This window comes from Eumetopias jubatus, unplaced genomic scaffold, assembly GCF_037043125.1.
Source record: "Eumetopias jubatus isolate StellerSeaLion01/CBP00866 unplaced genomic scaffold, mEumJub1_p1.0 scaffold_2, whole genome shotgun sequence".
Taxonomy (NCBI): domain Eukaryota; kingdom Metazoa; phylum Chordata; class Mammalia; order Carnivora; family Otariidae; genus Eumetopias; species Eumetopias jubatus.
This window is the reverse complement of record NW_028274808.1, coordinates 184,395,853-184,540,031: the sequence shown is the minus strand read 5'-3', so window position 1 is coordinate 184,540,031 and position 144,179 is coordinate 184,395,853. Positions and strand designations below refer to the sequence as shown.

Here is a 144,179-nt window from a genome sequence, read left to right as displayed (position 1 = left end):
CACTGCAAAATGGAAAATGTAAGTTCTCTTACATTTGAAAGAAAGTGTTAAAGGTGCTAAAAAATGAATTTTTTTTCTTCCATGGTCTTTCTCTTGAACCTTCATAGTGTTTTTTTTTATTTTCTAATTCTTATTATTCTAAAGAAAAACTAAGCACTTAAATTATTACCATAGATTTTGCCGTTCATCTTTATATTGTACAATATCAATTTTATTTTTTATTTTTATTTTTTGAAATAATCTCTACACCCACTATGGAGCTTGACCTCATGACCCTGAGATCAAGAGTCACATCTTTACTGCCTGAGCCAGCCAGGTGCCCTATCTATTATACAGTATCAGTTTTAAATGCAATTGTAAGAGCATTTATCTCATGTGTAGAAGCACCAAAATTACACAATTTGTTTTATAGCTTGTACATGTAGGTTAACAAAGGGAACTGGAAAATGAGAGGAAGGACATGGTTGATCCCATGAGATAATCTAAGATGAGAGTTCAGTTTAAGAGTCCAATGAGACACCTGCACAGATTTCTTGAGTAAACTATGAAAGATTTTGCAGAAAGCAGGAAATCCTATAGGAACAGGTAGTTCTAAAATTAGGAAATTTGGGCCATCTGTTCCTATGATATCTTTTTATCCCCATAGGATGGTGGAATACTAAGAGAATTCAGAATAAACATAAAATGAAAAAGTAGAATAATCATCACTTCCTTATATTTCTTTCCAGATTCATTGCCATAGTGTTTGTGCTAGGCAACACAGTTCATTCTTGCTCACTTTTTAAATGTGTCTTTGAGTTATTCTCTTTATTTTTTAACAACTTTATTGAGGTACAATTTATATATCATAAACTTTACTCATTATAAATGTACAGTTCAATGATTTTTAATGAATTCACAGAGTTGTGCAACCATTACCACAATCCAGCTTTTGAACATTTCTATCAACACCAGTAATTCCCTCATGTTTTCTTGCAGGCAGTCACTGCCACAACCCCCAACCCAGGCAACCAGTGATGTGTTTTCTCTCTCTAGGAATTTGCTTTTCTGGAAATTCCAGTTACCTCCTACAGTATATATAGTCATCTGTGTCTACTTCTTTCGTGAAGCGTAATGTTTTTGAGGCTCATCCACAATGTAGTATGCAAAAATAATCCATTCCTCTTTATTACTATCATTCCATTGTATGGATATGCCACATTTTGCTCATCTGTTTATCAGTTGATGGATATTTGGATTGTTTCCAGCCTTGGGCAAATATTAATAATGTTGCCACGGTCATTCTCATCTTTGGGTGGACATAAGTTTTTATTTCTCTCAAGTAAATACCTAGGGATGCTAGGTAGTATGTTAAGATTATATTTAGCTTTTTAAGAAACTGCCACATTGATTCCCAAAGTTTCCAAACTGTTCTCCCACCAGCAAAATATAGGAGATCCGGTTTTTTCATATCCTGGCTAATATTTGGTACAGTGTTTTTGATTATAGCCATTTCTAGTTGCTGCTATATCTCATTGTGGTTTCAATTTGCCTTTTCCCTGATGATTACTGATTTTTTTTAAAGATTTTATTTATTTATTTGAGAGAGAGAATGAAAGAGAGAGAGCACAAGAGGGGGGAGGGTCAGAGGGAGAAGCAGACTCCCTACCGAGCAGGGAACCCGATGCAGGGCTCGATCCCAGGACTCCAGGATCATGACCTGAGCTGAAGGCAGTCGCTTAACCAACTGAGCCACCCAGGCGCCCGATGATTACTGATGTTGAACATCTTTTTATGTGCTTATCAAACATGTGAATATCTATCTTTGTATCTACTCAAATCTTTTGTCCATTTTTTATTTGTTTACTTATTTTAAAGATTTTATTGGGGCACCTGGCTGGCTCAGTCAGTTGGGTATCTGCCTTGGGCTCGGGTCATGATCCCAGGGTCCTGGGGTTGAGACCTTTGCCTTGGGCTCCCTGCTCAGCAGGGAGAGAGAGAGAGCATGAGAAGGGAGGGAGGGAGAGGGAGAAAGAATTGCTAGCCGACTCCACACTGAGTGTAGAGCCTGACATGGAGCTCAGTCCCACAACCTCAAGATCACGATCTGAGCCAAAACCAAGAGTTGGTGGCTCAGCCAACTGAGCCACTCAGGCGCCCCTCTTTTGTTCATTTTTTAAATTTGGTTTGACTTCTTATTAACTTTAAGAATTCTTTTTATATCCTGGATACAAGCTCTTTATCAGATCTGAGTTACAAATATTTTATCCCAGTTTGTGTTGCCTTTTCATTCTTTAACTGTATGTTTTGAAGAGTGAAAGATTTTAATTTTGAAGAAATTTATAAAAAATATCCAATTTATCAAATTTTTATTTTACAGATTTTGCTTTGGATGTCATACCTAAGAAATATTTGTCAATCCAAGGTCACAAAGATTACCTTCTCTGGTTTCCTCTAGAAGTTTTATAGTCTTACCGCTGACATTTAGGTCTGTGATCTATCTTGAGTTACCTTTTATACATTGTGTGAAGTGTGAATCAAAGTTTATATTCTTGGCATACGAATATCCAATTGTCTTGACACTTTCCTTTCTCTATTGTTTTGCCTTGAAATCTTTGCCAAAAATCAATTGACCATAATTGTAAGGGTTTAACTCCTTCTTTGTTACATTTAGTCTTCTTTCCTTTATATCAAGAATTCTGGTTCTCAAAGACACAGAGGATGGCAGAGTATCCCACAATTATACATGTGCTTTTTCCACATTATACACAGTAGTTTCAGGATAGCAATACTCATACTACCAACACCAATATGATTTTCCATCCATTTTTGAAAGTGATGCACCGAAAGGTGCCTTGACTGGACAAAGGTGCATGTCTGGAAGCCCTGGACAAGAGTGGAGCATCTCAACTGTGGGCTTCCCTTTGGTGTGATGTGGCTGGGCTGTTTCACTGAAGAACCCCTCAAATGCCCTATCTATGGATCCTCCTTCTTGGGTTTTGGTTTCCCTATGAAGGGATTCTCCAATCTCTAGCCAGTGAAAAGTTCTGGAAACCAAGAAGAGAAAGAGACTGTACCTTGAATGCATATCCATGTGGTCTCCCTTTCCTGTGTTGTAAGTCCTCTTTAAATGAGCCTTGGTCCCTGAGTCCTATGTCTCTTTCAGGATATCTTCATAGAGTAGGTGGCCATTCCTTAGCTGCAGAAGAAGAAGGATAATTTCCCTGCTGCTTAATAGGGTCGAACCAGAGATGTGATGGAGCCAGACTGAACCAGTTCTCTATAGATGACTGTGGTTATCTCATCCCAATTCTTTGTTCCGTGCTGTTCTATTTGTAGTCATAGTGGGGGTATTTACACCATGGAAATTGGCAAACGGGGCTTTTTGTGGTGGGGTGGGTAGGGAGCTGGGAACCATTATACTCTTGGCTTCTGCTGCTTATTAGACAGATTTTCAATAAACTCTCCAGTTTTTAGCCCCATCTACAACCTCACTTTTAGATTTTGGAATTCTAAGGACCGAATCAGCTTGCTTCTGGACTGTCTCTCATGTATTTCTCTGTTCTGCTAAGTCTGTTACTACTTGACCATTTGATTTCTATCTTCTCAAAATTTGTTGCTCTTTTCCCATTCTCTTTGATCTTGTGAGTTTATCCCTACATTGTTATTTTAATTGAATATTTAAAAGAAGCATGGATTGAGTGCAAAATAAACACAAATTCATGTCACCATATTTAAGTGTAAATCTCCTTTAGGTTTAAAATGTTCCCTTTGACTCTCTGCCCATGCAAATACATGTGGATGACTTGTCCCATCTCTTTGCTCCTTTGGATCTACTCTGTAGATATTTAAAATGGGCTTAAAAACAGTCATTTTGTGTTTTAGTGAAGGACACTGTGAAGAAAGATGTAATGAAATGGGCTTCTTAGGTTTAAAAGAACAAAATGTAACCTACTGACAGGATACTCCAAGATGTGAAATCTTAACTGTGAGTGGGAGTTTTCTTTCTCTCTTTCTTTTTTTTTTTTTTGCTTCTCTATTCTTTCTAATATATCTACAATAATTCTGTTTCATTTTTTTAGAAATAGAAAAGTAGGGGTACCTCACTGGCTCAGTTGGTGGAGCATGCAACTCTTGATCTCAGGGTTGTGGGTTCAAGCTCCACACTGGGTGCAGAGATTACTTAAAAATAAAATCTTTAAAAAAAAAAAAAGAAAGAAGAGAAAAGTAATTTCAAGTTGACTAAGACACACACACACACCACCACCATACCACATATGCACACATCCAAAAGAAACCAAAACCTGTTAACTTAGAATTATCTGGGGTTTACTGAGTTCAGAAAGGCAGATGTAACATTAGAACATAACCTCATTCTACTGCCTAATTAAAGTCATATTGTGGATTTCTGTCCTGTCCCCTCATTTTTCAAGTGTATGTAGTCTGGGGTTTCTAAAAGCAGAAGATTATTATATGAATGGGGGTGGTAAGTAGAAGGTTGCAAACTGTTATCACTTTGGGGTTCACATTTCTCTGAGTAAATTGAGGAAGACATTGTTACTCTGCTTCACTAAGTGAGATACTCCATAAATGTTGAGTGCACACATGTGCACAGTAACACAAAAACTTTCTGTTTGTCATTGTGTTTGACAGAGAGAGAGAGAGAGAGCACAAGCAGAGGGAGCAGCAGGTAGAGGGAGAGGGAGAAGCAGGCTCCATCGTAAGCAGGGAGACCCATATGAGGTTTGATCCCAGGACCCTGGGATCATGACCTGAGCTGAAGGCAGACGCTTAATTGACTGAGCCACCCAGGCTCCTCTCTGTTTGTCATTGTAAACTCCTAGGGTGGCAATGCCATTTCCCCTTTTTCTGTAAAACTGTGGGACTTTGAAATTCAGGGGCTTGTTTCTTCCCTGAAGTAAAATTAGGAAGAAAAAAAAAATGAAAAGACCTTGTAGTTTCCTGGTAATTTCAGTTTCATAGTTCCTGTCCCTCTCATTGACGCCCAGTGTTTTCACAGAAGTAGAGTTTTCTAGGCATTCCCTACCAGCTCTGGTTCTGTGAATAGCTTGCTTGACAGCTTTCTCCTTATTGGCTAGTGTGAAGAGCACTTAATTAGAGTACCAGAGAATGGGTGGCCAGCGTCCATTTGAGTAACAGCTTCCAAATGCTGCCAAAGATAAACCCCAGATGGAGAAACAGGTGGGATTTGCAGACATCAAAGAATATGGATCTGTGTGTCCCCTGTCCCTAGAGGATCCCTAGAGGATCTCTTCTTGAGATCTCCCCAGGAGACTAGTTGTTGACATCCTTTCTGACTTCACTCCTGAGGCCAAATGCCAGACCATTCACTACTGGGCAGCACTGGCTAGAAGGGAAGGATGTTTAGAGGAATCAGACAGTCGCCAAGGACTCCACAAGCTAGGAGCTTGACATAAGGTAATATGGTTGGTTAAAAGTAATACATCTCTTGTTTAAATGAGTGATGGTTGGGATGGTTACTTTTATCTCTAAGGAGAGAAAAAATTAATTCACAGCATCTAAGCAGAGGAACTAAGTTAAGGTCCATGTGCTATGATTAGGGTCTAAGTTGTGAGTGATCCGGCAAAGGAAAGGTAAGCAGAGAGGCTTTGTGATTAAATGGAGGACCTCCAGGCTCTGAGTGGAGACCCCAAGCTTATTAGAATCACAGCTAACATGGGGTGTGTGGCCTTAAGTGGAATGACAGTGCACACTGTGTTGTGATTACTAACATAAAAGGCATCGACAAGGGGTACCTGAGTGGCAGAGTCTGTTTAGGGTCTGACTCTTGGTTTCGGCTCAGGTCATGATCTCAGGATCCTGAGATTGAGCCCCATGTGGGCTCTTCGCTCAGCATGGAGTGGGCTTAAGTCTTTCTCTCCTTCTTCTTCTGCCCCTCCTTGCCTTAAATAAATAAATACATCTTAAGAAAAAAAGAAGGCGTCAATACAAAGACTTGGTGTTACACCAATGAGCAACTGTCCTCTGCCATTCTGATATCTGAGGGCTCCCTTTAATGGCTCCTAATCTTAATCTTTTCTTTTTCCTCTGAGCTTTTAATATTTTCTCAAAAGTCAATCTTAATCGAACTTCTTAATCAGGCTAGCGTCTCTTCTTTGAAATTACTTCCCTTTGACAATATCTTAATAGAAACTGAGGCATCCATGCAGAAAATTAGAAATGCATTGCCAGCCCACCTCTCATCATCTTCATCCCCCACACAGCAAGTGGGCACTGTTGGCTGGAGCCCAGGGCTTTTGAGAGAAGCCGAGGGATGCCTTCGGAAAGAAGAGATCTTCATACAGTCACTACACCATTCTTACAGTCTATCTCCTCTTCCTTCTTTTTTTTCTTCATCAAAAATATATATTAAGAAGCTATGAAGTGAGAGATCCTATGCTAGGTTTTAGGAAGAGACACAGAAATCAGAGCAAGATATTATTTCTGTTCCAAAAAATACTCAGTCTGGCTGGGAAGCTGCTAAGATAGTAGTTACAGATTCAAGATTTGGAGTCAGAAAAGCCGAGTTCCAATCCTGCTTTTTTATATTTTGGCTATAGGTCCTTGGGCAAATTTTATACCCTTACTATATCTTCTCGGCTGTGAGATGGAGTTAATAATACCTTTCTCATACGGTTGTTGTGTGAGGACTAAATGACACAAAACAGTGTCTGATACATATTAAGCACTTAAAAATATTGGCTGTTTTTAGGGGAGAAAAGATAAAGATACAAATCATTTAAATAGTTAAGCATAAAATTAACATGATACAAGTCAAAAATAATGAAAATAAAGTGGCTGCAAGAATCACTTAAGAAGAATGTAAGGAAGGCACACAATAGCATAAATCCTATGAAATTGGTAACTTCTTTTTTTGAAATTGGTAACTCTTAGAGTTCAGAAAACTGAAAACTAAATTAAGTGTCCTAAAAGCTTTTCTAATGAGAGTCAAAAATAATAATATGGTGCTTCATTTCTCTATTAACACCAAAACTCACTGTCATCTTTAATGTTGCCCTATTTGAGGTGAATGGACAGGTAAGTGTCTAAAATAATGTGGATGCTGGGAAAGACATTAGAATCAGCAAAAAGTGAAACACGTCAGAAACTGACACCCATGAGGTGAGCAAGAAGCAGTCGGGAGGTGTCTTTCTTATAAAACTTGGTGTTGAAATTGCATATGTGATATTGCAAAGCACAGATACTGGGGAATCAGAAGATTCAGTTCATAATGGAAAACATTGGCCTAGAGTAAGAATATGCCATGTTTTCAGCCTTAAACCAAGAACTAATGGGTTCTGATTCTAATCAGCAGCTCCTCTTTATTCCTTATTTAATTTAAAAATATTAGCTCTGAATACCATGTGCTCCTAGAAGGAAGGGAACATGTCTCATACTTCATCATCTCTCCATGGAATCCAACAAAGGTGCTGAGCACCTTAGAATCCTAGAAGGAACCTTAGAGAATACTTAGTCCAAAACAAAAATCCAGGTTAGTCCAAAAACACCTAGGAAAAAAAAAAACTCCGGAAGAATGTAAGATACAACATTCTGTTTTGACCCATAGAGAGTCTGCTGGTAGATGATTTGATAGATTATCTCAGTGCATAAAAATAAATTTGACAATTGGTCCAGGTATATTTTCCATCATATTTAAAAAAAAAATGGAATCTCTTTTATCTGTATCCTGGAGCTCAATTCACAAGGACTCAGGTAAATGATGAAATTAAGTTTTCTGCCCAAACCAGCTGGGAATGGGATCTTAGAGCTGAAATAATTTCATCAAGTCAATAGTCATAATAATTGCTAATATCTATAAAATACTTTACTCATTTCTTCAAAAAGCATTTATTTAGCTATCTACTATGTTCTGTATTTAGTTACTAGTGTTACAAATAAATAATAAATGTCATATGTTGAGATATTCCTATGTCTTATATTTTCTTCTGAATTTACTATTTATGAACATTGGATCCTTACAACAACCCTCCCGTGTAGATAATATTACCTGCATATTGTAGGAGTGAAATTGAGGCATAGAGATGAAAGATCTTGTTCAATGACCCACAGCTCTTAAGTAACAGAGCTGAAAGTCAAACCCAGGTGTTTGTTTGTTAGGCTTTAAGACTCTTCTGCTCCGTGGTACCTACCTTCCAGTGGTGCATGGTACAAAGGGAACATCAATACAAGAGCAATTGTGACATAATAAAAGCTAACATAGAGTTATGTGAAAATATTTCTGATTACTTATTGTCTCAACGTGCCATGTGCTTTGTTCACAATACTACAAATTCTCAAGACCTTGTAAGCTGTTGCAGTAGTTTCTCAACATTAATATTCTCTCTCTCAATCTCTTTTTCTATTTTATTTTAAAGATTTTATATTTTTAAAGTAATCTCTGTACCCAGCATGGGGCTCGAACCCACAACCCTGAGGTCAAGAATTACATACTCTACCAACTGAGCCAGCCAGGTGCCCCTCTTTTTCTATTTTTGGTGGAGGACCTGGAGTTTAGAGTAGGTTTAACTGACTTAATCAAAATGATCAGAATAAGTGACCAAGCTAGAATTTAAACACAGGGTTGTCAGGTGTCAAAAATTATACCTTCTACTGGTTCGTGAAGTGCTCAGAGTCTGTTGGGTGCTATGAGATATTGGGAAGCGATTACTTAACTCTGTCTGGGAGAGTTCTGGCTGACAAGGTAGCACTTGGACTATGGTTTGCAAGATCAGAGGTCCACTAAGTGAACACGATGATGGAGGGCATCTCAGATTCTAGAGCCAGCATGAGCAAATACTCCTAGGAGAGAAAAGCAGAGTGGGTCTGGGGAAGAGCAAGTCACTTGCTATGGCTGTTGACATGCAGTGGCAGGTGAGCTCTGACTTCCCATGACATAATAAATAAAGTACCAGCGTAGTTCAGAGAAGGAAGAAAATAATGTTGACTCTAGGGAAATTAGATGAGATCTCACAGGAATGATGCTTATATCTTGAAGGATGAATGAGAGTTGGACATATGAAGACAAAGAGGGAAAAGCCTTCTAAATGGTAGGAATAGCATTAGAGAAGGAATAAATAAATATTTAGTCTGTGGACAGGAATCACGAATAATCATTCACTTTGATGAAAGTCAGGGAAATAAGATTGGAAAAAGATACTCTGCCAAATCTGGGAAAACCTTGACTTCCAGGTAAAGGAATTTTATTTTACTTGTAGGAACCACTGATGGAGAGACATGATCAAAACTGTGCTTTAAGGGGCACCTGGGTGGCTCAGTTGGTTGAAGAGCTTCCAGGTCTTGGTTTTGGCTCAGGTCACGATGTCAGGGTTGTGGGATCAAGCCCTGTATTGCTCTCCATGCTCAGCAGGGGGTCTTCTTGGAGATTCTGTCTGTGCCCCCCCCAAATAAATAAATAAAATCTTAAAAAAAAAAAAAACTGTGCTTTAAGAAGTTGGCAGTTGATACAGAATTAATTTTTAAGGCTTTAATAAAACTATTGTCAGATTAATTTTGGTAAAAATCAACACTAAGACAAATAACCAAACTGACTTTTGTATCATGTTTTTCATTTTACAACAGATTTCAACTAAGGGTTCACTTGATCCTTCAACATTCAAGGCAGGCAGATGAGAGAAATCGATTTTAGGAGACGTTCCCAAGGGCACCCTGTGCTTACAGACTGCATTGAGATCTCCTGATAGCAGGCTCAATATTTTCTGCGTATCCTCACAGTAGGCCCTGGAATTTTACATTTCTTTGTTTTCTTCTTTAAACCATCTTATTATTCTTCCCACAATGAAACAGATGTCTGTTCCAGCATGAATGATAATAGCTAACATTAATGACTATTATATACGAGGCACAGTTCTAAATGTTCACTGTGAATAAAATAAATTAATGGTAATGATTATCCAAAGTGGTTACTGTTACATTTCACAGATAAAGAAATTGAGGCATAGTTTGCTTCAAGTTCTTACAGCTGTGACAGAGCCTGGATCTGAAGTCACGAAGTAGGGCATGAACATGTGACCGTGTAACTACCAGGCCTCACCATTTTCTCAGGAGCAAGAGCTGTTTTGGAGTTCAGTTAATGTAGATGCAAAAAAATAAGCAGCCTTTTCAGAACAACAGAATTATTTTTGGGTGTAACCAGATATCTGTAATAACGCCTTATAAAAGCAATCACAATATAAATCTATATGTGATTTATTTGAAAGTAGCAATTCAAATTTGCAGGTTTTCCAGTAGCTATTAAAATGATCTTTGTAGCATTCTGATCCTTTTATGAACATCTCTAGTTGCCCTAGAGGTGTGCATGGTGAAAGCAAGCTGAAGTTATAAGATCGACTCTCATTGGTTTGAGCGGCTGTCAGCCAGTGTCTTAAATCCCTCATTTATAAAAGAAGGCAAACAGAAATAATCTCCAAGAAACTTTCTGATCGTAAATAAGAACAACCAGTATTCTCTCTTTCTTTGCTTTCTCTTCACATCGTTATATCAGTAGGTACATCCACCCACTGATGTGATATTTGCCAGAGGCATCAGATCCAGCCTGTTGAACCATTTTCCTAGAGTGACTTATGTACATCATCAACAGGTCACAAATCATGAGGGCTTATGGTCTGGTCTTGCCCACCAACAGAAAATTAAATTTTGCTGAGGGAATACATTTGATCCATGCCTGAGTGATGGTCTATCTACTATATGATTTTAAAAAGATAAAGGGAGGCAAATGACCAAGATGATTTATGGAAACGGATTTTAAAAAAATGTGTCCGATCTTGGAAATCTGGGAAAAGCAGCAGTTTTTGTTTGTGCTTTCTCCTGTTTGTTTTGCATTAGCCAAACCTTATCCCTTTCCCCCTAATGCTTTCTCCCCTGCTTACCTGCTTTTCTTAAGAAAACCAGCAGAGTACAAGTTCAGGTCCTTTGTAGATATCAAAATAGTTAGGACAGGCCAGTTTGTACTCAAGAAGCTTAAAATCTACCTCTGGAGGGAGATTGCAAGCCCCTGTTATTCAAAGGCAGCAGTCTCTGGAAGGTAGAGCTTTTTAAATGAAGGTGTTAATAGTTCAGGAAGTCAGAAGTCAGAGCTCCAAACAAAGATGATCTTTGCAACAGCTGGTGTCCCATAAAAAAGGGAGGATGGCGTTATGGGGCTTTTGTCTCTAGTGACTCCTGAACTGTAAATCACAACACAACACACTCCACGTGGTCTTTCTTTCATCTGTCAACGTGAATACACAATCCCACCCCAGGGGCCAAGCCTCCTCCTTTCTAGCCATCATTTGTTTAGAAGAGTCTAGATTTTGCCTGAATGGAAAATGGTGATGTTTTAGGAATTCAGTTTCAGAGAATAAGTGGATGTGGCCTCTGAGCTTGTGCTCTTGCCCAGGAGTAAAGAACTAAAATCACACATTGGAGATTAGCTTCAAGTGTCATGATTTGGGTTAAAGCTAATAGGTTTTATTGTCAAATAAATCCCCATGCCGCTCTTACCCAGCTTTGAATTGAGCAAGTTGCTAAACCTTGATAACCATCATTTCTAAGTCTTTAAAAAGAGAGTAAGAATTCTTGGACTTCAGGATTGTTGTGGAGAAGATCTAAGTTGGCTTGGCAAAGTGGATAGGATAATGCCTGGTCTAAACTTGTTGATTCCCTTCAACCCCCTCTTCCTCAACCCCCTCTCCACAAATACCTAGTTTCACTATGAAAAATGGGAAAAGCCTTAAGACAAAATCAAGTGGTTAGTTGTTGTAGGTCTGAGCACTGTGAACACAGTTGCATACATATTGCAAACAGTCATTGAAAGAATAACATGTCTACATGTTTGCTTTTCGGACATTTCTCCTTTTTCTCAAACATCTATAGTTTATCTATGAACTATTTGCATTTGTGTTCCGTGTTTGTGAAGACAGAAAGAAGAGAGGTAAATAGTCAATCCTTGGCTTGGAAAACCCACCACATTCTCTTACTCAAACTGGACCTTGTAGTACAGGTTTCTAGAATCAGGCTGTGTTCTGGAATGTGAAATCTAGGCTGAAGTAGAAAGCTCAAGTGTTAGAGCTGATTGTTCTGACTTAGGGAAGCATGACTGTTTTCCTCCCTGTTAAAGCCAAGCTACCTCGCTATCTTCAAAAAGTATTATTCTTATCTACCTAAATTAACCCAAGTAAGTTTTTTGACATTTTTTATAGAATGATTTAAATTGCAGGAAAATTTTTTTAAAAAGCATTTTTGTGGGCTTTTTTTTTTTTTTCTAAGTGTAGTGTTGATCCAACAAAATGGAGCGGAGTGCCAGAATTCTGGTTGTATGTTCACCCCGGCAAGAAACATTTGTCCAAAATATAACCGATCACTTGCAATAACCCTCCTGGTTTGGAGACCTGGTTCAATGTTTTCTAGTCAATGTGCTACCAATTCATTTCGGGTGTGCCCCAACGTCATGAGTTTCTTCTATTCTAGTGTGTAAAACCCAGTGCCAAGCATATGTCAACACATATTTCTAGGTGTGTCTCTCCAATTGCAATTTTTACTCTTATACACAGAAGGAAGGGGGGAAGAGTAGAGAGGGTTATTTAAAAAACAAAAAACGTAGAGCAAAGAGACGTGGACCAGTAGTGGAATTCTCACGATCGTTTTGGTTATTGTTAGATATATGCCTGCTGAAAACTGAACTACCAAGTAAAGGTAAGTGCTTGTAAAAAGCTAAAAAAAAAAAAAATTCAAAGCAATTTTGGGAAAAGCTCTTCCCGTACATGGGCTCTGTAGCAGAAATATGTTCTGCCGTCTACAAGAATAATCGACTGAATCTTCAAATGGAATGAAAATGCTGGAAAGAGACAGGACTTGGATTGGAAACGCCTGGACTGGAGTTCTGGCTTTGCTGACTTATCACAGTGTTTTTCCAGGCAAGGCTCTGGCTCTCTTCTTCACTTATAAATGATTGTGCCTTACCAAATGACCTTTCATATTATTTCTAACTCCAAAGACTCTATGACCTTAACCAAGGATTCCTCTCCAAATTCCATGAATAGGGCCTTTTCAGCTCTGTGTTTTATGATGCTGAATGAGGGTCTGACTTCCACTTGACTGCTGTGGAAAAATAGGAGAGAGGTTTGGAAGGGGACTGTGCATAGTTAACTGCTCTACCATGTGGCACAAAGAACAGCTGTCCTACAAGCATGTCTGTTTCCTAAAAAAATAAGAGGTTCTGAAGTGGACAAAAAAAGATCAAGTATTAGAGGGGCAAGAGCCTCTGGAATGTTAGCTTTATTTAGCCCCAAATGATTGGCAGCCAGTTGTGACATTATTACTCAATGCGTCTATGTTGCCATTCAAAACAGTTGTTGCAAGTGCTCAAGAGAGAACAGTAGGCCTGTGTGGCTCTGTTTTTCCTCTTTCCTAGTGGGGGTGGAGTGGAATGCGTACACAGCTTGCTTTGAAGAGTATTGGTGGTTAGAATCAGGGTTTGTTGATGGTCAGTAGAATTTATCTACTCCTCATGTGGTCTCAGTTTAAGAAAAATACTTTCTCCCTTCTAATATATAAGGTATACTTATTGTTGAACATGCCATAACCTCAACACCAAGACATGACCACATTTTTGGAAATGTATCTTTTAAGAAATACATCAATAAGAAGCCAAAGGGGCATGGGAGGTAGGGAATACAGATGTATGCATATGGAAATAGGCACTGGAGAAGTTAAGGATACTTGCAATATCTACGGATTCTTTACACTACACCACACTTCCTCAGGGGTTCAGCTAAACATTTTAGAAGCGAAAGCACTGTTGACATTCAAAAGCTGAAGTAAGGTCTTGGGATAAGGCAATTTTTTTCTATTTCTGAAGGAAGAAAAGAATCACAGTGCGCACCAGGATAATGATTTTGGAAACTCAGTTAATTGTGAAGGTGAGGCTGATCCAGCTTGTGGTTAGATACAAAGGAAATATTGTTCATTTCCCATAAATGATTTCCCATATGTAAAGTGGGGCTGATCCTAGCAGGTGACTTCAGAGATGTGGAAACATTTAACCACATATGAATAAATCTTGCAAACACTTTTTAAAAAATGCAAAGTATAACCTTTAAAGTAAAATCGCTGCTGTCACATTTTGAGACTGAAAACTGTAAAAGCAGCGCTTTTTATACCAACCACAAAGGCCAGGGACCTGTGGTTTTATTGGATCTCTCATCCCAAGAAAATATTTACACTTGGAGGAAATGATGCATTTTTAAATATAAAAGCCAAACATAGCATATTTATGAAGAATATTGCAAATAAAAAAATTTTTTTTTCCTTAGCCTGGCAAAATTGACAGCTCTGTTTAAGGCACCAAAAAATTGGTAAAATACAGATTCTAGTTCCTTTTTTTAAAAAAAGATTTTATTTATTTATTTGAGAGAGAGAATGAGAGAGCAAGCACAAGTAGGAGTGGGTGGAGGGCAGAGGGAGAGGGAGAAATGGACTCCCCACAGAGCAGGGAGCCCGACCTGGGGCTCGACGACTGAGACTCAATCCCAGGACCCTGGGATCACTACCTGAGTTGAAGGCAGACGCTTAACAAACTGAGCCACCCAGGCGCCCCAGATTCTAGTTCTTTTAAGGGGGTGTAGCTTTTTATTCTTAATAGGGATGTATATGAGTGATTGCCATGAAGGAAAAAGATCTTTGGTGAGTGTCCTGCTTTCTATTGCTAAAAGATCCTAGTCAGAGTTTTTGGAAGCTTAGATCCATGTATATGAGAAGAAGAGAAAAGAACAGCAAAACAGAGAATGAGGAAAAAAATTAACATAGATATAGCTCAACAGACCAGAGGCAAAATGAAATTAATTTAACATTGTTAGGGAAATAAACATATTTTGGGGAAATTTAACAATGCTTGCCATTCAGTCATTGACAACCCCAATTATTTTTTTAAAGTTATTGATTTAGGGGTCGATTGATTTGGGAAAAAAACCCAACCCAAGCTAAGTATTTGCCTCATGTATTAGCCATTATGCCGTAAAACAAAGTCCTCATTTTTAGATGAAGCCTCCAGGCTTCTAAATAACAGAGGCAGAAATAAAACAGAAGCTGGGTAAAGTGATCTAGAAATGGATGTGGTGACACAGGCTGATATATATATATATATATATATTTATATATAAATATATATATTTATATTAAAGATTTTATTTATTTATATATATTTTATATACATATATATTTTATATATTTAAATTTTATTTTTATTTATATATATTTAAATATATAAAATATATATTTATATATTATATATAAATATATATTTATATTAAAGATTTTATTTATATATTTATATATATTTTTATATTTATATTTTATATATATTTTTATTTTTATTTATTTATATATATTTAAATATATAAAATATATTTTTATATATTTATATATAAATGTATAAATATATATATAAAAATAAATATGTATATATTTATATTAAAGATTTTATTTATTTATTTGACAGAGAGAGACAGCAAGAGAGGGAACACAAGCAGGGGGAGTGGGAGAGGGAGAAGCAGGCTTCCCGCTGAGCAGGGAGCCCAACATGGGGCTTGATCCCAGGACCCTGGGACCATGACCTGAGCCGATGGCAGACAATTAATGACTGAGCCACCCAGGTGCCCCAACGGGCTGATATTTTGTCCTAACAAAAGTCATTTCCAAATGCACTAAAGTAGAAGGGGCCAGGTCTCATCCTCAATATTCCCTATATTTCTTTGCTCATTTTATACTTTCTGGTTGCCTCTTAAGAAAATATAAGGCCAACCTCATGACAAAACTACATAAAGAACTTCTTGAACTGTTTATCAGACTGAAATTTAATTCTAGCAAGTATAGCAAATATTGCTTAGAATATGGAAGTGAGTGACCCCAGTTTGAACAAGGAGCAATGTTTTACCCATGACTGTTTTTGATGAAGTGGATCAGTTGTGGGCCTGGCACTTTCCACAGGGTTTCGCATATAACATCTCATTTGATCTGCACAACAAGCCCGTGAACTAAGAATGATGATGATCCTTCCCTTGCAGGAAAACTGTTGTTCGGAGAGGTCAAGAAATGCATTCAAAGTGGTGTTTGGCTGGCTCAGTCATTGGAGCGTGTGACTCTTCATCCCAGAGTTGTGGGTTTGAGTCCCACATTGGGTATAGAGATTACTTAAAAAATTTAAAAAAAAAGAAATAATAAAAAAAGAAATGCATCCAAGCTTATATATCTAAGAAACAGCCAAGCTGTGCCTCTCATGGGGCCGGTTCGTTGACACCCAAGCCCATAGGCCTCTTCCAAACTATTCTAGAAAAGAGGTGTCACCTATAGTTGAAAAATACTCCATATTCCAATTTCCTTCCCATTAAAAATGGTGAAGGCAAAGCTAATCAATGTCTTCCTTACTGTTAGAGTGCACATAAGACAGAGGGGGGAATGATCACTTGTGCGTGGGTTTAAAATGGAAAATAATGGTCTAAGACAGACCTTCCCCCGGTTTCAAACATTGGGTACTGCCTTTAAAATTTTTGCTGTCACTTTGTAATATTGAATTACTACTTACTTTACACTGACTTACCTTTTTTTTTAAAGCCAAAAATGGATTTATAAATGTATTTATATCATGGTGGTATATGGAAAACTATTATCATGTGTCATAAGTAAAAGGTAACTAGAAATATGTATAATGAAAACACAGCAATTTTATTAAGTTTTGGCGTCCTCTGTTTTTGGATTTCCCCCCTCGCTTTCTAGCCCCCTCTCCTCTGTTGGACTTCTTTCTCTGTCTTCCTTCCGGCCAGAGGACAGGGGAGTTCTGCTTGAGTTCTGTGAGGGGTGTCCTCATGGTAAAAACCTTTAAAAGTGGGTCACGCTCTGGTGCGCTTCCCTTCTTTCATGGTTTGAATCTTCCACAGTACCTATCCACTTTTGCATTATCTTCAGTTGTCTTTGGTGTTACATTTAGAGTTCACAGTTGAAGCTGGTAACCGGATAATTCAGATACAAGCTACTCTGCCATTATCAGAAGCTAGAACTTCTGTTTTTATGACAATTGCAATTCAATTTTTGTGGGTTTTTGTTTGTATGTATAATGTCTGTCTTTTGAATGAAACTCTATAATTACATGAGCTGAATGTTATAAGAAGGGGTTTTCATGAAAAATTCTCATTTGTCACAAGCTTCTTGCTGACTTGAACTGTCTTGGCATATTTTAATGACCTCCCCTTGATTTCAGGAATAATATCAATGTATTGCTCATGTTTTATACATTTTGATCGCTATATATAAAGATTAGAATGCAAGAAATGATTAGAATACAACCACATAAAATGCACACATGAAATGAGAATAATCTTTTTAAATTATTGAAAATGAGCAGACTATAATTTTAGCTCTAAATGTTATGAACCAAAACAGAAGTTGAGGGCTGGTGTTGTGCCATGCAGTATTGTTCAATGCAGGGATTCCCAAATAATGAGTACAATACAGTCCTGCTCAGGGAGGAGGAGCTCCCTGGCTAGGTGCAGAGGCTGAGAGATGCCCCATACCATCAGCATACCAGATTGGGCAGATGGATTTCTTATGCCAGCCACCCTAAGACCGAGAAGCTTCATGGATAGCTTTTCTAGTGGAGTGCTCTGAGGAGCATCCTTATTGTCTGCTTCCTTGGACCTAAATCCTAAATCCACTTCAGGCAGTGGTCCCAGAGGGTTCCTTTCTCCATCGACGACCTCATAGGTACAACAGCATCCTGTAGTTTTTGGTACACTCTCCGTCCTCCCTACCTGTCCCCTTTCTCTACTCTGAATCTGCAAGGTTGTTGCGGGGAGAAGTAGCAATAATACACTTAGGAAAACTATTGGTAACTCTCTACTTATTCTTTGATTCTTCCTTGAGTAACTTGGGGTAAAAATGGGATGCTACTATTAAAACAAAGTTGAGCAACTTTAATTAGTAGATTGGAAGATGATTCAAACCCTGACTCTGTGTTGGTTGGATTGGTTCGCCACTTTCTTCTGAGGGTTTAGTATGGTGCGTTAGTCCTGGTAAATGCTCATTATCCATCTGATGAATGAATCAATGAATTTAGGGAAAAATATGCCAAATGAGCCTGTCATTCTTAGCTTACCTGAGTAAGGTAATCTCTACTCTTGAAAAGTTATAAACTGAGCAGGAAGTCAGACAACTAGACACTCTTTAAAATAAAATGCCATGAGCGTGTGGTAAGAGGTCCACAGGATCCGATGGGAGCATGGGGCGGTGGGACCTAATGGGTTCTGGGGACTAGGTCCTTAAAAAAGTAACCTTAAGCTGGTCAATGGCAGAGAAGTGAGCGTTAGCCCAGATAAAGGGAGAAAAATGTTCGAGGTAGAGGAAGCAGTGTTTGTTAAGAACTAGTGTTGAGAAAGAGATGGGGCATGGTAGATTTGAAAAGCTGAAAAAAGTCAGAAGGGCTTATGAGGGGAACACTGGTGTGGATGCAAATGGAAGGGAGGCAGGAACCGGATCTTTGTGCAGGTCAAGAAGTTTGAACTTCAGGGGCAAGAAGCCAGCTGAACCATTTGTGTCTTAGAAAGATGACTCAGACTGCGGTAGAATCTGTCAGATGGGAACAAAACTGGATGTTGGGAGTTAGTACAGTTTGGAACTTCATAGGCTTGAGAGGATTTCTTTGGACTTTGAATAAAGAGGCCACAGGGATGAAGGTGAAGAGACATATGTAAGACGTGTCAAGGAGTTGGAGTCAATGATATTTGGAGGTGGGCTGCACATGGCAGGAAGGAGGAGGAGAACAACAGAAGGTTCAGAATGGTATCCAGGCTAGGTGCTGGTCTTTGAGTAAGGACCCAAGAGACAAAGGTCTGGGCAGGTTCTCCTAGACCACCGCGTGGTATACAGAAGGCAGGGCTTGCTCTTCAATACAATTCATCGAAAGTCATTTTATGATCACTGAAATTGTTCCTTTTCCCTCCGGTTTTACATTTTACTGGGCTTGATTCCACTTGTGTACGCTTCCTTTTCAGATTGTGGGCCTCTGGTGCTTTGCTTTATTCACTATGGGAAGAAAATGCTTTGGAAGTTCTTAACCCAACCCCTCCCTGAAGCAAGATGAACAATCAAAGATACTTTACACAATGGAATATTATGCAGCCATCAAAAGGAATGAGATCTTGCCATTTGCAACGACGTGGATGGAACTGGAGGGTGTTATGCTGAGTGAAATAAGTCAATCAGAGAAAGACATGTATCATATGACCTCACTGATATGAGGAATTCTTAATCTCAGGAAACAAACTGAGGGTTGCTGAAGTGGTGGGGGGTGGGAGGGATGGGGTGGATGGGTGATAGACACTGGGGAAGGTATGTGCTACGGTGAGCGCTGTGAATTGTGCAAGACTGTTGAATCACAGATCTGTACTTCTGAAACAAATAACGCAACATATTTTAAGAAAAAAGAAAAAGAAGAGGATAGCAGGAGAGGAAGAATGAAGGGGAGTAAGTCAGAGGGGGAGAGGAACCAGGAGAGATGATGGACTCTGAAAAACAAACTGAGGGTTCTAGAGGGGAGGGGGTGGGGGGATGGCTTAGCCTGGTGATGGGTATTAAAGAGGGCACGTTCTGCCTGGAGCACTGGGTGTTATGCACAAACAATGAATCATGGAACACTACACCAAAACAAATGATGTAATATATGGTGATTAACATAACAATAAAAAATTAAAAAAAAAAGATACTTTCAAATGTACAAATGCTCAGGGGCCTTGGATGCATTAGCGACAGTTGAGTCCCAGGCCACACGGTGCACCTATGGACAAACAGGTCAGAAGGAAAACCAGTTCGTGGTCTGTAGAAAGGCCCTTGAACCTGACTGTTCTATTTCTGGTATTTAACACGAGGGCCAGGACAGAGAGTAAGTACCTCACTCAACTGTGGTCCTAGGCACCTCACTTGCTGTACCTTAATTCCAGCTCAGTTTAACACTTCTCCAAACGATCCGAAGGTATATAAATGGAGTTTAGATTGCATTGGTGGAGGAATTTTTAGAAGGATGATCTGAGTGGCTAAATCTGAGTTTGTGGAATAATAATTCTGGTGAATCTGACTTGTCAATGAGGTAGCTGGAATCATAGCTGCACTATGAATAATGTCCTGAAATATGCCATGACTAGAATCTGATACTCTAGCTGTGGGGTATTTGCTGGAAGGCTCCCAAAAGGTATTCCGAGGGTTCTCTCTGCCTCTTCTGACTGCCTTTTATTCTTAGAGCTTCTAAAGAAGCTCAAAGATTGAACTTTGAGTGGTATTGAGTGGTTTTTGTGATGACTTGTATGCCATCGTTAGTACCAGCCTGTCAACACCGTAAAGGACAAAGCATCTTTTTGTTTGTTTTGGAAATTACTCAACAGTAATCCTAATTATATAACAGTAGGACTTTTTGAAATGTTGGTTGATGCACTGCTGTTGTTTTACGTTGCATTCATGCTAAATCTTATGGGGTATGTGGCCTTCAGTGAATAAATGCAAATAGTGTAATTGAATCCCACTTCGGCGTGCCATTAATTATCTCACATGTATCTTCATTTCCCGGCTGGTGATATGAGCGAACATTCAAGACAGCTAGAAAATGTATCCAGGAAAGTTCCTTTATTTGGAGGGGATTTATGATATGCAGACACACATATGAATCATGTGTATGTACACACGTGTACTTCCCATGTGTATGTGTTTGTACTCACTTACATACCTCTATGTCTACGTCAAACCACATGCATGGATAAACATAGGTAAACACATGCACATAAATATTACACACATATACACACATGCATCTATATGTAGGTATATGCAGAGATAGATACAGGCGTGCGCACACACCCCAAATATATATGTTACCGTACATGAATCTTTTGGTTGCAAGTAATAGGGAACCCAACCCAAATAGGCCTAAACCATAAAGGCAATTTATTGGTTCTCAAAGGTACAGTTCCTTCCATCTTTCTTCCGTATCCAAAAGGTCATCCTCTTTATATTTTTGAAACGGTTGCCCAAAACTTCCATATTCATTTGTAGCAGGAAAAGGATGTCTGTTCAGGTAACATCTATGGAAGAGTGAAACAGCTTCCTTCTCAGAACCCCTAAAAGTACATTTTCTCACGTCTTATTGTTTGGGTTTCAAGCCCACCTTTAATCCAATCCCTTAGCCGACGAGAGATGTGAAGATGGCCTAAAATTAATCCCTAGAGCTGGTAGATTAGTGGGTGGGGTGCAGTGTTAGCTCTTCCAGAAGAATGTGGGCTGCATAGAGGAAAACGGGTAGTCAAAGGAAAATCAAATTCTGTTACCAACAGAAGCCTGAGAGTTGATTGAATCCTGGGTGGTCCAGATTAATAAACGCCCTTACCCCGTCTCCCACACACGTGTGTTCACACTTCATGGTTGTCAGGAATTTCACAAAGATTCGTTTTATAACAGATTTGCTTTCTGGACCTCATGTTTGACAGATTCTATCTACTAAGAAACTGAGAGCATTGTTATAATGAATTCATTTTTGCATTTTCATGCATGAGAAACTCGTATTACCACAATGAGTTCATATAATTCCAACCTAAAGTAATAAAACTGAACTTTTAGAAAGACTGGGAGACTTGATAGGAAGTAAATGTACAATTGCATTTAGAATCATTGAAATATTAAAAATAGCTTGATGACTCTCAGGAATCAAGGGGTCTGTTTGGGAAGCACTCTTGTAAAATGTGACTCTTCAGGTTAAGTTTTGACTAGATCTTCCTTGACAGATGCAGAAAGTTAAGATGAATAATCCATTGCACAAACAACCTGGGGTAGATTTGCCCTTTAGTGCCTCATACCAGCCCCAGCCCTCACTCTCTCTGTCACTGCTTTTTTCCTCCAGTGATGTGATACCACCAAAGAGTCTCCCTGCAAGAAGGAAAAAAAAACAACAACAAAACACTTTGAAGTAATTAGGCTTTTTCCTTGGCCTTTTTAAAACATAGTCATTATTCAGAAAGTGTGTTTATCAGCAACTCCCCAATCTCAGTGGCTTAGCAAAGTAAACATTTATTTCTCATTCGTACCACAGTCTGAAGCGGGTTGCTAATGGAGTCTGTATGGGCCCTGCTCCATGTGGTGATACGGGAACCAGGCTCCTCCCATCTTAGGAGTCCCTAGGAACTCAGAGTTTTCCAGTGGAGCCTATGTCGAATGATGGCATGTGGATGAAACACAAATGATTGTGTGGGCATATCTCAGTAACCTGGCCTGGAAGTGGTGCACATTATTTCTGCCCACATTCCACTGGTCAAGACACAGTCCTATGGCCTCATTTAACTGTAAGGGAGCTGACAAATGTGGTCTGATTGTGTGTCCAGATGGAAAAGGATTTGGCTAATGCATAGGAGTCTTTGTTGCAGACAGAAAAATGCTTATTTAGAATGTTGCTTTTCTCCTGACACAAGTACACAGGAACATTTTGAAAGCCAGGGTTTTTGAATTTCAGCATTTTAAATTGAGAGGGTCGTAACTAGTGAGCTGAATCCTTATTGAAGAACAGCTTGTTTTGCAATTAACAAAGAGAAGAGTTTCTGTAAGATGTATTTTTACCCCCGAGGTCACTGGATATAGTCTTTTGGCACTCCTAGGACTTTTAGCGAGAGCATACATTATGGTAGCCATTAGGCGAGGAACTGTAATGCAAGTAACTCATTTCCCTCCAGCTGGAAGGTGGGACAGAGGTTGGTGGCTCTCATGAATGGCAGGGTTTGGAGTTCCTTGGGAAGGTGGCAGGATCTCAAAGGAATTACTCTGGTTTTGAGGAGGGAATTGAACCTAAGGTCTCAGATTTACATCCACAGAGAGGGGTTTCTGTGCTTCAAGAGCAGAGAGTAGGTGGACCTGAAGGACCCATGGCAGGCTTGGTTAGTGGACATCTCGGCACTAACCAAGATGGGCCAAGACTGAGAGATGGGAGAATGGAGATACTAAGCATCTTTAAAATTTGATCTTCATATTATCTAAATTTTCTTGAATGGCCCAATGGAGTGGAGGGGACCTACATTATGACAAATTAAATTATCAGCCAGTTTTGCTAGATAGGTCTATAAAATCAGAATCCTTTTTGCATAAAGAAAATAAATAAGATAATTCTTTCTTACTCAAGATTGTGGCTACATATTTATATGTCTTATATCCATTAGGACTTCAGTGCAGGGAATGTTAGTAGAGTGAGCTCTCTCTAAAGGCAGAAGAATACAGAGGGATTGTGGGTAGCAAAGCAAGGTACTAGAAGAGAGGAAGGAAGAGAGTACCAGGAAAGCTACGGTTCTTAAAGGTTCTTAAAGTGTGGTCCATGGACCCCTGAGGTCCTTGAGACTCTTTTGGAGGTACAGAAGGTCAAAACTATTTTCATAAATACAAGGACATGATTTTCCTTTTTTATTCTTGTCTCTACGAATGTACAGTGGCGTTTTACAGAGGCAACAAATAGAATAAGAAGCAGATATGAACATCCAGCTGTTTTCTTTAAACCAGGCGTAAAGGAATTTGCAAAAATGTAAAACACTCTTCCCACTAAATATTTTTTATTTTGGATTATATGATTATTTTTCACAAAATATGTTATTTATGTTCCCCGCTTTTTATTGCTATGTTAAATGAAGTCATCAGTAATTTTTTTAAGTCTCAGTTTTAATTTCCAAAACAGTAAGTATTGATAAATATAATCCACATTTTAAAAAGTTCTTTAGGGGCCTCAATTATTTTTAAGGGTGTAAAGAGATCCCGACACCAAATTACTTCAGAATGCTATAGAAGAGAATTAGATCAGAGGTTGAGAAAAATTAAATTCCGCCATTTGTGGTCAAGTAACCTCAGAGGTTGTGGAGTGCTGAGAAGGTAGATTGTTCTTTCTGGAGAAAAATCCTTAGAAGGGCAGTAGCAATTAACTAGGGGTTGCAGGGGTAGGTGGTCATTGTTGGGATAACTAAATGTTAGGAACACTTCATACAGCAACTGTAAACCTAAAATAATTGCAATACTGCCATCTAGTGTTTCATAATGTAAATATTTTAATATTTATTTTTTTCATTCAATTTATGATGATTGCCTCAGAACTGAATGACTATCGGGACTCATTTGAATAGTATGCCCTGTATTTTTTATGTGTATTTCACTAAACATGTACCTTTAAATATTTTAAATGTCTTCTCTCATTTCTTCCTATATTTAACCTCTTCTTTCTTCTTACGGTTTGAATAACTGGATAGGGTAGGATTCCCATCTAGTTATAACCCATTCCAATCTTGTGTTCCTGTTATGACACAGTGTAGGATGATTTAAACACTGTTTTAAGGGGACTGAATCAGTAACTTTCTGCACTGTGATTTTGCCTAACTCCTCTCTCCACAGGAATTTAAGAAAAAAATGAACTTTTAATTTTGCCTTTAAATTTTTTTTAAGTTTTTACTTTAATTTTAGTTAACATACAGTGTTATATTAGTTTCAGGATCAATTTTAGATGCGCAGAAAAGTTGCAAAGATAGTACAGAGCATTCCCGTGTACCCCTCACCCGGTTTCCCCTATTGCCAACATTCTGCATTACTATGGTGCATATGCTGAGTGCCTGACACGATGGAGGAAAAGTCCCACATCAAGGCACATGGGCTGTGAAATTTCAGAAATAGAAGCTTGGGAAACAGGGAAAGTGGTCTGGGGCACAAAACAGGTTATATATAAAAGATTAGGACTTGAATTGTCATCAAACTTCTCGATAGCCACACCGGAAGCCAGAAGGCCATGAACCAATGCGTTCAAAATTCTGAGTGAAAATTACTTCCATCATAGAATCCCATAGTAGTCAAACTGCGTATCAAGTGCGACATTAGAATAAAGACAATTCCAGAACCACAGAGTTTCCAAAAAGTTACTTCTCGTGCCCCCTTTATCAGAAAGTTATTCAAGGATTTGCTTCTCTAAAAGGGCTAGAGACAAAGGGGAAGAAAGCACAAAGGAGAGGTGATGGAGGGTGCAGATTATGTGACTCTGGGCTGGCCTAAAATACAAAGAGTGCAGAATGAGCAGGGAAACAGAAGTGTTCGAACATCTGGGAGTTATGGTTCTATCAGAGTGTTTGGGGATGAATTAGTGATAGGTATACAGAAAATCCAATATAAAAACCACACAGTTGATTAACCCCAGAGAAAATAAAAGGTTGCATGTAAGCATGGTCTATTATTACACGGCTCAGCGTTGAACCATATATAATCATAGTAATATAAATATTGAGTATTTATTTAAACAAAAAAGGGAATCTCATCCTGTTGGGGGAGGAGGAGAGAGAGCAAGAGGGAGGGAGACAGAGAGAGTGAGTTAGATCTTCTACCTCTATATCCAGAATTCAGTAGTTATTATTTAAAATTGAAAACAAATTAAGAAGCAGTAATCTCAGGTTATTACTTAAGTAACATGGGAGAAAATTCCAGAAGAAACATTTGCAAGTGGTTACCTCCAAGGAGTGGGATTAGGAATTGGGAGGAACTGGTTAAGGGAAAATTCGAGTAGGATTATGTGACTTTTAAGGACAACGTCCATGTATTTTATTAAAATGGATAAGATTAGATGAATGGGTGCCCTGCCGAAGCATCCAGGCTGGTTCAGCTCTGTTAAGAATCAGGGAGGGCCCCGAGAAGAAAGTGGACATGCTTGCCTTTACAAAGTGTCTTGGATTTGTATCAAGGCCACGGCCAGTCAAGTGTGATCATTTAATCTGGCTCCCTTCTCGTTTGCATACACATTTGTATTCCAGACTTTGGTCAGGGTGAGTCCACTGACTGTTTGCACAATTTCTTGGACTCCACTAACTGAAGGGCACACAGCTCCCGTTTGGCTGAGTGTTCTAGATGGCCATCTTCTGAAAGCATGGCTTTCCCGGCAGGATTTGGATGGGGGGCATCCACTGCAGTTTATCAAGTGGAAGGTAGGAGAAGCCCCTTCCCCTTTGTGAAGGCTGGGATGGAAAGTACTTCTTTGGGTTCTGTATGCCTAGGGACGAGGGTGAGGGTGAGGAGGCAAAAGGAAAAGAAGGAAAGGGTTAAATGAGCCCGTCACTGTACCAGCGAAACTGTCACTTTTCACACAGAAGAGGCTCACCTTCCCTTGTCCCTTTCCTTACGCAAGGGTGGTGGTAGTGAGGGGTTGACCACCAAGCTGCACTTATAATTTCAGTCAGCTCAAGTTCATCTGAGACATCAGTTTACATTGGACTAGCTGCTTTTGTCATTGGTTTCTTGAGCATATTTGCCCCAATTCCCCCAACAAAAAAGATAATTTCCCCAACTGGCTGGAAAAATATGGGGTAAATTTCTTCAAAAATCCAGGAGACTTGATTGGAGGATGTTCATCACTTGGGAGAGGTGTCCTGTTCTATCTCTGGTGGCCACAAAGCAGAGCCTAATCTCATGTGCTGCCCCATCTCCCGGGCAGCTGAGAAGTACAAGGAACAACCACAAGTTGGGAGAGAATGCCCTGAATGGGGTTGGAGGTCTGCTGGTCTCCATCCCACTATGCACGAGCATGAGCATGTGAGTCCATCATCTTTCCCGAGTCTCAGCTTCTTCATCTGTAAAATAGGAAGATTTGGCTAGCTTTCCCAAAACATATATCTCTTCCACTAAAGGAATTAAGGGCTGTTCATGCCTATCATGGGAACAATATTTATTTGCTCAAATAAATGTGAGAAACCCTGGCTTAAACAAAGCTGAGAGAGTTTCTCACAGTTGTTTCCTAGAGCTCCTGTTGCAAATCATCATAAACTGGGAGGTTTATTTTCTCACTGTTTTGGGGTCCGGAACAAGCCATTTGACTCCCTAGACTTGGGGTCCATCTGAACAAACTTTTCACTAGTTCTATGTGACTTTGGGCAAGTTACTCAACCTCTCTGTGCCTCCTTATCTGCAAAATGGGGATAATTATGGTATCTACATTGTAGTTGCTGGGAGGCTTAAATAAGATGATGGGTATCAAATGCTTGGTGCTTAACAGGTGCTCAGTGCATGGTCTTTGTATTGGGGGGGGTCACAAAAGGATTTCTGAGGATGACTCTATAGAACTCAGCAGTTAACTTGGCATAAATCTGCAATCAGTTATATAAGACAATACTGTGGATTTCAGGTACCAGTTTCCAGGTCCTGTTCACTCAGGACTCAGGGATAACCTTACTGGTCCATTCTGAGCTCCTGTCTTCTTGGGGTCTCCGGGTTGCCATACTTCTTCTGTCAGTTTGTTTCATGCTCTTTTGCACAGGGCTTGCTGCAGCCTTATTTTAAGAATTTTATTTGTGGCCTCTGACCTGCTATTGTGCAGTTAACTATCAGCAGCTTTGAAGTGGGGAGGCCTGATCCAACATGCCTTTTCTCTTTGTTGACTCACAGAATTTTTTTATGTTTGCTGTTTTCCACCTAAGAGCGCTTACCTATACTTTTGAGCTGGGAATGAATCCTGGGTCACGCACTTACTAACTGAGTGACCTTGGGCAAATAACTTAAGCCTCAGTGTCCTTATCTGCAAGATTAGGGAAATGATCGTGCCCGCTTTGTAGGTTTGTTCTGGGGATGACAGAGGTTAGCATGTGTAACCAGAGCAGGAGAGTGTCTGGCACATAATAAGGGCACCAATAATACTATTATGGTGGTTCTTTCTCCCGGCTGTATTCTCTTCTACTGTGTTACTGACAAGAGAGTTACATTGTCTGCAGCATGTAGTGGGAATGGTCATTTCTTCTTTGTTCTGCATGTTAGAATATATTCCCTCTTTGCTCCTTCTGGACTGGTTCTACCAGCAGCTGCTGGGAGAGTTACCATTTAGCTACCCTTCCACTGTGTGCAGATCACGTACACAGGATGTCTATGGCTTTGTCAAATCAGTGTGGCCTGGGATTTAAAAGCTGGGGTCGCCCTGTCACTTTTTGATTTTGAGAATCTTTGAACTTTTAGTTTGTCCTGGTCCTGAAAGTCTACAGAACCACTGCAAGTTGCATACACTCAGCAGAACTGAGGACTAAACATGAATTGTATTTGCAAAAACAAAAAACAAAAAACAAAAAACCCTAACGTTTTGGAGATTTGTTATAAAGCATTACCATGTATATCTTTCCACTGGTTTTCAGATCACAATTGTCCGTGTAGGTATCTTTGTTTTCACATATCCTCTTGAGAGCCCTGATAGATAACTAGCATAGTCCCCCACCTCCCCACTGCCCTGCATACCTATGCCTCACCCCTACACAGAAATGGAGATATTTTGGCTCTGTTACTTGGAATAGAAGGCTCTCTTAGGGTCTCTGCGGGTGGGGCTGATGGAAAGGGGCGGGACAGGACTTTCCCATCACTGGGCCTGCTAATATATTGATTGCTTGGTTGCCTATTTCACCAGACCCCGTGATTCCTCCTTCTTTCTGTCCTTGTTCATTCTGCCTCCACTCTGGCTACTTCCCTGTTTATGGTTTTTAAGGAGAGTTTAATGAAATGTTTATTAGATAAGAGTTGGCTGTGTGGTGCTTTGAGCCTTTTGGAGGAAAGCCCAATATAAATCTAATAAATAAATAATAAACAAGTGATGTAAGCAGGAGGAAAATTATGTGTTTTAGGTGAGTTGTAAAGAACGTTGTAAAACCTGTAAAATATATTTGTTAGATGAAGAGGCAGGGAAAAAAATGCAGATAATCATCGCTTGTACAGAAGTGAGTCTTTACAATATTTTAAATTACAAAAACAATTCTCATGAGTTTTAACCCTTTGTGAAGCCACCTCTGCCTCTGGTTTTGGCTGGAGGGGATGAGAAACAGAAAACAGCAGGTAGCTCAGTAGCATTTTGTTTACTTCCTCGGTTGGCCACGGAGGAGCTATGAAAATGACATTTAGGACCCAATTCTACAGCTCTTATGAGCTTAGAACTCCCAGTGATTTCAGGGAAGGCTCTTAAGGGGTGAACATGCTCTGCAAAATCCCACAAATCCTAAGCAAAGTCTAAACTACTCCATTAACACTTCCTGGTGGGATCTGAGTTTGTGGTTCTTAGGGAGGCAAAGGCCTCAGTTTTATGAATGCCATTATCAACCTTTGATGCTTCACCGGATACCAATATAATGTTTGGATTTTGATTTAACTTTGACTTTGGCTTTGTGTTGGCAGAAATTAGGGCTGGCCTCAACTTTGGCCTTCTGTTTGCCTTTGGATGTCAAAGATGGAATCCTATAGCTAAGAAATTTGGAGTTATTTTTGCATTTAAAAAGTGGGAAAGTAAGCAAGGCAGCTGAATTATTTGGTTTTAGGTCCCATTTCTGGTGATTTCTATTCAGGCTATTTCTTTTCTAGTCCCTTTTAAAAACTGATCTAATATACACACACCTGAGCTAGAGGCACATTTCATCTACCTGCTTTAGGTAGATGAAATACACAGCACAGGCCGTGTCTTTCATTAGGTCACTTCCTGTTTGTTTTCTCTACTCAACCAGTTTGGCCTGCGTATCTTGGTTCCTGTTTTCTGCTAAACCCCTTAGATTAAACATCCCCGTTTGGGATGACTGCCTGTGGAAGTCTTCTAGGACAGGGCTCACCAGATAAATCTACCCTTTGTCTGGACCACCTGGACAAGAAGGAGAGTAAATAGATTTGAAGCATGGTTGTTCATTTCTTGGTGTGTAAGGAGAAAGGAAGAAGAGAGGGAAGCATGTGTTCATGAAATTTCTCATAGCTTAAAGGTTGATATGACAGAGACCACCTTTCTTTCTTTCTCTCAGCTTCAAATTTGCGGTCCACACAAATTTTTTTTTTTTTAAAGATTTTATTTATTTATTTGACAGAGAGAGAGACAGCGAGAGAGGGAACACAGGCAGGGGGAGTGGGGGAGGGAGAAGCGGGTTCCCTGCAGAGCAAGGAGCCCGATGCGGGACTTGATCCTAGCACCCTGGGATCATGACCTGAGCCGAAGGCAGACACTTAACCGACTGAGCCACCCAGGTGCCCCCGGTCCACAAAAATTTTAATGATTGCCCCTCCTTTAACTTTTTATTTAAATTCCAATTAGCTAACATGCAGTGTAATATTAGTTTCAGGTGTACAATACAGTGATTCAACACTTCCATGCAACACCCAGTGCTTTTCACAGCTAGTGCACTCCTTAATCTCCATCCCCTATTTAATCCATCCCCCTTTTTTTGATTGTACCATGAAATTATATGGGCATCATTGAAAGAGTATGGGCTTAGGCAGGAATGATACTCAAATATTCATTAATTCATTCAACACCCAAGCAGATACCAACTGTAATGGGTATAGACTAGACTAGCACTTGCATTGACTAGTGAGAGTAGATAGCAGCCATAAACAACCAGTATGGGACCACTAAGACCATGAAGAGTGGGGCTGTAAACCACTAATATTGACCAGACTGGCACCCACATGAACCAATAAGAGTGGGTGCCAGCTATAAACAAGCACTGGGGCCACAAGGACATGTACTGATTGAATTTTAACCTTGGGCTTATGACTGGGACACATCCGGAATATATCCAACTCTATTTGTGAACTACTAGAGAATTAAATCAGTTAACTTCTCTAAGCCTCAAATTTCTAACCTATAGAATTTCTTTTTTTTTTTTTAAGATTTATTTATTTATTTGAGAGAGAGAGAGAGAGAGAGAGAGAGCGCATGCATGTGCATGCAAACAAGTTGGGGAAGGGGTAGAGGGAGAGAATCTTCAAGGAGTCTCCCCTGTGACCACTGAGCCCAATGGAGGGCTCGATCTCAAAACGCAGGAGAATCATGACCTGAGCCGAAACCAAGAGTTGGATGCTTAACTGACTGAGCCACCCAGGCACCCTTCACCTGTACAATTTCTAATGCTCATCTCTTTTTATTGAAATTTCACTGGGCGAATATGGGAGAAATTTTTCTTGTATTTTATGTTTCTTTGGATCTGGGATGATTCCTCAACTTTTTCTTCCAGATTACTAATTTGGACTTTAGCTTCATTCATTCTATTTTTCAACTCCAATATTGAATATTTAATTGTGGAATTGTAGTTTTAGGTTTTTTAATTAATTTATTCTTCGATTGCTTCGTTTTCAAGAAGCTGTGTTTTGTTTTCTAAAGAATGCTAGTTTAAAAAAAATTAAGTTCCCTTTCTTGCTTTCTGTCTTTCTCTTTCTTCCTTTCTTTCTTTATCACTTTGAGGTTTTGGGGTTATTTGCTTATTTGGGACCTTATTTTTCATTCTATTTGTTTTTGTCCAAAGTCTATTGATCCTTCAGGGGTCTGTTCATGTTTATGAATGAAAGAGAATGTTGACAGTTATCATATGGTTTCACTCATATGTGGAATATAAGAAACAGGGCGGAGGATCATAGGGGAAGGGAGGGAAAATTGAATGGGAAGAAATCAGAGAGGGAGACAAACCATGAGAGACTCTTAATTATAGGAAACAAACTGAGGGTTGCTGGAGGGGAGGTTGGTGAGGGGATGGGGTAACGGCGGTGATGGGCATTAAGGAGGGTCCGGGATGTGATGAGGACTGGGTGTTAATATGCAACTGATGAATTATTGAACTCTGCATCTAAAACTAATGATGTACTATATGTTGGCTAATTGAATTTAAATAAAAAAAAACACAAAGAAAAAAAATCAGTGTCTGAGTTAGGTTGTTTTTTAAAGTTAAATAGTTCTATTTAACTGAAACAGGGCTGACTTTATCAGAAGCAGGGTTCTGTATAAATGAATGGGAACTACTGATAGTCAATCTTCTCATAAAGGACTATATATGAGGGGAAAAAGCCAAGATTTAGAGCTCAATAACTGCCAGATTTCAAGGATTTTAAGGAAGAATATTTTTGTTTGCTTTTTTTTAGGATTTTATATTTTTATTAAGTCTATTTTTTCAATTTTATTGAAATGTCATCGACATACAGTATAAGTTTAAGATGTACGGCATAATGACTTCACTTACACATATTGTGAAATGATCATTACAGTAAGGCCACTTAGCATCATCATCATCTCATATACATACCCACACACCTTGAAAAAAGGTCTTTTCCTTATGATGAGAAATTTTAGGATCTACTCTCTTAGCAACTTGCCAGTGCACCATACAGCAGAGTTAACTATAGTCGTCATGTCATCCATTGTGTCCCCGGGACTTATTTATCTCATAACTGGAAGTTTGTGCCTGTTGAGCACCTTCCTCCAACCCCCTACTCGCTACCTCCTGCCTCTGGTAACCACAAGTCTGATCTCTTTTTCTATGAGTTTTGTCTTAAGATTCCACGTGAGATCATACAGTGTTTGTCTTTCTCCGTCTAATTGTTTGCTTGTTACTTTCATGTCTCTTGTCCCTACTCCTCTTCAAGTTCATGCTTAGCTTGAGTTTGTTCAACTTCTCTTGACCATTTCAGTACCATTGGTAAGGATCATTTCCTAGCACCTCTCTCACTTTTATTAAGCATTTCTTAGGATTTCAACATGGGCCAAGGGAGTACCAACTGCTCTGTTTATGCGAGAGAAGAACCAATCAAGCCAGCAGTATGGTAGATAATACTTTAATTATCTTGATGATCTCTCTGAGGCCTGCTCTGCTCTCTGCATTGGTTAAACCAGAGATTCCCCAAGGGATCTCCCCTTTACCCTTAGCACCAGTCTTCAGTGTAAGTTTGTGTTGTAATTCTTTGCTTTAGTTTCTCAGACAATTTAGACAATTCTATTTTCTTTCTATTATCTGGAAATACTTTACTAAAGGTGGTATTCTATTGGGACAGTTTTTTTTTTTCTTTTGTTTTCAGCTCAGTTGTGGATTTCCTTTTTATTTACTATCATTTCAATGGGGTTGGAAGGGAGAGATATTAAATATGTATACTCCATCTCCCACCTTGAACATGAAGTCTGTTAACATGAGTCAGTATATGGATGTACCTCATAAACCATGAAGCATTGTTCCAAGTTAGCAAGTGAATTTCCCTCTTCTTCGTCTTACCATTATCATTTTCCTCCTCATCACTAACACTTCCAACCTCATCACTAGCATTGTCTAGTCTTATGCTTTTTAGAAAGATGAGATAACGTGGAATTGATGGAACTTCGGACAATGTAATGGGAGAAAGTGAAATATTCAGACAACATGAGAAAGGCATGGTGGACGAGGAATACTATGATGTAAATGGGCACCACGTCCAGGCATCTGCTTCTGAGGTCAGCTCCTCTAAGCCATTTGCACATTTCATCATTTCTTACCACCTTTTATTCTCAACACACAGACTCTCCATGTACCAAATTTTCTAGTACCTCCACTGGCTTCAAGGGCAGTGGTGACAGATACCCACTGCCATCACTATTGGCATATGTGGGTTATTTATGCATAAGTGTCTGCCTACCTGTGTATTCTTTTGTATCAGCAGGGCTCTAAATATAGATGCTTATCACAAATGCTTAGAAAAATCTTTTTTGTATTATGAAAATAATACAAGATAATTATAAAACACTTAAAACATATAAATAAGCAAGAAATAAGAGTCATTCAGAGAGCTATTTTCAAATTTTGAGTATATACTTCTAGTCTTTTTGTATATATCCACAGACTTTCATGCACACATACCCTTTTATATTTTTCACCCTAATAGGAATGTTCTATAAATGGTTTTGGCTTTTTTTTATGACATCTACAACTATCTTGATAAGCTATAACATGCCTGCATCTTTCCTCCTCATCCTGTGATTTTTCTCTTTTATCTGTCTTTCTGCAGTTGCTCATGGATGTTACATGGAAAGCGAAATGTGAGTTAATATATTTAACCTGGAAAAACAAGAAAAAAAATTGCTGTACCTCAATCATTTCTTTGGAGTATAGGTTCTACCTATTAGCCTACATATTTGTACATGAGTTTTTTTTTGTTTTATCACTATCCAATTCATCAGTTAAGATGGGACATTTGTTTATTTGGATGAACGTGTGCCAGCATTGTACTGGAGCAAAAAAGCATTACTTGTGCCGTTCCTTCTTGGGCCTGCCCATCTGGTAGGGGTTGCTTCCCAGGTAAGTTCATTAGTGCACAAGGTTTTTAAAAATTATTAGGCCAGGGGCACCTGGGTGGCTCAGTTGTTAAGCATCTGCCTTTGGCTCAGGTCATGATCCCAGGGTCCTGGGATCGAGCCCCGCATCGGGCTCCCTGCTCCGCAGGAAACCTGCTTCTCCCTCTCCCACTCCCCCTGCTTGTGTTCCCTCTCTCTATGTCTCTCTCTCTCTGTGTCAAATAAATAAATAAAAATCTTAAAGAAAAATTATTAGGCCATCACACCGTGCCCAGGTCAGCACTCTGGGACTCATGCTAGATTCTTCCTCTTCCTCTCTCCTTTATTTAACCAATTATTATTATTTTTTTTATTCTAGCTCCTCTTAAGCTCTTGGTTACCCTCTCTTCTCCATTACTACCACCTTTCCTTTAGTTCTGGGACTCACCAGCTCTTGTCTTCTTGACATATCCTTCCCTCCCCTCTACTCCTCCAATCCCTCCAGCACATTGCTTATAGTGTGGTCTGTTAAAGTTCTGACCACAACCTTCCATTTCTTGAGAGATAGCAAGAGCTCTTAAATCAAACAGGCCAGTTTTGAATCCTGACTCCACCACTTATCAGTTCTGGGATCTCAGAGACTCCTGAGCTTTGCCGTCCTCAGTTTCCTCATTTATAAAATGGAACAACAATAATAGTTGTTGCAAACATTAAATGTGTTTATTAACATCAAATGCTTAGAGCAGTCCTGGGCAAACTGTGTTCAGTAAGGTTTAACAATGATTAAAAACATTTTTATTGTCTTCCTACCTTCCACAGAATAATTTCTGTACTTCTGGCATGGCATAAAAAAACTCTTTGTACTTTCACCTCTGACTACATCCCCAGCTTCACCTCTTGCTTCTTCTTCATTTGTATCTTCTTCTTGGACCAAAGTAGAGCACATGCCGTTCTTTAAATGTGCCATGACCTTCATGTCCTGCTGAACTCAGTGTTCCCTCTGCTTGGGTGCACACCTGACTGCTGGCATGAATAGAGACCAACAGGGGACAAAGATCCAGGCCTCCCACCTTCCAAGCTGGAGCACTTCCTACTCCCACATGCTGCTTCCTTCATCTCCAGCCTTTATACCCCTCTTCCGATCATGTTACCATGAACTTGGTAGAGGACTACGAGGTGGGGGAGTGGCGTGAGGCAAAGGGAACACCTAAAAGAGGTTTTTAGTACACATGAAAAATCTCTTCTTATATTAACTGTTTGAAACAGTGTGCCTTTTTACCTGGGGGCATTTGGACATAACTCTATACTTTTTTTTTTTAATAGATTTTATTTATTTATTTGAGAAAGAGAACAGGAGTGGGGGGTCGGGGTGGGGAAGAGCAGAGAAAGAGGGAGAAGCTGACTCCCCATTGAGCAGGAAGCCTGATGCAGGGAGCTCAATCCCAGGACACTGGGATCATGACCTGAGCCAAAGGCAGATGACTGATCCACCCAGGTGCCCCATACTTCCATGCTTCTAAAGATGACTAATATCATGAGAGGTGTTGATATGGACACTCTAGCTGTGTGTTTGTATTTTGGATGGCATGGGTGGTCATCATTTGTGGTAGCTGGGGCCGTGTGGTTTTCCTTCTGCTATGCTCCATGGGCCTCTGCCTCAGGGTGCCCTAAACCAGCTGAGCACGTCCATATTGGCTTTGGATCTCTCTCAAGGTGCCTGTTCTTCCTTTCATTAGTGTGGATAATCAGAGTTTGATTGTAAAGTATGCCTGGGCCAAATACAAGGGCTTTTAAAATTGTCTGCTGTTTTAGATTATCCAGGCCACTGATCCACCTTCCTTAGCATGGATAATTGAGAGTGGACTGGGCTGAAGAATGTTAAGCAGAACCAATTGACAAAATAAATGAGATTTTAAAAATCCTTTACATTTTAATAATAGAAAAAACAACAACTAGGTTTTCTTTCTTCTTTTTTTTTAATCTAAAAGGGCCTATTTTATATTTTGAAACTGTAAATTTATTTGCTTTTACGTTGACTCATAATAAGAAGATACTTTCTATGGTGTGGCCATTTAAAACCTATTTAAAACGTATACTAATTATAATAGGCCCTTAATGGAGTTAGGGGAAAATTGAAAATATAGACAAGAGGTTGGACAGTTCCAGAGTCAATGTCAAATCTTCTTTTAACTATGTTTATGTTTCAACTGTATAGCAAGGAAAGGGTGGTAGTCACTTCAAATTCTGAAAATCTCTCTTGGTAGTGGAGGCTATAATTCTTTGCCCCTAATGAGCAATCATCATGTAGAGAACGGCATTTTTTGAATGTATGTGTAAGATCAACAGGGCTCTGATCCCTGTCTGCATGTCTGTGCTCATTCACTTCTCATTTTCATCCCCATGTGCCTCTGAATGCAGGCAGAAATGTATTTACATGTCACTTGACTGAGAATTTAGAGTACATTTTCTCAAAGGAATAATGTTGTAAATAGGGGTAGGTGTCACTGAATACCCTTCAGGTATGTAATGAGATAAATAGATTTGGGGGGTTGGCCTGGGAATTTGGAATTTAATGTAAGAGGCAATAGTGAGTTTCTGGGCAGGTGACTCATAAACAAGGTTTTTGAAACATTACCCATTTTTATGTTGGGAATTGCCAAGCTAAGGCTTAAAGTCTCCCACAACACCCATGAATAATCATTTAAATACAGGCTTCGAGACTTGGGGGGAAAAATGCATTATTTACTCTAAAGACAATAATCTTCCTTTGGAGTCATTGTAGTCTATCATACAGATGCATACTTGGGGATCTTTGAAAGAGCAACATTTTTTCTTGATGGTCCATTACTTTGTATGTTTTATAAATTATTATCCGGGTCTAGATTGCAGGCACAGGTTAGAGATGCACATCAACCACTCTGTAACAGAATGTGGGGGACTAAGCCTCTTAGTCTAAGGGTGAAATATTGCAAGGGACTTTGGCCATTGCCTACTTTCTTTGTTTGTGTGAAGAACAAGATATGGGGATGGAGGTGATGGAGACCCTAATGAATCCTTTGGTTCCTCGCAATGCTGAGAACTTGGCAAATGTTGGTACACAAGAAATTCTTGTTGTTCAACTGACTTGCTGAAGGAAGAACTGAGGGCTTCTCAGCATAGATATTGTACAGCTGAGGCCAAACATCTGCCAGGGCACCTCAATACACTCTCTGTGGCTCAAATAAAGACAAGGTGCGGCCATTCTAAAACTGTGATGTAGTTAGCTTGATGTTGGATGATGACTTTGGAGAGAAAATGTGCCCAAAGAGCCAGAAAAGATCTGTTTCCATGATGTACTGGGAGACCTGGGTGCCTCATGTGAGTTAATAATTAAATTAAATTGAATGAATATTTATTTGAATTAGTGCTACGTAGTTCCTCCCAGTTAGACGTTTATTCACTGTGAGTATTAGAGCCTAGAGACGTAAAAAGTAAATAAAATGCTCATTTGAATCCCACATTCTGGTGAGGGAGAGAAGCATATGCAGAACTGTGATATGATGTGACAATCCTAATAGCAGAACAAGCGAAATGCTAGTGGAGCATCGGTGGGAGGGGTGTGGATACAAGAGTAAAAGCATTTTATGGGCATTTATGTTGGGCTTTTAATAAGAAGTTTGTTTTATTCTGTTTTGTTTTGCTTTGTTTTGTTTTCAGGGATAGAAGTAGGATGGGCAAATCAGCAGAGGAAACATTTTGAGCCAAGGCACAAAATTATGATATGTATGTAGTTTTTGAGGATTGGTATAGTCACATCTAGTAAAGTAGGCAAATGGTTTAGGATTCTAATATTTTGGAATGTATTAGAATCACCTAGAGTCCTTCTTAAAATGTAGATTTGGGGGCCTCACATGAGGCTATACAACACAACTGTTTATAGATAGGGCCCCGGAATTTACATTTTTTTATAAGTGTTCTGTATGATGGCTCATGCTTTGAGAAAGCCTGCCACAGTCTGTGTTCTGATGATAGGGTGAATGGCAGGACCTGAAGCTAGAAAAGTAGAATAGGCCCATGTTGTGATGTATATAAGGTGCCAGGCTCAGGTGTTGATGTTAGGATCACATGCAATAGGTTCTTGGTAGTCCTAAAAGATCCTTAAGCAACAGGAATAGTGTGATCAGGTCTGTATGTTAGAGGGGATTTGGGCTGCAGTATGGAGGCTGAACTGGAGGAAGGAGACGTGGGAGCTAGGGGGCAGTCGTTAGGCTCTTGCAGTAGATGAGGCAGGGATGAGGAAGGCCTGAATTCAGGTGGAGGGGGCAGAATGGAGGAGAAAGCATAAAGAGACATCACTGAGGGAGAACCGAAAGGATATGTTCATGAATATAATGCAGGGCAGGAAGGAAGTAGGACGACTAAGGCGACCCTTGTCATTGTAGTTTAGGTGACCAGTTGGCTGATAGCACTATGAATAGAAACACAATACACTGGGGAAAGAGAAGGTTTGGAGCTGGTGAGGTAGAAGTGGGATGGGTTCAATGTGGGCTTGAGATTCCCTTAGGTTATTTATTTATTATTAAATATTTTATTTATTTATTTGGGAGATTTGGGAGAGAGAGATTGTGTGAGAGCACACAAGCGGCGGTGGGTGGGTGGGTGGGTGGTTTGGGCAGAGTGAGAGGGAGAAGCAGATTCCCCCCTGAGCAGGGAGCCCGACCCGGGGCTTGATCCCAGAACTGTGGGATCACGACCTGAGCCAAAGGCAGATGCTTAACCAACTGAGCCACCCAGCATCCCCACCCCAGGGTATTTAAATGGAAATCCTGGAAGGTGACTGGAAATTCGTATCTCCTTTTTTAGGTTAGATTTGCTGGTAATCACCAGTGCCTAGAAAATGGTTGAAGTCATAATGGATGAGAGTACTTGAAATAGGGTTTTAGAGGGAAGTGCAAAGAGGAGCAAAAGTTGGAAAGTCTGGATTGAGTGCTGTAGAAGAACTCCGAAGACTCAGAAGGAGCCCACATGGAACTGACATTCTTTTAGGACATCAGACTGACTAGAAAGAATTCTAGAAACCTTCTAATCCAGTGGTTTTAAAACATTTTTTCATGCAGCAGAACTAGGAAAATCTAACAAAAGAGATACTGATGGAGCTTCTCTGGTTGAAGGGAAGGTGGGTGGACTGTCCCCCCAACATTTCCTTCTTTAATGTTTCTTCCCCAAGTGGCGACTCTTGACTCCACTTTGGAGAACATGGTTTTTAAAACATCTTCTGGAAGCAAGAGAGATGGATTGATAGTATCGATGTTGCACAACTCATTAGTGACAGAAGGGGAACATGATGAGATAAGGCCCACAAGAAACAAAGCAACAAAGACAATGTGGAACTCATGGCCAAAATGAGTGGTGCAGAGGATACGGGTGTCAAGGCAGAGGGTTAACATTCTGCGTTGCGATATTCAGGGAAGGAGTTGCAGAGGTAGTAGATTTTTAGAGGCTAAGAAAACAATTAGGGATTTAGTTTCTTGCCCATTTAAAAAGTCAGAGCTTAAGGTTTGTGCTGGGTTGGAGAAAGTTAAAAGGTGAGTCTTTCCAACTTCTGTAAAATTGAGGCAATTGTTATGTATGTGACATCATAATTATGCTCAGACTCCATCCCAATTCCAATAGAAGTGGAAATTTAATGATGGGACAAGCTGAAGAGTCAGAGTGAAGGACACAGGAGCTCTCCCTTCCATGTAGAAGGGACTTCGGGAGGGGCAGCTTGTTTGGAAGGCAATGTCTTGGTAACTTATCTTGAAGTTATATTTGCAAGGCAAGTATGCTCTTCTTAGGAGAAGGCATTTATTTCAGAAGGCTGTTTTGGGGGGTTTACCAATGGAATACCCCTTTACACTATCATTTGACATACTATGGAAACGTTGTGGCTGCCACAATCAGTCTTTAACATGAAAAGTCCGGAAAACTCTGTACTCAGGGAGTTGTTTTGAGACATCAGCAGAAATCTGCCAAGACTGAAGACTGACCCAGTGATTCCTGGGGGACCTTGAGGAAAGTCAATTAGTTTATGAGTCCAAGAAACCTCAAATTATTCTAAAAGGCACTTGCTGCCATCAGAAGGTTCCGTTCTTGAATTAGCAAGCTGCTACAAGTTCCAAGTTGATATTCTTTCTTAGAAAGATGCCTATGGGGTATAAATCTTTTTAAGTGCATTTTTTTGAACCAATTGTCTCATTTAGATGAAGCCCATTAGTTGGTTATTAAGGGTCTATATAATAGTGTCAATACATTCTAAAATTGGAGACTGGGTATGTTGTTTTGGATGTTTTAATGGTCCCGATTGTTTAAACTATTTGGCCTTGACTCATTTGCTTGACCTTTGCTTGTTTTAAGGGCTTGGAAAAACTCTCCCAACTACCCAGAGTTGATGTAATGGCTCTTCATATATGGGATACAAATATGAAAATTATCTGAATAAGTTAACTAACAGTATTTGAATGATTGTATCAGGTCTGCACAACCAAAGTGAAGTAGATAACTGTGCAAATTTTCGAGGAATCAAAAAGTTTATTTTTTAAAAAGGTTTTATTTATTTGACAGAGAGAGACACAGCGAGAGAGGGAACACAAGCAGGGGCAGTGGGAGAGGGAGAAGCAGGCTTCCCGCCGAGCAGGGAGCCCTGACGTGGGGCTCGATCCCAGGACCCTGGGACCATGACCTGAGCCGAAGGCAGACGCTTAACAACTGAGACACCAGGCGCCCCGAGGAGTCAAAAAGTTTAAAGAAAAATTCAATTTTCTACCAAAAAAGGCTTAACTTAATACATTATTATTTTGAGTGTAATTGTAACTGTGATACCTACCCAGAAAAAGGTCTGGAAGATTATACTACAAAATATTAATACAGAGAAGTAATATAGTTGTACTAGCACCAGTGCTTCTTTGCTCTACCGGTTGAGGAAGTTCATATTTGACTTTCACAAGCAAGGTGGTCTTGTTTTTGTTACTTAACCTTTTTAAGACTTACTTCCCTCAGGTGGGTAATATCTATCTTTTGAAGGTTATTGGGAATAGTACATGAAATAATATAGGCAACCTCTTAGCACAAGGCCTGGCTTTTTTTTTTTTTTTTTTTTAAGGATTTATTTATTTATTTTGAGGTGGGGTGGCCAAGGGAGAGGGAGACAGAAACCCAAGCCAACTCTATGTTGAGTGCAGAGCCCGGTGCGGGGCTTGATCTCAAGATCCTGAGATCATGACCTGAGCCGAAACCAAGAGTACGTGTGTGCTTAACCGACTGAGCCACCCAGGTGCCCCCGTGGCCTGGCATTTTTAAAAGAACTCAATAGATGTTAATTATCTTGACTACCATCAACGCCACCACCATCATCAACATCAACATCATTATCATCACCATCATCTCCATCATTATCCTCGCCATCAGATGGAGTGTGAGACTGGGTCCTCCAGGAAGCAGAAGCCAGGATGGTATTGAACATGCAAGAAGTTTATTCTTCATGACAGAAACGAGTGAGAGCTGGGAGAGGCTGGGGATACAGGTCTTTTGAGTGAAGGAGAGAGGGAAGGAAAAAGGAAGTTTGAGTGAAGCATTTAGACTACAGGACAGTGCAAGGGAAAACTCAGCCAGGTCTTTAGGGAAGTCGAAAGTCACCTGTCGGGAAGTCCCACATCTTCCAGGGACAAGCTTGTCATAGTAGCCTCGCCACATTCAGCACTGCCTGTGATCAGCTCGGGGAAGTGTGGCCTCAGTGCAAACTGCACCTGTGATGGATTTCAGGGCTCAGAGCTAGAGCCCTTGGTCAGCTGGTCAGCTATGCTCCCTGAGATTGGGGGTTTACAAATGTGTTCTTAGCGGCCGTCATAGTTATGAGTGATTTTATTTTATTTTATTTTTAAAGATTTTTTAATTTATTCATTAGAGAGAGCAAGAGAAAGCACAAGCACGGGGAGGGGCAGAGGGAGAGGGAAAAGCAGGCTCCCCGCTGAGCAGGGACCCCCCCCCCCATGCAGGGCCTGATCCCAGGACCTTGGGATCATGACCTGAGCCTAACGCAGATGCTTAACCACCTGAGCCACCCAGGTGCCTCAGTTGTGAGTGATTTTAAATTTTTTTTCCATTTTTTGGGTATTTTATTAATTGTCTATATTAAACCTGCCTTACTTTAACATAAAGAAGTTGTAAAATAATGAATTAAAAGTATTTTCTTTTGCTTGCATAACCTGAAAGTGTTTGAGACTTGCCCAAATCTCACAGTAATTCCCAGCTTTTCACTTTGCTCCAGTATTTTGGTACGGCCATGCCATTACTGCAACTGGACCTTTCCATGAAAAGTTTTGCTGTTCTGCTCCAACTTTAATTTCTATTTAGAAACCTGATTTGATTAAAGAGTGAAAGTTTAAGTGTTTGTAACAGGATTCAATTAAAATAGGTCATACTTGGGGCTCTGAAAATGGTAGCTGGCCTTGGGCAAATTAGGAACAAAAGTTATAAAATTCAGTTGGATGCATCACAACATTTGACATCTTTAAGGAGAACGTTTTGCCTATTAGATTCAATTTAGAAATATTTAGTGTAGGTCATCAGCTTAAGCACCTAAAAAAATGTGTTTGTTTGTTTGTTTTTCTCCCTTTAGTTATAGCTAGGATCAGGACACCTGGACCCTAATCTACAAAGTAAACAATTTGTGGTGGGACCTTGAAGAAAGTCAATTAGTTTCTGTGACTTTACCAGTAGGTTAAAGAGGAGATTGTAATATTGGTGAATAATGTGCTTAGAGATGTTTGCATAAAAGATGCTTTGTCATTGTAAAGAATTATTGAATATTTATGGTCTACCAGACTGAGCCAAATGGCCCAGAGGAAAAAACAGTCAGATTTATGTAAACCTTGTTCAGTGTCCCAGATACTTCAGGATGGGTGCTCTATATATGAATGAATAAATAAATGGTATAAACGTTATTTTAAAATTTGAAGGTACATCAATATTATCTGGGGTGTTAGCCAATGGGCCTGACCTCTGACGTTGAAAGGAAGTGTCTGCCTCCAGGTAACTATGTCAATCTCATAAATATTTTTAAAGCCACAGGCATCGATGGCAAGACATGTTTTCTTAGTTTTGTGTCTGCAAATAAAGGTAAATTATATCTTTACCTAAAAGCTACAAGAAATTATTGTCTCTCACCCACAGGATTGCTCTGAGAATTCGCAGACTGAAATTGTGAATCTTATACATACTTCTTCCCCCCTTCTTTTAAGAAGTGTTTTACTCACTATCTGTACTGTAGTTTTCTATCCCTTCATGTGAGAAATCTGAGCCTCAAAGAAATAATAAAAACAATAGCCATAAACACTGCCCTAGGACTTAATGGATCTTACCGAGCCACACAATGCAGATGTATTGGGACATAAATAGGTGATAAGAGAGAATAGGCACAGAAGCAATGTGTTTGGAGGGGGTCACTGCTTAATCCAAATGGGTTCAGCACGAAGATTCATGAAACGTGACAGTGGGCCAGGAGGAGCTTGCTGTGACATTTCAGATTCCCCTACCTCTTCTAATTAACCATTTCATGTGTATAACAAAACCTAGATCACATACAGATTTAGTAAGACCTGTCAGTACCAAGTGCAGCCCTGTCTGTGGGGGATGGATGGTTCTGCTCTCCTCAGGCAATGGACTATGACTCAGTAATACCTCAAGTTGGGCTTTTAATTTCTATGATACATTGGTTCTGAAGAGCATCTGTCTAAAAGACAAAAACCGTAGCAGAGCTGCTTTATGACCTATCCTGTCATCAAATGCATTTAGGTATATGGCATAGGTCTAAATATGCCTTAGCAAGTCTAATGAGATATTTGAAAACATGAAAACCACATACAGAGAAAACTTGCTATCATAGGAACGACAGGAATAATAACAATAACAATAATAGCTGCCTTTTAAAAGATTTTATTTATTATTTTAGAGAGAGAGGTTGTACATGCGCAAATTGGGGCAGGAGCAGAGGGAGAGGGAGAGAATCCCAAGCACACGCCACGCTGAGCACTGAGTCCCACAGGGGGCTTGATCTCATGACCCTGATCTGAGCAGAAACCAAGAGTTGGATGCTCAACTGACTGAGCCACCCAGGTGCCCCAATAGTTGCCTTTTTAAACAACTACTATTTGCCACCATGCCAGGCACTTTACACACTTCCTATATCATTATTCCCTTTTACGGATAAGGACACAGACTCAAAGAAGTGAAATTATCCAGGGTGAATTAGTTTGTGGGAGTTCTGGAAATTTTTTTTTTAATACAGAAAAAAAAACCCCAAAAACCCAACAACCCCAAATTCTTGTTGAGGCAGGTTGTCAGGAGTTCTTGCCCCATTAGTCAGTGGGCTCAGAAATCTTTAGGGTGCTAATATCTGGACATGAACCACCTCTCTTCAGGTCAGCCTCTTCAAGACTACTCACCCCTCAGCTCTTCTCACTTGCCTTGTGAAACGGGAACCAGGATTGAGACCCCAGAGTCATGCCTCAGTATCTGCAGCATTGTGTGATCTATAAATATTAGTCGGTGTGATCTAAAAGATTCAGCGGACTCTGAAGCCTGTGATTTTCATTAGTCAAAAAAAGGATGCCATTAGCCCATTTTCACAAATGCCAGATTTATAGAGGTGTTCTTGAAAACATATGCTAAAATGGAATTATTTAAAATAAGACATTTGTATTTAACTGGCAAACAGAATCAATTTGCCTAGTGTAATTCATAGAGTAGTTTTAGGAAGCCACCCCCCCGCCCCTTTTTTTTGCTTAGTTGTGTGATACAGTGAAAATCTGTGTGGTGATTGATAGGAAAATAATGAAAAACAAATTAGTGTTCATAAAATTTTTGAGTTGATTTGCTACTGGAACCTGGCCAGGCAAACCCATAGGGGTTGAGGTTTTTAGGGGTATTTCATTTCTACAGTGATGTCACTAGGAAGTTACAGATTAATAGCATGGTGCTGTTTATAATTTTCATGTAGCAGAGGGAGGAAAGAGTTAAAGGATTTAAATGTTGCAAAGGGTATTTCTTCTGGGCAGGAGAGGTTTAAATGTAGGGCACCTTTTGCGTTTTAAGCACGGATGTTTGATCCCTTGTCCCACAGTTATGTAATAAAAGAATTTTATTATTATTTTTAAAGGGAAACAGAAAAAAGGCCACTGGGAAAAATACTTGTCCCTGGGGGACAGCTTTTATAGTGCATGTTGTTCAGGAGCTACTTCCTCCTGCCCCAAGGTTCTGGAACAAGATGAATACCCTTCTCACAGTGCTGAGAGGCCAGAGGGACGACTGAGTGCAGGTGTCAGAGGAACTTCACGGACAGGGTTCACTGCACGCCCAACAGGCTTGGATGGTCCCGGGTGCAAAGAGCTGAGGCAGCCAGGCAGTCCAGAATAGGGAATTTCAAGGAGGCCAGCAAGACAAGGGGGGGCTCCATAAAAGACTACTTACTCTGAGGTCTCTTCTTAGGAGAGCCAGTGTAGGTTGGTGCAGTGGGTACAAAAACCATTTACTAACAACAATCATACACTAATTCCCGGAAAGTCATTTCCAAATGCATCCACTCCAATAATACATCCAATACATTTCCTCAACACCACTATCAAGTAGGAAGACCCAGGTGTTATTAGCACTCTGCTTCTGCAGATGAGGAAACTGAGGCACAGAGAGGTTGGGTGAATTGCCTGAGGTCACAGAGATAGTAAGGTTTAGAGATAAACTGATATATGTATAGAGAATGTGAATAAGAGCAGTCTCTGTTCAGTGACCCTTGGCTTACAGGTTTACTTTTATCTGTTACCTATGCTCTCTTCCAAATCCTTAAACTCAAGGAAACCCCATATTCTTCCAGTTTAACTGGGGGTGATATCAGCAGTATAAAATATGGGGTGGGGTTCAGGGCATGGTACAATACTTTGGAAGCTGAAGGAGTTTGAGAAAACAACAGAAGTGTGAAGGTTACTCTGACTTCCCCTGCCCTTCTCCCCTGAAACAGGTCATAAAACACTCAGGTGAAAGGTGCCTATACCTGGAGGAAAGGAACATCCTTATCTCTGAAGACAGAGGGACACTGAGCAGAATCTGAATAAACAGGCCTTGCTAAGTTTCCCCCAATTTCCTCCGCTTACCTTATGCTCTGTGACCGTCATATTCCTCCACAACCGTCCACTCGTCATCAAACCTGGCATGAAAATACTCAGGTTTAATCATTTCTTCGGGTCCTCATTTCCTTATGAAGGCTCCCAGGGCATATAAAACTTTAAATAAATCTGTATGCTTTTTGCCTGTTAATCTGTCTTTGTCAGTTTAATTTTCAGCCCTAGCCGGGGATCCCTAAGAGGGTCGAGGAAAACATTTTTCCTTCTCTACACATGTAGAGCGCTTGGCAAAGTGCCTGTCCCATCGTAAGGCTTAATAAATGATAGCTATTATTATTATCATGATGCTTTTTCCAGTGTACTGTTCCATCCTTCCAAATGGGGCTCAGATTAGCATAGTGGCAATCAGAAGCTGAAGCCAGTTTAGATTACTGCAGTGCTCTGATGGATGAAGAGAAGAGCAGAGATTTTTCTTCAAAGACAGAGAAAAGTGTCTTTCACTAGATAGCATACTTCGATGCATAAATGGCTGAATGCGAAGAGACTTAATTGAAAGATATAAGAATAATTACAGCAGAATAGCAGCAGCAAAGGCAGTTAAGACAAAAAGCCGCATATGTTAAACAGGACTAAAGTAAATGGAAAAGGGAGTCTTAGAAGCCTCCGTAGCTAAGCACATTAGGATCTTCAGAAAACAACAACACGACAAGTGCAGGGTTAGAGCCCAAAGGGTCGAGTCCCAGAACCAGGGCTGAAATATTTCCTCTCACTATTTATTTCTAGGGGAATTTATCACTTCCCTGAATTACTAAATCAGTAGTTAAATTATATCCACATTCTGTTATACATCACACCGTGCCGTCCACAAGGAGGACACTCAGGGCACACTCTTTTTTTTTTTTTTTAAAGATTTTATTTATTCATTTGAGAGAGAATGAGAGATAGCACGAGAGGGAAGAGGGTCAGAGGGAGAAGCAGACCCCGCTGAGCAGGGAGCCCGATGTGGGACTCGATCCTGGGACTCCAGGATCGTGACCTGAGCCGAAGACAGTTGCTCAACCAACTGAGCCACCCAGGCGCCCACAGGGCACACTCTTAAAAATAACTTTTGTTTTTTTCCTCCCCCCCCACCCCGCCGTGTCCCTTCATACTTAGTGGGGGTAGCTCTTTTCTTCCCCTCAGAAGTCAACACAGGTGGGCTCAGTGGTCTTAAGGCTTAATGTGTGCTGGATATTTTCTCTGTCTGTTTAGATCTACTCTCAACTGCCTCCGCGCTGGGCCCTGGGCAGCCAATCCATATTGATGTCATTGTCCTTCGACTTCAGTTTGCATTTGATCAATGGGAAGTATTAGCAGGAGGTGGTAGAGTGAGGCGGGAGGAAAGAGAAGTCAGAATGTTTGTTCCTCGGGTCCCCTCCCTCCTGGATTGCAGTGCGTTGGCTGTGTCCCTGAGCTAAAGGCCTCCTCTTCTGCCAGGCAGCCCTTAGCAAGGATCTACTCTCTACAGGTTTTGGAAACTGATTCTGCCCCAGCCCCTTCCGGGGAGCTAATGACTTCATGCTGTTGCAAGCCCCGAGGTACTGCACTCTCCCTTGTTGCTTTCCCCAGCCCTGCTCACACCATTGTAAATCGTCCTTTATGAAACTCTCAATTACCCAGCGTGAGCACCATCTGTTTCCTGCTGGGACCCTGGCTGATACATACGGCCACTCTTGGTTACAAAACAGAGGCTTATTTTGGTATTTAGAATAATTAGTCCATGAAATAGTTAAAACTTCAAATCTGATTTAGGGCTGCCTCGGTCCTAGCCCTTTGGAAGAGAGGGTGTAGTCAATCTTCTTTCTTCCCTTGCTTCTCTTATTTCTGCTTGTGTACTAAGTCTTCTGACCTGGCTGAACCTGATGGACCTGGGTGGAGCCAAGGTAATAAAAAGGAAAATTCTTAAGGCAGTTTCACGACATCTCACTTTGGCACGTATTTAGAACAAAGTCTTTTTCTCAGGGACGTGCCTCAGAGTCCTGCCCATTGCTGTAGAGCATCCCAGAATCCCGGAAGCGCGTGCAGCTGTCTGCTCCGCCTCATCACTTGCCCTCCCCGGAAGCACGTGCAGCTGTCTGCTCCGCCTCATCACTTGCTCCCTCCAGCCGTTTACCTCAACTTCCATCTGTTGAGGGGAAATCTCTTTTAAAGCGTTTAGCTGCATTAAAGATGTTTGTTTTCAGGTTTCTGCCTTTTCTTAAGACAATTTTAATACCACATTTTTTCCTTAAAAATCATTCTGCTTTTATTTTCACTTTATTACAAAATTTAGTTAGAATTAAAAAAAAATCCAAGTGGATAGATTGACTTATTCTTTTCTTGTTAATCTTCCTCTCCCTCCCTCCCTTCGTTTTCTCTCCCATTTTTTCTTTTTTTTTTTAAGATTTTATTTATTTTGACAGAGAGAGACAGAGAGAGAGGGAACACAAGCAGGGGGAGTGGGAGAAGGAGAAGCAGGCTTCCCGCCGAGCAGGGAGCCCGATGCGGGGCTCGATCCCAGGACCCTGGGACCATGACCTGAGCCGAAGGCAGAGGCTTAAGGACTGAGCCACCCAGGCGCCCCTTTTCTTTCTTCTTTTTATGTTTAATTGTCAGAGAATGTACCTGTGTGAATTCCAATATTTGTGAATACTTCACGGTGTTTGAAAATAATTTTCTGTTGTTGAATAGCAATCTCTGTCTCTCGTACGCCTGTGTGTATCATGTTATATACACATACGTACATATGTACCTATACGTATAAAGTCAGAGACATCTGTCCACAAGAGAATAAATTTATAAACTCTGTTAATTAAATTCTCTCTTTCTCTGTTATTTCCTGAGAGAGTCTCTCCTGTGTTAGTGGAATTTTCGTTATATCCTACATTTATCACAGGTTTTTCTCTTGTGTTTGTCAAAACTCTATTGTTAGATGCCCAAAAGTTCATGATTGCTATATGGTTTTGGTGGGCTGTAACTTTTATTAATATGAGAATATTACTCTGTCCCATTTAATGCTTTTCCTTTATATTCATTTTATGTAATTTTTAAAGTTCTATTTATTTAAATAATCTCTACACCCCATATGGGGCTCGAACCCATTACCCTGAGATCAAGAGTTGCATGATTTTCTGACTGAGCCAGCCAGATGCCTTTTTACACAATATCAATAGTCCTAAGTCTACTTTATTTTTATCAGTATTTACATCATAAATATTTTTTCCTCTTCACCTTTATTTTGTTCAAACAGGACTGTTTAGTGGGTTTGTGATTACCAAGGTTTCAGCTTCTTTCTGCCATATTATTATTTTATATTTTCTAATGTGGTAGTTTCCTTTTGCTTCTCCCTCTTCTCTTCTACCTCCCCCTCCCCCATTATAGTTTTCTCTACTCTTTTTCCCATTGAGTGCGGTGTTTCCCACTGGAGGTGCCGTTGGCATTTCGTCTTGTCATTTCTTGGTTCTGTGTGTGGCTGTCCTGCCCTTGGCAGGTCTTCATCATTGGCCCTGCCACTAAATATCAGAGTAGCCCAGTTTCTGGGACAATGGGAAGCATACCGGAACATTCTCACATGCCTCTGGATGTTACACCACTTCTAACCTCCAAACAGGGTCGACTTAGGTCTGTAATTTCTTTTCTCTTGTGGTTATCTTGACTTTTCTAACTTAATTTTTAATTTTATCTTAGTAACATGTACAATGGTTTAAAAGCTCAAATAGTCCTGGGGTGCCTGGGTGGCTTAGTCATTAAGCATCTGCCTTCGGCTCAGGTCATGGTCCCAGTGTCCTGGGATCGAGCCCTGCATTGGGCTCCCTGCTCGGTGGGAAGCCTGCTTCTCCCTCTCCCACTCCCCCTGCTTGTGTTCCCTCTCTCGCTGTCTCTCTCTGTCAAAATAAATAAAATCTTAAAAAAAAAAAGCTCAAATAGTACTGTGAGAATTATAACACCCAACAACAAAGATCTTTTATGTCACTTCTCTCAACTTCTTACTTAGTTCCCTAAAGCCAACATATGTGAGTCTTTTCACCATCTTTTTCTAGTACTTACTTCTATGTTTCTAAATAGCATGCATATACAGTCATTATTTGGTATTCTAGTTGAAAATATATTGGCTTCCGATTTTGTAAGATGAGGTTTTCTCAGCCTGCTCTAGCAACATACTCACAAAGCAAACTTTTTCGTCTCCGTTTTTTCCCACTTGGTTGTTTAACAAATTTTGTCTAAATCTTCATTCAGTTTTTACATCACTGTTTTATGTAAAAATGGTGCACGACTGAGCCACCTAATATCCTATGATTGAGTTTCTTGTCTTGTACAGTTTTTGTTTTGCCTGAGAGTTAATAATTGTCTGTTGTTGGTGACTTCCTATTCTAGGATTTTTTCACTAATTCATCCCCACACTGTCGGCCAGAAATGTAAATTGTTTCTTGACATGTTCAAACACATCAGATGTTTTATCAGTTTCTCTCTCTTTTTTTTTCCTTGGAGACATCTTTTCTGGAACCCTCCATCCTCCTGTGACATATTGAAATGCGTTTCCATAGAGTCTAGTGGTTTTTCTTGTCACTTTGGAGGTTCTGTCTCTTCTGAATTAGCTTTGGACACAGAGTGCTGTTAGGAGATCAGGGAATCTTTGCTCACCATAACCTCAAAGTTCCACATAGAATAGTTATGTCTAATACATTTGAATGTTAATTGCAAAAATAAACAAATATTTTTTGTCTGAAAGTACACCAGGTCATAATTTATAAATGGCAACTACTTGAATTTTTAGCCACATTTAATTTCTCAAATAATTTGCAATAACGTACAAGCATTAAAATAACTTCTGCATATTTCTGTGAAGTGATGAGATAGCAACATCAATATTTATGTTTTATGGTAAACACACCTCACAGAAACTGTTTTATTCAGCTCCTACGACAGGTAACCTCCACTTTCCTAAAGTTCATGGTATGCCATTTATCTGCATTAGTATGGTAATGGCTTTTTTCATGAAAGTGACGTGGCATAAGCTAAACCTTAGGAGAGCAGGGGGTACTCTTCGCTTTATGGGGTTTCAGGTTATGAAAAGTTTCCTAGGAACGCTCTACTTTCAGATAGCTGAGAAACTTTATTTCCAAACATTATTCGTGGTCCTGGAGAGACACAGATAAGAGTGAAACCTGGCCCCTGCCTTGACAGAGCTCCAAGTGTGAAGGAGGCAAAGATATTTTTAAAGATGACTCAACTCTCTGTGTTAATTGCACCCAGGAGGGCGTGGTTCTGATGGGGAGTCAGAGAATACTTCTAAAAAGTGGTGTCGTGGTAATGCCACTTTTGGTTTTTGAAGGAAGGGGACACACACACATACACACACGCTCACACACTTACTTATTTTTTATTTGACCTGATTTCCTTTATGCAGAGGACTGAGATCTACATAGATCTATGTCCTCTCAAATGGCATTGTTACAGCAAAAGTAAAAGTGACATGGCCCCATTTGTACTGATGACTTCCAAATCAGGAAGTTGAGGGCCCTGCAAGGCTGGACACAGGATCTTAATCACAGGCAAGTCATGCAAGGCTGGACACAGGATCTTAATCACAGGCAAGTCTGCAAATATTTTTAGAGTAATTCCTATGTATGCACTATGGTATCAAGAGCAGGCCACCGAAAGAAGAGAGAAAGAGCAACTGGTCACTTTTTGTGTAAATGTAGTTAGTGTTTGTTGTTTTGAGTCTAGAAGAGAAGAAACAGGACACTTGTTGAGCACATACCTTCTGCCATGTACCTTGTTAGGACTTTTGCTTTGGCTCAGTTGATTTTTACTAGTACCCCACGATACGGATCTTATGGTCCCACTTTTTATGTACAAAAAAGTGAAGTGAGTGGTAGAGACAGGATTTAAACTCACCTATTACCAGACCTAGAGCTTGTGCTATTTCCGTCATACTTTGCAGCCTTGGAAATCTTTGATTTTAGGTTGGTAGGTAATATCAGTATTTTACATTTTTGTGGGAATCCCTTCCATGTCCTAACATGGTAAGGACTTCAGAGACAATTTTATTTTCTTCCAAATTATTAAAAAAATAAAATATAGAAGCCTATAATTTCTTACCAAAAATATTGCAATAACCAGCTAACTGGGGGGTCTTTGGATCCCTAGTGCCTTCTTTCTGCAATTCACCCTGAGCGTTACCACTGAATTATGCATTTGCTTTTTCCTTATCAGGTCCACTGTGAGAACTCTTACTCATTTTTTCAACACCTGCCTTAAAATCTTTCCCGTGGGGGGCACCTGGGTGGCTCAGTCGTTAAGCGTCTGCTTTCGGCTCAGGTTGCGATCCCAGGGTCCTGGGATCGAGCTCCGCATCTGGCTACCTGCTCCGCGGGAAGCCTGCTTCTCCCTCTCCCACTGCCGCTGCTTGTGCTCCCTCTCTCACTGTGTCTCTCTCTGTCAAATAAATAAATAAATAAAAATCTTTAAAAAAAATGTTTCTCTTGGGCAAGTCTGACTCCCAATAACAAAAGTAACTCAAATGTTTTTCTTGATTCCTCCGTAGTGTTTTTACATGATCTTAATACAGCTTTTATCTTGATGCAGTCTAAGAGTTTATTTGTCTGATATCAACTGGATTGTGAGTTTTACATGTTTTGGATATTATGTAAATGGAAATATGTATATTTTTTGCAGTTTGCTTTCTCCTTCTCCATATTACATTTGGGAGATTTATGCATGTTGATCTGAATAGATGCAGTTCATCCACTCTTACTCCTGTCTAGTCTTTACTGTATGACTATTCTCTAGTTTATTTATTCATTTATTGATTAATTGTCCTGACAAAGGAAATCTGGGCTATTTCCAGTGGGGGTTTTTGTTGTCGTTTGTTGGAATCATGGATATATACGTTTCCTGGTTTGCATTTGTAGAAATAGGGTATATGGTGTTATGTGAATTGCTGGTTTTTGGTTTATGTGCTTCTTCAGCTTTACTAAATATTTCCGTATTGCTCTCTTACCAGCAGTGTATAAACATTGCTGCCATGCACCAATCTCTCAAATGCTGGATATTGCCCAATTTTTAAATTTGTGCCAACTGTGTGGGTGTAGAATGGTATCTCATTGTGGTTTTCATTTGCATTTTCCAGATTTTTAATGATCTCTTACATTTTTTTAAGTGTTTACTAGCCATGTGTTTCTCCTTCTGTGAAGGAACTGTTTACACCTTTTTGTCCATTTTTCTATAGTCTTGTTGGTCTTTTTAATTAAAATATCCAAATACGATTGTGAATTTTTCTATTTTTGTCAGTTCTATTAGGTTCTGCTTCATGTATTTTGGATCTCTGTCATTAGGTGCATAAACATTTAGGATTGTAAATCTTCTTGATAAATTGACTCCTTTAATTTTATGAAATTATTTTTCATATACCTAGTAATAGTCTTGCTCTGAAATCTACACGGGTATTAATATAGCCACTCTAGTTTTGTTTGATTAGAATTAGCATGGTATGTCTTCTTTTCATCCTGACACTTTCGACCTACTTTTGTCTTAGTATTTAAAGTGGGTTTCTTGTAGGCTGTATAAAGTTGAGTCTGATGTTTTTATTCAATCCGATTATCTCTGCCTTTCAACTGTTTAGACTCATTTACATTTAATGATACTGATATGGTTGGGTTTAAATCTATCATCTTGCTATTTATTTTCTATTTCTTCTATCTGTCTTTTATTCTCATTTCCCTCTTTTTCTGTCTTTCTCAGATAACTTATTTTTAATGACTCTATTATATCTTCTTTGATGGCTTACTAACTATAACCCTTTGTTTTATTATTTTAGTGTTTCCCATAGGATTTATAGTATACATCTTTAACTTGCTACAGTCTACCTTCAAGTGGTATTATACTACTTCATGCATAACTAAGGACTGTTACAAGAACATACTTCTATTTTTCCCTCCCTGACTTTTGTGCTACTGTCACCATACATTTTATGCCTACGTATGTTATAAACTTTATACTACATTATCATTATTTTTCTTTACCCAATAAATTATCTATTAAAGAGATTTGAATAATAAAAAAATCTTATGTATTTACCCATGTAATTACCATTTCTGGTGCTTTTCATTCCATTGTGTAGATCCATACTTTCATCTGGCATCCATTGCTGACTGCCTGAAAGACTTCCTTTAAGGTATTAAGAGTTAGCTGGTGATGAATTCTTTGAGCTTTTGTATGTCTGGAAAAGTATTAGCCTTCATTTTTTTTTTAAAGATTTTATTTATTTATTTGACAGAGAGAGACACAGTGAGAGGGGGAATACCGCAGGGGGAGTGGGAGAGGGAGAAGCAGGCTTCCCGCGGAGCAGGGAACCCGGCACGGGGCTCGATCCCAGGACCCTGGGATCATGACCTGAGCCAAAGGCAGACGCTTAACGACTGAGCCACCCAGACGCCCCTAGCCTTCATTTTTGAAACATATTTTTATTGGTATAAAATTTTAGTTACACAGATTTTTGTCCCTTTCATTTTTTTTAAAGATGTTACTCCATTGTCTTCTTGCTTGCATTGTTTTTGACAACAAATCCACCGTATTCTTATCTTTGTTCCTCTAGACATTATATATCTTTTTCCTCTGGCAGCTTTTAAGATTTTTCTCTTCATGACTGTTTTTGAGCAATTTGGTTATGCTTTGGCATATTTGTCTTGTGCTTGGGCTTCCTTGATCTGGGATTTCTAGGTTTATGGTTTTCATTAAATTAAAAAAATTTTTTTCAGTCATTATTTCTTCAAAAAATATTTGTGTATTTGTGCCCTCCTTTTTTTTTTCCTCCTTTGGAGATTCTGATTACATGTATATTAAGCTGATTAAAGTTGTCCCAGAGGTCACTGATCCTTTGTTTACATTTTGAGTCTTTTTTTTCTCATGTTTGATTTTAGAGAGTTTCTATTGTTATGTCTTCAAATACACTAGCTGTTTTTTCTGTAGTGTTTCATCGGCTGTTAATCCCATCTGGTATATTTTATGTTTCAGGATTGTAGTTTTTATCTCTGGAAGTTCAATTTAGATTTTAAAAAAATTTCCATGTCTCTATCTACATTTGCAAATATGTTTATGAGTGAGATTGGCTTCTAGTTTTTCCTTCCGTGTAATGTTATTTTCTGGTTTTGAAATCAGGATATTCTAGCCATATAAATTGAGAAATTCTTTAACAAAGTTTTTTTTTGGAGTAATTTATACAACAGTGGATTTTTTTGTGTGTTTGTTTTTAAATGTTTGAGAGAAATCAATATTAAAACCAACTGGCATGGCATTTTCTTTGTGGAACATTTTAACTACTGATTTTATTTTGAAACAGTTAAGATCGTTCAGGTTTTTCACTTTTCCTTGAATCAATTTTGTTAAGGTTTAATTTCCTAAAATTTGTCATTTCCAAATAATTTTTCGAACATCTTTTAATAAAGTTTTAAAAATAATATATTATTTTCCTCACTATAATCTCTGCAGTTTCTGTAGCTCTATTCCCCTTTTTCATTACTAATATGTACTTTTATCTTATTTAAAAAAAAATATTTTGCAGGGGTTTTTCTATTTTATTAAACTTCTCTAAAAACCACTCTTTGCCTCTGTTAATTCTCTCTATCCTGGTTTGTTTTTTGTTTTATTATTTCTGATATTACCTTATTTTTTTCCTATTGTCTCTGTTCTCCTTTTTTTCCTCCTCTTTCTCTCTCTTTTACACATTTAAGTGAGATACTTAGCACATTAACTCTGAGACTTGCTTCTTTTCTAATGTATGAATTAAGGCTTTCTCTCTAAATACCACTTAAACTAGAATCCACAATGTTTTCATATTTATCTTTCTGTTACTAAGTTTTTAACATTTTCTGGTGACCACCATTATGCCTTCTTTAAGCTTTAAGTTATTCAGATGTTTCTTTTTAGATTCCTCAAATTTTGGAGGTTTCTTCCTTTCCTTCTTCCTTCCTTCCTTTCTTTCTTTTTTTAAGATTTTATTTATTTGAGAGAGAGCCACAGAGAGAGCACAAGTAGGGGTGAGGCAGAGGGAGAGGGAGAAGCAGACTCCCTGCCAAGCAGGGAGCCTGACGCGGGATTGCATCCCAGGACCCTGAGATCATGACCTGAGCTAAAGGCAGATGTTTAACTGACTGAGCCACCCAGACACCCCTCCACTTTTGGAGGTTTCTAATGTTATTTAGTGTTTGAATTCTGATAAAATTGGTGAAAGATTGTCATCTCTCTTTCTCCCAACTTTTGAAATTTATGGAGACTTTATCTATGGACTAATTTGTGCTCAACTTTCATAAAATTTTGTCTTCTTAACAAAATATATATTCTTCAGTTGTAGTATTTATTATTGTGCAATGTCATACATATCCATTAGATCAAGATCACTAATGTCTGTTACCCTTATTCTCTCTTTTTTCAGTTACTCAGAAAGTTTTTGGTATCAAGGTTATTCTAACCACATAAAATGAATTGAGGAATTATTTTTTATTTTCTGGAATAATTTCTGCAAGAGTAGAGTTTTTTTGTTAGTTTGTTTTGCTTTTTAAATGTTCGATAGAATTTAATCAAAATCTATCATGGAAATGGATTTGTCAATTTAGCTTTTCAGTTTCTTAATTTTTGCTTCACATGTTTGAAAACCAGACTCCTGGGTGCATACATAATTAAAATAGTGCTATCATGTAGTGGTCCATGTTATCTCCAGGAATGCTCACTTAGTTTCTCCTTGAAGTCCTTCACTTTTTGATGGTGGGGCAGGGGGCAGGGGTATCTTTTCCATATTTTGACTTTCAAATTTTTCTGTATTTTTATATCTTATGTATATTGGTAATCAGTATACCACTGGATATTTAAAAAAAAAATATCTGATCTGGTAATCTTTGTCTTTTATCTGAGGAATACTGTGCATTGACTTATATTGTTATAAGTGATAATTTATATCTTGTCATACCATCTTATTTTATGGATTATGCTTTTATTTTTCTTACCCTGTCTTTGCTTATTTTTTCTGATTTTCTTATCCTTCTTTTAGTTTATTTATTTAGTTTTCCCCATCTAGTCTGCCAGTTAAGAGTATGGGCTCTGAAATTCAATTGCCTGGGTTAGGATCTCAGCTTTAGTATATGCTAATCTGAGCAAGTTACTTACCCTGTTCACTCAGTTTCCTTATCTGAAAATGGGGGTCATAATGGCCATTACTTCATATTATTTTTGTGAAGGGTTAACATATATATAATGTGTAGAATTGAGCCTGGTACAGAACTTTTGCTATAGATGCATTGGACTCTTCTTTAAAACAATAAATTCCAGTTTGGACTTGAGAACACTTTAACTCTGATTTCTCCCTTTTGTGCTTATATGTTGTTTTGGTTCAGTATTTTAGTTCTATCTAGTTATTCTTTTAATTCTCACAAAATAGACATTTTGTTATCCTTTTATATGTTAAGAGCTTGTTTAGATTATCCATATATTTATTAATGTATTTATTTATCATCCTCTTCTAATGTTTCACTTAATATTATTTCTTTAATTTTCATGCTAATTCAAGTTTATATAATAAAATAACTTGAAGAGTCAAAATGAGACTGTTTCAGAAACCATCAATCCCTGGTCCCCTTCCACGTTCCTCTCCCTAGAGGAAACCCCTTTAACTGTTTCAGTTAATCCTTTTGGCATTGACTACTGTATTTTAAACATGCTTATATTATTAGTTCTTGATTTTAGTCCTGTTGTAGGCATAATCTATTGATTTCTCACTGTGAAAAGTGAGGATTTACCCATTTGTCCACTTTCTCTCCTACGTTTCTGCTTTCACTGACCCCCATGTACGATTCCAATACCATAAAAAGTGGGGAATTACTGCTAACTTGGTATAGAGTTTCAGTTTTGCAAGATGAAGAGTTCTGGAGATGGATGTGGTGATGGTTTCACAACAACATGAGTGTACTTAATGTCACTGAACTGTACACTTAGAGGTAGTTAAGATGGTTAGTCTTACATTATGTGTATTTTACCACAATTAAAAAATATTCTTGTCAGTTAGAGCACATACTGCAATGTTTACAGATTGAATGAAGGCGCTTGGGTGGATACAAATGAAACAAGATTGGCACCATGTTGAAAACTGCTAAAGCTGAGCCATGGGTACACAGGGCTTTGCTGTATTATTCTGTCTACTTTTGTGCATGTTGACAATTCTGTAATAAATTTTTAAACATTTATTTGGTGGGGAGGGGCAGAGGGGGAGGGAGAGAGAGAGAGAATCTCCAGCAGACTCCCCACTGAGTGCAGAGCCCCGTATGGGGCTCAATATCACAACTCTGAGATCATGACCTGAGCCGAAATCAAGAGTTGGCTGCTTAATGAACCGAGCCACCCAGGTGCCTCTCATAATAAGTTTTTATATTTAAAAAAATCATACTAGGGGCACCTGGGTGGCTCAGTTGTTTAAGCGTCTACCTTCAGCTCAGGTCATGATCTCAGGGTCCTGGGATTGAGCTCCTCATCAGGCTCCCCACTCAGTGGAGAGCCTGCATCTCTTTCTCCCTCTGCCCCTCCCCCCCCACTCATGCTCTCTCACTCTCACTCTCTCTCTATCTCAAATAAAAGAATAAATCTTTTAAAAAATCGTACTAGATATTCTATTAGTTTAATCTTCTTGCAGAACTATTTCCTACAGCCTGTGATGTGCTTACATGGGCTGGTTAGTCCCTGGGTTTGCTGCACAGGGATGTCCTTGGAGGTCTCTTTTTATCATTAGCCTGGAGATTTCCCTTTCTTGATTTTTTTCTGCTGAAAACCTGTTTCCTGGATCCTAGATTTTTATCTTTCTTGGTCTACATGATTATTCTGGTGAAACGTATCCTCCTGTAGTATCCAATGAGATGAAGGTTTTTTCTCAGTATCCAATGAGAGCGCATATGTCTGATAATATCTTCTTTCATTCTCACACTTATTCAATGGTTGGAGGGCGGGATCATTGTTGCAACCATTGAGGAGTCCCTTCCACCCAACTGTGGGTCAAGCTGGTTGCTTTGTTGTCTCTTTCGCAGGTGGGGTTTGTTTCTTCCTTATTCTTGTACAGGGTGTGGAGCCCTTTCATTGCCAGCCTGATGTAAGCATGTTCGTGGAGGCTTCCCATCCTTGGTAAGCTTTAGACTTTGTCTCCTTTCCACCTTGTCCCACAAGACCATTAAAATGGCAGCTCACATCATCTGGGCTTGGCAGATGCTCTCAGGACAAAAGCCTGCATCGCTACTCATTTGTGCCTCTGAATTACCTCTCTCACTTTGTTTTTGAGTTACCTACTATCCCACCAGATCAATGACACACTTTTGCCGCTAAATTATTACTTCAGAGTACAATAATTTTTTAATATTCATGATTTCTTTGTATACTTAGTATCTACCCTGATTTCAACTGTCATTTTTGCTTTTGTCAGAACTCCTTCTTTTACCATCTCTGCTGTCTCCCCATGGTCCCTTCCCATAATTTGTAGCCTGTGCTCTCCTTTTGTTGGTCTAAAAACTAGTACCTTATTCAGTTTGAATTGTGCACAAGATATGAGTAAGTAGATGCTAAATGAGGACCTGAAAGACCTTCCTGTAATTGTTTAGTTTATCTGTGACCTTCTTTCTTATCTAAAAATCATTATGAAATATTTTAGGCATATAAAAAGAGTTGTGAATAGTGTAATAAACAGCTCTCCAAGTACCCCTAACCCAGTTTAAGGAATGAAACATAAGAGGTGCAGTCAAACTCCTTTCTGGTTCTATTACCCTTTTTTCTCCACAAAGGTAACCACTAGCCTGAATTGATAATTTCCAGGCATGTTGTATGTTTATCTCATATGTATATGTTCAGAATATACATGGATTGTTTTACATGTTTGAAATATACAAAACATGATAAACATATATATTCTTTAAAATATCAGTAGACTTTATATTTTAGAATAATTTTAGGTTTACAGAAAAATTGAGCAGAACGTACTGAGAGTTCCCAAATACCCCATTCCCCAGTTTCCACTACTAGTAGCATCTTGCATTACTGTGAGACAATCATTACAACCAATGAATGAATATCAATACATTATTATTAAAGTTCACAGTTTATAAGGTTTTGATAAATATATCTACCATTACAGTATCATGTAGAACAATTTTACTGCCCTAAAAATCTAAATTCTACCATTTATCCCTGTATACATTCTCTTAAATCTCAATTTTTTTTTTTGGTTGTATAGCTTTATTGTTTTGAGGCTGAGTCCATTTGGAGGCCTATAATAAAACACCATAAACTGGATAGCTTATAAACAACAAATATTTATTTCTCACAATTCTGGAGGCTGCAAGTCTGAGGTGAGAGTGATAGCATGGCTGGTTGAGGGCCCTCTTCTGCATCACAGACATCTGCATTTTCACATGGCACAAGGACCTGGGGAACTCTGTGGGGTCTTTTATAAGGGCACTAACTCATTCCTGGGGGCTTCACCCTCATGACTTAAGCACCTGCCAAAGACCCTACTTCCTCCTACCATCACATTGGCATTAGGATTTCAACATAAATTTGGGGGGATACAAACATTCCATCTATAGCATAGGGTTACTGATGCTCTGATCCATTCCCTTTAACTGCTGATTCGTGTTTCCTCTGTGTGACTATACCTCAAATTAATTATCTGTTCTACTGTTGGTAGAATGTGAGTTGTTTCCAGGAGTTTGTTATTACAGACATCTCTGCCTCAATGATCTCCCATAATCTTTTTGTGAAAATACATGAACATTTCTCCAGGGTGTTTACCTAGAAGTGAAATTCAGGAGTCATGAGATTTTTAAAATTACTCCTTTATACCATAAAATGGATTCTAACTACATTTTAAACAAGATTTCTATGTGTACAGATATTCCAAATGTAATGTAATTTTTACTTTCTGCTCTTTTAATGTGCAACACTCTCTCTTTCCTGTGGGCTTATTTGGATCCAACTTCTCTTTTTTTCTATTTTATCCCCATTCCCACCTCCCAGCAATTCACCCTGATGACCCAATTTTTCCTTTAGGTGTCCATCTAAAAGTCATTTCCCTAAGAGACCTCCGACTGTAGCCCACATCTGGATGAATGCCCCTCCTTGGTTTTCTGGCAAGGCTTTTGCCCCGGCTGTTGTGTAATTGCCCATAGCTAAGTTCTCCAAGGACAGGAAGCCCAGCAGAGTGCACCCTGTTGTCTCCTGTGCTCAGCACAGAGCCTGACATATAACATTTGTGGAATTAATGGAGGCATGAATGAACGAAGGTAGGATACTAATGTGTCAACAATGGCAGAAGCTAGTGCCCTCCCCACAACAATTGACTGGACCATTGCAGGCTCCACTGTTAGCTAACAGGAGAATGGAGTTCAAGTGTAGAGGACCAAAGACAAGGTCCTGAGACTCTGTCAGGCACAACAAGGACAAGGCTTGTCAGTCATGGCCAGGAGGAGATAGTTGCAACTCAGACATTCATAAGCTGGGGCCTGCCTCTGTTTACCAGCTGGGAAATCTTCAGAAAATGAACCATGAAAGCCTGCTATGCAGCAGCACTATGCAATAATTTTTCATTTGCCACCAGTCAGCTTCAGGGATCAGGGACAGCTAAACACATAACTCACTCATGCATGTTATTTTAAAGGCATATTTTAAAGTTATAAATATGGTACATTGAGTTAATGAGGTATGTTCTTTTGGTGACAAATATTTACATTCCACATATGCCTCTTGATGTCAAAAGTGTAACTGTTTCATTTTCTTCTTTTTCTCAGGAGGCTGGGATGCAGATGGAAAAGGCCCTAGTGTCTGGGACACATTCACCCATCAGGGAGGAGAGAGAGTTTTCAAGAACCAGACTGGCGATGTAGCTTGTGGCAGCTACACTCTGTGGGAGGAAGATTTGAAATGTATCAAACAGCTTGGATTGACTCATTACCGCTTCTCTCTTTCCTGGTCACGTCTGTTACCTGATGGGACGACAGGTTTCATCAACCAGAAAGGCAAGTGTTTCTTAAAAATAGAAGGTTGCAGCTTTAATTCAAGGTTATTGCTGCAGTCTGGCATAATTAATCCAGTATGCTATTCTGCAGTGGAGCTTTGAAATTGCAAGTTTTTAGGGTGATTATAGGATAAATTTTTTGAAATGGGCTTGCGTTAGCTTTCTTAATAATAATTCTGTTTTCCCTGAACTGGAGACATGTGTTAGGAGGGGACAAATAGATGGGCAGGAAGGGGTGGGAATAAGGGTTTCACTTATGGAAGATATTACTGAGTGTTAACCTGAAGGTGAATTTCCAAAAGTTATGTATTGAACTATTTTCAGTCGTGTTATGCTGTGAAGAGTTACAAAAAGCCCTGCAGAACTTGAGAAGATTTTGGGCATTTCAATTGGAGCTGAATTAGTGGAGCAAATTAACTTAGCACAGAGATTAGCACCGAGGCATCTGGAGTCTGCTTAACTGGGAACAAAGGGCCAGCTATATCACTTGCTATCTGTGGAAGCATCTCTCAGGCATTTTTTTGTGCCTCAGTTTCCCCACAAGTAGAAAGGAATACTCAAATAGTTCTTAGTTCAGAGAGTTGTTGGAAGATTAAATGAAATAATCTTTGTAAAGTGCTTTATACAGTAGCTGGTATATCATAAAGACATTCAAAAAGTATTAGCTATTATTCTTAAGTTTTGTAATTAAAAAGACTACTGCCCTATTTGAATGCCTTTTATTTATGAGGCATTTTACATACTTTTTTTCTAATTCCCACAGTCAGTGAGGAAGGTATAATTAGTCACATTTTATAGTGGTGCGTGTCCAAATCCAGGTATTTTGTTAACGGTGGATCTGGAATTTAAACCTAAGGTCTGGCTAGTTCCTTCCATACACCAGGGTTGGCAAACTATGACCCGAGGGCCAAATTTGGCCTGACTCCTATTTTTGTAAATAAAGTTTTATTGCAGCACAGCTATGCCCATTCACTACATTTAGTCTGTGGTTGCTTTCCCACTACAATGGCAGAATTGAGTAGTTGGGGCAGAGATCGCAGAGCCTGCAAAGCCTAAAATATTTACTACCTGGTACTTCCCAAGAAAAGTTTTGTGACCCCTGTGCTACAACATAAAGATTTCTTATAAAGAACCTCTATCGCTACTTTGTCCTGGAAAATATTTCACATTACTCCTATGGTTGGGACTAGGTGAGGCCAGTGATGTGCCTAAGGTGCAGAATTTAAGGAGATGTTGACTCTCAGGGTCTTGGAAATGCAAGATGAGCACTTGCAGAGTCCTGAGTGAAGGCACCTGCTTGCTCATCCCTTTCAGCTGCTGTGCCTTCACTGATCGGCAGGAGTTCCATTTGAGTAAGTTATCTAATTTCCTACATAGTAAGAACAACCTGTAATAACAACTGCTAGCTGGGCTTGTGTACTTGCAAGGTTCATTTTCTGTAAGGTGGGCTAAGTTGGACATTGTGAAACGCAGCTGCACCTCATGTCTCCCCCAGATAGGAACAACGTAAGATTAGCAGGTCCATTGCTCGATTCTAAAGACATTAGCTCCCCTGACTAACTGCTGCTGGTTGAATGTCTACTTTCTTGACATCACTGGCCAGTTTTTTTTTTTTCTGACTTTGAACAGAAGTTAATTTGTTGTTTAGTTTCAACGTGAACTAATAATTTCCCGCCTTCCTCATCCATCATCTATCTATACCTTCTCTTTTCTCCAGCACCATCACACCCCCAAGGACTAAAAACTAAGAGTAATCTTTGAATCTCTTTTCTTTGCTTCCTGCATCTAATTGGTTGCTAACTATGATCCGTTCCACTTATGTCTCTTTAACTTCTCCCTCCTGGCCATTTTCTCTGCCTCTGCCCGGCTTTAGAGATTTATCATTCTCATCAAGGACTTTTTGATATACCCTTGCTGGGTCTACCTATTTTCACTTGTTCTCTGTCCATTAATCCCTTGTACAAAATGCCACCCCAGGAATTTGCCTAAAGCTTTGCCTCAGTCATGTTGGCTTGTATCATCTCCTGCTAAAAACAAAGCAAGATTTAAAAAAAAAATTTTTTTTTTAAATATTTGTTTATTTATTTATTTATGAGAGTCAGAGAGAGGCAGAGGCAGAGGCAGAGGGAGAGGCAGGCTCCCTGCCTAGCAGGGAGCCCGATGCGGGACTCGATCCCAGGACCCTGGGATCATGACCTGAGCCGAAGGCAGACGCTTAACCATCTGAGCCACCCAGGTGCCCCTTAAAAAATTTTTTTTAAAGATTTATTTATTTGAGAAGAGGGGGAGACGAGGGAAAAGGAGAGAGAAAAAAAAATCCCAAGCAGACTCCCCACTGAGCACAGAGCCCGAATCTGGGAGCTTGATCTCACAACCCCGAGATCATGACCTGAGCCAAAACCAAGAGTCAGTCACAACTGACTGAGTCACCCAAGTGCCCCTCATAAAAAATTATTTTAGTCATCCCAAGACTCAACATATAGTGTACACTTCCTTCTTATATCATTCCGTATTTTATCTGACTTAGTCTTAATTCATCTCTGGAACATTACAGGCTGAAATTCCCCTATGCATATGACCCATGCAATTGCTCCATGTAATTCCCTAAGCACATAACCCTCTACTTTTTAAACCTACTTTGCAATTTTCCACCTCTGTGGGAATTTTCTTAAGCTCTTCCTCCTGCCTGGAATCGTCTTTCCTTAACTATACCCACTGAATCTCTACCCTCCTGATTCTAGGGTTTGGAGTTTTCACTGAGTTTCCATTTGGATGGTAAACAATGAAAAATTTTGAAAAAACAACACAAAACAGCCACCCCCTTGCCAACTTGTAATACAGGTTCATAACCCCTTATCTGAAATTCTAAAGTCCAAAAAGCTTTGAATACTGTATCCTTTTTGGCAAGTTTAGTTCTAAAACTAATTTGTCAACAAAAGCTAACCTGAATTGATGGGGCAGTTTTTTTTTGAATTGAAGAATAATTGACATACAATATTGTATTAATTTCAGGTATAGAACATAGTGATTTGACATTTATAAATATTACTAAATGATCACTAAAATAAATCTGGTTACCATCTGTAATCATACAAAATTATTACAATATTATTGATCATATTCCCTACACTGCACATGACATCCCCATGGCTTATTTGTTTTATAATTGGAAGATTGTACCTCTTAATCCCCTTCACCTATTTTGCTCATCATCTTTCCTCTGTCCTCTCTAGCAACCATCAGTTTGTTCTCTGTATCTACCGAGACAGTTTCCATTTTGTTTTGTTTGTTCATTTGTTTTTTAGATTCCACTTGTAAATAAGTCATATGGAAATTGTCTTTGATTTATTTCATTTAGCATAATACCCTCTAGGTTCACCCATGTTGTTGCAAATGGCAAGATTTCATTCCTTCTTATGGCTGAGTAATATTCCATTACACACACAGACACACACACACACACACACACACACACACATACACACATATACCACATCTTCTTTACCCATTCATCCATCGATAGATATTTATGTTGCTTTCATATCTTGGCTATTATAAATAATGCAGCAATGAACACAGAGGTTCATATGTCTTTTCAAATTAGTGTTTTTGTTTTCTTCAGGTAAATACCTGGAAGTGGAGTTGTTGGATCATACGGTAGTTCTATTTTTTATTTTTTTGAGGAAACTCCATACTGTTTTCCATAGTGGCTACACCAATTTATATTTCCACTAACACTGCATGAGGGTTCCCATTTCTCCACATCCTCACTAACACTTGTTATTTCTTGATAATAGCCATTCTGACAGGTGTGAGGTGATATCTCATTGTGGTTTTGATTTGCATCTCCCTGATGGTTAGTGACATTGAACATTTTTTTCATGTGCCTGTTGGCCATCTGTATGTCTTTTTTGGAAAAGTGTCTATTGAGGTTCCCCACCTATTTTTTAATCAGATTGTGTTTTGATATTGAGCTTTATGGGTTTTTTATATATTTTGGATGTTAAACCCTTGTGAAATTTTTTTTATAATCTCAGGTAATTCTACTTGGTAAGAATATTTACAGATTTTACTGCAGAAATATTAAGGGAAACTGACCCAGACCCACTGGGAAGGTTAACTTAATATATGGTATTTACTCTGTATTTCCTTTCTAAAAATCCAAAAATTCTGAACACATTTGCCCCCAAGATAGGGGATTACTGTACCACTATGTCAACATACCAAGCTATTTAAAATGAACTTGAGATATACAGAAGTTCATGGAGCACAGCAGTCCAGGAGCAGGGCAGCAGAAAAGCTGGAGGGTGGTGGTGGGGAGACTGGAAATACTGGGGCCCCTTGAACAGTGTGGGGAGATCACTCATGCACATATCATGTGGAGATCATGTGCCCCAGTGCTGAACTCTTTATGTTTGGCCCCAGTTTTTGTAGAATCATAGCTGATTAATATTACAGACTTTTCCATGAACAAGAGGGCACTGGGGGTACTTCTAGGAGGCAGAATTTCAGTAAGTGGTTGCTCAATCTGTTGAAGCAACTGGAACTGTTTTAACTCAGAAAGGGCATCACTTGTTTTTTCTGTTTAAACATTTTCTCAAAGAGCATGTAAAGAATTGGAAAACCCTTGTCACCATCCTTTACAAGGCACTCCCATTTTTTTGTGTGTGTTCAACTCCCTATTTTAAAGCTTGATTAGAGGACATTTGGAAACTTGTAAAATCCTATGTTCCCAAACTGGGAGAATATTTTATGAAGTGGAATTGTTACACAGCCTTTCTCTTTCAAATGTCAAATTTTCGAGGTTTAACAAGAAGAAATTGAGCTGGCAACTGAAATCACATATTTCTGTAGTTCTCAGCTGTTCAAGTGAATTTTCCTATCTGCCACAAATGCAAGTTTCACATGATTAGTAGGTGACCCAAGTATTGGAAATAAAAAAAAAAAGGAATGTTTATACGGAATTTCTTATTCACTTTAGTATTTAAAATATGAGCCCAGTTAGCAGGAATGATAAAGTAAATAACTAAAGAAACATTTATTACCCTCTTACTCCATATTGGGCAGTGCGTTAGGCTGAATAATATCTCCCCAAAGATGTTCCTCCTAATTCTTAGAAACTGTGAATATATTTTCTTAGGTGGTAAAAGGGACTTTATAGCTGTTATTACACTAAAAATCTTGAGATAGGGAGATTATCCTGGATTATCTGGATGGTCCCCTTGTAATTACATGAGCCCCTATAAGAGGGAGGCAAGACAATAAGAGTCAGAAAGAAGATATAGGAACTGAAACAGAAGTCAGACTGAGAGGAGAGAAGATGTTACCCTAGGGCGCCTGGGTGGCTCAGTTGGTTGAGCGACTGCCTTCGGCTCAGGTCATGATCCTGGAGTCCCGGGATCAAGTCCCACATCGGACTCCCTGCTCGGCAGGGAGTCTGCTTCTCCCTCTGACCCTCTTCCTTCTCGTGCTCTCTATCTCTCATTCTCTCTCTCTCAAATAAATAAATAACATCTTTAAAAAAAAAAAAAAAAGAAGATGTTACCCTATTGGCTTTGAAGATAAAGGAAGGGGCCATGAGCTAAGGAATGCAGGCAGCCTCTGGAAGCTGGAAGAGGCAAAGCATTGGGTTATCCTTGAGAGCCTCCAGAAGGAAGTTAGCCCCACTGCCATGTTGATTTTAGTTCAGTGAGAATCATTTTGGATATCTGATGCCCAGAACTATAAGATAATAAACTTGTGTTGGCTTAGGCCACTATGATTATGGTAATTTGTTACAGCAGCAGAGACTAATCCAGGCAGTGTGTAAAGAGAATGTAGGGCAATTAAAGAAATTAATTGGTGGTAGAGTCTAGAGGGGAGTGACCTAGTTATCATGTGTGATACATGGTAGGCACTTGACCAAAATTAATTCTACATGAAGACATTTATAGTTTGACTAGCGAGATTCCAGTTCAGTTATTTTCTGTACTGAGACATTATCTTTGCAAGTCCTAGCCATTTCCTCTTCTAAGGGAATTTCCCCCATTTTTTTGTTCTACATAAACCTGCTCTGCTCCTGCCTATAGCTGACTGAACAAGGGAGACACCTCTTTCCTTGTGATGTATTATTGTGACGTATTTCCTCATGGAAAAAGAGAATCTTGCCCAATTGTCTTCACCTCACAGAGATGTTTGGAATCAAGGAGTTGAGAGTCTGAGTTGATTGGTTTGGAACCAGGACTATAAAGTAGCTTTGGCAGATGGGATGGCCATTTGAGACCACAGCAAACAAGAAGAAATGGGCTTAAATAAATCAGAGAAAGTGATAGTAACTATGAAAGAAGGCTATGGAAGTTTTAATACTTAATCAGTTTTGTCCTAAATACCAGAGGCAGAACAAGGTTCAAATATACTGTCAAAGTTTCAAGATCCTGGGGCGCGAAGGTGGCTCAGTCATTAAGCATCTGCCTTCAGCTCAGGTCATGATCCCAGGGTCCTGGGATTGATCCCCGCATTGGGCTCCCTGCTCCGTGGGAGCCTGCTTCTCCCTCTTCCACTCCCCCCTGCTTGTGTTCCCTCTCTCACTGTGTCTCTCTGTCAAATAAATAAAATCTTTAAAAAAAAAAGTTTCAAGATCCCTAGATTGGTAAGAAATGGTCATTTAAAAATATACATTTGTTCACAGAATTAGTTACCAGTGAATTGTGCTGATAGAGCAAAAGAACACTTTCATGGTTTGTTCTCATTTGATACTCAAAACACTCATGAGGTGGCACTAATAATATGCCCTTTTTGCAGATAAGGAAATTTAGGCATAGATAGGCCAAGTGATTTGTCCATGATTCCATGATTCTTTGGCAGAACTGTTTAACTCTGGAGCTCTGCTCTTAAAAACCTCACTTCACTGTTTCATTAGAGCACCAAGCCAGAAGCGCTCTGTGCAAACCAGAAGTACTTGATTCGGGGATGTTAAATATTAATTATGCAATGCTTTGTTGCTCTGCTAAGCTGATAAGTGAGAAAAAAATCTTATTTAAAATTTTTTAAATCTTCAATTCAACTAAAGATTATCATGTTGTTGGAATTACATTGATTGCCATCATTAATGATTGTGCCATATCTAATGATGCTTACAAGAGATAAATCACTGATTCCTCCAAAAATTAAAAAAAAAAGGATCTGATATTATGAATCAGCTTCAAAATAGGTGATTGTGAAGACTAGTAAAACAGAGTCACCATGTTTCTGATTCTGAAACATCCATGGGAAGTGGAATGTCATGGTAGGACAAGTTCAGGCTTTGTAGTGAAGTAGAGTGGGTTACTGGGTTTAAATGCTGGTAATGCCATGTGACAACATTATTGCTTAAGTCTGGTATTCACTCTCTCTGAATCTCGGTTTTCTTAGATGCTTAGCGAGGATAAAAATGCCCACCTCTTGAGCTTAGGCCTAGGATTAAACAAAATATGTGACATTTGGCACATATAGTATGAATACAATAAATGAAGGCTGATATTATTTTTATATTCAGAGTCAATGGAAGGAATTAGCTATGAAAATTCCAAAATGATTCCATCATACCATCTTTGGATATTACATTTTACTAGTGAGGACATGTGGGCTTCCCAAGGCTCAGAGATGGGATGGTGGAATGTTCTTTCATTGAAAGAGATTAGAAAAGCTTTATAAATTTTTGTGAATGTATTAGTTTTCTATTGCTGCTTCAACAAATTATCACAAGCTTGGCTGCTTAAAACAGCACAAATTTTACACCTGAAAATAATATAACCTTGTATATCGATTATATTTCAATAAAAGCCCACAAATTTATTACCTTAGAGTTATGGAGATCAGAAGTCTGACATGGGTCTCTGTAGGCTAAAACTAAGATGCCTCCAGGGTCGCATTTCTTTCCAAAGGATCTAGAGGACAGTCTTTCTTGGCTCATTGAAACTGCTGGAAGAATTCAGTTTCTTGTGGTTGTAGGACTGAAGTCCTCATTTCCTTGATGGTTATCAACTGAGGGCCATTTTCAGTTTCTGGAAGCCACCTGCATTCCTTGGCAGGTGGCTCCCTTCTTCCATTCTCAAAGCTGGCAATAGTGGGTTGAGTCCTTCTTAAGCTGCTACCTCTCCTACCTCTTCTATTGTTCTACCTTTCTGACCCACTCCTCTGCTCTACTCTTTCACTTCTAAGGACTCGTGTAGTTAGATTGGGCCCATTTGAACCATCTAGAGAAATCTTCCCATCTCAAGATACTTAACCTTAATCATATCTGCAAATCCTTTTTGCTATGTAAAGTAACATATTCACAAGTTGCATGGATTAGGGCATGGACATCTTTTTGGGGCTGGAGTATTCTGTTTATCAAGTGAGTAATGGCATACAAATGGGTCTTCCAAGTATGGAGTTGTTATGCATGATTCACATTATGCTCTGGTTTGCAAAAAAAGTGAGCTGTTGTTAAAAATATCCACTCTTACAGATAGATAGATAGATAGATAGATAGATAGATAGATAGATAGATAGATAACACATGACCTTGCATAATTTGGCGTCTGCTTACCCTGCTTACCTCTTACCATTCTTATTCTTTCTTTGCTCAGCTATACATTCTCATTATACTGAACTTAGAGTTCCCAGATAGAGACATACTTGGCTAAATTACAATATACAAGCAAACAATGGCCAGTCCATATATGATAATAAAACTCTGATCCACAAAAGAAACCTAGGAAGCCAAACCACAGCCTCTGCAGCAATTGGTCCAGAATAATCAGAACTTGATCAACATCTGCCAACTTTTCTGTTTTTTGCTGTTGGTGGTGGTGGTTTGTTCCCCTGCTACCTGCTTCCAACTTAGGACCAACCACAGAAAGCCAAATAAGTGGTCCAAAGTGATTGCTTGGGATGCCCCTCTTCTAGTTATCTCACCTCCAGCCTCCCTGTGCCAAAAACTTCCAATCAGAAGGTAACTGAAGCCTTCCCCTTCCACTCCTTTTTGTTACTATAAAGCTTTCCCTCTTCCCTGACAGCCTTTGAGTATCTGTCAAAGGCAATGGATGATGGCTGACTCCCTTGGTACAGCAAACTCTGAATAAATAGACTGCTCACATTTAGGTGGTCTTTGTTTATTTTCACACCTCCTTTACTCTTTCATGTATTTGTTTCCTTTTTTTCTCTTCTTCGATCACTCGTTCTTCCTTCCCTTACATGAGTAATTTATATTCATCATTTGACTGTCATCTTAGATGTCACTAATGACAATAATAACAATGATTATTAAAATGATAGCTAACCTGTACTGAGCCCTTACCTTATGCCAAGAGCTATTCTAACCATGTTCAATTTATCAACTCTTTAAGCTCTTGGAATAAATTATTGAAGTAGGTTTCTATTACTGTCCACATTTTACAGACAGGGAAAGATAATTCAGAGAGATAAAGTAACCTGCCTAAGGTCACTGAAGTAGGTGAAGGAATTGGGGTAGAATGTAGGTAGCCTGTTGCTGTAGTTCATTTTTGAAATCATGATGCTGGGGCACCTGGGTGGCTCAGTTGTTAAGCATCTGCCTTCGGCTCAGGTCATGATCCCAGGGTCCTGGGATTGGGCTCCTTCCACATTGGGCTCGCTCTGCATCGGGCTCCCTGCTCAGCGGGAAGACTGCTTCTCCCTCTGCCTCTCCCTCTGCTTGTGTTCCCTCTCTCACTGCGTTTCTCTCTGTCAAATAAATAAATAAAATCTTTAAAAAAAGAGAGAAATCATGATGCTATATTGCTTTCAAAATAGATTTTCAAATATTCTCAGTCTGGAACGGGTACTCCATATCCTATGCTTAAATGGTATTCTGCACTTTATCTTTACCAATATAATACTGTATTATAATTGTTTATGAATTTTTTTGTAGTCCCTATTAAAATTGAAGCTCCCTTAGGCCAAGGACAGTATATATCTTACATATGTTTGTAAGTCCAGCATATAGTAGCTTCTCTATACATGTGTATTTGAGGGATGAATAAATTAATGATTTAATGAAACTAATTCAAATGTCTGAATTAGTTTTTAATTAGAGGATACTAAGTTAAAAAAAGAGAGAGGAAGGGACCGTACTTCTAGACAAACTTTGAAAGCAACACAATTCTACATATGAATTTACAATTATTATCCAAGAAACAATGTCGAAATAGGATATATTCTCTCTCCTGAGCTTCAGTTTCTTCCATAATCTTAGACATAAAAATCACATGATGCACTAATACTGGTCTCTCCCCAGTAAGTCTCTTCCAGTTAGGAGTTATTATTAGGTTGGACCCAACATCTTCTTGGCATTGATTTCTGAGGCAGAGTATCTCTAAGTTAATAACATTTCTCTGAACTCTGCCTCAATCCTAAAAATTCTCCAACACACTTGCAGTGCTGGAGAATTAGCTGAGAGCAAGGGGTGGCTCTGCATTCTCATGGACTACGTCAGGATCTTGAAGCAAAGTCCCCAACCATGTTCCTTAACATGCCAAGCCTCTGGCCAACTGCCCTTGTAACCCACATTCTGGGAGCTCTTATTCATGCTCAATGGGTCTCCTTTTTAGACTTGTAAGACTGATATATCTGGAGAAGCACCCAGGCAGCCATCAGTTCTGTTACTTTATATTTAATACCACCGAGAACCATTCAGTCGTTCAACTAATATTTATTGAATATCTACTGAATTCCTAGTATTGTTTCAGGATTTGGGGAACCAGAAGTGAATTAGATAAGGCCCCAGTTATTATGAGGCTTGTATTCTAGTGGGGTTAAGAGACAAATCAAGCATACAAACAAAATAAATTCAGTAAGTGTGGCCATAACACAAATTTATGTGGTAGCAACTTGCCCAAATGTATCCCTGTCAGAACATATGTGTTCCACGTCTTCTGACATACCCCAACCCCCCGATTCTTCCTTGGAATTTTGAATGTTTCCTTCCAAACTTTAATTGATGATATGTAGGAAGTAACAAACCTTATTTTGGATAAAGTTATTTAGGAAATTATTCCTTATCTTTTCCTCGTCTTTACTTATTGTCAATGTTCTAAAAATAACTTTTCTTCAGTACTTCCCTTTTGTTTTTCTCCTAGGAATTGACTATTACAACAAGATCATTGATGATTTGTTAACTAATGCGGTTACGCCTATAGTGACCCTCTACCACTATGATTTGCCTCAGGCCTTAGAAGACAAAGGAGGTTGGTTGTCAGAGGCAATCATTGAATCCTTTGATAAATATGCCCGGTTTTGCTTCAGTACTTTTGGAGATCGAGTCCAGTGGTGGGTCACCATAAATGAGCCTAATGTTTTTGCCCTGCTGGCATATGATTTTGGAATATATCCTCCTGGTGTACCTCACTTTGGAACTGGAGGTTATCAGGCAGCTCATAATTTGATTAAAGCTCACGCCAGATCCTGGCACAGCTATGATTCCTTATTCTGAAAAGTGCAGAAGGGTGTGGTGTCCCTAGGAATTTTTGCTACCTGGGTGGAACCGGCAGATCCCAACTCAGTGTCTGACCAGGAAGCTGCTAAAAGAGCCCTTGCTTTCTGCTTGGATTTCTTTGCTAAACCCATATTTACTGTTGGTGATTATCCGGAAGTTGTCAAGTCCCAGATTGCCTTCATGAGTAAAAAGCAAGGCTATCCATCATCAAGGCTTCCAGAATTTACAGAAGAAGAGAAGAGAATGAATAAAGGCACTGCTGATTTCTTTGCTGTGCATTATTATACAACTCGTTTAGTCAAGTACCAGGAGAATAAGAAAGAACTGGGCTTTTTCCCAGGATGTGGAGATTCAAGTTTTTCCAGACCCAACTTGGATAAGAAGTTTGGATCGGATCTACGTGGTGCCATGGGGAATACGTAAAGTACTGTAAACACTAAGGTAAAACACATAGTTTCTGTTCATGTGTACCCAAATATGTAGAAATGGGAAGACAGACATATATGTGAACTTGGAAAAAGCATGATTTTAGGCAGTAGGTTATACATTTGTTGGCTTGGGAAGAGAGATTAGGGTTTAAGTTGGTGAGAAGTAACTAGCTGATAAGGGGCTTCAATACCATAATTAAAGTTGGGATTCTCTGTTAAAGTCAGTTGTGGGCATAGGAATAGCTTGGACATATTTTCCAGGCTGATGTCACAACTGTAATTATTAAAAGGCATATTAAGGACTGAAATAGCTGGATCCTTTTTGGACCTCTGCTATCTGGATGGAGTCCAGGTAGCTGAAATTAAAATTTTAAGTTAATGATTTTTAGTACCCTTGCTGTGGGGGGATAGAGAGTGTAGCTGTTTGTGGGACCAAGGGGTTAAAGAGTAGTGACAATCAGCAGATGCTGATGGAAGAAAGATATTTCTGTCTTCTCATTATGACAAGAGTCATTTGACTGTCTTCATGGACATTTGCACAGTTTTGCTTTTCCATTGTTAGTCATAAAAGGTCAGTGTGTGGAAAATTAAGTTAATAGGGTCAGTGCAATTTGATGAAAACTAGTTTGGGGTTGTAGCTTAGAGAAGATAGATGGTAAAGCACCCGATTTTATGAGTCTTTTTTTTTTTTTTTTTTTACATCTGTTTGGAATAAAACTGGAATAAAACTTCTGCTCTCTTGTTCCAGGATACGTATAATAACCCTGTAATTTACATCACTGAGAATGGGTTTCCCCAGGGTGACCCTGCATCTCTTGATGACACTCAGCGCTGGGAGTATTTCAGACAGACATTTCAGGAACTGTTTAAAGGTACCATTTGAAATGATGAAAGATCAATTGTGCAAACTTAATATAATTTTCCCATGTGCCTATTTGCATTCAGCAAAGATCAATGATTTTGAAAGCTGAAATTCATGTAAATCAGTGTAAAGCCATGTAATTAAGAGAGAGGAGAAAAAGTATTTAGGAAAGAGGAAGGTGAGGATTTTGGCCTAGCTTCAACCTCCTAAAATTTAATCAAGGAAGAGACTGTCTTCCGTATTTTGTGACTCCTGGGTGAAGGTGACATGAGCAGAGGGTGGTGGCTGTTGAAAGAGAACATTAGTTATTACAAAAAGATTAGCACTGAACAACTGCATCATGCCTATTTACATATTTTAATATGCTAACTATCAAGAAATGAATTGACAGAATTTTTAAAGGATCAAAATTAAGTATTTATGCAATAAACATTAAAATGGCCTTCAATGAGTTTCGGCCTAAAATGAGTCTTCCATCACTGTATGTTTCATTTAAGCTGCAACCAAACAGAGCCATTTAGGAACATGTTTTTGTCATATAGAATCTGTGAATTTTATTTCAAGACACGGTTATTATTCTGACAACTGCTCTTTCCCCATGGAATTCTTTTCATATTTGAAAACAAATGTGAAAGAATAATCTTTAACTGGCAACACATATTTTGACACCAGTTAATTTCCCCATTCCAGCATCTACTTGGAACACTGTTGCTTTGTAAATTTAATTTCTCCTCCCTATAAAGGAATCATAGACACAGAAACAAAATCCAATGCAAAAATGAGACTTTCAATTTCCTTTTTTTTACCATGATAGGCACACTTCTCTCTCATCATTCTATTTGAAAGGTCATAGAATTATTCTATTCAAAATTAATCAGTAATATACTGAAATCAGCCAGAAGGAATTCTGGAAAGTGACACAAAATGGTCTCCTTCCCAACCCTAAAATATATTGTACTCAATCCCTCACTCTGGCTTGGAGTTTATTGGCAGAGGGCAACTGGATTCCTATGATTTGAACCAAATGAAATTCTTTCTCTAGGTAAGAATTCACTTTCTGATTAAAAAAAAGAAAAAAAGGAAATGTCTAGTTTTCTGAGATTCCATTCCCCCCTCTCCCTGTAAATGGCCCTATTCATAGTTAATCCATTGATATTCCCAGCTTCATTCCAAGAGGAAAGTAAGCTAGTTACCAACAGGCAGATGGTATGAGGACCACAAATGACTTGTCCAAAATTGTTCTGTGTATTTTTGGGAAAAGAGAGAAAAATAGAAACTGACTTTCTTCATTTCCAGCATGGTACTCTGTTTAGTACTAACATAAGGGCATTTCATTGTTCTTTGAAATAGTTTCAAGTATTTAATACAGTCCCTTAGATCTTTAACAGTAAAAAAAGGTAGTCAACCCACAAACTAAGACAACTTAAACATAGAAAAATAATTGAAGGTGAAAGTGGAAAATGTGAGAAGATCTGAGTTTCTGAGGGGCAGGGGAGGAGATAGGATTAGAAACAAAATTCTGTTTTTCTACTTGTTGAATTTCAATAGTGTCTTTAAACAGATGGAAAAAGATACCAGGCACTTAAAACATTAATTGTTCACAGTATGTATGTTCTCTTCTGATTTTTAACCTTAGATGATCTATATTCATTGTAATTAGCACATAATATTATATTTGCTTTACATTTTAAAAACGTAGCCTTTCAAATGTGTAGAAATCTACTTACTGACAAAAAAAGATATGTGTTATCTCTTCTGGAGTGGGTATAGTGATAGCAATTTCTTATATATTGTTGTAGTAGACACCAATTATTTAATCTTGGTGAAACTCTTCTAGTAATTACTCCCTTTTCTTCAAGAAATATCCACCTCTTCTTATCCTCAGGCTTAACACAGGGACAACCATGTAAGTAGAATATAATACCCCTCATTGTTAACACAGGATTGGTTGGTTTAAATGTAGGCACATGACATGAACTGGGCCAATCCCAGTTCTTCACCGAGATTTAGAATTTGGGCCACTTTGTCTCTTAGCCTAGGTTGGGCAGGGGAATGTAGCTTTGTAAGCCATTGGTGGCTATGTTCTGTCACGGAAGCTGAGTAGTACGAAGGGGAGCTGCAGGTGCATCGAGGTAAGTAGAGACAAGAAACAGGGAGAGTTTTAGAGTGTGACTAAAGCTTCTAATTCCAGTTTTTCCTCAGACCCAGCTGCACGCATGATCTTTTACTTATAATGAAATGCTCTTTCTGCTTCACCTGAATTCGATTGGTTTTCTATCACTTGGAACAAAAAGAGTGTTAACTGATACCATCATATCACTTCATTTTCAAAGCAGTGAGATGAGGTCATTGCTCCTATTATACAGATGAGAAGACTGAGTTTCAGAGAGGCTAGCTAAGTCATTTGTTCAAGATCACAAAGTAACTAATATTTCCTGGAACCAAGCAGAATGCTGCTACTACTATTTTGGTATTTGATGAGGTCTGTGAGTTCAGGGCTTTCTGACTCACAGTGGTTGCTTGTCATACCATACAGAACCTTTTCCTCACCTTTGGTACTCAGAGCTTGCATAGATTCTTCGAAAGTTCTCCATGCTGTCCCTGCAGGAGCCAATAGGTCCTATGACCTTGGACAGTGCCCAGACACCCCCTATCCTGCCTCTTGTCAGGGAGTGGAGCTTAATTTACTAATCAGTTTTCTGGGACTCCTTTGAGGTAGCGCTGATGATCTTGATTGGCGAGAACTTTACTAGTAAAAAGCACCCTGTGCGCAATTAAAAATAATAACAGGCCAAGGAAGACATTCGTGGGAAGCGCTGCAGGTGAGAGCCAGTCAGAACCCAGGGAGTCGGATGGATGATGGCTTTGTGATCCCCACAAACAAAACCTTCTCTCTAACATCACACATATGGACAGGCACAGAATGACACTAGAGTTGGATCAATGACATCTGCCTGGAGGTCTTACTGATCTCTTCAGGTACAATCCCACAGCAGTTAATTGAGCATTAAAGAGTAAGCTAATGTTTCTATTTCCTTTTGGGAAGGATAAAGAAAAAAAAAGAAAAATGTCATTTCAAGAAAAAAAAGAGAGAAATCAGCTAATGCCTTTTTAATCATTGCATTATTTAAATGCCTTTAAAAAGATTGTGTCTTAGTTAATGTAGATATAGATAAGGGAAAAGCAACACAGGAGAGACACGAAAAACTTGCAGTAACATATAACTAAGCTTACATTTCAGCTCTGTGAATTATTCGATGAGGGGCCTTTGGCAAATTGTTCAACCTCCCAAACTCTCAGTTTGTTCATCTATAAAAGTAGATTAACACTTATCCCTGACAGTGTCATTGTAAAGATTCCATTTAATGAGCTAATATGTAATCACCCCCAACCAGCAATTGCCTGGCACACAGTAGGCTCTCAACCAATGGTAATAATTATTGTTATTACAAAATGTGTACTCTTAAGAACATATTTATCACCCCAAGTTATTTAACTTGTTATTTTAAAAATGTCATCCCAAGACTTTTTTTTTTTAATTTTCCACCAAGTATTTAAGTTATAGGAGAATATTCCCCCACGTCTGCAGGTTTCTCCATCATTCCTTTTTTAATTTTTTATTGTTATGTTAATCACCATACATTACATCATTAGTTTTTGATGTAGTGTTCCATGATTCATTGTTTGTGCATAACACCCAGTGCTCCATGCAGAATGTTCTCCCTTTAATACCCATCACCAGGCTAACCCATCCCCCCACCCCCCTCCCCTCTAGAAACCTCAGTTTGTTTTTCAGAGTCCATCGTCTCTCATGGTTCGTCTTCCCCCCGACTTACTCCCTTCATTCTTCCCCTCCTGCTATCTTCTTCTTCTTTTTTTTTTCTTAACATATATTACATTATTTGTTTCAGAAGTACAGATCGGTGATTCAACAGTCTTGCACAATTCACAGTGCTCACCATAGCACATACCCTCCCCAATGTCTATCACCCAGCCACCCTATCCCTCCCACCCCCCACCACTCCAGCAACCCTCAGTTTGTTTCCTGAGGTTAAAAATTCCTCATATCAGCGAGGTCATATGATACATGTCTTTCTCTGATTGGCTTATTTCACTCAGCATAACACCCTCCAGTTCCATCCATGTCGTTGCAAATGGCAAGATCTCATTCCTTTTTATGGCTGCATAATATTCCATTGTGTATATATACCACCTCTTCTTTATTCATTCATCTGTCGTTGGACATCTTGGCTCTTTCCACAGTTTGGCTATTGTGGACATTGCTGCTATAAACATCGGGGTGCACGTACACCTTCGGATCCCTACGTTTGTATCTTTGTGGTAAATACCCAGTAGTGCAATTGCTGGATCGTACGGTAGCTCTATTTTCAACTGTTTGAGCAACCTCCATACTGTTTTCCAGAGGGGTTGCACCAGCTTGCATTCCCACCAACAGTGTAGGAGGGTGCCCTTTCTCCATAACCCCGCCAACATCTGTCGTTTCCGGACTTGTTAATTCTAGCCATTCTGACTGGTGTGAGGTGGTATCTCATTTAGGCTTTGATTTGGATTTCCCTGATGCCAAGTGATGTTGAACACTTTTTCATGTGTCTGTTGGCCATTTGGATGTCTTCTTTGGAAAAATGTCTGTTCAAGTCTTCTGCCCATTTCTTGATTGGATTATTTGTTCTTTGGGTGTTGAGTTGGATAAGTTCTTTATAGATTTTTGGATACTAGCCCTTTATCTGATATGTCATTTGCAAATATTTTCTCCCATTCCGTCGGTTGTCTTTTGGTTTTGTGGACTGTTTCTTTTGCTGTGCAAAAGCTTTTTATCTTGATGAAATCCCAATAGTTCATTTTTGCCCTTGCTTCCCTTGCCTTTGGCGATGTTTCTAGGAAGAAGTTGCTGCGGCTGAGGTCGAAGAGGTTGCTACCTGTGTTCTCCTTTAGGATTTTGATGGACTCCTGTCTCACGTTTAGGTACTTCAACCATTTGGAGTCTATTTTTGTGTGTGGTGTAAGGAAATGGTCCAGTTTCATTCCTCTGCATGTGGCTTTCCAATTTTCCCAACACCATTGGTTGAAGAGACTGTCTTTTCTCCATTGGACATTCTTTCCTTCTTTGTCAAAGATTAGTTGACCATAGAATTGAGGGTCCATTTCTGGGCTCTCGATTCTGTTCCATTGATCTATGGGTCTGTTTTTGTGTCAGTACCATACTGTCTTGATGATGACAGCTTTGTAATAGAGCTGGAAGTCCGGAATTGTGATGCCGCCAGCTTTGCTTTTCTTTTTCAATATTCCTCTGGCTATTCGGGGTCTCTTCTGGTTCCATACAAATTTTAGGATTATTTGTTCCATTTCTTTGAAAAAAGTGGATGGTATTTTGATGGGGATTACATTGAATGTGTAGATTGCTCTAGGTAGCATTGACATCTTCACAATGTTTGTTCTTCCAATCCATGAGCATGGAACGTTTTTCCATTTGTTTGTGTCTTCTTCAATTTCTTTCATGAGTATTTTATAGTTTTCTGAGTACAGAGCCTTTGCCTCTTTGGTTAAATTTATTCCTAGGTATCTTATGGTTTTGGGTGCAATTGTAAATGGGATCGACTCCTTGATTTGTCTCTCTTCTGTCTTGTTGTTGGTGTATAGGAATGCCACTGATCTCTGTGCATTAATTTTATATCCTGCTACTTTACTGAATTCCTGTATGAGTTCTAGCAGTTTTGAGGTGGAGTCTTTTGGGTTTTCCACATACAGTATCATATCATCTGCAAAGAGTGAGAGTTTGACTTCTTCTTTGCCAGTTTGGATGCCTTTGATTTCTTTTGTTGTCTGATTGCTGTGGCTAGGACTTCTAATACTATGTTGAATAGCAGTGGTGATAGTGGACATCCCTGCCGCATTCCTGACCTTAGGGGAAAAGCTCTCAGCTTGAGAATGATATTCGCTGTAGGTTTTTCATAGATGGCTTTTATGATATTGAGGTATGTACCCTCTATGCATATACTCTGAAGAGTTTTGATCAAGAAAGGATGCTGTCCTTTGTCAAATGCTTTTTCTGCATCTATTGAGAGGATCATATGACTCTTGTTCTTTCTTTTGTTAATGTATTGTATCATGTTGATTGATTTGTGGATGTTGAACCAACCTTGCAGCCCAGGGATAAATCCCACTTGGTCATGGTGAATAATCCTTTTAATGTACTGTTGGATCCTATTGGCTAGTATTTTGGTGAGAATTTTTGCATCCATGTTCATCAAGGATATTGGTCTGTAATTCTCCTTTTTGATGGGGTCTTTGTCTGGTTTGGGGATCAAGGTAATGGTGGCCTCATAAAATGAGTTTGGAAGTTTTCCTTCCATTTCTATTTTTTGGAACAGTTTCGGGAGAATAGGTATTAATTCTTCTTTAAATGTTTGATAGAATTTCCCTGGGAAGCCATCTGGCCCTGGGCTTTTGTTTGTTGGGAGATTTTTGATGACTGCTTCAATTTCCTTAGTGGTTATAGGTCTGTTCAGGTTTTTTATATCTTCCTGGTTCAGTTTTGGTAGTTGATACATCTCTAGGAATGCACCCATTTCTTCCAGGTTATCTAATTTGCTGGGATAGAGTTGCTCATAATATGTTCTTATAATTGTTTGTATTTCTTTGGTGTTGGTTGTGATCTCTCCTCTTTCATTCATGATTTTGTTGATTTGGGTCATTTCTCTCTTCTTTTTGGTAAGTCTGGCCAGGGGTTTATCAATCTTGTTAATTCTTTCAAAGAACCAGCTCCTAGTTTCGTTGATCTGTTCTACTGTTCTTTTGGTTTCTATTTCACTGATTTCTGCTCTGATCTTTATTATTTCTCGTCTCCTGCTGGGTTTAGGCTTTGTTTGCTGTTCTTTCTCTAGCTCCTTTAGGTGTAGGGTTAGGTTATGTATTTGAGACCTTTCTTGTTTCTTGAGAAAGGCTTGCTATATACTTTGCTCTTAGGACTGCCTTTGCTGTATCCCAAAGATTTTGAACATTTGTGTTTTTATTTTCATTGGTTTCCATGAATTTTTTAATTCTTCTTTAATTTCCTGGTTGACCCATTCATTCTTTAGTAGGATACTCTTTAGCCTCCAGGTATTTGAGTTCTTTCCGACTTTCCTCTTGTGATTGAGTTCTAGTTTCAAAGCATTGTGGTCTGAAAATATGCAGGGAATAATCCCAATCTTTTGGTATCAGTTGAGACCTGATTTGTGACCTAGGATGTGATCAATTCTGGAGAATGTTCCATGGGCACTAGAGAAGAATGTGTATTCCGTTGCTTTGGGATGGAATGTTCTGAATATGTCTGTGAAGTCCATTTGGTCCAGTGTTTCATTTAAAGTCTTTATTTCCTTGTTGATCTTTTGCTTAGATGATCTGTCCATTTCAGTCAGGGGGTGTTAAAGTCCCCCACTATTATTGTATTGTTGTCAATGTGTTTCTTTGCTTTTGTTATTAATTGCCTTATATAATTGGCTGCTCCCATGTTAGGGGCATAGATATTTACAATTGTTAGATCTTCTTGTTGGATAGTCCCTTTAAGTAGGATATAGTGTCCTTCTTCATCTCTTATTACAGTCTTTGTTTCAAAATCTAATTTGTCTGATATAAGATTTGCCACCCCAGCTTTCTTTTGGTGTCCATTAGCATGGTAAATGGTTTTCCACCCCCTCACTTTCAATGTGGGGGTGTCTTTGGGTCTAAAATGAGTCTCTTGCAGACAGCATATGGATGGGTCTTATTTTTTAATCCAATCTGATAGCCTGTGTCTTTTGATTGGGGCATTTAGCCCATTTACATTCAGGGTAACTATTGAAAGATATGAATTTAGTGCCACTGTATTGCCTGTAAGGTGACTGTGACTGTATATTGTCTGTGTTCCTTTCTGATCTATGCTGCTTTTAGGCTCTCTCTTTGCTTAGAGGACCCCTTTCAATATTTCTTTTAGGGCTGGTTTTGTGTTTGCAAATTCCTTTAGTTTTTGTTTGTCCTGGAAGCTTTTTACCTCTCCTTCTATTTTCAATGACAGCCTAGCTGGATATAGTATTCTTGGCTGCATATTTTTCTCGTTTAGTGCTCTGAAGATATCATGCCAGTCCTTTCTGGCCTGCCAGGTCTCTGTGGATAGGTCTGTTGCCAATCTAATGTTTCTACCATTGTAGGTTACATTTCTCTTCTCCTGAGCTGCTTTCAGGATTTTCTCTTTGTCTCTGAGACTCCTAAGTTTTACTATTAGATGTCGGGGTGTTGACGTATTTTTATTGATTTTGAGAGGGGTTCTCTGTGCCTTCTGGATTTTGATGCCTGTTTCCTTCCCCACATGAGGGAAGTTCTCTGCTATAATTTGCTCCAATATAACTTCTGCCCCTCTTTCTTTTGATTCTTCTTCTGGGATCCCAATTATTCTAATGTTGTTTCATCTTATCGTATCGCTTATCTCTCGAATTCTGCCCTCGTGATCCTGTAGTTGTTTCTCTCTCTTTTTCTCAGCCTCTTTATTTTCCATCATTTGGTCTTCTATATCGCTGATTCTCTCTTCTGCCTCATTTATCCTAGCAGTTAGTGCCCCCATTTTTGATTGCACCTCATTAATAGCCTTTTTAATTTTGACTTGGTTAGATTTTAATTCCTTTTTTTCTCCAGAAAGGGTTTCTCTAATAACTTCCACGCTTTTTTCAAGCCCAGCTAGTATCTTTAAAGTCATGATTCTGAACTCTAGGTCTGACATCGTGCTAATGTCTGTATTGAGTCAGTCCCTGGCAGACGGTACTACCTCTTGTTCTTTTTGCTGAGGTGATTTTTTTTGTCTTGTCATTTTGTCCAGAGGAGAACAGATGAATGAGAGAACAAAATGCTAACAGGTTAACAACGTCCCCAGCAAATATACTCTATAGAAATCAGAAAAGACCTGAAACCAGGGGAAAAGAAAGGGAAAGAAAGAAAAAAGAAAGAGAAAAAAAAGAAAAAGAAAAAGAAAAAGAAAAAGATAAAAACAAACAAAAACAGAACAAAACAAAAAAAACAGAATATGATCAAATATGATCAGGCTAGTGCATAGATCAGTGCCACACAGTATTTTGGTCTGTTAGAAGAAAGTGCCTCCTAAAATTTTAAAGGAAGAAAGACTTATATATATACAAAATAAGGGTTGATACAATGAAGGGATGGGAGATGACTGTAAAGATGAAAATTATAAAAGGTTTTATAAACTGAATTGATAAGATAAGAAGTTGTTTGAAAGAAGAAAGAAGATTTAAAAAAAAAGAAAAGAAAAAATAATGGGAGAGAATGTGATCAGGCAGGAGACTAGAACAAAGCCATACACTAGTGATTTAGGGTATATTTTGATCTCTTCGAAGAAACTGTATATCAAAATTTTAAAGAGAGAAGAACTTATATATATATGCCAAAAATAAGGGTAACTACTATGAAGGGATAAAATATGACTCTAAAAATGAAAAATAAAAAATGTTTTTTTAAAAAAGCGATTGACAAGATGTTGGTTGAAAAAGGGAAAAAGAAAAATTGAAAAAAAAAACAAAAAACAGTTAAAAAAATTAACTTTGAGAAACTAATGAATCATGGTAAAAAAGCCATGAATTCTATGTGTAGTATTCCCCTACCGCTGGAGTTCTCCCATTCTCCTTGATCGGTAAACTTGGTCTTGGCTTGCTGGCTGTTCGTGCGGATCTTCTGGGGGAGGGGCCTGTTGCCGTGGTTCCCAAATGTCTTTGCCGGAGGCAGAATTGCTCTGCCCTTGTCGGTTCCGGCTAAGCAAAGCTTTGCTCTCAGGAGTTTTTGTTCCCTGCAAGCTCTCGGTACAGCTTTGGAGGACCAGGGTGAAAATGGTGGCCTCCCACTCTCTGCCCAGAGGAGCTGAGAACTCGGGGCCCCGCTCCTCAGCGCGCCCCCAGAGAGAAGCAGTCACTCCTGTCTCCCCGGTCTCCGGCCGCACTCCATGCTCACCCGGCCTGTGACCGAGCGTTTCTATCTCTGGCACCCGACCCCGTGTGGAGTCTCCAAACCCAGCAGATCCCTGCGGTGCGCTCCCACGCTGCTCCTCCCAGGGGAGAAAGGGGAGTCTCCCCGGCTCTGCCGCTTGTTGGGTCCCTGCTGGAGGAGCAGTGGCCCAACTGGGCCGCGGATCACAGTTTATGGCCACCCCGAGCTGAGAGCCCGTGCCTCGGCTCCCTCTCTGCAGCCGGCTTCCCCGCTCCAATACCTGGGAGCTCTGCCACACTCAGGCACCCCCGGTCTTTCTGTGACCCCGAGGGTCCTGAGTCCACACTGTCCCGCGAGGTTTTCACTTCCCGCTTAGCCACTGGAGTGACGTCCCTCAGCGGAATCGACTTCTAAAAGTTCCAATTTTGTGCTCCTCGGCTCTAGCACTTGCCTTTAGCGGCCGACAGAGGCCCTCTCCCCCGCCGTCTATCCTCCCGAATATTGCCTCGGATTCACTTCTCCGCAAGTCCTACATTCCTTCCAAAAAGTGGTCGCTTCTCTGTTCAGAGAGTTGTTGCTACTCTCTTCTTCGATCTTCTGTTGAGTTCGTAGGTGTTCAGAATGGTTTGATCCCTATTCAGCTGAATTCCTGAGACCAGACGAAATCCAGGTCTCCTACTCCTCTGCCATCTTGCTCCGCCCCCCTTCTCCATCATTCTTTTTGGGGAACCCCTGAATGAATGTTGTAACTTTGGCCCTCTGGCTATCCTGTGGAGTAGAAAGCAGCAACAGCCTCCCTCCATTCATTATTTCCATCAGAGAGGTTGCCAGATTAGGTGAAAAATTAAATCATTGGCAGCAGAAATAACCATCAAGCAACTGGGTAGCTGGAATTGTTCGGCCACATGAATTTTTTGCAGAAGTTCAGAAAGCAGTAATCTTCAAAGAGTTAAGCCTTTGTCACATCATATGAATTTCTATTATATTCATAGAATTTCCACCAGTCCTTGCTGCTCCAGAGCCGGCAGGCAAGTTTAAGTTCATATGTAAACATACACGAATAGATGCCTCAGTAATCTGAATGTTGCCAAGGAGGTGAGGAAGTGTGTGAAGCAGGGGAGGTTACTCCCAATGGGTAATACTCCAGCCATGACCTAAATTCTCCTGAAAGGCACATACGTGTTCCTCACGTGCCTGAAGATGTGCCCAGCATGTGCCTGCCTTTCACTTGGCACACGATCTTTCCTCAGCCTGGAATGCCATGGCCTTTGCCTTCTTCCTGGCCCAAATCCTGTTGTTTGGAGTACGTGAACTTGCTGGAGGTCAGACAAGACATGGATTTGAAAACTGGTTCTACCACCTACAAGCTCAATAATTTTGGGATAATTCTTAAACAGACAACGCTTCAGCCATCTAATCTTTAAAATGGGGATAATAAGACCATCTGTCTTCTAAAAAGTGGTGAAAAGTGAACAATGTAATGCTTAGAAAGCCTAAATACAGAGTCTGGCACATTACAAAGGATTCTGTAAATGGTGACTAATTTTTGAAGGGGGTTGTGGACCCTTCTGTACTGGAACTGTGTCTTTTTCATGATTATATCTTCAGCCCTGACTACCTTTTCTGTCATGCAGTAGGTGTTCTACACATTTGTTGAATTTGGTTGTGTCTGTCAGAGATGAGTTAGCCAATGGGTAATGAGAAATAAATGATTAAATAATTGGGAACTGTATTTTCTTTCCCTAAAGAAATATACCCCATAGAGGGGAAAAAAGAAAAAAAAAAAGAAAGCAGACTTCTGGAAAGTTTCTGAGCCAGCCCAACTTTCCAGTCAGATCCATGCCTGAGTTAGCACAGCAGTAGATGATTGCAGAGAAGGTTTGTTAATGACCAGCTTTAGGCTTTTAATGACAAAACCCCTCAGCAAGATGTCATCGAAGTTATTGAAGACTTCACTGAAAGTGTTGAAGCTGATGCATTGTAACAAGAAGGTTATAAATCTTGCAGCTTGGGTATACCACCAAGACAAGATGCTGAGCACAGAATCACCCTGCTGTTGTCTGTCAGCATCCTCCCTCCCCTTTCCTCTTCTCCTTCCCATGGAGAGCCGGTAAAGGAGAAATACATTCATTTCCCGAAGTAGTGCAGACCTGGCAGCCACCTGCCTATGTCAATTTCAGATCACAGAGGCCCATTTAACTGGACAAAATGTGTTAAGCACCTGTGTTTTTCTAAATGTGCATTTAAAAAATCCTAAGAATTAAAGAAAGATCTCAAAGGTTAATACACTGAACTTTTAGAAAAACTAACCAATTAAAAATCCATTGTAAGCTCAGAATAGAGACCCAAGTACCTGGATATAGATTTCCACTCCCTATCTATTGCTTTATTACTTCTTAAAATAAACCTTTGTCAACTTAGCCCCAATGAAGCAGTTCATCTCATAGCTCACAGATAGCTCACAGTTTTGGATACATGTGGCGTGGGATATCAGATCCACTGGGTACTGTTGCTTCTGGCTGAACTGGATGACAGCTATTCAAGGTCGGAATATAGAAGAAAGAACAAGATTAGAAGGCTGTGCATAAGAATTTTTAGTGTGTGCTAGTGTACAGACTTGTGGAATTTGAAAAGTCATGAAGAAAACAATTTTCAATATATTTGTGGTCCACCAACCTACCCAGTCAGACCACAGACAAACTCAGACAGCCAGAGATTATAGAGTTCACCTTAAACAGAGAGATGCCAGATGACCTTCCCTGATTTTTTTCTCCCCTACTTCTGTTCAGTGGCACACTTACCTTTACATTCTATTCATATAAAGCATGGCAGAGTAAAAAGTCTGCAGGGCTTAGAGAGTGAAGACAAAGTCCTGTGTTCTAGTAATGTGCCTTTGGGTCAGTTATCATTAGGACTCTGAATGTCATCTTCCTTACCTGTTAAATGGGACTAATGCTAATTACTCTTCTGCCTAACCCAAAGTCAGTTGTGATATAAAATGAGACAATTTATGTCCCAATGTGCTCTGAATACCTTAGACTATTAGATATTTTATTCATATTGGCACATTTACTTTACACTTGTAAGGACATCTTTCACTCTGGCCAAAACCCACACTCTGGACCTCCGTATTCTCCACTGTAAAGAGAAGGGATTGGTGCTCATTATCCAGTTGCTTTCAACATCTGCAATTCCCAGATCCTATGGTTTTATTTTCCTGCACATTGCTAAACTGCTGTGATGGTGTGATCCGTTTAGGGGTTTTAGAGAACATGTGCTATGACCAAATGACTGGTGTACAGCTTGGTAACACTCAGAATCTCACACACACACGCACACACACACATACACACACGCACATGCACACACACACACACATGCATACACACACACACGTGGTGGTTGTTAAGCTACGTGGCCAGGCTTACCCAGGTGAGGCACATACTGATATGATTTAGGGACATTGACCATTTAGCAGACACACCCTCTTAGAAACAGAACCTGGTGCATCTGCTTCATGGGAATAGGCTCCATGGAGTTGCCCAAGTGAGAAGCAGCTCAATCACACCTCAGAGAAACTGCCCTTGTGCTTTTTGACCAAAAACCACTCTATCTTCTCCTTCAGTAGCATTCTAATACTTATGCTGTGCCCCTACAGATGGACATTCCTTTGAGCTTCTTTTTAATTCAGCTCCACCTGCTCTGAGGGGATAATTACTTAAGGTTCCCCACTACCTCAGGCCTGGTGAATTTTAAGACTACTATAAAGCCTTCTAAAAAATATTCAGATTATCTCAAACTTACCCTCTCCATTTTTTATGACAATCTGTCCAGTAGTTTTTGTGTGATGTGGCAGCAAACAGAAGCTTGGTTTTATTTTTATAAGTGTAAAAGAGACCTGTAAAATAATTGAAGCATAATTTATCTGGAAAAAATCTACTTTTCCAATATGAAGGGTAGACTCAGTGGAATCTTGAAAAAGGTGAAAAAAAGAGGAAGGATTTTGATAATGATTTTCAAATGAAATATATTTGACATATAATATTTTGTAAGTTTGAAGTGTACAACATGTTAATTTGATGTATTTATATATTGTAATATGATTCCCACCCTAGTGTTTGCTATTATGTTACATAATTATTATTTCTTTTTTTGTGCTGGGCACAATTGAGATTTAGTTTCTTAGCAACTTTGAAGTTTATAATACAGTATTGTTGGCTATAATCACTCTGATGTGCATTAGCTCTCCAGAACTTATTTATTATGATTTCCCAGTTTGTACTTTTAAACAACATATCCCCAATTCGCTCACCCCCCACCCACTGGTGACCACCATTCTGTTCTGTTTTTATGAGTTTGGCCTTTTTTGATTCCACATATAAGTGATATCATACAGTAGTTATCGTTCTCTGATTTATTTCACTTAGCATAATGCCCTCAAGTTCCATCCCTGTGTGGCAGATGGCAAGATTTGGCAGAATAATATTTCATTGTACACACACACACACACACACACACACCCCACCCTCTTTATCCATTCATCTGTTGGTGGACATTTAGATTGTGTCCATATCTTAGGTTATTGGGAGTAATGCTGCAATAAACATAGGAGTGCATATCTGTTGGCTGTCATCTCGGCAAGGATGTAGAGATAAGAGAACTCTTAGGCACTGTTGGCAGGAATGTAAGTTGGTTCAGCCATTATGGAAAACAGTAGGGAGGTTCCTCAAAAAATTATAAATAGAACTAACATATGATGAAGCAATTCCACTTCTGGGTATATATCCAAAGGAAATAAAAACATGGGTTTAAAGAGATAATGATTTTTTTAACCTGTTTCAGGAGAGCGCAATGGTGGACTATTCAGGTGATGAGAGAGCTGTTGGAATTGAGAGAAGGCGAACTTCTCAGGTTTTCCCCAGGGCCAAGGTGAAGTGGTCCTCAGGCATCTGCTTACATTAGCTCTTATATCCTGATCTCCGAAATAACCTGATTACTACCTGATTACTACCTACCTTTAGTTATCTTGAGAATGAAAAGGCACTGCTTTGGAACAAGGCTAGTAAAATTTATCTTAGTGTGATTGGCAGGGGTGTTAATAAAGTTAATAATGGTGTTAATAAAGATTCTATTGGATACCTGTGGGTTCATGGAAAGACTAGGGAGAAGTGGATGGCCAGGTGTTAGCCATTCCTACTCAGGAAGCTTAACATGAACTTCCCAGTGCTTGGAAAGGAATATTCCCCATTATAAATTAATACATTGACATTATGTTTTGTAAATCAAGGTCTTGTGAGTTCATCAGCGAGGATTAGCTCTGGATGCACAAAAGAAATGAGTGTCTGCATTTGCAGTGTCGGTAATTAGACTATAAGCAGTGCTGATTTCACAGTTTTATAAACTTTCTGTGCTCTTACCTATTTATAACTTTGATGTTACTTATGCTGGTCAATCGCTCTATAGTGACATAAAAATTGCATGTGTCAGCCCTCCCGGATTGGGTGAATAACTGGTTAACTATATCCTGTATTATTTTTTCAATAGCAGGCCTGCCACTGTGTAGAAGAAAATCAGCAATTTTATGAATAAGGACATTAAAAATTGGTGCCATAACTGATTCATGGGCTCCTTGTGCAATTGCAGCCTTGTTGCAATTAAGTGCATGTTGAATAAGACAGTTGAATAGGGGCACCTGGGTGGCTCAGTCGTTAAGCGTCTGCCTTTGGCTCCGGTCATGATCCCAGAGTCCTGGGTTCGAGCCCCGAGTCGGGCTCCCTGCTCAGCGGGAAGCCTGCTTCTCCCTCTTCCACCAACCCCCCGCTTGTGTTCCCTCTCTCGCTGTGTCTCTCTCTGTCAAATAAATAAATAAAATCTTAAAAAAAAAAGTTGAATAGATGGAGGTTGAGAGATACTTTGAGTCTTGAAGACCCATTATAATCCTTGGGAGTAAGGAAGAAAACCGTCTTCAGAAGAAATGGAAGTTATATAAATGTAGAAGCACTCATAGACAGGATCATTGTGTATAAAGATTTTATTTACCATTTTTGAATGACAAAATTTGACCAGAATTCAATTTTGAAGTGTTTTGAGCTATATACTTAGCATTCAGTAGCTGGTCAGTAAATGCGTAAGGGTTGATTAGGAAATTGAGTCTAAACAAGCAGGAAAACTGAGTAACTCCTGGGAATTTGAACAAATATTAGATTTATACCACCATTTTGCTTATTTAAAGAAATAGTGGATTGTTTTTGCTATTATGAGAATAATTTTCATGCTTCGGTATTATGCATAGGTGCTAATTATACCCTTTTGATACTAAATTTGGTTTTGCTGAGACAGTAATTGAAATCTATGCTGAAGGTTTTTAAACTCTGTATATAAATACACTTAACTCCTCTGTGCCTAATTCCTTCATTAGAAAAAGAAAAGGGTTGAACTAGCTATTCTTTTGGGATCCTTCCAGTTTAAGAATTTTGTGACCCTCTAAATATCCTTTCGACTCAGGTATGTCAAAGATCATATTTTATTAGAACTCTCAATAATTTCTTAGGCTATAAAATTAAGTCTAAGGAATTATAATTAACATCTTTTTTTTTAACTTTCTTCATTCTTCTCAGTTAGCTCCTTAATTTGAAATGTGAACACCTTTCTTAGCTGAACATAAAATAAGACCTTACTCCTCAATGAACTGTTTCTGTCGATATTGATTTAGGTTCCAGGTAACATTTCCTTGACCTTCACTCGTATTGAAAATGAACCTTACTTTTCCTCCCCTGAGAAAGTTATCCCTTGGAGTTCAGAGTCAGAAGGGTCACCTCAGATTCAAGTTTAACAAAGTTACTGTAGAGAACATAAAATCTCAGAGAGGAAATAGAATGAACAAATCAGTCCAGAGCATTAGAATAAAATCCCCAGCTGAGCAAGTGCATGGCAGTTACAATCACAAGTAGTAGAATCACCTTTCAAAACATGATCATGGCAAGCCCCACCTAATCTATCAAGTTTTAAGACAGTTAAGCTTCGCCATAAATGCATAATTTAATTCAGTCAGGCAGTGCAGTGATTTCTCACTTTCCTTAAATTTGACTTGAGCATGAAACTTTTGTGTCTGGGTGAGATCCTGAATTAGAAAGAGGATAAGGTTGCAGCCATTTTCAAAATGACCTTCCCACCATAATTCTGCAGAGAGACTTCGTAGCTGGGAAGTCTCCTCTTCTATTTGGAACTTTTGAACACAGCGTTTACTCCAATCAGGGTTCTTTTTACCCCAAGTTACTGTTTAGGTAGGATTTTCTTCAATACAATGAAAATATCAGCCTGGTGCTGGAGATGAATGTAGTTTCTTTCAGAATAGAAAGAAATTATTGAGGCTTATCTGGAAATGCTATGTGCGGAGGAGGGAGAGGGAGGCCTGTCTCCCTGAATAGGGTCATCTCAGCAACAGCAAAGTCTCCTGTGTGTGAATGAGATTAGCTAATGAAACAGTATCATGGCCTGAGATTATTTTGTACCATTCTAAAGTTCGGCCACATTTCCCCCCTTGTTTGTGAAATTACATTATTAGGAATCACGCCTGCTTTAGAGATAAGTGAAACCATTATGGGTGGAGGGAGAAAAGGCATTTGAACCTTGAAGAATTTTAATTGGTGCTGGTGAGTGAAGGTGAACAAGAAGCCATAAATGTTTCAAGTGAAAACATTAATGAGCTTGGGACAAAATGTAGATGATGGGAGGAGGGATGCCTCACATCTGTTGGTGCAATAACTTTTTTCTCCCCTAACAAGTGGAATTCATTTCTTTAGTGGGTTTAAACCTAGCCTAAAGTCTTCAATAATTTTAAATGGCCACATTGTTTCATGACTAATAATCAAGTCAAATACTTTTATAGTTAAAAATAAGCAAAAACGGGGCGCCTGGGTGGCTCAGTCATTAAGCGTCTGCCTTCGGCTCAGGTCATGATCCCAGGGTTCTGGGATCGAGCCCTGCATCGGGCTCCCTGCTCCACTCTCCCACTCCCTCTGCTTGTGTTCTCTCTCTCGCTGTGTCTCTCTCTGTCAAATAAATAAAATCTTTTTAAAAAAATAAGCAAAATAACACAGAAATTAGATCACTGCATAAAATGGGAGTACATGACTGTATATGAAGTGTGTATACCTTTATTGGTAGATCATTTTGTTCTGTGGCTGAGTCCATGCTGGTTTAGTCTTCTTAAAACTTTATTCTTCTAAAGATGTTCAGTCTATGTTGTTGATCCTTTGAATGAACAGTTGGCCTTTCACTTAAAAAAGAAACTTCAAAGATATTTCATGGCCAAAGTTTGCTGCCCTCATGAATGTATGATAGTAATGTCAAGAGTGACTCAGAACTATCCTTCAGCATTTCTGGGAGAACAAACGGCATGACCCATTGTAAGTTTTGTACAGACAGGCAGCACTTTTTATGAATACTTCTCCACAACAAGGATTTGCATATTTGACACAGTGAAAGAGCATATTCATTTTTTTTTTAAAGATTTTATTTATTTATTTGATAGAAAGAGACACAGCGAGAGAGGGAACATAAGCAGGGGGTGTGAGAGAGGGAGAAGCAGGCTTCCCATGGAGCAGAGAGCCCGATGCGGGCCTCGATCCCAGGACCCTGGGATCAGGACTTGAGCTGAAGGCAGACGCTTAACGACTGAGCCACCCAGGCACCCCCAAAGAGCATATTCTTTAAAGACAAATAGTTCTGCATTCAAAACCTGCCTCTGACACCCTTTCATGCTGTGTGACCTTGGACCTGTTATCCTGACTCCATGAATATCAGTTTGTCATTTGTGAAATTTTATTTTTGGTGAGGATTAATGACATACTTCATATCCTAGAAAAATGCCTAGTGCATAAATCCCCCAAATGATAACTATTGCAGTGAATTCTTTGTTACCCAGCATCTATTAACCAGGACTTTAGAAAAATTGTGACTTCCTGCACAGTCATCAAGCACTGATAATTTATGCTTCTCTTGATGACCCTGAAATGCATTCTGAATAATTAGAGAAAGATTAAATTATAATCAGTTTAGTTTCAGTGTTAAGTGTATTTTAATTTATTCTCATTCTTTATAAAATTTGTAATCCTTCTGCATGTGGTAACAATTAACAAAAAATATTTGATTAGCTGGAGCACTCCACTTCCTGACTGTCAGACTAATAAAGAGTTTATTGTATATTGTTGGAACTCAAACTCTGCCCTACAGATAAACTGGGCATTTGCCAGATGGATTTGCTTCACACAGGTCTGATATCCATTCTCAGACCCAATGTGTTGACTTCTTGCCTGTTGGAAATTCTAGAATTAGTCCTTAAAGATTCTTAAATAATACTCTATACAAGGCTCTGTTTGCATATTTTTTATCACAAGGTCATAATGTTGGTTATTCCATCTGATTTTGTGCAGATAAGTAACTAAATCTAGCCTTGAGGGTTGTCCGTTCTTTTCCTATGGATTTCTAGAGATGGACATCACAACTGACATTAGTAATCAATCTGTCTTGGTGTTTCATCAACCTTTACTCTTATCCAGTAATGTTTGAGACTTGTTTTCATTGGGCTTTTTAGGCTTTATAACCTTCCTGATGAAAACTTCACCATGCATTTTATCATTTCTGTGGTCTTTTGAACTTCCCATGTTCTCTCCCCGTCATCTCGACCCCCCCACCCCCCATAAGGTCATATACTGCTTTAAAAGATGGCTTAACAACTGACTTGAGTTAAAAATAGTCTCCTCAAAAAATTATCACTATTATTGTCCCTTTGTGATCTCAGTTAATATGGTTCATTTTCAGGCAAGCTGATTGACTTTAGTTGTTTAATTGATCACCATAGGACGTAATATTCATTGGTTTCCCTCTGTCTGGCCTCATTCTGCCTGCCTTTAAATCCCTGCCTTGCCCTGAAATCCCTCTTCCAACACAACAGTCTTCTCTTCCATGATGTCCTTCACATCCCAGCTGATAGCCTCAGCACTTGCTTCATAAGTTCAACAGTGGCAGTAGAAGGAGGCCGATTGTCTCCCTTAAAGGGAGAGCAAGGCCAAGGGAAAAATAACTGGTGAAGATTTCATTTTGCTTTCCAAGACCAGGCAACTCTTGGCCCTGGTGTGAAGGCAGGATTGGCTAGGGCGCTCCGGTCAAAATGTAAAAGTCTTCCTTGGTAGTGTCAGGGCCAGCACTAGGTAAGGATAGGGTGCAAAGCCAGAAAGCAACAGTTAGCATTCCACTATAACCCTGTGATTTCTCTGAGACTCAACTCACTAGGTAGCTGTCCTTCATTTGATAAGGTAAGTTGCATGCTATTGTGTGTAATTTTACCCCAAAGTTATTTTTTCTCATTATATAGACATATATTAAAAGCCAGCAACTCAGTGGTATCACCATCACTGTTTCTTTAGCTACACCAAACTTATATCTATTTAGCTACCACAAACATGTTTCATGTTTAACAAACTATATTTGCATTATAGGGCTATTTTGAATTGTTTGGGGACCATGGGTTTGAACTTTGGTATATCAGAATGGTCAATTGCAATATTTTATTGAATAGGCTTCTTTAACGAAATGTGACATCTTCCTAAGTATAGTATAAGACCATGTGGCAGAACAAATGAATATATGTTAATATAAATATAATGCTAAAACTTAAGGACATTCACAAAATTGAAGTTTAAGTATCTTTACTAGCTTTCTGTACTGATACATCTTTAGTCACAAAAATGTCATATTAAATATTTGTGTTGGTCAGTAGTTGAAGGGTGTTTATATGATGTATCTTATTTTGTTGACTTTTGACATTACTAATGCTGTATTCTCTTATAAATATGTGTAATTGCATTCACCCAAAGTCTTTTATTACTTTCCTTTTATTTAAGGGAGATTTGCTTCTTGAAAAAATTATCTTCTTTTCATGTTTCTATTTTTTTAAAATATCTTTTTGTTAACACAGGCACTGTTAAATCTGTTATTGAGAATAATGGTAGAAAGGAGAGTTAAGAAATGCCAGTTTAAACTTGTTGAGAAGTATTAATTTTTGTCAATTATTGAAGATTGGCCATTTTATTATATTCAGGCTCTAGATAAAAAGAAATACCAGCTAATAAAGCTGAAGAATGAGGGAAAAGGGGAAGAATGCAAACATTCTGACCATAGATTGTTGACATAAAGCTTGGAAACTAGCTCAAAGCGTCCTGGCATCCAGGTCAAAGGGGACTCACCAAAAGTTACATCTGTGATTTCAAGTTGTGCTCTGTGGAGTCTTGGGTTCCATGGAGATATCTTTGGAGACTGTTAGTTTGTATAGAGGGAGGGTGAGAAAGTGGGGCTCCAGGGCACCTCAGCTTTTATTCGTTGTATATATTAGGAATCCATAAAAATTTTCATTTGAAAGGAAGACTCTGATGCTAAAAAAAGAAAAACTGGAAAGCCACTGAATAATAGGGATCTCATTATCAGAGGGGAAGCAACATAGTAGCTCCTTTGGGGAAATGAAACTTAACTGCCTTTCTCTTTCACTTAAAAAAAAAGTTATTTCAAACATACGGAAAAATACAGGTACCCATGTAACTGTGACCCAGATTTAACAAGTGTTAATATTTTGCCACATGTATTTTACATTAAAAAAATAAATAAAATGAATAAAATTGACCCTGGTGAAACCCCTTTGTACCCTTCCTGTCCAAATCTCCTTTGCTCCCTCCCTGACCTTGGATAACCCAAATCCTGAAGTTGATGTGTGTCCCCTTGTGCACTAGATACGCATCTTGCTACAAATGTATGTATCCATAACCCATTTGTATATTGTTTTGTGCCTTATACCATTTACATAATAGCTTCACACTATACATATCTATTTTCAACAATACATTCTTTAACATTTACCATGTTTATACTTTTAGCTTTAACTCATCCTTTTTAATGGATCTATGGTATTCTGATATGTGAACACACCACATTTATTTTTCCATTCTCCTGCTGACAGATCATTTGGAGTCCAAATGATGGACATTTTTTTTTTCACTTTTACAAACGGTGCTGCACTGAGTATCCTTGGGTAGCTCATGTTTGAAAGGCATTTCTTACATGGGAGTTTATGAAGCAGGCCTTCATCTAGCCCACCTGGTGTCTTTGTACCATTTAGAATAAGGTTCCCTTTCCTTAAAACACTACATTTTCTGGGAAATGGTCTCAAAGACTAAGCAAATCTATAATCACTTTATTTCAAGGGTGTCCTCCATACTTTCGCAAAATAGAACTTGCATGATCATAGCAGTCACCCTGTATGTAGGGGACCCAAACTAAGAAAACCCGCAGGATCAAGAGTTTGGGTGAATGAGTGTGCTTAACAGGTTAGCAACTGTAATCTAAATCAAAGATTTGTGCTTAGAATTCACATGGGATCTTTCCAGCTAAAAGCAGGGGTTGGGAAAAAAAATGTATCTTCTTCAGAGATAATACGTTGCAAATGAGGAACACAGGGAAGATGTGTAGGCTTCCTTTCTTTTCCAGGTCACAGAGGACCAGTGGCAGGGTCAAGTGATACTGTATGGAGGTGTTATTGTTCAGAACACGTCCTTCAAGCCCCTCCTATGTAGACACGTATACAGCACAGGCTCCTACCAGTCGTCCTCTGCTAACTCAACAATATGCTACTAGAGAAGGCAAGCTGTCCAGGGAAGACATATATGTCTTTGCTCTGGGTAAGGAAGTTTGAAGTGCATTGGGCTGAGGTGCCATGCTGTGAGCCTCCCACTGAGGCTAGCACTACGAGTGCCAATACATTGAAATGTGCTCATGGAAAGTTCCTTTGGTACTCCCTAGGTGGCTTTGCTGGTGAGGAAAACAACCCCACAAGAGGCAGTGCAATGTCCCCTCTGTTGTTTATGGGAATTTAGTAGGGGACAAACTCTGCCCTGCTTTCGAAATCTTAAAAGCCTATTATTTGCTTTGCAAAGTCCTTGCAGTTAGATGTTGTGTGAGACAGTCTAGCAGAAACCTCTCTTAGGTGCCTAAACTTCCCTTCTTGACCCTGTCCCAGGCAACATTTTCATCATGATTTGGGTAAAGAGTTGAGGGAATGCGTTTCCAATTTGCAGATGACAAAAAGCTCATTAGGGGAGAGCGCAAACACAAGCTTGCTGCTACTTTTATGGTGGTTTGTTTATTTTCATCAAACAGGTCTTAGCTTAAATTTCACCTCCTCACAGAGGCTTTCCCTGAGGATCTGACTAATGTATGACCTTCATTTCCAATCAGTTTCTACCTGTTTTCTTTATCCAAAATTGTATTTCTTAGTTGTTTAATGGTTTCCTGACACATCTCCATAGACTATAAGCTTGATGAGAGAAGGGACCATGCTTCCCTGATCATTTCTGCTCCCACCCCCCCAGGACACAGCATAGTTCCTGGCACATGATAGGAACTTAATATTAATTTTTGTTGATTGAATGAAAGTCATGGGAATCATTGAAGAATATTAGGCAAGGAAGTGACATGATCAGATTCCTGGTTCAAAAATGAAATTTGGAAGGAGTCAAGACTAGAAGCCTGGTACACATTATTGAATATGCTTCATGGAAGCAAACATATGTGTTGTAGTTGTTTAAAAATTTGCCTTACTTGTATTCACAGTGTCAGATCTCCTGATTATAAGGTATAATAGCATCACTCTTAATTTTGTCTGGAATATTATCTTCCATCCTTGGCACCGTTGAGCATTAACATTAATATTAACAATCTAAATCATATCAGAAGATAATGTCTAGGATGATCTCATAACAGGGAGAGGGCTTTTAGTTTTTGTTAAAATTGTTAAGGAACTATCAGGTACAAGACTGAAAAGATTCATTTTGTGTTGGAGAGGGCAGAACTCAGGCCAGTGGGGGCCTATTACATGAAAGCAAGTTTCATTTTAACATAAGACAGAGCTTTCTAACAATTAGTGGGGCTGAATAAGGGAATGAACATCCTCAGGAGATCATTAGATACTTGTCAATAGATGGCATGGAAGCAGATGCCAGATGCCCATCTGTCAAAGACGCTGTTGAGAGGTTGTCTGCCCCATGTGGGAGGGTCATTCCACAAGTGTGTGCAATCGCCTAATATTTATTGAGTACCCACAGCGCACTTGCTTCCATGGAGGATACAGAAATATATAAGGCACCGAGCCTGTCTGGACATGATCATCTTCCAATCCTAAATTCTGTGAATTTCAGGGAGTTTTAGCCAAGGCCCTAATGTAATTCTCACATCCCTCACATTAGAGCAGTCTGAAGTTATGAAGTCCCAAAACATCACCAGCCTACTGGTCACACTTAACCTTATGCCCAGCAGTACAAAACATGGTGCAGAATACCACTCCATAGCCAAGTCTACTTTTGTTCCCCAGTTGAAGCTCTGGCTTTGTCTTTGTGACATAAAAGATTCTAGCATAAGAAAGTTTCTTTTCTTTGGCTCACTTCTCTTCTGGTTTTGAAAGTTTAATAGGAATTCTGAGCTCAGGATGACATGTGTTGGCTTTATTTAATCAAACTTTGTTGAGATAAATATTTTTGCATTAGAATTGGATCTCTGTGATTTTCACTGATGACAAAAACATGAATTATAAAGTAGAGACTTTACGGAATTATAAGTAAGCACACTTAATTCTTTTGAAGTCAGATCTGCCCCAATCAATCACAAAGTGTTTGATTTGGAAACCTCCTTCCGCACAGTAGAGAACATTAATAAATAAACGTCTGAATGGAACAGTTTGGATGGTTTCATCTGGATATCACATAATGACCTAACATTTTGGTTTGAATTCTCTGGCCTCTGTCAGTAACATGAAGTTGGCTGTTGATGTGGGAAACAAAGTCAGAAGAGAAATTATTAAATTTCCTTACTATCTACAGCTCATTGACAAGTCTTTGAAACAGGCAGAGTGACATTCCTCCAGGGACGCAGCTGCCTCGGTGTTAATACTTTGCTAAGGGCAAAAGGCAATCTTGGCCCAACCCCCAGGATCTGGTAAGCCTACTTTAACATATCAAAAATTCCTTTGGAAACTAGATACATGTTGGCAATCATCCCTCAAACATAGGACCCGCTGTTAGACATCTGAAGGGGTCTCATGACTGAGTTTTTACTAAACAGTAATAAATGACCTTTCCTAACAATAGTGAGCCCCCTCAGGATCCTGGAAACCTTTTTTCCAAAGTACCTGGGAGATTTACACTCTCCCTAACCCCCTCCCAACTTGAAAGTATATAACAGGCCACTCGTCATGACCCCGGTGCAGCTCCTTCCGCCCACGGGTCCTGTCCCCGAGCTTTCATAAAACCACCTTTTTGCACCAAAGACGTCTCAAGAATTCTTTCTTGGCCATCGCCTTCGAACCCTAACGTCTTTTCCTACATCAGCTGTCACATGGATATGGCCTCTCTCTCTTTCACACACTTCAGAAACAAGTGTGTTGGGACCTCATTAATGTAGGTAATATCTGCTGTAGTCACTGATCCACCTGCTATCACAGTGATCTGAGGGATTAATATGCTTCCTTATGCTATTTAACAGAACATTGGGAGCCACCTTGACCCTGAGTAGATTTACAGCCCCAGATATTTAATGTTTGATTTCATACTATATTAGTAAATATACAGGACACTTGAACAGTCCTTAAAAAATATTCCTTTGCTATATAGTCTGGGGACTTAGTTACTTCGTCCATTGGCCAAAGTCTCTTTGTAGGTGCTTTCTTTTCATTTGTTGACCTTAAAATTAATCCAGATTAAAATTATGTTCTCCAAATGTAGTTCAGATTAATGTATTCTGAGTAAGGGATATAGTATAGAAGGAGCTCATGAGGGAGATAGCGTTCCCAAGCCATTGCTTTAAAGTCACTAAGAATGATTTGCCAGCAGGGCCTAGAGTGTCCATTTAGTATTGTATGCAAGGATTTTTAAAGGATCTTAGCTGGAAAAGCAAAAAAATTGGGAAATTAAAAATATTAAAATGGAAGTTTGCATATTCTCACCAGGGAGAAAACATTGCTCCTACATCACTCCTTTTTTTTAAAAAAAGATTTTATTTATTTATTTGAGAGAGTGAGAGAGAAAGAGAACACGAGTTGGGGAGAGGGGCAGGCAGAGGGAGAGAGAGCAGCAGACTCTCCACTGAGTGGGGAGCTCCATCCCAGGACCCTGAGATCAGGACCCAAGCTGAAGGCAGGTGCTTAACCGACTGAGCCACCCAGGCATCACTCCTTTTTAATAGTCTAGTTTTTGCTCTCCTGAGAGTAAAGATTTGGAGCACTGCTTCTTAATCTTGCCTGTAACACTAGTGAGATTTAACAAATACTGACACCTGGATTCCACCCCTAGAGAAAATAATCTTTTTTTTTTTAGTTAACATCCTCATTTCATATAGTGATTCTAATTTATTTTTTCTGACTTTATTGAGATGTAACTGATGTATAACATTGTATAATTGTAAGGTGTACGAGGTGATGATTAGATGTATGTATATATATTATGAAATGATCACCACAATAGGGTTAATTAACACCTCCATCAACTCATGTAATTACTTTTTTTTTTTTTTTTTTTTTTTAGGTGAGAACATTTAAGTTCTACTCTTAGGAACTTTCAAGTACGTAATACAGTATTGTTTATATGGTCACCATTAGATCCCTAGAACTTACTTATCTTGTAACTACAAGTTTGTGCCCTCTGACCAACATGTCCCCATTCCCCTCACCCCGTATGTCCTGGCAACCACCATTCTATTGTTTCTATGAGTTTGGCTTTTTTTAGATTCCACATATAAGTGAGATCATACAATATTTGTTTTTCTTTGTCTGAGTTATCTCACTTAGCATAATGCCCTGAAATCCATCCATGTTGTTGCAATTGGCAGGATTTCATTTTTTTCTCAGAGCTGAATGATATTTCATTATATATGTACACCCCATCTTCTTTATCCATTCATCTATAGATGGACACTTACGTTGTTTCCATGTCTTGGCTGCTGTGAATAATGCTGCAATGGAGAGATTCTAATTGAAGTGTCCAGGGTGTGGCCTGGGCATTGGGGATTTTACAAGTTCCCCAGGAGATTCTCATGTACAGAAAATGCTGAGAATCACTGATATGTATTTTGAAATACTCTATAGGAATATGAGGATTGGGAGAATTAGATGCATGTGCTCACACTGCCGCTTATCTAAAAATCATGATAAATCTTTGGAGAATACCTTTAATTTTAATTTTAATTTAGCTTATTTATTTATTGGAGAATATCTTTTAGACCCAGCTTCTGTTTATGTCTTTGGGATACAGTTCTAGATAGAAAATTACTGGGTCAAAATTATGCACTTTAATGTGTTTCGTTATATATTTTCAAATTGATTTCTAGAAATTAACTTTTTTTCCTTAATTCTTGTTAGGATACCTATTTAGCCACAACTTCACCAATACTGAGTGCTGTCTCTAAAACAGACACATACATGCAACACACACTTTGCTAATTTGACATGAGATCTATCTATCTGTCTATCTATCTATCTGCATGTGTTTTTTTCATTTATATTTAATTTAATTTCAGAGAAGACCAAATGTTTTATTATCAGTTATTTGAATTTCTTCTGTGAGCTGTCTGTTCATGTTATTTGAACATCCTCTTGCGGTTTTCCTGTTTAGCGTGTGTTTTAAGAAAATAATAGCCATTATAATAAATGAATGTCATTTCACCTATCGATCCCCAGAAAGTACTTAGAAACAATACTGATTCTAATATACAGGGCAAAGTCTTCAATTTTATTTACATCTTTAAACATCTAACCGATTCATTATCATCTTAGTTGCAGTTTTACACATTTTTAAAAGCTTCAAATGAAAATTGGAGGTGTCATTGCATAAATGTCATCATATGGAGCCATCTAAAGGAGGATGAAGTGAGACAGAGAGAAAAGGCCAGGATGCCCTGGTTCTGTGAAACATGGTTTAAAAACTTAGAGTTCAGAGCTTTTCCTTTCCTTTTCATGCTAATGGAACACCTTGTGACCATTTCACTGTAACTTTATTTGCCTCCAACGTCAGCAGATCAAGTGGCTTACCCATAGCTGCATACTGCTGCAGAGACACACACAGTATGGAAGCCCACTATAAATTTAGTGATGATGATGAAGAAAAACACACTGCTTGTTACATCCTAATTGAACCAAAGTTGTTTTTATGAGTCCTTAAATCTAGGCCAAATTTTGCTTTAACCTCCCTGACATATCCCAAATCAGAGGCAAACATAACTATATTGCATTATCTTTTTCTGGCTGTACACGATTTATGTCCTCTCTGGGTGAAAATATGTTCTCATGATTTTGCTATTGTGATAAATTGAAGGTGTGATATTACAAACTAGAATTTGGAACAAGAAAGACTATGAAAATTAAAGTTTCTGTTTACATGCAGGGTTCTTTTTTAGTTGTCACTGAATGTTTTCATCAATAACCAAGGTGTCTCTGTATAAAAGATATAAAAGTGCTTCAGTTTTCTGGAACATGACAATTTTCCAAACTTCCTTTTTATTTCCCTTGCTTATTTATGACTATGCCTTTACTTCCTTGATGTGCCTTTTCCTTTTCCTCATTTACCCTTCTATGTTCACTGCTATTTTTTTTTTTTTTTTTACCCTTAATGCCCTTTCTATTTCAAAATGGGCAAAGTATAAGGCTTGAGGCTCAATTCAGCCTGGCTTGGAATAGCTTTGTGTAAATAAGAGAATTGTGTTTTATGCTATTCAGTCTTAAGGAGTAAAAATGACTTTCACTTTAGTGAAAAGAAGCATCACCATGTTTTAAAATTATAGGCTTTTAGGGCTGAGAGGAACCATGGAAATCATTGAGTCCATCCTTCTTGTTTATGGATTAAAAGTGATCATGCAATCATTCTGTCATAGGTAAACTGCTCCCTGTACTCATGGGCATGCTTCATATATCCTGCCCACCTTACTTCCTCAGATTAAGTTGAGCCAGAGGTAGACTAAAATATAGGAGTTAAGAGTGTAAGTTTGAGGTCAGACAGACATGAGTTCAAACCAGTTCTCTATCGCTCAGCTCCTAGATCTTGGGCAAGTCCTTTTACTCTGCTGAGCTTTAGTTTTCTTTCAGTAAAGTAGGGCTAATTGTATCAACCACATCAAGTCATTATGAGGACTGAGTTATGTCGTGTTTGTAGAATATTTAGTTCAGTGCCTGGTACAAAGTGAGCGTATAAGACACGGAACTTGCTTTTATTAATATCCTGCTTCTCATCCATCTCCTTGTCTAGACCGCGACTTCTCAGAACCACCGTGTCCTGTTCATCTTCTAATGTGTCCTATGCATTGGCACAGTATCTCATTCCATGGTAATTCCATATTTACAATGACTTGATCCCAAAACGTTGGAGTTATTTTGTCTGTTCTCTTTCTTCTGTCTCCCCTCTCTCTTTTATCTACAAATACCTAGGTGTGAGGTGCCAACATATTTTCCTGGACTACTGACATAGGCTCTTAACTTGTTCCCCATTTCTCTATCATACATCAGCCAAAGTTATCCTCTTAAAACATAAGTCAGATTATATAAATATCCTGCTTAGAGCTCTTTAATGGCTTTCCATTTCACACAGCATAATAGTGAAAACCTTTCTTTTTCAAACTCTTGGATCTTCTCTGCTACTATTCTCTCTGCCTCATTCCACTCCAGCCATACTTTCCTTCTTGCTGTTCCTCGACACTCCAGGCACATGAGTGCCTAGAGTGAAGATTTTTAAAGACAGGTCACTGATAGCCCATCCACATATTTTAGACTCTGTCTACTTGCTCTCATATAGGAATAGACGTGGCTTAAAACAAAATTAACGTGTTTAATTAGATGGATTAGCAACAAAGGTGCCAAACTAAAGGAAAAGAACTCTCTAGGAATCTAACCTGGGAAACCAATCAAGACACTCACAAATGTAGCACTTATACTGAATTCACAGGATTTTTGTCCTGGTTAGCCCCTTTCTTCTTTAGATTTCATTATCTTTAGCTAACATGTGTTTCGCTCCTATTTTATTGTCTGTGGTTTCTCTCTCTAGTCCGATACAGTATTTATTTGTTCTAATTTTCTGGATGTTTATCTTGCTAAGATTTTAGTTAGTTCATCCCAGATGTAGCATAGGTTACCCATTACCAGACTCTCCACTCTGCATCATCCCTACATAGTTTCTTCCTGGGCAGCTCTGCCTGAAGGTGGCTTGAGCCCAGTATGGCTGGCTCAGAGTGAAGCATGCAAATATCCCAAAACATGTCTAGAATAATTCCGGTGATTGAGCATTACATTTACTGTTGAGTCACCCATCAGCCAGGACAAAAAAGGAAAATACTATGGGCTGTGTAATTTTCTTTACCCAATAAAAGGATACATGCCAGTTCTTCAAGTAGCCAAACAGTATAATCTCCTGATACCAAAATTAACACTTAACTGTCTGTGACATTATCGGCAACTTACTGTGTGTCATGTAAAAATGAGAACTCATGTTGAGCTGACAACTTATTAAAATTAGTATTTCACTTTATCTATATTGAAATTTGATATGAAGTCTTAGGATCATTATAAAAAGGACAAGAACGACCCATCAGGGTAATTATAGTTTGATTACATACTAGTCAGAGCATTTTACCTTTGAAATGCAATGAAAAATATCTATACTTTTTGGTGGAGGGAGGACATAGAGTGGAATTGGCTATATTTACAAATTTAATTCACTTAATAACAACTATGAATGCAAAAGATGGCTTTTTGTGGCTATGGCGATAACTTTGATGGTCTTTAGGGACCATTGTGGTGCAGTGGAAAGAAACTGAGACTTAAACCGAGACTCCTGGGTCCTGTTTTTGTCAGAAACACGTGACCCTAAATGAGTTGCTTGACTTCTTTGAGACTCTTTGTCATCACTTGTAAAATGAGGACTCACTACAGCTCTTAAATCCTGTATGGTGTTTTGACTTTTGACTATTTGAATGAAGTGGCCCTAAAATTTCAACACATAAAGTTCTCTCCCAAGCTTCTAATTACAGTGGAGGCTAATCTTTTGGAATGAAGTTGATCTTGCTGACCACTCTGCATTGCTGTTGTGGTTCAAAGGCATGAGCAAAAGGGACGACACCTAGAGAGTCCATCCAGACAGTTGGGCAAGGCCCTTCTGAGGACCTTATCCTAGCCAGTGATGGCTCTGCTCTTTAGCTGTGCTTGTTCAGAAAATGAAGTGTTGTCAGCATTCCCAGAGTATATCAGTTTCTCATGTAATAGACACATATCCAGCAACTTGAAAGACACTGATATATAAATCCAAATGCCAATTTATTAACTTATGACTTGAAATACAACTGTCAAGGACATAAGATATTTGTAGCAATTAATCAACACATTCTCTTTCTGGAAGAAAGCTGTAAGTGAAACAGAAGAAAAGCTTAAAATCTGGTTAGGTGATCAAGGCATGGCAAGGACTAAGAGCATCTTGTAGCCTGATGCACCCACCTCTAATCTAATGCCATTCCTCCAAGGGGGGCACAAAAAACTGTACTCATTGTCTAGGGCATTTAGTCCCTGGATGTGCTGAGCACACATTTGGTCCAGATTTCTGTCCAACTCCTATGTTTTCACGGCTGAACTTCTTTCTCTTGCTACATCCTGACTTTAGATGTAACCACACCTTCATTTTGACTCTGGCAGCTTTGTTCTGTACTGGGGAAAACTGTGTTGCTTAAGAGCATCTCTGCAGTTGTCAGCTATCACCCATTTTTCTTTTTTATTATTAACATATAACGTATTTTTTGTGTCAGGGGTACAGGTCTGTGATGCTATCACCCATTTTTACACAGTAAGGCTCTTCTAACTCCCTGAGCACTGGGCATGCCTTTTGTTCCCTTGTGTTGAACCCACGTCATACTGCCTGATTCTCCCTCCTGTGTATTTTGGCAGTAACAAAAGGAATTCTCTCCAGGATCTGCATTCCCGGGCTGTGAGCTATCTCCAGGCCTAAATGCTAGGGGAGGGAGAGGAAGATCAGAAGGATGGAGGTGGAGCAAAGTGTGGGGGGAGTGGCTACGCCCAAAGCCAGATCTTTTGTCTTTGCCTTGTCCTTGCTGGGCTCCAGCCAGGGAGAAGGAATGTTTGGTATTTAGCAACACTCACAGTAGTCTGGGACTCTTTTTTTTTTTTTTTTTGCAGACCTTGAATATTTTCCCCCCTCAGGGAAAACAGGATTCTCAAGAGTAAAATGAATTATCTCCTTGGCTAATTAGCTAGGATATAACAAAATTCTCGGGAGGATCATCCCATCTGAGAATTTCTGTAATGTATGCTTGTTTTTGCAGAATCTCTTTTCACTCTGTAGCCTGCCCATCCCACAGCTCATTCCTCCCAGAGAAGGCACAGTTGTCAAGGAGGCAAGCCCTCTTCGTCTTTCTCGCCCCTCCCTGCCTTCCTCCTCTTTCTCCGCCTCGTAACTTCGTAACTTCGGATACTCAAGGGTGACCTGAGGCACTCAGTCCCCCTCAGGTCATCCCAGTTCTTGCATATGCCTGCTCTACTAATTCTCGCTTCAGGAGATGAAAGGCCACCCCCCAACACCCACCCACATTAACGTCCCCTGCTCAAGTTGTCTTGTATCAGGTGAGGTGTCACACTTGGCCATCAGTGGATAGACCAATATCCTGATAAAGTATTAAAAACCTAAAATGGTTTTATACCTTACTCTTTTCTAGTGGACATGTGGTAGCTTTTCTAACATCGTCCCACATTTCCTTCAAGCAATTCATTTGGTCCCCATTTCAGCCACCTAATTTCAGCGAGAATGGCTCCATCGTTAGCTTCAAAGAGGAGCTCTAATTAGTTCAAGTCAGAGAATCTCATTTCTGAGACACTCTGATCGGAGCGTAGAAATGGGTATAACCTAATCAGAGATAAAGAGATGCAAGAAGACATTTGTTGGCCTTTCCACAAAGATTATTTTCCTCCCTTCCACTGGAGCTATGAAAGGAGATGCTTGGTCTTCCTCACGTGGTATGAGAAAGGGAAGTCAGACTCTGGCCACTGTGTTACATTCCCTAGGGGAGAGCCTGGAGCTTCAGGGGCTCTGAGGGAATTCTGAGACTGAAGCAGATATCACAGAAGTCAGGACAGACAGATGGAGAGAACCTGGGTCCTTGGGGAGATCATTTGAGCTGCTAGATCAAACCTTACCTTAGGCCGACTTGTCTCTCAACCTAGGTCTATAAATTCCCTTTATTGTTTAGGTCTGGGTCTTTGTTACTCACAAAAGAAAGAGTTTTAGAAAATACTCTGTTGTAATTTTAAAAGGTTTAGTGGAGTATAGTAATGCCATAACTCAAAGATTTCATTTTTAATGATGGAATTACAGGCATTATAACAGACTTTCTAGGATCCCTTGGCTCATAATATGTAGATTATGTAAAGGTTAGCTCTGACCCCAAGGAATGGATTCTATAAAGCATATGTCCATCAGCCCCTATATACAAGTATACACCCAAACTACTAATTTCTGTCTCTGAGAAGGCCCTAACTCATATGGGAGTCTTACTGCTAACCATTCCAAATTCATTTTTATGTAATATCCATATAATCCATAGCTGTAACTGAACCCAAGTCCATCTGTCCGACATACAGCAAAGCCAGTCACTGAGACATCAGATACACAGCAAGGAAACTGTTTATTTGAGAGGCAGCCAAATGAGAAGATGGGAGGGCAAGCCTCAAATCTGCATCCCCAAAGGGGGAGAGAACAAGTTTTTTATAACCATAGGGGTGGAGATTACATACATCTTGATAAAAGGCTAGGGAAAGTTAAGATTATTCATGAGTGAAGTTGGGGAGTATGCGCATCAAGCAAGCACGTGCGTACCATGCATCCCATGTTCACTTTAGGGTGGAGACGAAACATCAGAATGAGGCAAAATGCAGCCCCTGACGTCAGGAGGTTATTTTAGGACAAGGAGAAGGGGCTATGGGCATGCTCCTACAGCTGGTACAAAATGAATGGGGTCTTGTGCTTGTTATCTCTGGTAAGGATTACAGGACCTTGCCTGTTTCTAGGCTGGAACCACGTCAGTTGACCTTGAGTCCAGGCTTCTGCAGAGACAGCTAGTGGATTTGTTAGTGGGGTCTGAAAAGGCACAGTAGCTGATTAGGGGGAATCAGTTCTCTGAAAAACAAGCTTTAGACTTTCTGCGAGTTTCAACCTCCTTAACCCTACGGGGCACAGTTTCACAGTAGATGATTAGCAATAGCTTGGAGTAGTGGAGACCTAGATTTTGGAAGAAGATGCAAATTCTCTCATTTGCTGTGTTGCCTAATCTCTTCTAAAAAGCTGTTCCCACATTTGTATAAAGGGAACCATGTCAACTTCACAAGATCGTTTGGCAGTTAAATGAAATGACGTGGAAAAAGCATGCACTGGCATCAGGTATGGCCTGTGTCCGATGCATTGATCTCACTCTGAAAGCAGTGTTTGCCCGCGCAACATTTCCCAATGGATACCTACATATACCTACATCAACTCATTACATTGTACATCTTAAAGTTACACAATGTTATATTATCAATTATAGCTCAGTAAAGCTGGGGGAAAAGTGGCATTTCCTTCTCGCCAAAACAGCGACAGAGTCTAGTTGAGTGATGAAGGGTGTAGAGTTAGCGTAGGGTAGCCTGGCTTCAAACCCTGGTCACTCTGCTTCAGGGATTAATGGGCAAGGGCAAGATAATTACACCATTTATTCTGCAGTTTCTTCATCTATAAAATGCGGGGTAATAACAGCACTTTCTTCACGGGGCGACTGAGAGGATTGATAAAGCGGAGTGGGAACATGGAGGCCAGACACCCTGGGAGCGGAGTGACACTGGGAGTGGAGGTGAGGTGAAGGCTGGTTGCAATGTAAGGACCACCGAGTAGGGGTTGTTTGAGGATGGACTCAGGACATGAGAGTGAAGAGTGCCGACATTCGGCAAAAGGCTCCTGGGCAGAGGGAAGCGCCAGGACAGGTTCTGTGAATTGGGATCTGACCTGATATGGCCCAGGAATAGCAAGGAGGGGCAGCATGGGTGAGGGAAACAAAGTCACTGAGAAAGAGAGGAAACCTGTGTGAACAGATCCCATAGGGCAGGGCAGGCCTTTAATGCATTGGCTTCTACTTTGACTGCAGTAGGAGTCATCGGAAGGTTTTGTGCAGAGGACGGCAGTGTCCAGTGTATGTTCTCAGTGAACCCCTGGCTACTCCACTGGGAAGAGATTTAGGTTGTGTATTAGTCTGTCAGGGCTATCACTCCACAGATGGGGTGACTTAAACAGCAGAAAATTTTTTTCTTACACGTCTGGAGGCTAATGTCCAAGATCAGAGTGCTAGCAGGGTTAATTTCTTGTGATGCTTTTACCTTGGCTTCTAGATAGCTGCCTTCTTGCTGTGTGCTCACATAGACTTTCCTCTGTGTGCATGAGGGAGAGAAAAAGAGAGGTCTCGGGTGTCTCTTCCGCCTCTTATAGGGATACCGGTTTTATAGGATTAGGGCCCCACCCTTATGACCTCATGTAACCTTAATTACCTCCTTAAAGGCTCTGTTTCCAAATACAGTCACAGGTTAGAGCTTCAACATAAGAATTTGTGTGTGTGGGGGGGAACAAAATCTAGTCCATAACTACCGTTTGATGGTTAATTTTATGTGTTAACCTGGTAGGCTATGGTGGCCAGAAATTTGATCAGACACCAATGTAGGTGTTGCTATGAAGATATCTTTTAGTTGTGATTAACATAAGTAGACTTTGAGTAAAGCAGATTACCTTCTATAATGGGGATGGGGCTAATCCAATCAGTTGGAAGCATTAAGAGAAAAAGATCGAGGTTCTTCAAAAAATAAGAAATTCTGCCTCCAGACTGTCTCGGGACTTGAGTTGATATATTAACTCTTTCCTGGGTTCCTAGCCTGCCCTATAGACTTTGTACTTCCTAGTTCCCGCAATCTTGCAAGCCGATTTCTTAATTCTCTCTCTCTGCAGCTTCCTCCATTGGTTCTGTATCTCTGTCTCAGGTGTACCTGGGCTAATACCAGTAGCAAGGGTGGGATTAGGGGCCTAAGTCAGACAGCTACTGTAGTGGTTCATCTAAGGGTCAGGTGAGATGTCTTAGAACATGATGCTCTTAGCATTAATTTGTATGATTTCCTATGTATAATAATATTATATTTGGATTTGTATTAAATTACCATAATTTGTAGTATTATGTAATTATAATATTGTAGTGTGCATATCATATTATAGTTTGGGTTATTTACCTCTTCTCTATAAGGTATTACATAATAGTCATACTATATTCTACAAAAGAACTTGGAACCCAACATGAAAGAAACAAAATGGCCTATTTTGCCAAGTGTAGCATGTATGGGCTTAAAGATACTTTGTTTTGAACTTTGTCCCTTTTGAGAAGAATTTAAAGGCATAAAAAATTTAGTGGACTGTACTTATAGCTGAGATTTACACACTGAGCTCATAGTAGGTGTTCAATTCATATTATTGCATACATAAATGGTGGGAGCAAATACTGACTAGAAAGGAATTTGGGGGGACTCTCGGGGTAATGAGAGCTGCCATGTTGTTTCTCCCAGGTAGCGGGGGATCTAGTTTATTTTAAAGTTATGAGTTCTCCAACATATATCATTCAATCTCTTTCTAGTCTCTGTATTCATGATAACTTTATTCTTCAAGTAATTGTGTTGCAAAAGCCTTATAGCTTAGTTGTTTTAGGGAAGGAGACAGAATTCCGGCTTCATTATTCCTTGCAGTGAGAAGTTGGACCAGTAGCCTCTCCTCTCTAAGACTGAATTTCTCATTTTAAGAATGTAGATGAGGGGCGCCTGGGTGGCTCAGTCAATAAAGCATCTGCTTTTGGCTCAGGTCATGATCTCTGGGTCCTGGGATCGAGCCCTGCACCTCTGTGGGGAGGCTGCTTCTCTCTCTCTCTCTCTCTCTCTCTCTCTCACCCCCCCACCCCTCCCCACTGCTCATTCTCCCTCCCTCTCTCTCTCAAATAAATAAGTGAAAAAAAAATCTTTAGAAATGTAGATGATATAGAGACAGAATGCAGATTGTTGGTTGTCAGGGACTGAGAGGAGGGGAGAATGAGGAGCAACTGAATAACGAATATGGGGTTTCCTTACGCTGATGAAAACATTTTGAAACCAGATAGAGATAGTGGTTACACAATATTGTAAATGTACTAAATGTTTGTTCACTTTAAAATGCTTAAGTCTATGTTATATCAAGTTCCCCTCAACAGAAAGAAGTGGGGATGAAAATAGTATCCACCTCATAGGGTTATAAGGAGACTTACGGCCATTAAATGCTTAGAACAGTGGCTAATACTTAGCACAAGGCAACCAGTCAAAGAATGCCATTCTCTTCTTTCTCCTCCTCCTCTTCATCTTTTTCCTCTTCATCATCGTTGTTCCTAGCATTCTCATAACTATTCTAGAACCAATTCCTTCTCAGATAAAAATGCTAACCTGTATCGATATCACCCAAAGGGGAATACTGGGGGGTAAGGCTAGGAGATTAGGTTGGGATTAATTTGTGCCAACCGAAGAGATCCAGAATGTATTTAGTAGGCAGCAGAGGACCCGTGGAGATGCTGGACAGTGAAGTGAGTCATACTGTGCTTTGAATCAATTAGCCTCAGAAACATGTGGGGGGGATGAGGCTGAAAGAGGGGGACATAGTTAGCAAGTTGCTCTCAACAGGGTCCTTAGATTGCACTTTCTTATTTCCTCCTCAGTCACCTTGCATTTGGCTGGCTACATAGCAAACACTTAATAAATACTTGTAGATTAGTTATTTTACACTTGTTTAATGCCTTCCTTTGAAGTACTTCTAGTTGAGATTACTTCTACAAATCACATAATGCAAGATAAAATGCCCTATATATCTGTCAGTTTTCTCTAAGACTGTTTTCTAAGTATTATATGTGCTCGGTTCATGGCCTGGGTGTTCAGTTCCTAGAAAAATAGAAATCACCCCATTAGTCATACCTCTGCAAATTTCACATTTTGTATTCCAAGTTTTGTGGTGGGTGATATTTAAAGCCTATTTTTTGCTGGCTACTGTATCACTACAACTGTATATTGCTCGTGGACATTTTGTGATCTCAGATCTAAGGAAAATGATGATGTTCTATTTGTTATCACTTTGAGGGAAGCACAGAAAGACCTTACAGTGAGAAACACAGCTTAATTAGCACGTTGGTGATTTATATTACCCAGTGTGAAATCTCCACTGGCACCGAAGGAAGGATCAAAACAAAAGGCATCATTTGGATTTAAATTTTTTTTTGTTCTTACTCAGAATTCACAACGTTATTTCCATGTCTCTAATCCACAAAACCCACAATGTAACATCATTGTCTAAAAGTTATCACATTTCACAATATCAGGCAAAGGTACACAGCTGCTTATTGATTAATCTCTGTGGACAAATGCCCCTGTACCATTTTGTGCACAGGTATATACCTTGATTTCTGTAAGTCAAAGGCTTTTAAACATCATAGGATTTGAGAACCTAAACAGACTGGTGAAATTTTCTACGGTAGCTTTGCTATGTATTGATTGAGAAAATCCTAATATTAGAAAAGTTTTACATTGATTTATACTTTATTTGGCATATTATTTATATTTGTTATAGAAATATTTGTACATCCATGTATTAACCTGAATAAATTCTTCGATTTGTAGACCATGTGTATCAGACACATCTCTTTCAGGTACAATAAATGTAACAAACTGGTTTTAGTTACAAAAAACAGAAATAAGGAAATTTATTGCTCAAGTGACAGATCCAAGGATAGTTCTTCAAATTAATTGGACTTAGTGGTTTAAAGAGATCTATTTCTTCTCCATATCCTGTTTCTGCTTTTATCTGGATTTTCTTCAACTCTCAGACTCTCTGTTTGTGATGGTTGCTGGCAGATTTAGGCTTATATCTTCTAGGATCAAGATCAGAGGGAAGAGAGTAACTTAGTCTTACTTCTCTGGGCAATGCTTGACTTAGCTCTGATCAGACAACTTAGATCAGGAGTTCATCCTTGAACCAATCACTGTGACTTTAGTTTTAGAAAATGTTGATTGACTAGAAATAGTTTTGGTGTTAACATCTGGATTCACGGGATGTGGCCAGTCCCATCCAAACTATGTATATAACTGAGTGTGGGCAATATGATTTCTCCATGAAAATTGGGGTGTTCTTAACCAGTGGTTGGTGGGAGGTAAATGCAAGGTAGGCAAAACTGACAGATGCCCATGAGAACTTCACAAGTGGGCTCCAGGATACATTGCAGTAGTAAAAGGATGGGAGGTACGTGATATTAGGAGGAACCCCTCCCCAGAGGATTGTAGATCTGCAGATTAGGAACACTTTCTACATCCCAGCGCCCCCATGAGGACATAATCACTCAAAGTGAAGTGGCTTATTCATCAAATCATAGTTAAAAAGGCAGAGGCAGCCTAGAACCATTCTAATGCTTTTCCTAAAGACGAGGATATTTCTTAGGTTAATCATATATGATTTAAAAAAAAAAAAAACAACAGTCCGTTTTTGAAAGTGTTATTTTTGCCTTTTCAAAAATTTGGAGAAAACCCCCAAGAGCAAGTGAATATGACTCTATGAGAGAACCGTTAAAACTTTGTGTTGAACTGTTTTGAATTTAATTCTGTAAAAGGTGAATATATATAAGCTCTGTTTAATCATTCTCTCACGGTGGCGGTTTTTATAATGTAGAAAATTTTCACTGGGGCGTTTTCACAATTTGAACTGTATGCAGAGAAAACTATATTTGCAAGTTCCTCCATGAGATATCCTTAGAGTACTATTATTATCACATAAAAAGCAATACTTTTAGGGTAAGGGGCTTTTCAGGATTTCTCAGAGCCCTTTAGTCGGCCTTCATTGACCAGCTGATTGTCACCCTTCTGTGTGGCAGGGCACCAAAGAGTTACCTCTTATGGGTGCTCATGGGAGCGCTCTCTTCATACTTGCCCTACACAGTATGCTGGTCCAGGAGACCTGGCTCAGTGTCCACCTCTTCCTGCCGGCTTCCGCCCACGCCATGGACAGGCCACTCAGTCTGTGGCCTCTTGCTGCAGGGTCCCCTCCTTCACTGAGTGACCCTTTTGGAAGTGCTTGAATCCCTCTATTTTCTGGCACTGGTTTACCAAGAAGGGCTTTCTCGATCTTTGCTTTGGTAAACCATATGTGTATAGGCTGCCCCAAAACACTTGCCTATCATTCCTCGGTCATCCTGCTCTCGCCCTTGGTCCCATGTTTGCCACACTGGGCACTCTGAGGATCCCATTGCTCAGGACTTCAGGCAAGAAATGATCACAGTCCCTGACTTTGCAGAGGTGGGGAGGATATTTGGGTGTTACAGAAAGAGATGATGGAGAGGTCTAAGAAGAGAGGCTGCTTGCTGCTCTATGCATTCATAAGGTGACCCCTCTCCCCTCCTGGTTCTGCTTAGACCTACTGGGTTGGGTGGAGGTGTTGGTAGTGGTGTGGTAGTGGTTGATGAGCTGAGGTCTTGAAAGAACAAGTTCTGTGGGGCAGTGGCCGCTACCAGTTAGTGGCAATTCTCTAAAGTACCTTTTGCTTTCTCACTAGTGTTCCACTCTTTCCACATCAGCCAGGTCAGATTATGCCACTTCTTTGCTCAGAACACTCTAATGACATACCATCTCACTGTGCATGCAGTCCAAAGTCCTTACTGTGGCCCACAAGACCCTACCTGATCTCGTCCCCACATCCCACTCACTCCTGATCATTCAAATCTAGCTTGGCCTCCTTGTTGTTCCCTGTACATGTCAAAAATGCTTTTACTTGCTGCTTCCCCTGCCCGGAATGCTTAGCTTATATATTCTCAACGTTTGCTCCCTTTCTCTTGTAAATCTTGTCTCAAATGTCACTTTATCAGTGAGGGCTGCCTTGACCATTCTACATAAAATAGCATCTTCTGACAATCTTGGCTCTCACCCTGATTTCTTTTTCTTTATGTCATCCACCAATACCTGATATATATACATGTCTGCACGTGTTTATTGACTGCCCCCTCCCAGAGACTTTCTGTGCTTGGTTCATTTCTATACCCCGGCAGCCAGGGCCATGCCTGATACTTGGTAGCTCTCTGTAAATATTTGTTGACTTAATAAGTGAATGTGTGATGACTTCATTAGGATGCATATGGTAAAATTAAGGCAAAACAAAGAAACTCACTTGGATGTTTCAGTCCACTGGTTTTAACTAAATGCAAATTTCAAATCTCCAGCTGAAAAGCCGGTTCCTCTCTTAATTTTGACACAGTACTTTAGACTGTTTCCATTTTCGTGGAGAACAACCAGGTACTTGCACAAACCCTGAGAAGCCCTACAGGCATTTGGCACCATGCGTTCCTTTCTTCTTTGCCAGAGGGAAACCTTTTTCTACTCCGCATTTCCACTCCCACACTCTTTCATGTGATGGAAGCTACGAGACCAGACTAGGTTACTGGTAAGGTCTCTTTTTGCTCTAAAATGTGCACCCTATGCATTTCTGTTCCTTCCATTCCACTTTGTATGCACTTCAGAGAAGACATTGTTCCTTTTTGCCTCATCTGTATTGTTCATCTGCTCATAACTTGTAGATGAGGCTGTTGTACATGATTTGGAAGACTGGTCTTGACCATGTCTTTCAAATATGAGCTGATGGTGACTGCAGAGGCTGCTAATTTAGGAATATGATTTAGGTAGTGTGAATGATGCAGTTATTGTTCAGGTGAGGGCTCTACTTGAGGCTATCAGTTTTCATCTGTAGAGCTCTGTGGAGTTTAGAGCTCCAAAAGCCATTAAAGATAGCTTCTCTCCCGTTAGTCAAGTACATTTCCTAAGGTGATTTTACAATTAGTTTCCAAAGCGCTGTTGACAGGAAACAAGGGAACACGGCTTTTTCTATAAACATTTCTCACCAGAATTTTTCAGACTCATTCTTGGCATAGGATTTTAGTCCCACTTTTGCCTAAAATCAATACAGTTAAATTTGTCTGGGTCTGTTAAGATTATGTGTGTGTGTGTGTGTGTGTGTGTGTGTGTGTGTTATTTTTCTCTCTCTTTTTAATTCACGTAGGGTGGAAGAAAAGGGATTTTGTGGTTAGAATGACAGAATGTTTGTGTTAACTACATTTCCAGCAAAGAATAGAACAAAAACAAAAGCCCCTCTTTGGAGTAAAGTTTGTTTAGAACTGGAATTAACCTGTCTTGAACATGATAAATGCCATACTTTTCAAAGGCTTGTTATAGAATTGATTTCTTTCCATATGGTTCTGGTGGTTTAATTTGATTGGCATAGCAAAATATTGCTATTTGATGTGGGAAAGTTATTTTTAATGCACAGGACTGTAGGTGTAAATTTTATTTGTGCTAATGATACTGAATAAACTGCATTTATGTGTTGAGTTTATTTCTGGTTACTGTACTACTACATAATTTGTCCAGTGTTCAGACATGGATTTAAATCTTTATGCAGCTGGGAATTAGCTAGTCACATTGTATTTGCTTCGGCATGTGAAAATGACCCTGCTAAAGAAAGGAAGCTATTTCAGGGTTTTCTTTTCTTTTTAAGTAAAAAGTTATTTCCATAGAAGCCTGATAATGAAGGGTAACTTAACTCTTTACCTAAGTCTGTTTAAATGGTAGTCTGTTTGATTTTCCATTCAACTGTCACCTATGCTTAACGAAAGACATGACATGTTTTTTCTTATTTTTCCTTTAAACAAATTAACATATTATTTTTAGACTTTTAAGGATGAAATTTAAAAAGATTAAATAGAGTTGGCTTTTACCACATTACAAAGTTATTATTTCCGATATTTACCTTGAAAACTATAATTTTTAATAAATCATCATCAGGTACTCAAACCCATAAAATGGCTGCTGGGTTAATGTGGTTTTGGTAATACCAAGCACATTATTTTTACATATACTAAAATGGTCTTAACATTTAGCAGACAATGAGACTGTTTGATCAAGTTTGTGCAACTTCCATGACAATTAACAGTTAATTTAGGCAGAACTTCAATTTAGTTTCCAGAGTCTATTCTACTTCTTACGCTAATTGTTGCCCAGCTCCAGGGGAATTAAGGCCATGAATGCTTTAGTATTCATCTACTTTAACTTTGTGATGAAGTCCTCATAAAATAAACAACTATGATTCATGAGTAGAGTAAGTTTTTGCCTTAGCTTATTTTATTACTATTTTGCCCTATGGGTTTGACTATGTATGCCTAATTTGACGCCAAATCATGAATAGAGATTAAATTCATTGGAAACTTTCAATCTTGAAGAATTAAGTATTTGTAGGTAGTAACACACCAATATTCACTCCAGCTGATTTTCATCAGGAATGACAATTTAGGGACGCCTGGGTGGCTCAGTCGTTAAGCGTCTGCCTTCGGCTCAGGTCATGATCCCAGGGTCCTGGGATTGAGCCCCGCATCCGGCTCCCTGCTCAGCGGGAGGCCTTCCTCTCCCTCTCCCACTCCCCCCTGCTTGTGTTCGCTCTCTCGCTGTGTCTCTGTCAAATAAATAAATAAAATCTTTAAAAAAAAAAAGGAATGACAATTTACTCAAGGACATCAATAATAAATATCTACTTAATGTTTGGATGGTACTGGGGTGCATGTAGGTACCTGGAACTTGTCTTCAAGGAGCATGAAATGGAACTGATGAGGTAATTAATGCTTAGGTATATGAAAAGTCACTTAGTGACATAGTAATGCAAACTAACAAACTATATCTTAATTGCCAAATATGGAATATAGCAGACATCACAGATACCCTGAGTAAATATATTACTAAAACTTGAGTAATCAAACCTGAGTAAATTTATACTGCTTCCTCTCACCTTTTTATATTACATTCTTTGGAATAAGGTGGTTTGTTCCACATAAATAAGCAAGGGCAGTAAACAATACCAGGTAACGTTTATTGAATAGCTCCTATGTGCTGGGCACAGGTGTATTACTTATCTGAGCCCCCCAAATCCCATGAAATAGGCCCTATAATCCTCATTTCACAGATGAAGAAACTGAGGCCAGAATAACATGCTGATGTCCACATAGCTGCTAGGTACCAGCTGTACCACCAATGGCCATACCACTAGGCCATTCTGCCTCTCCAGGACCCTGGTTCTGAGGTGCACCAGAGAGAGGAGTCTGACCACGGAGAGCTAGCTTCTCACTGCAAATTTACTTTTACAGGGCTCCAATTAGTACACAGAAAGAGCTCATTTACTAAACGGGCTCAGAGTAATTGGCTAATGGGCTTTTGGTGAGTAGTGTCCTCCGGAGGGCTGTTTCCACAGCCTGATGCATTGGGCAGTCAAGCCTGAGGTTGTTTATCCCGCTCCAGGACAGCACAGCCCAGCACGCTAATGCTGCTGGAAAATGGTTCCCTGTTGAAAACTCAAATTGGAGCAACAGAGCCTGGCTCTAGCTCTCAGAAGGCCCAGCAAAGAGGTCCTGGATATCCTTGCCAACTCAAAGAATTGGGGTTGGGGGAAAATGGTTCTCGTCTTTCATATATGGGTTAAAACGATGAGGACCTGGGTCTGGATTTTTCCTCTGGACCATAGGCTCTGAAAGAAACCTGATGTGTGGTGAAGAATGCAAGGGGTCATGTCATTGACTTATGGCTATGTGGTTCTGCTTGCCATGGCTCTTGGATCTGCCCCACAGGGGAAATGGTGACAGGTATACCCCAGCTTATACAGCTGATACAGCTTACTGCTGGCACCTCTTTGCGCCCCATTTGCTTCAGCTGTAAAATGGAGACAACAATGCCCACTGGATGTGGTTGTGGTGAGGAATCAACTGGGTTGATAAATATAAAGTTCTTGGAAGAGAACCTGGGTTCAACACACATTAGCTGTCATCATTACTGTCCTGCTACTATTATTATGTGTGTCAGATTATATAGTAGAAAGAAAATGGGATTTAGAAAGGGTTTAAGTTCTAGTTCTTCCCTCTACTACTTGTAGGAGCTTGAACAAGTCAGTTGGCCTCTCTGCTCAGGGCTCCCATCTGAGATGGGGCTAGCCCTCATATGGTTGTTTAAAGCACTAATAAAATCATATCTGTCAATTTCATTTGTAAACTGTAAAGTCCCTTGTTCATTATTATTATTATGAATGCCCCAAACATGATCCTTCTATTGAATTCTCTCTCTTATTAACACAACAGACACAGCTATAAATATGGGAGTCATATTAAACTCTTCCTCCCAATTACTTGGCTATAAGATTTGATTCTTCATATCTCTAGTATCTGGTCCCTCCTTATCCCACTGCAATTTCCTTAAATATAAGGCTCCAGCAGCCTCCTAACTGGCCTCCCTGACTCCAGTCTCCAGTCTGCTGGAAGATTGTTCTAAAATGCAAACTCAGTCTTCTTATTCCCCTTCTTAAAACTGGTTTCTCATTGCCTTCAGCATCAAATTCCAATTTATTAGCATATGGCAAGGAAGGTCTCCCAGGACATGGCTTTTTACACACTTTTTACACACTTCCTCAGGGTTACTCTTGCCCTTTTGCCTTTATCAATGCTTGTGTCATATCAAATTAGATATAGTTCTCAGAACATGTCCTTGTCTTTTTCTTGTGCTTTCTGGCCCTTTCTTCCTCATTATCTTCTCTCTGCCCTTTAAGATTATTCTAGCATTATCTACACTAAAGAAGATCTGATGTCTCCTTTCCTCAGTACCCTTGCTGAATCAGGAGTTTCTCTTCTGTGCCCCATGACATGCAGTATTTGTTCTGATTACATTGTTTCATAACTACTCCCTTATGTATCTTTTTTCTTTATAAGACAGAGGAACCCTTTGGGATTTTGATCTCATCCTACTTGTCTCTGTATTTTTTGGTGGCTCGGAAAAGAAAAAGTTGACTGAACGAAAGAATAAATATTATATTCAATATAATATTATAAAAATATCCAATAAAAATAAGATGATGTAGTTGTCCTTCCAGAATCATTTCCAAGTTGCTAATCCACTCCACTCTACAAGAGGTTTAGAAAGGAGACCATATTTGAGATGTATTATCACATGCGTGACCTTGGGCAAATGACACAGCCTCCCTAAGTCTCATTTTTCTCTGCTTTAAGATTAGAATAATAAGAGTATCTATCTTGTTGTTGCAAAGGGCAAATGAAATATGCATATAAAACTCTTAAGTGCTTGGTATCCAGTAAACATGCAGCAAATGTGAATTACTACTGTCTTATTAGCTTCAAAATAGGAGTAAATTCACCCCATCTTTCATTCAAGAAAGTTGTTCTTCAAGGTAGTCAATGAAAAATTGCGTGGGAGAGGTGGTATGTAGCTTTTCTGAACCTCAATGAAGTAGCTCATAAAAGAGTGGATTTATTAAAATCCAAACAAAGTCAATGTTTATCAAGAAAAATAATGGTGTTCAAAGAATATAGAGCTCTACCATAAGCCGGAGGAAAAACAAAAATCTGTTGATTCCATTCTCTCTTTGAATGATGGTTTTGTCTGTCTATAGTTCATAGTAAAACAAAAGGTTTCCAATTCCCTACTCTCTCTCCCTTTCTCCTGACACTTCTTAGTAATATTTTTGTCTTTTTAATACTCAAACCGGAAAAGACTAACAGATATATGATAGACAGTGAGGTCAAATAAAAAGAGACACTGGTTGGACCTGCACCTGTCAGTGACATGCTCAGTGTCAGGATACCTGTCCAGAATTCCTTTGACACTTCATCTGCTATGGCCACCTACATGGCTGTGATCAACAGTCTTTCAAAGCATAGGTTGGACAGAGACAAAAATGGCTAATCTCTACCTCCTATGCAGGGGTTTCAGGAAATGACTTAGAAGAGGGCAAAATAGGGTCTTGGAAAGAGCATGGACTTTGGAGGCAGACTGCTGGGTCTTCATCCTTTCTCTGTCACCTGTTCTCTTGCTCAACTTGAACACACTTAACTTTCTCTGAACTTCATTTTCTTTATCCAAATAATGGGCATAACAACATCAGTCTTGAAGGGTTGCTGTGAACAACATGGTGTTTAGCAATATATCAAAGCTGTCCCTTTTTCTGTGTGCCTGGGAAGTATCAGGTGCTATCTTTGTAATCCTCTGCTGTTCTCCTTGAATCTGAAAAGCCTTGAAAGATAATGCCCTGGCTTGTACTGTGATTCATTGTTGAGAGCCTGGAGATAAAAACAGTTTAGGGACACTGTTGATTATAGTAAGTAAATGTTCCTCTGCCTTCCTCCCTCCCTTCCCCTCTCCCTCTTTGCCTTCTCTCTCCTTTATTCCTCCCCGCCTCTCCCTCACTCTCTCCCTTCTGTTCCTCTCTTTTGTTCCCTCAGCGCACTTGTCAAATAACAACCTGTGGTAAAAAAAAAGCTCATCTTCTTGCATATTACTGATGGCATCATCAGTACCTCTAGGAAGCAGCAGTTACTTTTGTTCTTATGTCTCTAGGTCTACATGTAATTTCATAGTCAAAGTCTTTATTTCATCTACTATTATTGGTCCTACATTCTTGAAGGCCGAGTCTGATATAATCCTTCTCTGATATAATCCAGAGTCTCTTTTGATGCAAGACCATAGGTTCAAGGAGTATAAGAGGATCTTAGCAGTAAGACTCAGCCACTCCATCACACTGCATAATGATTAGGCTAAGCTATCTTATGTAAAATCTACTTCTAAATCCCAAGATATACCACTGTGCGCTGTTTTGGGGTAGAGAAATAAAAGAGGTCCAAATTTTATGTAGACCCTTAGTTTGGAGAGAACCTTAGAAGGATTCTAGTGCCAATAGACCTATAAAGATCTTCGGTTCTAAACCCATCACTGGATCATATGAACAATCTCAGAGACATATGTCTTATTAATGCATAAGCTGGTTAGAGGCAAGGATAGAAACAGAACTCATGGCGCCAAACTGTATCACAATGCTCATAGTCTTGAGACCGGCCATTAATATTGACATGTGGGCAGAGTTCCAACACTGATATGGCTCATACCTTCTCTTACTTAACTAGCTAGTGAATTATTAAACTTTCAAGTTTTGATTCAGATGTCTATTTCCCTGGAAAGCTGTACCTGAAGTTCCCAGGAGAGTTAAGTCACCCCATTTTTTTTTTGTCCCTCTAGTGTCTTTTTGTATTTCCAAATCAGTTCTTTTTGAGTCTGTCTTCCCAATGAGACCATCAACTCCTGAGGGCAGAAACTATGTGCTGTTTATCGCTGAATCACTGCACCTAGTTTGGAGTCTATACATAGTCTACATAATTGCTGCTCAGTGAATATTTGTTGAGTGAATAATGAACAAACTGTGCTTCTCAAATATTTGGACTGGATGTAGAGTCACAGAGCTCACTGTGTGAGGGGAAACTGTTCATGCCCCTTCCACCCCGGCCACTGCTGATGAATGAAGCCCAACCTAAATTCACATCAAAGGCTCTCCTGTCTTTGCAGGGCTGCATGATTGAGCCGCTGCTATTCCTTTCAGGCATCCTGGAAGGTTCTATATGCAATAATGTTGGAGTCCCTAAAATTTAGGAGGAGAGACATTTCATGGCCCTCATGCTGAGGTCTATAAGGAGTTCTATTTTCTGACTAAGTATTGATCACAGCTTACAAAATACTGCAAACCTATATAATTAAAAAGAATGAGACCAGTCATTGGTGGGCAGTGCATAGCTAAGTGTAAGAGAAGACAAATTCTTCAGGTGCCTGCGATTTTATAATTGTACTTGCTTGGGAAGCTTATTAAAGCTTTTTGCAGGTGCAATGTTTCATCACAGAGTAGTGAACCTTTGAAAGATATGCATAATAAACAGAGTTTGAAATATGTTTTTATTCCAGGCCATATGGTCCTGTCTGGAGCTTTCCTGGATCTTTGGGTCAGTTCATTGTTGAAAGATGGGCTTGCAAGGATCTACCTCTCAGAGCAGTTGTCAGAGCCCTATCACAACGAACCCGCTTTTGCATGATTATTTATTTTATGTGAAACGAGCCCAGCCTTGCTCAGGAGCTGAAATGTGCTGAGCAAAGTCTCTTCCCTGAACAGCTTGTGGCCACATCACCAAGCAGTGTCCTTCCTTGTCCTTAAAAAGCAGACTAATGAGACTTGTACAATAGGCCAGGACAGGCAGTCTGGGTGAGGTGTACCCACCTGGGCTTGAACTTGGTGCCAGCAATATGAAAACTTACACAATAGCAGTTTAAAGAGATGCCATTGTTCCTTCCTCTCAACCCTCTGTTACTCACTTTCCTGTATCTTCTGACTCTAGGCCATTATAGTGACCACTGTATGCAAACACTTCAAGAGTTTTTGTGGTGTTATTGTGGTGAGGATAATGCTAATGCTTTCTTACTCTCCTTTTGTCATTAGCAAAAGGTGGCATTGAATCCTCTGACAATGGCTTTTTGAGGGGCATTTAATATTATATATATATATGTGTATATATATATATATGAATTCTAGTAACTGATGAGAGACATGGTCCTTGTGATCACATAGAAATATTCTAGAGTGCAAAATAAGCAGTGATTTGATCAGGTTGGAAGAAGATATTTCTTTCTCTTTATTTGGACAAGAGGAATTTGGAATTGAATTTTGTTACTGTGGTCAAGAAGATAATCTTGCCTTCTTGAGGACCACTTTTTCTCTGTTCTTCTATTGGTGACATTATATTCAGTATTCTGTATACATTTGTAGCATTTATTCATTTAAGCAATATTCTGCTAAACACCTACCCTTCACCAGGATAAGATCCATGTGCTTAATGTACTCATGGAGCTTAGAATCTGGAGTGGAAGAAAATGAACAAATAGTTCCATGTCTTATTGATATTACAAAAGGGAAGTTAAGGGTGTTGAGTGAATGTGCAAATCAGAGAAACTATATGGGGACTTTTTTACTTGACTACTTGACCTTGAGGATAAGGTCTACATCAGATTTTCCTCTTCTCTATGAGAATCACTGTGCCTAAAACAATAACTTGCATTTAGTAGATGCTTAGTGAAGTGTTTTGTGGATGTAAGGGAGGAATTAAAGAAGCTAAGAAGGAAGTATTAATATTAGTCTCTATGTTCAGGATTCGGTTTGACAAATTATAGTTCTAAAGCCCTAAATCAGTTTCAGAGCAAAACTATGCATTTTTTGTTGCTGTTCTCACAGGCAGTTATACTACTTTTATTCAGCCACACCGCTTATTTTTCCACTTCTAGAGCCATAGAACCTAGAACTTAGCCTTTCACCTGTGTATAGAAAAGCGGGACTCTGATGTTTCTATCTGGGCCACCAGGAACTTTCTTAGAGGGCTATAGTTATTAGAGATAGACTATTTCTATATATGGAAGATCAATATTCTTATGGACTAAAAAAATGATAGTTATTCCAAAGTGCCTGCCTCAGGCCTACAGATAAAGTCCTAAGATGGGAGATGTTTTCTCCTGGGGCTCTACTCTGGTGCCCTGGGGGATTTCTGGGGCCAAGAGCCACCATTCAAGCTCATACTGTGTCCGGGAGAGTGGAGTGACATTGCTCAAGAGGGTTGAGAGCTCCCAGAGTTCTCAAGAAGGGAAAACACTCCAGAGGACTATGCCAGACATGCAACTAAGGGCCAAATAAAGAGTTATTTGAGAAATATTAGGAATCAGAGGTGAAGTGCGCTAGCAGCAGCTGAGATGGTGGAGAAGCTTTTGGGGAATGTCAGAGAGTAAGAGGCTAACGGAAAGTGATGAGGAATCTCAGGTCCAAATGGATGGAGGCTTGGAATCATCAGGTCGGGACTGGAAGCAGAGGCTGGATAGGGACAGCCAACAGCGTAGTAACAGGGTTTCAGGTGTTGGGAATGGATTTTATAATCAATACCCATTGAATCTTGGTTGTTCATAGCATCTTCAAGATGCTATTCTAATATCCAGATGATAATAGTGCAACCAGAGTCTTACTAAGAGCATATTAAGAGGACTCCCTTTTTTCCCTTCATTTGTTCATTTGTTCCTTCCTTCCTTCCTTCCTTCCTCTCTTCCTTCCGTATCTTGTTCCCTCCCTCTCTTCTTCATTCCTTTAACAAGTGTTTATTTAGCATCTACTATGTGCCAAGTACTGTTCTCAGGATTGGGCATATTGAAGATAATAGATGTCCCTTTTTCTCATGGGATTTTCAGTCTTCTGGAGAAGATAGACAATAAAAAATAAGTAAATACATGAATAAGACATTTTCATGTAATGAGAAGGGCCACAGAGAAGATACATACAGGATAATATGTGAGACAATGGGGTGGTTGGGAATAAAACTTTAAGTTGGAGCATCAGAAAAGATAACTTATGGAGATGAATTTAAATTAAGACCCACTGGCAATAAAGAGCCATAAAGTGAGGACCTAGAGGAGTGATCCAGGCAGAATGAAAGTCAGGGTAAAGGTCATGAAATGGAAAAGAGCTCAGCACATTTCAAGACGAGAAAGAAGCCCAGTGTGTCTGGACAATGGAGGTAGAAGACAGCAAGGAGAAGGCAGAAAGGAGCCAGGCAGAGGCCAGATCATACAGAGCCTTAAAGGTCATATAAGGATGTCAAATTTTGCACTAAGTAAGATAGAAAACCATTGAGTGGGGAAGTTAAGCAGGGAAGGACATAAATTAAACTGGTTTTTCAAAAATTTACACTCTCTGGCTATATTGTGTATAGGAGTTGTGGCAGGTGACCAGTAAGGAAGCTACGGTGGTAGTGTAGAGGGATAGAGAGGTGGATGGAGGCAGAGCCAGTTACAGACTGGCAGTGGGAGAAAATACAGCAAAAGGAGAATCAAGCATGACCTCTAGGTGCCTGGTGTCAAGAATTAGATGGTGCCATTTGCTAGGATTGGAAAAGCTGGGTGGGGGGCAGTTTTGAGGAATGGGTTAAAAATCAAGAGTTCTACTTTTTACATGTTACACTGTATTTATTTAAATTGATTTAAAATCGGTTTTTAAAATTTCAAAATTAGAATGCACAAAAGTAAAATGTACCATTTTAACCATTTTCAGGTGTACAGGTGAGTGGCACTAAGTAAGTACATTCATGTTGTGCAACCATCACCTGCATCCATCTCTAGAACTTTTTCATCTTCCCCAAACTAAAACTGTGCCCATTAAACAATAACTCCCCCTTGCCTCCTCCCCTCCGTCCCTGGTGACTACTATTCTACTTTGTCTCTGTGAATTTGACATTGTACGTACCTCCTATAAATGGAATCATGCAATATGTGTCTTCCATGTTTACTTTATTTCACTTAGCATAATGCCTTCAAGGTTCATCCATATTGTAGAATGTATCAGAACTTCATTCTTTTGTTAATACCAAATAATATTCCATTGTAGGAATATAGCACATTTCGTTTAACCATTCATCCAGTGATGGACATTGGGTTATTTCCATCTTTTGGCTATTGTGAATAATGCTGATTTGAACATTAGTGTACAAATATATATGTTAAAGTTTAAATGTCATTTTGACTGAAAGGGGAGAAGTCAATTAGTCAATTATATAGAGATTTTGCAGGTAAGGGAGATGCAGGAGCTGGAGATAGAAATTTTGGAGTCACCATGCGATATTTGACAAGAGGACCCATGATCTAAATTGGGTCATGGCCCTCCATTCTCTTCAGAAGTTTAGTGAGCTAGGCTGAATCACATGGCATAGTTGTTTGTTTTTTTTTTGCCCGGTAGAGACAGGTTAGAGTTCGTCTAAAGCCCAGAGTCAAAACAAACTAAAAGCCCACAATTTTTCCTAAATTCATCTTAGGATCTCTGAACTTATCCTTCTAATAGGATAAAAACCAACAGCACTATTTCACACCCTAGGAAATAGGACCAGAGCAGCAGATAACAGGGGAGGGTGCCTCCCCACCACCCCCCCACCCCCCACGCCCCCACCCCCCCACCCTCCGCTCCCTACCTGCTTCTGTCCTGAGCCTAAGCAAGTCAATAAGCTATGGGCCTGTTGCCAAATAGGAAAAAGAGAGGCGCTGAACAAAGTATGTGCCTTGGCAAAGTGTGTTCCAAGGGGAGAGAATCCATACTATCTTAACCACTTTGACTTCGAGAGTGCATGAAAGAGAGACCCCTACCCATGTAGGTCATAGCTTCATAACCTGATCCTCTTTAAAACTATCATCCCAGCAAAACCTGCACCAATTGCTGTCCACTAAATTGAGTGCTATTTTTTTTTCAGTGAGGGCAAGTTTTTTGGTTTTGATCCTGAATCTTTCCTGGAGTGATAGAAGGGGATTTTGAAAGGGGTGGAGAAGACTTGAGAATTTTCCTTACACTATAAGCACTAGACTTTTGCTCTTAGGATATTGATGTTACAGGTGCTTATCTACCTCCACCTACTTTATGCTCTCCACATGGTCTGGTTATGTTCCCATAGTGGCTTTGACCCTTGCGTATCACCCACAGTCTTAGATTTATAATCTTTCCCTGCTATTCTGATAGAAGCATTGTGGGCTTTGGAGTCAGACAGCCTTAGTGTTCATTTCCAAATTCTCCCTCTTCAGCTGTGTGACTTTGGTCAAATTATGTCCACAGAAAGTGTCATTTGTGGTTGTATCAGGTTAAGGATATAGAATATTTCTGGTCCTCCTCCTCATTCCTTTTCCAGCTTATTTTTAAATGTTGGAATACCATAAGGCTTGCACCAACCACTTGTTTTCTTATTCTCTAAATTGTGTTTGACAACCATGATTTCAATTACCTCCACTATTTGATGACTCCAAAATTCTCATTTCCATCTCAGACTCTACTTTGAGTTTTTTCAACTCTTCATTTGGAAATAAAAAAGAGAAACCTAAAGTCATCAAAACCAAAGCTTGATTCATTATCTTCTCTGCCTTTCCTCCAAAACTTGTCTTTGCCCAGTATTCCCGGACTCAGAGACTGATAATGATATCCATTAAATCGTGTTCTTTGCTACCTTATCTCCTTTGCCACTGATCTCCAGTGAATTGTTCAATCCAGCTGATTTTACCTGAATATCTATTTAATCCATCTGATTCTCTCTTGTCTTCCCTTACACCAGCCCAGACCAAGCTCCCATCATCTCCCTCATGCTTTACTGCAGTCACTCCTAAATATGCTCTTGGATTCCATTCTTGCTACACTCACATTTATTCTCCACAGAGGTCACAGTAATCTTCTAAAAATGCAAATTAGCTAAAGTCACTCCCTTGCTTAAACTCCCTCAATGACTTTTAATGTGGTTGGGATAAAGATCAAAATCCTTAAAATCTTTATAAGGACCTGTGTGTCCCCTGCCTTATGGCTCTCTCCACTATTCTTTTTTTTTCCCCCCTCAGCTTTTTTGAGATATAATTAAAATATAACATTGTGTAAGTTTAAGCTGTACAGTGTGTTGATTTGATACATTTATATATTGTGAAATGATTTCCCCTTGTAGCATTAGCTAACACCCTCCATCACCCTCACATAGCCATTTATTTTTTTGTGGTGAGACGATTTAAAATATACTCTCTTAGCAACTTTCAAGTCCATAATACAGTATAATTATCAAACTAATAACTATAAATACCATATAGTATGTTAGATCCCCCCAAATTATTCATCTTACAACTGAAAATTTGTACCCTTTGAATAACCTCTCCCCATTTCCCCCTGCCCCAGCCTTTGGTAACCACCATTCTACTCTCTATTTCTATGAATTCTTAATAAGTCTTTATGATCCATTGAACCACCACCTTCTTGGAGTTCCTTAAATATGCTGTGAACTTTCCCACACCTGATCTTTCACATATGTGGTTCATTTTTCTTGGGTTGCTCTTGTCCTTGTTCATCTAGTGAAGTGGATACCTGTCATGTTTTCTGGCTGCCTAGCCCTTGTTGAACACCCCAGCTACATTTGAGGAATGTCCAGATTTAAGAGTTTTGTTTAGCCCAGGTAGAGAAGGACATTCCTCAGGTTTTGTCAGAGCAAGGGCACACACCTGTGATTTAGTCTCTGCCCATCAGGCTTGTCCATGTGAGAAGATAATCTGAAAGTGAACAGCTTGGGGAAGGCAGAACCTAGGGTGCTGGTGAGGATAGCAGCACGGGTATCCAGCTTTTGAGAATGACTGGTCGTCATGTCCAGCTTCTGGTGCAGAAGTAGTGGCTTCTCTGCTTGCAGGAAGGTTGGGTCTTGGCAGCAATGCACTGCAGGACTTAGTGCCCGTTGGGTCAGTAGCAGTTCAGGAAGCTTCTTCCACCCACCAGTTCTGAGTTGTGTTTTTGGGCACTGGTCCTGAGATCTTCGTTTGAGCCTACTTCTCCAACTTGACCCTTTTAAGGTTCATCAATCAAGGTCAGTTTCTGTTACTTAAATTACGAGAGAACCCTGGCTGATGGCAGTAGATAACCCCAATGAATGCTGAGCTCTCAGCTCTAGTTTGCTCCAGGAAACTGCTCCATTCCCCCTGTTCTCCTGCCCTTGCCAACTGAGCTGGATCTTCCCACCACAGCACATGTCAGGCAGGACTCAGTAGAGTGTTGTGGCTCAGCCTGCAGCCTCTGTGGTTATCTTGCTTGGGTTCCAACCCCAACTCTCTCACTTACTTGCTGTATGAATTTTGTAAATCTTACCTCACCTCTCCGTGCATCAGTTCCCTTATCTGTAAAAAGGGGACAATGATAATGTCTATCTCATAGGTCTCTGGTAAAGAGGAAATGAGTTAATGTGTACACAAAATGCTTGAATCAGTACCTAAATGCTCAATAAATGTGAGCTGATACGTTGTTCTCTCTCACAGTTCCCATGTCTTTCCTTCCATAATACTCTTCACAGATTGCAGTTAAAGGCTTACAGGGTGGTAATTGGATTAAGATATGTCTTCCACATGCACTGTTAAGCTCTAAAAAAGAGGGATTGTTTATTTTGCTCTCCATTATATTCCCAGTTGCTAGCACAATATATATTTATTTAATAAGTGTAGGGTGGCTGTTGTAGGATCCCAGAAACCCTGAGTGATGCGGTCCCCACCTCCCAGCACACCGAGGCCGGGAGGCTTCAGCAGCACCCGGTGTTCCCGGCAGCCTCCCCCAAAGGTCCTTGTCTTTAGTGATTTATTTTTCATGACCCACAACTGACCCTTTCCCACAGAGCACAAACCCTGGCCCAGATGCTGCTCTTTCCCTTGATGCCCTGATTTCTCTGGTTCTCAGCACTGAGCATTTTTTGCTGACTCTACACCCTCTGAAAGCTGTTTGAAGCCAGATGGGAGGCAGAGATAAAACAGGTTTCATTCATCACCTTTCCAGACTCAGAGAGAAGTAACAACAACAACTGTACCAACAAGTAGAATATGTTGTGTTTACTATAAACTTGGCATTATTCATAGAGCTTTATATGTATTAATTTGTTTAATACCCCAATCCTAGCAAAAAGATACTGTTGCCTGCATTTTACAGAAGGGGAAAGTAAGTCCCAGAAGGAAAGTAAGGGGAGGATGGAAGAGGGAAAGGGGGAAGGAAGGACTTCTGGTAGAAGAGAGTTTCTTTTTTTTTTTAAGATTTTATTTATTTATTTGAGAGAGAATGAGTGGGGGGAGGGGCAAAGGGAGAAGCAGGCTCCCTGCTGAAAGGGGAACCAGATCCAGGGCTCGATCCCAGGACTCTGGGATCATGACCTGAGCCGAAGGCAGACACCTAACTGACTGAGCTACCTGGGCGCCACTAGAAGAGAGTTTCACTTGCTTAGAACTTTGGTTTTCATAAGAACTTCTCTATTTCACAGAGGTAACTGTGAAAGTAATATTGATGGAGACATTATAGAAGGTGACACTGAATGTGTACCTATCCTCAGATCAGCTCTATAACTAAATAAAAATATATTTTTTATACCTTTCAACTGCTTGCTATTTGCAGGTTTTTTTCCTCCCAAATCTAATGTAAGTAATATGAACAATACAGATAATTAAGAAATCTTTACAGCTTATTTCTGGTTAATTGGCATTTTCCTATAAAATATTTAAAACTTAGCCTTTGGTTTTCAGATTCTCTTTTCAGAGAGTCATAGGTTTTGCTACTAGGAGTTCCCATGTGCAGGTGGGGCCTCCTGTGTTGGGATTATTTGGGCATTTTCACAGATGCTGTCCAGCCACTGATATTCACCTGGAGTTGGGGTGGGGGGCCTAGTGTGCATTTTCTATGTTTAGATCTTCCTGATGTTGTTCTATTTTATTTTATTTATTTTTTCCAAAGAAAGGGAAAGAGAGTGTGCCAGTTCCATTGCAGGCACTCTTACCCGGCTAAACTGTCCTCCAACTGTAGTGCTCTGTGCAATTCAACTAAGCTCAGAGAAACACATTTGCAAGGTTGGTGAGGGCAATTGCCAGAAAATCTGCTTCAAACTGTGTCCTGGGAAGGATTTCTCTCTTTGGCCTTGAGAAAAGATTCTCACAAGCCCTCAGCAAAACCAGGTGGGTGGTTTGGGACTTGGAACCCAGTTGACAACTACTCTACAAGAACATGTATGGTGCATGATCTGTGGCTGCTGTAACAAATGACTACAAACTTGGTGGCTTAAGACAACAGACATTTATTCTCTCACAGTCCTGGAAGCCAGAAATCCAAAATTAAGGTGCCAGTAGGATTGGTTCCTTCTGGAGGCTCTGAGGATCTGTGCCGTGCTTGTCCACCAATTTCTGGTGGCTGTCTTGGCATTCCTTGGCTTCCAGACCTAGCACTCCAATCTCTGCCTGTGTCTTCACATTGCCTTATTCCCTGTGTGTCTTCTCCCCTTCTCTTCTCTTCTAAGGACATTGGTCATTGTGTTTAGGACTCACCATTATCCAGGATGATCTCATCTTGAGATCTTTTTTTTTTTTTAAGTTTTATTTATTTAACTAATCCCCACACTCAATGTGGGGCTCCAACCCATGACCTGGAGATCAAGAGTCGCATGTTTTTCTGACCAAGGCAGCCAGGCATCCCTCTCATCTCAAGATCATTATGTATTTGCATAGTCCCTTTTTCCAAATCAGGTCACATTCCCAGGTTTTGGGTGGATAGATCTTTATGGGGAGCCACCAATCATCCAGTTACACATGGTGAATTCGAAAGATGTCTCATGATCCACTGGGGTAAGGTGAGGCTTTGATTAAATGGCAGATGACAGGCATTTGGCACTTCTGAGCTTGCAGGATTCCCACCTTGGTCTCTCTGTGGCCCCTATTTCTGAAAGGTGGTGTGGCCTGGTCTGCACATTGCTGTGTCTCTTGGCATAGGGCTTCTCTGGCTATGAGTGTTGAGGGGCGAGGGAATCATCTACATTTATAACCTCAAGAGGGATGCCTCTGTTCAAAAAAGCGTAGTGGACTGTTAGAGCTTATCCTTGGCTTAGTAGTCTCAAACTTGACTAAGTATAACAATCACTCAGGTTGTTTATTAAAAACAGAAATTCTCAGATCTCAACCTAGTTTCTAAGAGCTGCCATAACAAAATGCCACAGACAGGGTGGCTTAAACAACAGTAATTTATTTTCTCATAGTTCTGGAAGCTGGAAGTGTAAGATTGAGGTGTCAGCAACTTTGATTTCTCCTGAGGTTTCTCTTTTTGGCTTTCAGATAACCACTTTCTCACTGTGTCCTCATTGGTCTTTCTTCTGTGCATACATACGTCTCCTGACTTCTCTCTTCTTAGAAGGACACCAGTCCCATTGGATTAGGGCCCACCCTAGTAACTTCATTTTAACTTAATCACCTCTTTGAAGACTTAATGTCCACATAAGGTCATAGGCTGAGGTACTAGGGGCTGGGGCTTCAACATCTGGATTTTGAGGGGACATAATTTAGCTTATAACACAACTCAAAAGATTCTGATTTTAGTAGGTTTGGGGTGGGGTTATCAAGCTTTTTTTTAGCTATGCCCTAGGTAATTCCAAGTGGTTCAGGTGGTCAGAGCCAACACTTTGAGAAACAGTGCCCTGCTGGATTAGTAATCATACTGATGTTTGCTTTGGCTCTATGTTTTTTCATCAGCTGGGTTCTTCTATACACCCCATATTCAGCAGTAAGTTAATGCAAATAGAAAATACTCCGTGACCTTTGCAGACACTCCCCAAGACTGCTCTGCAACTTCTGTCTTTGTCTTTGATCTGTTCCCATTTTATTTCAATGACTTTGAATCTGAGCTTGTTTTGCATCCTGCCTTTTGGACTTGTTATGACATTGACTTAGCCACATACCACTTAAGGGTTTTGACTCAGACCCATTCTATTAGTGTTTTCCATACCTGGGATCAGATTTGCTGCTCACAAAGTAAATCCCAGGATGCACCCACTCAACTGACATCTCACAAGTTTGAGAGCTTGGACATCTGAAACTCAGTGTTGTAGAGGTCTCTGAACTGCTTCCTGGGACTCGGAGGCAGGAAGCCAGGCAGTGACTTTGAGATGTCACCCTGGAGAAAAGAAAGGAGTTTGTTAACTGATGTAAAGAGCGCTGTCCTCAGATTTATGCAGTCTGTGCCTCTCCCTTTGTCCTTACACTTTCTTGGACTTAAGTTTGTCCTTCTGACTCCTCTTCCCCTTTTACATTGTCCCAGATGCTCATTGAAACCCAGTTTTGACTTCATCAAAATATCTGGGTTGGTAGGGAGAGGGCGCATCAAACTGTATTTTTACTTTGGATTCTGTATTCTCCCAAGGGGTGGCCAGAGAGGAAAATGACATGGGCAAGGTATTGTGCTGGAGTCCATGCTATTCCATTTAATCTTTACAGAGCCCTAGAAGCAGATAATAGTGTCTACATTGCACTCATGAGAAACCATAGGCCCCTTCAGCTAGTAAGTGCTGCATCACAGATTCAAACCCAAGTGTTAGTTTCCTTTCCCAAATCTGCCACATCATTTTTTATGGGTTCCTGAACCTTGGAGATATTTCATGTTTATTTCTATGATATAAATATAGTGACATGGATATTTTATAGTCTTTCTGATAGTTCTAATAACAGCTCTTTGTGGGTTTCTGTTGTCTGTTGATTTTGCTGATTTTCTAAGTGTCATTGTTTTCCCATGTCTTTCTGGTTATTTTTCTTTTGTTTCACTTTTTAAAGATTTTATTTATTTATTTATTTGAGAGAGAGAGAGACAGTATGCATGAGCAGGGTGTGGGGGGAGGCAGAGGGAGAGGAAGAAGGAGAAGCAAACTCCCCACTGACTGTGGAGCCTGATGAGACTCAATCCCAGGATGGTAAGATCATGACCTGAGCCAAAGTCAGACTCTTAACTGACTGAGCAACGCAGGTGCCCCTGTTTCTGTTGTCTGTTGATTTTGCTGATTTTCTAATTGTCATTGTTTTCTCATGTCTTTCTGGTTATATTTGATTATGTGCTGATGATTATACTTAAAAATGTTTGTGATAATAGTCGAAGGTTTAGAATATAGGTATCTCCTTTCAGAAAGTATGTGAACGTGCATCTTCCAGGCACTTGGGCGATCCCAATATGGGATCACCTCTATTCAAGATCCAGACTTGATGTTTTCTGAACCACCAGATGACTTGAGACTTTCCACTGACTGCTTTGTTTCTGGCTCACCCTTCCCCTGAGGGATTAGTCTTTGGGGATCTTAGTTTTTTCTGTGTGGGGTCTTGGATTTCCTGCCATGTAGCTCTGGGCTTTGACACTTAACCTCACCCCAGGAAATAGGAAAAGATTTTGATTTCCTAAGATTAGAGAACTCCATGAGGTGAAAGTAGCTGCCATGCCTATCAATCTTCATTTCTTCATTCTGCTTTGGCCTGATAATTCCCTATGAAATTGTCAGCTTTTCATTGTTTTGAAGATTTGCTTTTAAAATTCTATGCAGCATAGAATTTGTTTTCTTACTTGTTTTCATTAGGAAGGCTTGCTCAAATAATGTCGTCTGCCATTACTAGAACATGGAAATCTAGATGCTTCTATTTTTCCTCCTCACTCCTTCCTGGAGCTTTCTCTCTGTCATTTTTCTTCTGTGGGGCTGCTGCCTTTATCACTGTCTGGAACCTTTCCACTGGTTCTCACCATGGCAGCTTGGGTCTGTGGATGAGTTGTTTGTTTGATAGCTGAACTGTTGTGCCACAGTCATGGATGTCTTATATAGTCCTAGTTAATCTTGAAAACAAAGGCTATCTCTGTTTATAAACTATTGGGAAATAAATCCTACTGAAGCCGAGTGCCCAATTTTTAGCCTTTTGTAATGTGACAAACATGGGCATAATCACAGCACTTCATAAATCAGTAATTTGAGAAGATTGTGCACAGTATCATGAAACAATGAGCTTCTAGAAGGTGTGTGTGTGCATGTGTGTGTGTAGTAAAGAATTGGGTTTTGCCCAAATAACGGCTTGGCCTTTGCCCTCAGCTTTTGGGGAGGAAATCTATGTCATACCTGACAGAATGTCCTTGTTGAGGGTGGGGCTAGTAACATCAGAAAGGCCAGCAATGTGACTGAAGGTGGGGGTTTTGGGTGATACAGTATCACTTGACCTGGAGTCTTAGTTCATCCACATGGACAACCAATTAATCAATCATGCCAGTGTAATGAAGTCACAATAAAAACTCTGGACACTGAAGCTCAGGTGAGCTTCTCTGCTTGACAGTGCTCTGTGCATTGTCACATGTCCATCCCAGGACTCCTAGGGGAGGGGATGATTGAAACTTCATGTTTGGAGCCCCTCTGTCGCTGACCTATCCATCTCTTCCTTTGGCTGATGTTAACTTGTATCCCTTGCCATAATAAACCACAACTATGAGTATAACAGGTTTCAGAGAGTTCTGTCAGTTCTTCTAGGAAATTATTGAAACTGAGGGTGGTTTGGGGAACCCCTTGAACTTGTAGTTTTGTCAGAAATGAGGGCGGTCTGATGAAAGACTACTCCCTCAACCTTCTCAGTTTGGCTAAAACTGAGCAGTGTGTGTGTGTGTGGGGTGTGTGTCTGTGTGTGTGTGTGTGTCTGTGTGTGTGTGTGTGTGTGTGTGTGTGTGTGTGTCCATTTAGTTTGGACTAAATGGACACTGGCACAGGGTTCTTCTAATTAGAACAGCCTGAGACTTTGATATATTAGCAAGGCTTAGACATTTTTCTCCTTGCATCTTTATATGCAAACTGCTGACTGTGAGGCCTTTTCCACTGGCCTTTGAGTCCAAAACCAAACTCTGGCTCTGTATGTTTGTCATTTTTATCCCACTGTGTTTTGTACCCATCCAGAGTCCCTGCCAGTCTGTGTTTACTTTGCCTGCAAACTCTGGTTCAAGAAAGAAAGAGAACTCACAGAAGTGATTTTTTCCCTTCTCAGATTTGGGACCTCATAAATCACACTGACAAGAAATGTGATGATGGTCTCTTTGTTCTTGAGATTGGAAGAGGAGAGGCATGCAGGCTCTAGCACAGTTTTGTCGTTTTTCCCGGTGGTAGCACAACGAGAAGGATTCCAGCAGGCCAGCTCCTCAGCCCTAACCACGTAATTCTCTATTTGAATGGTCCTGCAATGAAAACACAGAGACACCCACCAGGATCACTGGGGCGCTTTAGTACCTGCTGCTGAACTCCTGGCAGTTATCAATGAACTTGTCAGCATTTCCCTTTTGTTCCCTTGCAAGCAGGCAAGGGATCGTTTTTATCCCCTGGTTGAGCATGTGAATCAATCCTTTGTGCATGTTCCGTGGGACTGTGCGTGTTTGCAGAAGCTGTCTAGCTTTCTACCCAGCAGGCTTTCATGTTGGGCAGTAGTTCTGCAAATGAGAAAAAAACTATGCAGATTCTCCCATGTCCCCAGACTGAATGCTAGGGCAGTCAAAGGAGATGGCTATTTTCTGACCTGGTACTTGGTTTTGGTTATTTTAATTCTTAGATATATGCCATGCAGAACTTAAGTTAGTTATAAAATTATTTTTAAAAATTGGTATTTTGCACTTGTGGTTGACAGAGAGGGGAGGAGACACAAATGGCAATGTGGACAAGTAGAAGAAGGAGTATCTATACAGGTTTTAATTCCTGCAAAACTTGATGTGCTTGAATGTTATATATTTCATTTTCCAACCATACTTTATTTAAAAAGAGCCAGTCTAGCTTGGCTTAATTCCTGCCTCGAGGCCATTCATAAGGCACTAAGTATAGTACTTTGCATGCCTCCATGCACAAAGGCAGAGGGATTATGTATCAATTAACTGCTCAGGAATCTTTTGTCTATGGAGTATCCATAGTCAAAAAAAAAGAAAAAAAGAAATTCCAAGATGATTCAGAATGTACACATATGTTGTAGTTTATTGTTATAGTTCCTCTAAAAGACCCCCAAAATACAGATTTACAATGAAAAAAGTAGAGTAGATCTTGCTTTGCTAATGATACAAGAGTCATTGTGGTTGAGAATGATCCCTAATATTGTTAAAATTTAGTATATCATATGAATGTTCATTTTCACCCAATTTATTTAGGAATATGTCTATCTTGTAAAGGAAACATGTCTTTTTATTTAATTTCTGCATTGGGAAATAGATATTAGTGCATCCCATATGTAGAATTTACTTGTTCTGGTTTTAAAAGAAAAGCTCAATGCAACAATTCATGCAAGCCCGAGTTTTGTTTTGTTTTTTGCCATACTTGAAATATTAAATTAAAATACTAATTACTAAATATTAATGCTAAAATAATATTTATTAAAATGCTTAAAATACTAAAAGATGAGTTAAATTCCCTGACTAACATGATGGAAATCAGTGTAAAACTACTTAGAAAATTCTCCACATTTTGACATCTTACTATAGCCGTCCATGGATAGGCTTTGGGGTATCCACAAATGAAATCATACAGAATATTGTGTATGTGCATATGTGTATTTGGGGGAGAGATGGCCCATTGCTTTGGCTCTTCAAGGGTTTAAATGCCACTCTGAGTTTAGATGTTGGGCAGAGGGGATGCCATAACATTTTGTGCCTACTCTAAGATATATGTACAACCAGAGCTGTATGTTGATCCTTTCACTTTAGGGTCCTATTTCCAGAATTATAATACATGGCTCAGTTTGGTCATAGGGACACAAGGTAATAGCTGGAGCTGCCTCAGCCTTAGTATTACCACTTCTTTCAACTTACTTACTAGTGGACTTTCCGGATTATCTGGAGGTTGCACTTAGAAGCCGAGCAATGTCTTTTCTTTCTTTTTTTTTTTTAAGAATATTTTATTATTTATTTATTTTTAAATTTTATTTTATTTAAATTCAGTTACTTAACATACAGTGTAATATAAATTTCAGAGGTATAGTTCAGTGATTCATCCATTGCATATAGCACCCAGTGCTCATTACATCATGTGTCCTCCTTAATGCCCAATATGCAGTTACCCCAGCCCCCACCCATTCCCCCTCCAGCAACCCTCAGTTTGTTCCCTATAGTTAAGAGTCTCATGGTTTGTCTCCCTCTCTGCTTTTGTCTTATTTTTCCCTCCCTTCTCTTATGATCCTCTGTTTTGTTTCTTAAATTCCACATATGAGTGAAATCATATAATTGTCTTTCTCTGATTGATTTATTTCTCTTAGCACAATATCCTCTAGTTCCACCACGTCATTGCAAATGGTGAGATTTCATTTTTTTGATGGCTGAGTAATATTCTAGTGTGTGCGTGCGTGTGTGTGTGTGTGTGTGTTTGTGTGTGTGTAGGTATATACCACATCTTTATCCATTCATCTGTCGATGTACATCTGGGCTCTTTCTATAGTTTGGCTATTGTGGATGTTGCTGCTATGAATATTGGGGTGCATGTGCCCCTTCTTTTCACTACATCTGTATCTTTGGGGTAAATACCCAGTAGTGTAATTGCTGGGTCATAGGGTAGCTCTAGTTTTCACTTTTCGAGGAAACTCCACACTGTTTTCCAGAGTGGCTGCACCAGCTTGCATTCCCACCAGCAGTGTAAGAGAGTTCCCCTTTCTCCGCATCCTGGTCAACATTTGTTGTTTCCTGACTTGTTAATTTTAGCCATTCTGACTGGTGTGAGGTGGTACCCTTTGTGGTTTTGATTTGTACTTCCCTGATGCTGAGTGATGCTGAGCATTTTTCTATACATCTGTTGGCCATTTGTATGTCTTCTTTGGAGAAATGTCTGTTCATGTTTTCTGCCCATTTCTTGACTGGATTACTTGTTTTTTGGGTGTGAGTTTGATAAGTTCTTTGTAGATCTTGGATACTAGCCCTTTATCTGATAAGACATTTACAAATATCTTCTCCATTTCTGTAGGTTGTCTTTTGGTTTTGTAGACTGTTCCTTTGCTGCGCAAAAGCTTATTATCTTAATGAAGTAGCAAAAGTTCATTTTTCTTTTGTCTCCCTTGCCTTTGGAGACGTGTCTAGCAAGAAGTTGCTGCAGCTGAGGTCACAGAGGTTGCTGCCTGTGTTCTCCTCTAGGATTTTGATGGATTCCTGTCTCACATTTAGGTCTTTATCTATTTTGAGTTTCTTTTTTTGTATGGTGCAAAAAAAATGGTCCAGTTTTATTCTTCTGCATGTGGCTGTCCAGTTTTCCCAACACCATTTGTTAAAGAGACTTTTTTTCCGTTGGATATTCTTTCCTGTGAGGTCAAAGGGTAGTTGACCATAGAGTTGAGGGTCCATTTCTGGGGTCTCTATTCTGTTCCTTTGATCTATGTGTCTGTTTTTGTGCCAGTACCATACTGTCTTGATGATTACAGCTTTATAATATAGCTTGAAATCTGAATTGTGATGCCACCAGCTTTGGTTTTCTTTTTCAACATTCCTGTGGCTATTTGGGGTCTTTTCATACAAATATTAGGATTATTTGTTCCAGCTCTGTAAAAAAAGTTGATGGTATTTTGATAGGGATTGCATTGAATGTATAGATTGCTCCAGGTAACATAGACTGTTTAACAATATCTGTTCTCTCAATTCATGAGCATGGAATGTTTTTCCATCTCTTTGTGTCTTCCTCAATTTCTTTCATAAGTGTTCTATAGTTTTCAGAGTACAGATCCTTTTCCTCTTTGATGAGGTTTATTCCTAGGTATCTTATGATTTTTGAGGCAATTGTAAATGGGATAGATACCTTAATTTTTCTTTCTTCTGTCTCATTGTTAGTGTATATGATATAACTGATTTCTGTGCATTGATTTTATATCCTGCCACGTTGCTGAATTCCTATATGAGTTGTAGCAATTTTTGAGTGGAGTCTTTTAGGTTTTCCACATAGAGTATCATGTCATCTATGGAGAGTGAGAGCTGAGCAGGGTCTTTAATGAATATAATTCTAGGTACTAGGGAGAAACTGTGTGTATGTGTATTTCTTTGTGTCTGAAAAGTAGTAGATTGAAAAAGATATTTATTGAGTAAATGAATGGATGAATAAAACCTATATCAAAATGAATGAATAATCAAATAATTAGAATGATATGTAAGTTAAGTTCTTGAATGGAACTCCTACTTGATTAAAAGAGAAAATTGGAAAAGAGCATTGCAAGTTTTTTTTCTGTGATTCTCTGTAAGAGAAAGATACCCAACTAGTTGTCAGCAGTTTTTGTATGTTCACAGAAAAACTTCCCAGAGATGATAATTTTCCTCTTTTTTTTTCTTTTCTTTTCTCTCATTTTTTTTCTTTTATTAGCTATCCAGCTTGATAAAGTCAATTGCAAAATATATTGTGCATGGTCTCTTCTGGATAACTCTGAGCGGATCCAAGGGTATAGCAGCTGGTTTGGTCTCTTCCATGTTGATTTTGAGGATCCTTCTAGACCTCGAGTGCCTTACACGTCAGCCAAGGAGTATGCCAAGATCATCCAAAACAATGGCCTAGAAGAACATCCATAAAAGATGGCTGGCCCATGTCTCTTGGAGAAGAGGCCCCTGGTTTTGGAAAAGAAATCTGCTTTGGTGATCCTTTAGACAATCTCAAATTGCCTTTGTAATCATCTCCTACCAGCTGATCCGTGATTATGAAGTCTGAATATGAAATGCCTGGGGATATATTTAATGATGGCCTTTACTCTATTTGCATTTGGATCAACGAGGCTTTAAAAAAAAAAAGAATAGAAAAACACTGAAACTGATTTTTATGTTAAGAAATCAGATAGACTTGAAAACTTCAATTTAAATCCTTAGAATTTTTCTAGAAAAAAATAATGCAAAATTTACAAAGATAGTATGCTCATAGTTTGCAGCCCTAACAGCAGGACCATGTATTATAAGAATACTTGTTTGTGAGCCTAGTTTTTCTGGTTATGTCAGCTATTGTTTGCTTTGTGGATCCATTTTCATGTGGTCCAAAATTCTTCTACTGTTTAGTATAAAAAAATCAAAATTAAAAGTTAGTCACATATAGTTATGCATTCTATTCAACAAAGGGATTAATTGATGACACATTTAATAAAATGGATTTGTTGATGAATTTGGCACATTTTCTTTATGCATGAGCAAGTATGTCTTTCTCTTGCCTGATGAATTATTTTTGAAAAATAATAAATTAATAAAACAAATTAAACTGTGAATGGAAGAAAAAGTATTTGAGTGGTTGTTTAGCAGAAACAGAATTCCTACTCCAGAGTGACACCAGTGAAAGGCAAAATAATAAGCAGGACATAGTCTCTACTTTGGGGTATTTTTTTTTTTTTTATTTGAGTCCTCTTTTTTCTTGATAAGTCTAGCTAGAGGTTTATCAATTTTTTTTAAATTTTTTATTGTTATGTTAATCACCATACATTACGTCATTAGCTTTTGATGTAGTGTTCCATGATTCATTGTTTGTGCATAACACGAAGTGCTCCACACAGAATGTACCCTCTTTAATACCCATCACCAGGCTAACCCATCCCCCCACCCCCCTCCCCTCTAGAACCCTGTTTGTTTTTCAGAGTCCATCGTCTCTAATGGTTCGTCTCCCCCTCCGACTTACTCCCCTTCATTCTTCCCCTCCTGCTATCTTCTTCTTTTTTTTTCTTAACATATATTGCATTATTTGTTTCAGAAGTACAGATCTGTGATTCAACAGTCTTGTACAATTCACAGCGTTCACCATAGCACATACCCTCCCCAATGTCTATCACCCAGCCATCCAATCCCTCCCACCCCCCACCACTCCAGCAACCCTCAGTTTGTTTCCTGAGATTAAGAATTCCTCATATCAGCGAGGTCATATGATACATGTCTTTCTCTGATTGACTTATTTCACTCAGCATAACACCCTCCAGTTCCATCCATGTCGTTGCAAATGGCAAGATCTCATTCCTTTTGATGGCTGCATAATATTCCATTGTGTATCTATACCACCTCTTCTTTATCCATTCATCTGTCGATGGACATCTTGGCTCTTTCCACAGTTTGGCTATTGTGGACATTGCTGCTATAAACATTGGGGTGCACGTACCCCTTCGGATCCCTACATTTGTATCTTTGTGGTAAATACCCAGTAGTGCAATTGCTGGATCGTATGGTAGCTCTATTTTCAACTGTTTGAGGAAATTTTGGGGTATTTTTTTAAAGTTTAAGATCTATAAGAACATTGATGACACCTAGGAAATATATACATGGATTGAATGACCTATGTGAGTGTAAGACATCTACGCATGTCTGAGATATATATGGGGTTGGATTGGAGTTGAACATTTTACTGAGCTTCCTCAGTTGGGGTCAGTAGTAGATGGAGGGCTTCTTCTGGATGTAATGTGTCCACATTAGCAAACCTTTTACATATATCTAATTTGGACCCTCACCTCCATATTTGAGTAGTATTTACTCAACATTCATTTGTGTATCATGCTTGAAGCTAAGAGGTAAATATTATCACCCCCATTTTGCAGATTGAGAAACTGAGGATGCACTGATGTGGATTTTCCTCAAGTCATATTATCTTGTCTGCCAAATCCAGAACTTCTTTGGCATCAGCTCTGTGGTCTGTCCAGCACACTGTAGGCCCAGGTGCCATAGAAGTCTTTTCCCCTTTTTTTGGATAAAGGAAAAAAAAAAAAAAACAAGAACAACAAAGGTGTGGGGTTGCCTTATGGAGGAGGAAGTGGGGAAGTGTTTTTCTGTGTTCTCATTCTGTTTC

General features: G+C 39.5%; 1 protein-coding gene across 1 annotated transcript; it reads left to right on the top strand.

Moving 5' to 3' along the window:
• Positions 1 to 25,948: 25,948 nt before the first annotated feature.
• LOC114196607 (cytosolic beta-glucosidase-like) lies at positions 25,949 to 141,946 on the top strand. The gene is given in 6 exon segments (XM_088021352.1): positions 25,949 to 26,006; positions 62,043 to 62,270; positions 73,366 to 74,057; positions 74,059 to 74,145; positions 74,898 to 75,021; positions 141,744 to 141,946. Coding segments are annotated over 6 exon segments (1,392 nt in total).
• The last annotated feature ends 2,233 nt before the right edge of the window (positions 141,947 to 144,179 follow it).